The following is a 144,179-nucleotide window of genomic DNA, read 5'->3' on the forward strand; positions in this document are numbered from 1 at the left end:
TCCATAGGAAAACCCCAGATTAGTCCTCACAGTCTAACAGGTCTGAAGGGATGGTAAAACAAGGTAGATGAAATGAAGGGAGGTTCACCAGGCCAGCCACGCAGTGGCCCGTCGGACCTGGAGAAACCACAAACCCAACAAGCCACCAAAACGCCCTCAGATTTCGTTGTAGACGTCTTTGGCGACAGAGTCGCCACAGCTGTTGCCTCCACTGCTGTCTGCAGGAGCAAGAGCAACACGACGCCTCCTCCTGCCTCCTTTATACTGCACCTGTGCTTAAAAGGACACGGGAAGGAGGGGGCAAGTAACATTAAGATTATACTCAATGTGTGTCAAACAAAAACGCCACAGCTGATGTTGTACAACCCTATTGTGTAAACAGCCATAAACAACAAAGATATGCACAAATCAGCCAGGAAAATCAACGTTTGCATAGGAATAGAGAGAAAAGAAACAAGGAAATCTAGTGTTTACGAAGGTAGCCCCTCCCACGTCTCCAACCACTCACACATCTGCAGAAGCGTGTCTTCATGTTTGTACTGCGGTTATTTACAATGTAGATTTCTCCCGAGCACACGGTCGACTCCCACGCTGAGGTGGAGAAAGAGATCAACACACAACACACATGAATTGCAACTACATGTTGTGGAAGGGTGGCGACATCCTCCTGGTGTTTGCTCTGCACCTCACATGAGAAACGCCTGTTCTTAGTCAGCGTTCCAGCCGTAAACCTGGAAAAGGCTTTCAACAGAGCTTCTCTTATCTTTTATTCCCCTCTAATGAGAAGTGACACAGGGGGCTGATTAATTTGCACCTTTGCAGAAATGTGCGAGATTGAATCCGGGACCAGAAAGTGTCGCCCCCAATATGTTCGACGTGTTAACACGTTTATTTCCCGCAGCGTCAGAACGCCCAAGATGTGGATGTGGTCTGAACTTTTCAGGTTTCTGAGTCACTGCGCAGCTCACCAATAAACGTTAATAGTCAGGCAAACAAATTCCGCTTGGTCTGCAGGGACAGTGTGAACAAATGGCGCCTGGAGTCTCATCAGAGGTTGGTAAAATTTCCCTCACGCTGCGAGGCTGACCCCTGCCTGACCCCGCCTCTCTCCGCCTGACCCCACCTCTCCGTGCCTGACCCCGCCTCTCGCCACCTGACCCCGCCTCTCTCCGCCTGACCTCGCGGTGCTGACAAGGCCTTCCCTGTCAGCCCAGGGGAAGCAACGTGTCTCTGCAGCGGCCGTTGATCCTCAGGTGTTGACAACCCAAACAGCACATGTCAAAGGTCAGAGGTCGTGCCTGATGGAGAGGGTGGAGAGAGTGAGTTTACGTCCGCTGTGGCCCCTTTCGGGACACGTGTGAAGCTCAGCTGAAGACTGCGAGAGAAACTACAATAGGAAGACGAGCCGTCGCCTTTTCTCTTAAATTTCCGGCAGCGTTCGGCGAGTACGCCAACCGTCTTGCCCGCAGCTGCCTCTTGCTGCACCGCCACCAGAATGTGCAATATAATTGGACACCTGCACCCGGGGAGAACCAAAAATAGCACTGGGTGTTTACCCCAGAGCTCGGAGGAGGCAGAGCAATGCAGCGAGCGGATCGCCGTTACCCTCTGGTAGGCTCAGGCTTCCTCGCCGCCGCCGCACAAATGCATCCTTAAGTGCCTGAAAGCCAAATGAAATGAGGATTGCTGTTCGGTGTCCCAAGTCAGACCGCTTTCAGCTCAAACGAGGAAACGAGGATCCATTCGGCTGCTGCAGTAACATCGGGCGCTCTGATGTCTGGGTTCTTTTCATGCATCTCGATTTATCTCCATGCAAGGCGCCGCGGCGTTGCAGCGGCGGGGCCTCGCATTGCAGTGGCGGGGCCTCGCAGAGCCCAGATGTCTGGTTGCATTCCTGTTTACTTGTTGCCGTGTCTGCGTGGGCTTTCCCTAGGCACTCCAGGTTCCTCCCACAGTCCGAACACATGAACATTAGGTTAATTGGCTCCTCAAATTTGCCTGCAGGTACGCGCCTCCGTGGTTTGAGTGCTCGCAGTCCCACTGTGACGCCATTTGATGATTAAAACATCGTTGGCGGAGGATAAAAGGACGGATTCATCCTCCAAGAAGTGAAGCAACGCCATATCTGTCCACTTTTATCTGATCAATACGCACTACTCACTGCGGAACCTTCACTGAACCACATCTACATTTCTCCATCTTACCCCAGGGACCCCCAAGGAGAATCGTAACGCACAATTAAAATTTCTCGGTCGACTGCGTTCTGCAGGCTGCCAATATGAGGGGGAAAAAAACAAAAAACAATAACAGCAAAGTCTGTGGTAAACAAAGTTAAAGGTGATTCTGATAAATGAGCAAGAAGAACATGGAGAGGTGATTAGCCGCGAAAGCTATATTTGGCGATATGAGCAGCCCACCAACACAGTGTGAAGTAATGTGACTCTTCATCAGTGTGAAACCGCTCAATTGATTTATTTTGGTGTCTGGTTTACAGAGTAAACAACAGCAAGCCTGAGGGCAAAGCACCTCTGTGGTGCAGCAGTCCCCTAATGCTGCAAAAAGTTGCAAATTTGGGTTGATCATCACAGGACCGTAAAAACCATGAAGTAAACTTTCGACTTACAGATTTTCTTTAGTTTGTTTACATGAAACTAGTTATGTTTTTCCACTAAATGGGTGCGCGTGGCACGAGGAGACTAAGATCTCTGCCTTGTTTGTACGTTTTACCAGGGAGACTGGGTCAAAGGCCCCAGAAATTTACATCAGTGACAGTAAAAGTAAGTGTAGTCAAGTATAACTCCAGTGTTATACCTTCATAGTTTGTAGTGTTGAATCATGAGATAGGAGGGTCAGCTTCCTCTTACAAGAAAGGGCAGGATGAAAATAAAGGCCAAAGCCAGATTAGGTTGCTGCTAAATATACTAGCAAATAGTCATATTTATGCACTTGTTCAAGAAAGGAATAAAGGAAAGTTCATGATAATTGAGGCTCGCTGGTGCAGCTCTACCTACAACAGGTGCAACACAAAGCTTTTCACAACAATTGAAGGACTCCAAAAATTCAATCATAGTTCCAGGAGGGTCCAGGAGAATAAAGAATGACCGTGTTGGTCTGAATGGTGCCCACAGGCTGGAGTACGGGAGGCTGGCTGGTGCTCTGCACTCTGCTGGTGGTCGAGTCCTCAGGAGGGACTTTAGCTTTTCAACAAAAACGAAAAAATAACTCAGCTGGAAAATTAAACAGCAGGCCTTTACTAGTGGTCGTGAATTTGATTGCGGCTTGCACTCAACTTTAGATGACTAAAAAGGATTTTTTTTCGTACGTTAAATATCTCCTGATCACATTGTTTTTACTATACCAATTTATTCTGACTTGTTATTGCAGGTGCAACCAATAGCAAGTTATTAGTTTATCCTCCACTCAGAGACCCTGTTGAACCAACGTGTTGCTTGAAGTGGCTCTTAAATCCCAGCAGCCTGGAACGCACCTGGGATGTCGCACAATCAGCACGTAGATCGGCTGCACCTGTCAGGTGGATTGTCCTGGAAGAGGATTTGCATCCTCTGATGGCGAGGAAGGTGGCTCCCAACAAGTGGCTGTCGTTTCCCAGACACCACCAGCTGTCTCACTTGGTTTCATGCTTAGTCAAAAGTGCAAATTGAAAATTATTTCCAGATTCTGCTTCATGTTGTCTGACCCACTTCTGTTTTTACATAGATGTATCTTTATTTTTCAAAGGCCCGTGACTTCGTTGTGCTGTGGAATGACTCATCTCTGGATTCACAACTCAAAATTAAAGGAGAGAAATTCTCTTTTTCGCCCCCAAAAATCAAATTCCAGGACCACTTGATGCAACGCTCCAGGCAGGGCATTTGAAGCCACTCTAAATAATAACGCGTGTATTTATATTTAATATAATCGGGTCTATTACCTCATGAGAGCGCCGAGATAAGCCGGCGGAGGGGGTGGGACCTCATGGCGTGGTGCAACCGTGGACGTGAAGACGAGAAAAGGTCATTCGTGCTGATGCAACGTTTTTTATTTGATGTGAAAGTCATGGAGCTTGATGGATCATCCAAAGGTCGACCGAGTCATCACGCCCATGTTGCCAGGAGGGGCGATACCAGACCCGATCCGATGACCTTTGCACTCCATTGGAGAACAAGAGGTGTGAATGTCTCCTCCGGTGGGTTGATAAGGGCCTGGGCGGGGCTTGCACGCTCACGCGATGAGCGACCTTGCCTGCCGCCTTAATCACTCTTTCCCATTTGCAGATTTCTGAGCGGAGTTGAAGGAATCAGAGTACTTGAAGCTTCATTTGCCTCCAGTCTCACTTGGAGGACTCCAGTCAAGGGCGGCACTGGCGGAGGGGTGTCATTGTGGGGAGTGGGGGAGTTGCGGATTTATGCTCTTTTGATCTGTATCAGCAACTTTAACGGTAATGAAAATCCCGCGTCCTCGCACCTGCTTGGATAAACACAATTCACACTGAGCAAATGAATCGACTGCTTGATATGCGCAGGGAGCATTAATCATTATCCTGCTAGCTCATGAGAATTGCTCCCGCAGCTTAGCGGTAAACAAAACTTATGAAATCTGCTGTCAATTAGCTTGTTGAGAAATGATATAGAGAATGACAGAAGCAAAGTGGGGGGAGGTTAAGTGTGGCATCATCTTTGTTGTCGGGCCTCGAGATGCTGCAAGCAAATGTTAACGGCAAAACAGGAATTCTGAAATGATGCAGAATTGATGAAATTATTCTAACCCCCCCCCCAGCATTGACAGCCTGTTGGAGTTAGCTTTGGCGTTAGCAACGAGGTTATTGAAGGACTACTGCTGGGAAATTTGCAACATGTTTTTTTCCCCGTTATTTAATTCTACTACATTTTACCATTTTTTAAAGGTCACAGCTTCATTTTAAGACTGTCAGATTGTCAGAAGAGCAGAAAGAAACACACTCTGTTGCCTTTAAGGTCCAATAGGGTGGCTGGAATTTTCCCAACATATTATCCAGAGGTCGAGGTCGGGGCTTTGTAATGACAACGCCCGCGACCTGAAATTTATTCGCTTTAATATTATATCCCTGGAGTCGTTGCCACAAAGGGTTTCTATAAATTCTGGCTAACTTAATGTTTAATAATTATTATATATTTTATGATATAGAAATCAACTTAATCTGTCACAAATGGAAACAAGTGAATTGCTAGTTTCATGTGTGCAGCAGCAGAAATCATTTCTCATTTACATTTATTAAATTGTGAAATGAATTTCAGTTGCTATTAGACACCAGACAGTCAATTATTGAAATAGCAGCATGACCAGAATATTCAAGTAAATATGAAAAAAAGAACTAGAGGCCAGAGTGAGATTAGCTTTTAACGCAAAAATATGCAGAAATGTTTTCAGCAAAGCAAACATGTTAAACTATTTAGAGCACAAACACGCTCCTCTGTCACGGTAAATGCATCGTTAGCTTGTTGTTAGTAATGCTGCAGGTCTGCTGGTTGGAGGTTTTTGTCAGAAAGATCTGTGTTTTCTCTCCCTGAAGCTTCCAAGCAAAAGAAAGAAACAACAACACAAAAAAAGCTCAGCAGTCTGTTGCTGCGAGCGGATCACCTGTGAAGACATCCTGAGGGGGAGTCTCTCCAGATGTGACAGCAGCGAAATACAGGACTGAACGTACGCAGAACAAGACTTGAATCAGACGGAAAACGAACCGCGGCTCATCTGAAGACCAGCATCCTCTCACACGGTGTTTAATCACCTGGAAGGATGAAACTGAAACGAAGAGGCGGCGCGCTCGGTGAAAGTCTTCTAAATTGCTTCTTAGCAGCAGCAGGAGTAGTCCCACCGAGATGAAGCAACAGTGGGGGGAAGAAAAGTGGGTCCGCTCTGTTGTTTAGTTTAGTCCAGACAAAAAAAAATAAAAATCTGATGCCTTCCCTTCCTGCGCATTCTTATCGCATGCAGCAGATGTCTGAGCGGATGCCGGCGGCCTCGTGTTTGTGATGAGAACTCCTGGTTATGCGTGGTGGCATCCAGGATGAGCACGGGCTTCCGAAGGGCAGAGACATAAATTATTCAGCCTGAAGTTTTGCATCAGCGCAGGCTCAGATGGAGGCACATGAGAGGGATTAATTCATGCAACATCCATGAGAGGATGAGGAGATGACTCAAGGCCGCGCGTTGACAAAGAACGCGCCGGTGGAGATGCAAATGAACGATCAGCCCGGCAGAAGAGTTCACTCCTAAATCGTGACTGAGATGAATTCAGGCCTTAAATGCAGGTGATAGACGAAGCAGGCGGCCGGATTTATCGACCCGGGCCAACGTTAGCCTATAAAACCTGCATAATAGGAGACCTTAATTTAAAAGACCTTAATAACATCTCAGCACTGGGTGTTCGTAACAGTCAATAAAATAAATTGATGTTTTATTTATCGTAATCATCTCTTATCTGAGCTGGACGACAAAAGCAGCGAGCACAAAGCCTGGTGGTAAATACGATGGCCTGTCGGTGGCCAGGTGGTCATCCCACGTTTGCCCGGGCGGCTTTGACAAAGCTGGCATCAACGAACGGCTCCGGCTTGAGTGACGTGAGGAGCCCCGTCAGAGGCGCGTTAGCGGCCATTAGCATTCCGTGACATTTCCCTGTCTGTCAAGAAAGCGGAGGTTGCCCTGTAAACAAAGTGCGGTGGCGGCGCCAGGAGAAAGGGGAATTGAATGTAAAATGTAAAACGGCATTGTTCGTCGGTGGAGACACCAGGTGTGCATTCTAATGCAGATCTACAGCCTGGACCCAACAGAGGAGGGAGATGATAAGAGGCTGAATAATTGGGACACGCGACAGGGTAATTGAAAGTACTCGGGATTTTAAAGGCCAAATGCTACCAGGGGTTATCAGCTACAAAAACCACTGGGTTTTTCAGAAGACTAGTGGCCCCCCACCCCTCCACACAAAAACAAACCTGAAATTATTCACTTAGTCTACCAGGACAGAATGCAATCATAAACTCTACAAGCACGCTGAGAGCCTTTAAAGTGCTGTAAATTTACTTTTAGCGCCTCGTGTGCAGGAGCGATGTTAGGATTGTTTACTTATATCCTTTTGAATTAATGCGCTCCAGTCGCCAGCAGCCGATCCCATTTCAGTAATTGCCCGGGTAATAGACCCGACTTTACAACGCGGTGTTGATGTTGTTGAGTTTCTGTCACCTGCAAAAGCTGAAAGAGTAGGAAGGGAGTATCGATCCCCCGAAAATGTGCTGTACACTCACACGCCTGTGCAACTTCTTAAAAAAGTAAAAAACCAAAAACAAAAATGCAACGTTCTCTTGGTGGGCAGCCTCGGGAAAGGCCCACGGCTAAAGAGAGGCTGACGAAGAATCTGCATCTAATAAAACAACAACACACTCTCGCTCATCCCTCAGGGTAGCTGGATAAACACAACACAAATGTGGCCGATTCTCTCGCTCGTGCTGAAAAAACATGAGGGAAAAACCAAAAGGTCTTTCCTTCCAGGCATATGGACCGACGCTGGTGCAGCAGAAAGTTCTGGTTCCGTAATGTAAACAAATGCACGATGAAGAGTATTTGGATCAGAAAAAACATGCTAATTGCTTGTTAAGACCTCAAGACTGCTTATTGCTTTGTCTCCAATGTAAATTCAGATTGCAATGAATAATGTGTGATATTTGCAAAGAGCAGATGGTCACTAATATGCAGATTTAGAACACACGATCCCCTAAATGAATCCTTAGCTAAACCATAAACTGTATAGTCAGACCATGGCTGAGTGATTTCCTGTGGTCTCCACAGGCAGCTTCATGCCGCAGTCATCTTATTTCTGGCTGTATTTGCATTATGCTGCATTTACTGGCTTTACTTAGTCAAAGACAGCTTGAGTTTTTGTTTGTCTTATTAAAAAGTCCCTTTTACAGATGCACTTTGACAGCATTTTGGACTGTCAAATACAGTCAAGTAATCGGATACCTGCTGATATCCTCTCCAGAGCTCTCATTGTTGCCTACCTCCTACTGTACAAACAGCCTGTAGCAGCCACTCCTCCTCCAAAGCTCACACCTAAACACCTTCTTTATGGCAGGCAGGACCCCGCCTCCACCGCGTGCTCACGCTGGTTATCCATGCTGATGCCTCAAATCTGGATGCGAACCGCTGTGGTGTATTCTGAAGGTCACAGGGTGAAGAGAGGAAGAGAACAACATCATCTGCAAACAAACAGAGATAAAATTCCCAGAAGGGCAGACAACAACGGCGGAATAAACAATTCCATTTAGTCAAAGGTCGTTCTTCCTTTTTCATATCACACAAGAATAAAAAAAGGCTTTTTTTGTCATAGATTTCTGCTTCCCCTCGCACCATTGTTGCTCTTATCTTCCGCTGAGATTTCCCAAAATCACTCACCTGTTTTCAGCTCTTAACCGAAAAGCTCTTTAAAAGGAGCCCAAAGTTAGGGTTACCTTGTAAAGAAACAATTTCCAGATCATAAAAAGCCTCTCTTGTTAGTGGAGGCGGGCCGTCACTGCGGGGACGACTCTTTGTAGCCCTGTGGGGACAAAAGCATCACGCACAAGTAGGCCAGAGAGACAATAATAAAGTCGGGCGTGGAGAACGCATGACACGGCACATAAAATATTCCTTCTCTTTATTTTTTTCCATTAGTTGCAGGTATGGCACCAAAGAATGGGTGATAAAGCCAAAGAAACACAGTGAAAAAAGAAGCCCAGTTGTATATAAATATAGAGCACGCAACAGAGAAGAGTGACAGGTCATCATTACAGGGTGTCAGCACGGAACAAGATAAATAACATCACTTAGAAAAAAACAAGATGGCTTTTCTCAACAACCATGATATTACAGAATCAAATCTTATTATCCCCAGGGGTCTTTTCAGATGGTTGAGGGGGGGTTGGCCATTGTTCACCGGTGTCCTACTCGTCATCCCGATGAACTGAAGTTGAAATAAATGAAACGAACACACACACTCTCCCTGCGCATTCAGTCAGAACGAGTGAAGGAGAGAGAGATGGAAGGGGGAGCAGAGACTCGGGGGTTCTAAGTGGTGGCAGTTTTCCCGGTGGTAAAGTTGTCACAGCCTGCCGCCGTGCCGTCAAATAACGATACGCCGCTTCCTTCCTGACAGACGGAGATGAGATCTCTGGGATGCGTTTACCCCTCAGTTATTTAGTAGGGCTGCAGTCAGCCTCCTGCCAGGAAGCCGCGGCGTGCTACCTAGCCATTGTGATGTCCCCAGCAATCCCTCGTTAAATCCCCTCTGCCTGCTTCATTCAAAGAAATAAGGTGCATTATGGTAGCTGCTAATATCTCGTGCCAGCAAAAGTTGCAACTCCGGGAGGTAAAACAGCGAGTTGAATGGCACCGTGTGACAAAGCCCTTCTTAGGTTGAACAGAAAAGTCTTTCCACCCAGAGAAAACGGTTGCTCCTGGTCTATTTTTGAGACCCTCGGAGGTCTGCGGATTGGAATAGATGGCAGAAATAATAAAGGACAGCTTTAAGTATGTTGGTAAACACCATCATACAGCCGGATTACTTTAAAAGCACCTTCCAGAAATGCCATTATTGTTGGGAACTGCATAAAAGAGCGGTGCGGTGCTTAAAAGCAATATCGTTGCTACTTTGTCCCGTAATACCGCAAGGTATCCACGTCCCGGAAATTAAGGCAATGTTGATTGGATTTTCTCATATAGCATCTGGTAATGGTCCTACTCTCATGGATAGGTTTAATCAAATCTGCCAAACAACCTGGGAAATTGCTTTGACAGGCCGCACGTGGCAGCGAATTACACGAGCACCTCCAGTACTTTTGCTTAAGTGGTATTAATGGGAGCATGGGCTACGTCCTCCTGTCTACGCATCTTTACTATTTTACCTGGTGTTTTTTTTCCTTCCTTTCCAGGCAACGCGTTCAACCTGCTTTTGCCACCAATCAGGCAAGTTGAATCCTTTTCATTAGTGCGGAAGCAGAAAACACCGTGGACGCCCCCCCCCCACCCCCCGACAGCGCTGGCTTTTTGACAAAGATTGATTTTTGTGGTCTGGTTTCCACCGAGGATTGAGGCAACTTCTGGGAGAAGCTGCAACCAGCATGTAGCACGTTCACCATGACAACGCCGACTGGACCCTGGAAGATGCCAAACACTGGTCCAAACACAACATACTAATGTTGCTATTTCTGGCCTCTGTGTGGTTCTGGTGTGGATTTCAGGCCTCAGATACAGGAGGAAATCATGCGTTGCAACACAGCAGCAGCTATATTGATGACCTATAGCCCGTGTTGGTACGGCGAGATGGTGGAAAGGTCCAGGGCGATCTGAGGTGCAACAAAAGCCGCGGGAGTCAATCACCCTCCGCTGGACTCAAAGACGCTGCTCCAGGTGATGCAACTGTGAAAGTTCCTGTCATAATCTGGCTTTAATGCGCCTTTCCTGGATATGATTGGATGTTTGCTGGTCACCTGACAGCTACACAGCTGGTAAGTGTGTGAGTGAGTGTGTGTGTGTGTGGGGGGGGGGTCATGTGACTGGACTCCGCTGATGCAAGAGTGGCTCATGCGCTCTGCTTTGATCCACTCTAGAAACTGCTATTGATTAGTGGACGGCAGCGCTGGGCTGCATTTCAAACCCGACGGACAATAAGTGAATTAAAATCCAAACAATGGAGCTCTGTCTGTAAAAGGAGGTCATTTCTTTAGGTCTTTTGCATCATCACACATGCTTGAACCTCTAATGCATTATAATGAATCCATACATGCGAGGAAATCTGCTCGTTTACAACTGTTTATGAAAATAATAAGCTAGTAAGAGGGAAATGACTAATTATGCACAGCACAGTTAATGTAAACATATTTATAAGCATTCATAAATATTCAAGTGGAGTCCAGCTGCTGTCCTTAAGAATATTCCTGCTGCGAATGTGTGCGCTGTGTAGATTTGAAGGTCCAGTGTGTTCAGTTAAATAATAATAATAATAATAGTAAATAATAACATTAACGTGTTGATTGCTCTTCTGTAACGTGTTCTTGCAGTAATAATTCTCTCCACTAGAAGCCACCAAATCTCACAAACTGGAGTTTTAGAGCCTTTGCCAAACCGTAACAGTGAATGCTTCTGGACGTGCATGGTCCACAATGCAAAAATAGTCAAAAAACTCATTTTTATAAATAGTATTGAGTCCCGTTGCTGCATTACAGGTGTCATAATGTGTGATAATGCATCATGGGATAGAAACGAGCCCTCCCACAGTGACATTGGGGGCGCTATGTAACTGTAATATGAAAACAAAGCAAGCTTCAAATTCCTCACACTTGTTATAATAATGTCCACCAAGGCCGAGATCCATTATTTAATGAAAAATAAAGCCAGCGAAAAACCTGGTAAGGAAGAGAGTCACACACTTCCCGTGTACGTGTTAATCCACTGTACTTTCAAGTAGCTTAGAGGCCTTTTATCAATAATAGAGTCGAGATGAGAGCACACGCTCGTCACATGCTCGTGTCCCTTGTACACACAAAAGGGAGAGGCCAGCATGAAATGTGTGTGTAGCACAGAAATAAAGAAAGAATACAGCAAAGAGCTGTAACTACCATGGAAACAAACAACGGTTCATATTTTTCTGTCCAATTTCAGCTGCAGCTCAGGGAAAATTACACAATATTCCTTTCACACAGGCAGAAACTTTTCTGATGAATGTACCCAGAATTTAATAATGCCCGCCACAGAGGGAGGATAAAAAAAAAAAAGAACAGGTCTGCCATGGTTGCTGAAAGGCAAATGCTGATTCAATTCCAACATACACAAAATCAATTTCACAGAGTAGTGACTTAAAGGTAATGCGCGGGGGTTCCTGTTACTTTAAAGCAATTGTTTTCTTCATTTTGGAAAAGTAAGCTTTGCTTTGTTTACCTCTTTGTGAGAATTAGATGAGAACATTGATAGACTCTCATGTTTATACAGTAAATGGGATCCCACAGCCTCCAGTCAGTTAGCTTAAATTAGCATCAAGGGTGGAAAATGGAGGAAACCGCTAGCCTGGCTCTGCCTGAAGCTAACAATAGACCTTGGAAGAAATAACGAACATGTCATACCTTGTTTGTTTAATATGTGCGAAAACTGAACAGTAAAAATGACCTACTGCAATTTCGTGGGGTTATTTGTCTTCTACTACTTTTTTGTGTTGCCTGGAGACCGCCTTTCTCCTGTTTTTTTTTTCTTCTTTTGAAATATTTTAATACTAATACTTGGATTTTGCCTGTACTAAATGCTGAGCTTAAGTGGTCTTGACTTTAATACCTTCAGACAAAAGACTAGGTATTCCCATTTTTCAGGTTACGCGCGAGCCTTGGAGCTCCAGATTTTCCAGTGTTCGCCGACACAGAGGTCAGCTGCTAGCAGCCTCAGCCGTCGCCACGGGACAGAGGAGCGCGGCAAAGCAAGAACGGTCAAAATACCTTTAGGAATTTGTATAATAATCCAGAGTAACACCGGGCACTTTGGCACTTTCCCTGACCCGCCGTGAGGATAAAGCAGCCCGCTGAGGGATACTTCTGGGATCAGTGTCAAAAGGTCTGAATGAAAGCTGAAAGCACACTCACAGGCCACTGAATATTCCTCTGTAAAACAGCGAGAGTAATACGACTGTAAGAAAATAACCCCAGGACTCTGGTTACATTCATTGTGATCTGGGCCTCCTGAAAACAAGAATAAAAAAGAAAGAACAGGACCCGGACAGCATGACGTCACAGATGGTGGTATTATTAAAGATGCCCTGAAATGCTCGTCATTCCGCTCTGTTTTGCTTGGCATATATTCATCTGTATCACACATATAGTACACAGCCTCACACATACAGTATATGGGACCCGCTCAGACCCACACAGGCTACATATGCTGTACAACCACGAACCCTTCAAGCACCCTGCACCCACACCACATGCCCACTCCTCCTTCTGCGTCCTTCCGGCTGCATTTTAAATGAAAACTTAAAAAACGATAAATGTAAATATCCGGGGACTCGGTTCAGAGCGCGGAAAAAGCCGGTGGGAGCAGGGTACGTGTGTGTGCAGAGATATAGAAAAAATGGATCGTATATGTTCAGACCTTAACTCGTATGTTGTGCTTTCTGGGCTCCAACATAAAACATTTATCATAAACCTCTGGATAGAGCCTTTTTAACATTTACAAGTTATACAGGTCCCAAATTGGTTTGGGTCATAGGCCTCCGTCAGCTCGGATACTTAAGCAATGCGAAAGGGAGACGAAGAGAAGAGAAAGAAAGTTAAGTCATCTTCAACGGAAAGGAAAAAAGAAACAAGACACAAGTCCTCAAAACAGTTTCTCATAACCGACAATGAACAGAATTTATAGTTTTCTTATTTTCTCTTTTTTACAATACATTTTTTAAAAACCCCGCTGGTTAAGGTTATGGTCTCAGGTAGATCTTCCACAGTCTATTTTTCACAGTTTGTGTAAAAGCAGAGAAACATTCTCACTAGAGTAATAAAATATGACTATTGTTATGATCATTATGGTTTTTTTTTTCTTTTATTCTCGTATTGTTCCGTAGAAACGACGGAGGACGGGACGGCGTCATCCCGGTGTTCCTACACTCCTCCCTGTACAAAGTTTTAGTCAGCACTGGTTCTTTTCTTTTGTTTAAAAAAGAAAAAAGCAACGCGTGCTCGCAGGAAAGGAGAATTATGGGAAGGAAGAGAGAAGAATTCATTCGGAGAAGTGTCTTTGTCCTCCAGCGTGATCTTAAACTGTCATTCCCAAAACAAACAAACCAAAAAGGAAAAAAACTGGTTCAGAGCCTCGTTTTGTCGGGTCCAGGTGGGACAAACCTCCGCCGCCTTCATTCAGAGCCGCACGCAGGCGCGGGCTCGGGCTCGGGTGCATGCACACGCACACGCTTCTACGCACGCCAGACAACCGCTCCGTCAAAGGTTAAAGCCGGGCGAAGCGCCCTTCCTCCCTCTGGACACGCCTTCCCATCAGCACTTGTGGGGCGAGAGAAACATGTAGAAAATAGCCCATCAGAGGAAACATGAAAAGAGTGTGTCCGATGTTGATTAACACCCAGGCTCGCGATTCGGTTTGTTATCTGAAGGCACTTTTGTTTCATGGCAGAAAGTAAAGTGGCTTCTGTTCCACTGGAGGACTGGACATGGCCCCGCCTCCCTCCCCAGACCGTCCATCCCTCACGCCTCCTCTCCGCTCCCTCTCATGTTCTCCTGACCTCGAGCCTCGTCTGCTCCGCCACCGGGCCGCCACCGGGCCGCTCAGGCTCGTCAGCACAGTGTTAGAGTAGATGCGCCGGCGGCCTCAGAGGCCGGGATGAGGGAACGTCCTCATTTTCCTACAGCACAGCGCTGAGCAGGTGGACAAATGCCGGGGCGCCACGCGAGGACTGGGCCAGACGGGAAAAAAACGAGCGTCGCGAGCGACGTCTGGGGCAAGAAGAGAAAGATACACGGGAGGAAAACCTTCTCCCTCTCTGGAAAGTCAGCAGTGTTTCCGCTCTCGCTTCTTAAGTTCAGAAAATTGTTCTTGTGCTTTACAAACTGTCCTCCCTCCACGTCCGCCCGGGCGCTCCGTGCCCGCCCACGGCTGTGCTCGCGTAGGTCTCCCGAGTCCTGCATCGAAGGGGGTTTTCTGCAAAGAGGTCTCGTAGAAAAAAACAAACAAACAAACAAACAAAAAAAACAGTAGCACATCTTCTTTATTACTTTTTCTGTGACGTCTGAGTCACTTTTTTTTTTTCTTTCTTTAGTGACGTCCAGTCCCTCCGCGGTCCCTCAGGGGTCCCCTGATGCCTTCAGGATGCATGAATCTTTGGTGATTGGATGCCGAGGATACAGTTCACAGACGGTGGGTCTGCATTCGCCTCTGAGGTGACAGAGAGAGGGGTCACCTTTGACCTTCCAGGAGGGTCATCACCAAGGTGACACATAGCAGCCATATATGGGAGGATCTAAACAGAACCTTGGAGCTGAGATCTGTGGGACAGGGAAGGGGAAACACAAATCAAGCGGAGCTGTGAGCTCAATAGCCACACAAAGTTGAACATTTCTGGACACAAAGGTGCTGCAGAGGTGTGGTTAAAGCATCGTGGTCGCCCTCTGGTGGTGGGCTGCAGTAATCCGTTGTCCTAAAGGTCATAAATGCTGAACAGTTCTTTTCTTTTTGGTTGTGTTGTAGCCAAAGGAGGCTTCCTGGAAAAATCAATCACTCGGGAGAAAATTGCCAAATCATAAGTCTTCCTCATCTCCTGCTTGTCTGGTTGTTTTTCCTGTTTTGGCAGGAAAGCAAACAAATCTGTCTCCGAAATGAAATGACTTTTGTGTTTATATCCTAATTATTGGTCTTATTGTATCGTTCATTGGAGTCTCATTTTTAAATCACTCTGTCTTCGCACGGTAAATAATGTAAAAATCAAAAGAAGTTTTGTGGTCATAATGGCTCCATTTAAGCTAAAATGTTGTTTCGCGCTGATGTACTGTTGTTGGAATAAATGGATGTCTGAGTTTGAGATGACTTGTTTTTCTTTCTAGCTCCCAGAGTCACCTTGTCGGCCAATTTTCCTCATCCCGTTCACTGTTTTTGCCGTCTGTTTTTTCCTGCAACGCAATTACAGTGCTCCATTCAGCCGGCGTGGCTATCACTCATGTGATTACGACTCAGTTGCCAAGGAAACAGCATTTCCAACGTGCGGCAGTGGTTCAGCGCTGGCAAATGTTTCAGATTAGACGCCCCTCGACCTGCATCTGTGAGGCCGACGGGGGAACGCTGCTGCTCGGGTGAGAGAGGTGGTGAAGGAGGATGAGGCGCTACTCACTGGTCGGTGGGTCTCGACACTCCCCTTCCTCTAGGGTGACATCATCGATTGCGATGTCGCCCTCGATGCCCGGTCCTCTGATTCCTTCCAGTACCACCTAGGAGCAAAAAACAGTTGGCCGCCTTAAAACCAAGGCCGTTTCATATTTTAGAGCTGTAAAATCTGAGGAAACATGGTGATGAAAGAGCTTCACAGAAAAGCTGCAGCTATAATTACTCCCCACGACCGCCGCAGTAAAAATGATGGAGGACGCTGCCTGTCGACATTTGCTGCTCACACAAATTACACTTCCTGATGGCAAAGTGTGAATGGGAGCACTTTTCCAGCAGCAAACACCGTCTATGGGCCCCACACTTCTGTTTAATATCGCAGCCTGGGTGTGTGTATGTATGTGTGTGTGTGTGTGTGTCGGGGACTGTGTTAATAAACCCCACCCACCACCAAAGAAACCATTTCCACTGTGCAAAGACAGTCAGAGGAAACAGACAACAGGAAAACTGATGCAGATGGGACTATTTTACTTCTCTTCTCACCTGGAACGATGATGTTGGATGGATGCTAACTTTAGCCTGCTTCCAGTGGTCACCTTGGTTACCATTCAGAGACCAAACTGGGCCCTCAGAACTTGTTTGGCCCTTCTGTTTGAGGAAGGCATTTAGCGTTCCTGCAGAGGGTAGAGAGAGAGAGAGAGAGAGAGAGAGGTTGGCACGCAAGTGAAAATGATTATGATGAATATTTAATGTCTTCTCCAACTGTGGTTGACAAAAAAAAAGCTGGAGGCAACAACGGCTGTTTCTTCCACCGCAAATGTGCTCATTACACGCAGCGTTACGCGGTAGTCCTGCTGCAATTAAACATATGACTTTGAATCGGTTGTCAAAGCGATGTTTGTCATGCGGGGCCGTCAAAACTGCACCAAAGAGCAGCAGCAATCACCCTCAGAAAGAGCTTCGACAAATACAGCTTGTGTTTGCTTCTGTTTCACCTGACGCCCACGCGCTGCAGGCTCCCCGCTCCCCGCCATTATCCCACACCCTTCGATGTTAAACGGTGTTTTGATAGAATGACTACAGACATGATCAAGTCTAATAGCAACAATAACAACAATAATAATAAAAAAGACTAAAGTGCAATCAAAGGTGAGACACAATTCAGCAGCGAGGAGAGAATAATGAGGCATTCGAATGTGACTCACATGGGGGAAATGTAGGAATTTCTACAGCTTCATGAATGACTATTATTATCTTTATTGTCAGAATTCACAGTGAACCAGAACAGCATGTAAATGTGCATATAAACAGTCATTTTATTATTTTTCCTTTTAGGCAGTGAATCCACGAGCCGGCACTGAATCCCGGCTGGAACATTTAAAGCCGTCTCTGGCTGCTGGATTCCGGAGTGATGTTTTCCTGCGCGGAGCTGAGCGACAGCAGAGGTTGAACCGGGGTCATGTGAGTCGGTGCATTTATTAAGCCGAAGTTCTGGAAGAGGCCACGAGTTAGTCTGTCGCTCACCCCCCCCCCCCATCCTCGAAGCAATCATCTCTGATGTGCGATGCGTGATGACAGTTATTAACAATTGGCCCTCCTCTGAATCCAGATGCAGGCGACTCTGCACCCGGATCGGCACCCTGCCCCGTCTCCACCGATTTAACATAAGCGCAATAGCGCAGAAATACGTTCTCTTATTGAGCTGCAATGGACCATCTAGGTCTGAAATGAAGGCTGGCCTCAGTGGGACCTCTTGTCTGGCCCCGGGCTTTGATATGAAACAGATGATGACACTGAGTGTAACATCTTTTCCCCTCTCAAACACACATGCAAGAACACAGAGGGAACCGTGTGAGGACCCGGATCAGGCGAGCAGTGGCAGCGCAGCCCAGCAGGCCCACGTCCCTGAAGACAGGTGAGTCTCTCTCTCTCTCTCTCTCTCTCTCACACACACACACACACACACACACACGCCCCGACTTTATTTACTCATCAGTGCCGGCTGCGTCCGACAGAGCTGAGCCTGACCCGCGGTTTCATCTACCGTTAAGCCCTTTAGCACGACGCCTTCAGCGGAGCGCTTGCTTAGCCGGGCGGCTCACGTCCTCTTTGAACGGCGATGCGGGCGGTTATGTCAGCACGCTCACATCCCGAGCAGAGGCGTGCGATGCGTATCGTTTCCTTTAGAGATACCTGTGGCAGACATCTTTAAAAAAAAAAAGAAAGATCTGAGGAGGATATGAGAGTGGTGGGACGTGAGAAACGGCTCCTGGAAAATCAGTTCTGTCGGGAGGCTTAGACGGGTGGGGGCTCCTTTTGGTTTCTGCTGATTTAAAGGATGACTTGATTGCTCCCCGGAAGGTCGGGCTTAGCTCGGCTATCTAAATCCCATAAACAGATGCAACGTGGCCTCCAAAGACAAACTTTGATGTGCGTCTCTGTAATTAGGCGTGACCTTGTCTCAGGAATCCCCCCCACGAGCAAACTACGGGGGAGTTTCTTTGAACGCGTGCCATTGGTGGGCAGGTGAAACTCCTTATAGAGCAGCCTTCAGCGCCGCCGCGCCACAATCACCTGCGTGACACAGAAGATGGAGCCGTGCCGCAGCGCGCCGCTGTGACTCGCACTGTAAACAACACAAATATGATCGGGGAAAGCTACAGGACGTGCCATCGTGGCTCATTTAGACTTCCATCCACAGCCTTCCGTTTGCCAGGGCTGGAAAACACAGCAAAGCAACGTTCCCAAGTTCGGGGGCCAATCCGCTCTCACGGTCAGAAAGACGGAATACTAAACGGAGCACGGCTGCAGTGGATCTGAGCAGGGTTTCAAGTCCTTGACATTTAGCCCATTCATCATAACACGCCACAGTCTGGGCATGGGCTGCACCACAGATGGGGAGGGCGGGGAAGAGAGGGTCTGGCTGACGATCAATTTGAGCAAATTGGAAATGTCACGGCCTACTCAACCCCGGCAGGGAGCCGCAGGAGCTCTCATCTCCCCGCTGAGCCGCCCTCCGACACCTCCAACCTTATATTTTCTCCAGCTAGCTCTCCTCCACCTCTCCAGATGTTTGCCCCGCCCACTCCACCGCACCCGGACACTTCTGCTTGGCCTTTTCCCGCCGCGAAGTACGCCGGCTGTGTTTCCGACCCTCAAGGAGGCGTTTTCAACACAGTGTTGAGCTGAAGAGATATAAAAGAGGGCAGAGCAGAATTCCAAATTCCAACAGGTTTGCTCATTCAAAGCAGAGCTAAAGCAGCTCAGGCTCCCACTCGCTGTAAGCTACAGTAGAAATAGGCTTCTCCTCCTCCTGGGACTGAAAAAAAGATATTATATTCTTGTGCTGATGTATTTTAAATGATCATTGATTAGTTCCATTTAATTTTATAGTTTGCCGTTTAAACCGGTGCCACAATAATGGGGAGAAATATTAGGATTTGTGTTACACTATAAAAGATGCAGAATGGGTTGAAAAAGCAGGTCCAGCAGCAGCAGCTACAGCAGCAGCAGCAGCTACAGCAGCAGCAGCAGCTACAGCAGCAGCAGCTACAGCAGCAGCAGCAGCAGCAGCAGCTACAGCAGCAGCAGCAGCAGCAGCTACAGCAGCAGCAGCAGAAGCAGCTACAGCAGCAGCAGCAGCTACAGCAGCAGCAGCAGCGGCTACAGCAGCAGCAGCAGCTACAGCAGCAGCAGCAGCTACAGCAGCAGCAGCAGCGGCTACAGCAGCAGCAGCAGCTACAGCAGCAGCGGCTACAGCAGCAGCAGCAGCTACAGCAGCAGCAGCAGCGGCTACAGAAGCAGCAGCAGCTACAGCAGCAGCAGCAGCTACAGCAGCAGCAGCAGCGGCTACAGCAGCAGCAGCAGCTACAGCAGCGGCTTGAGCAGCAGCAGCAGCTACAGCAGCAGCAGCAGCGGCTGCAGCAGCAGGAGCAGCAGCAGCTACAGCAGCAGCAGCAGGAGCAGCAGCAGCAGCAGGAGCAGCAGCAGCAGCAGCTACAGCAGCAGCAGCAGCAGCGGCTACAGCAGCAGCAGCAGCAGCAGCAGCAGCTACAGCAGCAGCAGCAGCAGCAGGAGCAGCAGCAGCAGCTACAGCAGCAGCGGCTACAGCAGCAGCAGCAGCTACAGCAGCAGCAGCAGCAGCAGCAGCAGCAGCAGCAGCAGCAGCAGCTACAGCAGCAGCAGCAGCAGCAGCAGCAGCTACAGCAGCAGCAGCAGCTACAGCAGCAGCAGCAGCAGCAGCAGCAGCAGCAGCTACAGCAGCAGCAGCAGCAGCAGCAGCAGCAGCAGCAGCTACAGCAGCAGCAGCAGCTACAGCAGCAGCAGCAGCTACAGCAGCAGCAGCAGCAGCAGCAGCTCGGAGCAGGTGGAGGGTGGAGATGGCACCGATACTCTGGGTCTCACTAGGATACGGAGGTAAACGCTGCCAAACACTGGCTGTAAACATCTAATCAAAGGAGAGGAGAGCACATTTGCCAGCCTGTAGTGATTTCAGTTTATTGAATGTCAAGTTTAATGAGCACGAGCGTGCACCCCAGCCCCTCTGTGTCCTCATTTGCTTTATTTACTATAGCTCATCTTGTTCTCCAACTTCAGCTGGGCTGTTCTTTTACTGGTAGATTCACTTTCCTCTCGAGGTAAGTAAATATTTTGTTGGTCAACTGTCTAATTCTGCCCCCCCCCCCCCCCTTTTTAAAAAACTAATTTTCTCATTTAGTTTAAGAGCATAGAAGTCCCACATGAAGGTCATAATATTCAAACAGCCTCCAAAGTTCTCCGCCTGGCAGAATGCAATAATATTATTAATAATTAAAAATGACCAATAATGTTATTTGATCTATAGAAAACTGTTAAAGCAGCTGTGCACAGAGATGACCGTGCATTGTGTGGACGGCTCAAAAGTCCCCAAAACTCATGAAATATGCAGCAAAAGGAATCATCCAACATCCAGCTTTGTTTTTGCATTCAGCCCACTTGGAACACGCGGTCCGGCTGGTGGTCCAGTCTGACGGGGACTCGGCTGAGGAGCGGGGGGTTCTTGGTTCGACCCCCAAGACATGGAAGGTGTCCTGGTAGTAGAGGAGGTGCCAGAACCCCTTCAGAGCACTGCCGAGGCACCCTTGAGCAAGTTGCCAATCCCACAAAGACTCATGCAGGGGTGGAGCCTACCGTCGCCTATTGTGTACCCTCCCCGTGACCCCGAAAGGGACGATGCGCTTAAGAAGATGAGACGGAAACCCGTGGTCCTGTCGACACCTATTAGGGACGCTCTGACGGCACCATACAGGTGCAGAACCCACGATGCTCAGGTGAGGAAGTGACGCTACAGCACGATGAAATGAGAAGACGCAGACACACCGCGGAGATGTTGACCTCGCCCGATCCACAGTCGATCCAAGAAACTGTGGTGAACGCGTCACCAGCCAACGCCTCACCTGCCTCTGAAACCTGTGCGGCTCCCACCGATTCAGGGTGGAGCACAGACACAGACGTCGCAACCAGAGTCCCTCAAAAACGTTTAAGCCTGCGGCTTTTGTGCCGGAGATCCAATCTTTCTGGGCAGTGCCAAGACCACAAACAAGTCACTCAGAGAAGTGCTTAAGGTTGGTTGATTGAGTCCCTGGTGAAAGAATTCTAAGAGCCAGTCACAAGTCACAGAGTGCTCCTTCAGCGGCTCTGCTATCATCAGCCAGCCACGCAAGGCTCTTACCCACAGTTAGACACAACTGTAAGGGCTTAAATCTGGGATTGGTGCGTCAGTCTTCCAAGCAGTTTGTAAAATAAAACAAGAGTTATTTTCTTCCTTGGAACATTTGATGACTGTTTTTTCTTTCTTTTTATCAGAAAGGCAGCAAACTCCCCACCAAACCCTCCGTGGGGATCTAATCTGAAGAATGACAGAGTTTCTGTCGCTTGCAGGGGAAAAGTGCTGGTGTTCTTTTTCTTATTTGTTGTGATGTCTGTCTCTCAGCGATGGCAGGCCTGGATTTTGAGAATGCGATGTCTTGATTTTGTGTTTCAAAGGCGGAGCGGCGTCCCACAGGTGTGCCGCGGTGCTAAAAAGTTTTAATATTATGTATAAAGAAGAGTGAATTCTCTTCAAGTGTAAGTCGAAGACCAAAGAACCAACACTGAAGATGAAATTATGTCTTACGATGCTAAAGACGGACGTCTGATGGAACTCACCTATGTGTTTGCCATACATGTGGTAGAAGAAGCCGAAGCAGTAGGCAGGCGGGTTGGAGATGCTGTACGGGTTTTTGGGCGCCACATTGAAAAATGGACTCACAAGCCGAGCCTGGTCCCCTTCCTTTCGCGGCCTTGATGTCTCGATGTACATGTAGAAACCTTGAAAGATACAGAAGATGCAACAGTTTCGACATTACCGTGGTTGGCCACCAGGTGGCGGTTACACGCTAAAATGATATTTATATCTGAATATGTATGGATACAATCTGATGCTGAAATGTAAATAGGTCAACATCATATGCTTTAAAGGAGACGCGTCTGTTTTCGTACTGCATCAGGAGCTTTTACACATTTGAGTGGGGACGGACACAAGAACCCTGGTAAAAACCAGCTCTCTGTTCGTCCATTCAGTGTCTGCGTGATGAGAACGAAACCTTCAATGACAGAGATAAGTGGCAGGGATTTGCACAAAGCACACTTCTCCTTCAGCTAATAGATCTAACCGAGATGATAACAGCACTGTCCACTCGGTTAGGGATGGCGGCGCCACGATTGTGTGGAAGCCGCGTAATCTGGATCCAATCACAGGCAGGGACACGGAGGCTGCAGAGGACGTCCCTCCAGTCAAAAATCAAATGGAATATCTGCCAGCTGAACCCTGGATCAGATAATTATAAGCAAAGAGTAATGGGGCCAGTGATAAAATGCTGGTCGTTTTGAAACCATTAGGTGATTAGAGCCGATGCATTATTTACTGCTTCAGCTGCCGCCGCTGGTGCCGCGGCGGCCTAATGGGCACTCACGGTGCACTGTATTTCAATAGATTCCCCTGACGAGTTCCTCTGGAATCCAATTTTATTAATTCTTTAATTATCTCTTCCTGGAAACAATGACTATAAAAGACTAAAGATAAAAGATGATCCAGATAACAAGTGATAAAGAATATGCAGGAGTCTCTCAGCTCTTAAGTTCTATCCTACATCATGGTGCCATGAGGAGAGCACCCGTTTAATTTCAAACACACCTAACTTTAAATATTATGTTTGCATAATTTAGTGATGAGAGATAACTGCAGTGTTTGCCTTATATGCACTGAGGGGATGTATAGATGCAGCATGCTCGGCATGAAAAGATCAGAGCCATGTCTATTTAAATATGTGCATTCAACCGAGGCTTTCCTTCCAATCCAGGAAGCAGATGGATGGGATCGTGTGTCTGTTTTTGTTGTGTTTGCTGTTATTTTTCTCCTCATCTGAACGAAATCTTTCATGTTACAAATGACTGGAGTTATGTCCCTTTCAACTTTCAATGGAAACTTCAAAGCAAAAGCATTCTCAGCAGTTGCATCTTGTCGCTACATTGTAAATGATAAAACTATTATTTAGGTTAAAAATCAAGCTCGCCGCTTCCTTACCCTGCTTGGAACCGGTGCGGTCCACGCTGGGCCCGGTGTTGGGTGTGTACTTGGTGTCCCGGGTGGCGGCGCTGTGCCGCGTCCAGTCAAAATCATCGTTTTTGTCCTGGGTGAACATGCAGATGGGCTCGTCCTCGAAGCTGCAGTGGAACTCTCCTGGCGAGCGACAGAGCAGAGCAAGCCCTCAAACTCCCCGTTCGCTGTTGCGTGCGCGTGTGTGTGTGTGTGGGTGGGTATGCACGTGTGTGTAGATTTCTTAATTAAGGTGCGACCTTTGCGTGACTGCAGATGTTAACGACTACTTGGTAGTTTCCCTGAGAACAACATCGAGTTGGGCTGAGTTCAGACAGAAGTCTCAGCAGAAGGAACAGCGCACCCAGAGAACAGCTAATGGCAAAGTGTGTGTGTGTGTGTGTGTGTGTGTGTGTGTAAGAACTGTTTTTAAAAGCTGCTGTGAAAGCCGACGGTAGACTCCGTTCAATAAGGTTACAGTGTTTTACTAAGGAAAGCAGATAAAAAGACCATAAATATTTATGAGCTGTCGGAGGGTCGATGTTGACAAGAAACCCAGGAGGGGTCACTGCGATGGTGATCAGACGCGCAATTTCTCCTCCGTGTTGTGGGGCGAGCGCGTAAAAGTGACTTTCTTGGGTGATTTAAAGTTAAACCACAGCTCTTGACCTTGGGTGTTTTCACAGTGGCTCACTAGTGGCTCTCTGGGTAATCAGGTTTTAAAATGGCCACCGCCTCCCTCGACCTCCATCATTCTTCATCTTCTCTGGAGCAGATATTCAGGTGGCGATATTAGCCTCCCCTCCACCGTCCTCCTCCTCTCCTTCACCCCTCCTGCCTCCCTCTCTCCGTCCCTCCACTGCGGTTTTCAAACTAGTGAATGTCGCACTAGTTCACCCCCGCAGAGAAGCAATTGAAAGTCTCGTCGAGGTTACGACGGGTCACGCGTTAGGCCAACAGTGCACGTGCTGATGATTAATCAGAATTCACGTGCGTGGGGTGATAACCCATGGACCGGGTTTAACGAAGCAGCGCTGGCAGGTTCAACAATGTCGGAACCGTCGTTTGATCCAAGTGAGGAAACAATAATTTAAAAAAAAAAAACAGGACTTGAGGGCTGTTGAGAAATGTCCTCAAAAGGATAGTGGAAAACAAAGCATTAAGAATCCACTAGCAGGAGTGTGTGCTGATAAATATTCATCGATTTATTAAAATGTGGCTAGGAGCAGTTTGGCGTGGCGACCTTGAGAGGAGCCGAATCTGCAGCTTTTACTCAGGTAATGGTGGTAAGGCAGACCGGGCCCGAGGGGGTGGACGGGGAGGACGAGGGATGCTGCTGGAGTGAAAGGAGGAGACCAGAGAGGGAAGGTGGCGGAGGAGGAGCGGGTCAGAGGCACTCTTGACTTCTCTCCTCGCAGGCATGCAGATTTAAATGGAGGTCTCGCTCCCGGCGCCAGACGCCGGCGGCCTCCATCCACCGCGAGCTAAACTAAACGATTTTGCCTCCTGCGCCCGCTGAGATAGGAGGATTTGGGGGAAGGCGGAGGAGGTGGGAGGCATGCAGGTGAGGTGGGCCCCTTCAGGGATTTGAATAATGATGTTAATGATTTGGATGTTTGTTATTGTGCTGCCAATGTTGGCATGAACGCTTACCCCCCCAAAAAATATACACATATACACCGAAATAAAGACAGCACAATGCACAGCAGAGCGGCGCAGCAGAGCCAACAATGATGAAGCGCCGGATCTCAAGGCGTGCATAAATTGAACGGTTCTACAACGAAGTGCGTTGGAAATGGGAGTAAACATTGGATGCTGATGCTTCTACGGTGCTCAGGTACGTCCAAACATGCTGGCTGCATGGCGGGCGGCGCCTGCTCCCCGCCATCGACATGTCGCGCAACCCCGGCGGCGCCTGGCTCCGGACTCCAGCAGGAACATCTTAATCATCAGACTTCATTTGGCGCCACGTAGGAACGCGGCTTGGAACGCTGCGCCACCGTGTGGAGAGCCAGAGCTCCCCGGGGGCGTGCGGCTGCGCCACGGTTCTGGCGGCGGAGTGTGTGAGATGGAAGTGTGGTGGAACATGCGAAGCAAGGTGAAGATTACTTACTCAGGTGAGGGTTGATGGGCGCTGTGAAAGAGAAGAAGGCCGGGGAGAGTCGTTAGCACAGAGCTGCCTGCAGGTGAGGCTCAAAACACAGGAAACGTGCACGGAGGACACCTGGGAAGGGGCCCAAACTATCGCATTCCAAAGAGAAGAACAAAGAGCTTGGCTGGCTGACGGGCATGCACGCGTGACCCCTCCCATTACCCTTTCATCCGGCTCATCTCTTCGGCACGGCGCCGATAAAAGGCCGCACGTATAAAACCTGCATACTTTGCTCGGCGCTGCGCCGCCGTAAAAGCAAATGGAGCCCTCGGGAAGGCCGGAGATGTGGTCCGATGATATTAACACCCTGGAAGCGCGTTAGAGGGCCCACGCTCCGTATTTGTTTGTGCCGTCTTGCTTTAACAGTGTGTAACTTTTGGAAATGCGATGATCATGCGGAGCCATAAAAGACGATATCGGGGATTTACGACACGTGACGTCAGCGCGTCCCTGTCTCTCAGCAAAGGAAAAGGCCAGGGGATCGGGGGTCCGGCTGGACTCCCGCTCGACCGCGTTAATAATGTTCAAGCGAAGCGGCCCCTCGCCACCGCTGATGTCCCACCTCAAGGTGACTTCCATGGAAAACGTTGAGCTGCTTTCATATTTCCATTAAGGCTGCGATAAATCACAAAAACAACTAATCATCCCACGTGGCGGTCCGCCGGCGCCCATGTTTGGAGCCCACGGGAAACGTGTCCAAGACGCCATTGGAATTCCGACCGCCGTGGTTCGTTGACCGTTTGAGAAGCGAGCGTCGGAGGAAATGCGGGAAAAGGTCAAGGGCATCCCGGCGCGTGCAACAAGCCAGTTAATCGGCACTTCACTTTTTGCAGAGTAAATACCATTTAACCTGTCGAGAAGATTCATGGGCGTTCCTGTGATCGATTGCTGACCGGCGGAATAGATGAGATACATCGGCTTTAGCACAAAAGCGCGTTGCGGCGTGATTTATGAAACCTTTCTGTTCATGGAGGGAATTGATTTTAATCCAGCCAATTAAAGTGAGTAATAGCAAATCATTCCTACAAAGGAAAACATGTGCTGAGGAGTGGGGAAGCACCGCGGGGCTCGTGGAATTGCTCTTTCTAATAAGCGCTGGCGTAGGTGGCGATTTTCTTTCCAGTTTCCCCCGTCTCTCGTTGGAATGCGCCGCTTGTCCACTGCAATGTGCACAAAATAGAGATAAAGTCTGAGACGCTCGGGAAGAGAGAGAAAACAAACCGGCGCATTTCTGATTAAATCATATAAAAGATTCAGTGAGCTGCAACGCTGCAGCTGAAGCCTGATTACAAGAGGGGGCGAACGGGGGCGGCGCTCCCCCGGTGAGTGCAAGCTTTAATAATCTTTTACGTAACCGACCGCAGGAATACCTGCATCCCAACATCAGTCCGGAGAGGACTCGTTCCCTCCGCCAGACTTCCCATCATTCCTCCTGCGTCTCTTTTGAGACTACTGGGAGCGCACATTTCATCCCTACAGAGGCGGAGCGGCAGAGAGCAGAGCAGCACAGGCTGCTCACCCAAAACAGGACATTTCAAGCTTCCACACCTCAATCTGAACAGATTTGATTTAAATAACTGCCCAACTGTTATTCCCTAACAAGAGTGGCCCGACGATCCAAAGACTTCCTTCTTTTCTCCGTAATATTCACATTTTTATGCAGCCGTTCTCCTGCGACGCGTCTTTAGCCCCTCTTTCGGCGCTCGCTTGACTCTGTGTTTCAATTTTCCTGCCCGAGAGGCCAAAGCCTGATGCACGAGTGCCCCACATCCCAGCAGCCCCGGCTTGATGGAAACACAAAGTGAGCTCGCTGACCGCCGAAGGACAGCGGCCCGGAGAGGCACCCCTATACACAAACACTGACTCCATCTTGGCTGCCGTCCCCGCCCACTGACTCGCAGCTACGTTACAGAGCAGCAGGCAAAGCTGCGGCCGCAGCCAAGCGCCTCGCGGTCAATCCCAGCTACGCGTTTTTCTTTTTCTTATGGAGGGGACGTATGGCCAGCCATGACTTCACAACATCGGCTGGAACAACAACAGCTCGGCCAAATGGGATCAGAAGTTTCCCTTAATCATCCTGACAAAAAATGAGACAGCAGCATCGTGCCGCGGTGCCCCTCGGGTCAAGGGCACGGTGGCAAAGTCACGGAACACGCTAGCGAACTGTCGTCAGCATTTGGTGGCGCAATCGTGCCCCCGGCGTTAGCAAAGGCAACTTCAGGAAATGTTTTAGCGCGTTGGCGGGAGGTTGCCCGTCACTGGTCAAATCGGCCATCAAAACTGAGAACGCGTGAGTGCGCTGCCAACTAGTGGCCCGGCATGGAAATGGCCGTGTTTTCAATGTTCTGTGTGTTCCCGTGTTAATTTTCAGTGAAGAAAAATAACAGGGGGAAGCGACCGTCGTTGACTCGTTGTTAGGCACATATTGTCCAGTGAGTGAGACCAGATCAGTGTTGCTCTGATCAGCCATGTAACGGACGCACTGCAGGTGGCGATTGTGATGGCGAATAGATAATAACAAATAACAGGGGACAGTGTGGGTCTTTGGTAGGATGCACATTTATTTGCACTAAACACTAAAAAACAAGCCAGATCATGCGTACAGTTGACAAACGGCTGCGGTTGTATAGCAGCAATCTAGCTTCACTGTGTCACGCTGTTAGCTTGCGTGCTCACAGCAGAGAGCTTCTCCCAGAAGGGCTATTTTAAACATTTCTGGGAAAACACAAGACCTTGCAACACCAGGCAGAAAGGTAATTTAGACTTAACTGGTTGTAACTGGTGTTGAGTAGCTGTTCATTTATAACTAAACACGCACACCGTTGTGCAAAGCATTTCATAACGAGTGACAATTTATGCTGTTTCTTATCAGGAAGCCTGAAACGACACAGAAATTCCACAGATGGCAGAAGAAATATCAGGTGCAGGAAGCTGCAGTTAGCGGCAGATTTATTGGGTTTTGACTCCAGGACAGGCATCTTACTGTTTATAGCACCATGAGCTGCATAAAATGGGCGAATTAAGAAATGGCAGCACTGAGAGGGTTGAGAGGAGATTTAAGCGTTAAATCCTCGGTCTTGGAGGAGACCAAAGGGACAGAGGAGTTATGAGGAACATCAAACAGATGCTGAGTTTGTCAGTGCAGTGGAATTTAAAGGAGCATCTTTGGAGCCGGCTGACACACTCATCCTTCATCCCACAGCTGGGGACGTCATAACTGCTTTTGTGGTTCCTCCCCGACCCACAGAAAAGCGGCAGCCGTCGCCTCTCAAGGCGTCGCAGCGAGCGCTCGGCCGACTGGGGCACCATCATAAGGCTCACGCGACGATTTTTCAAGCACTTATTGAAGCTTCTCGCAAAAAAAAAAAAAAAAAAATTCAGCCAGAAAAACCAGAGGAGGTGATGAAAGTGTAAAAGGCGGAACCTTCCGCAGTAAAAACTGGATCCAGCCGCCTTGACCGTGGCTGTTCCGGCTGATGTGCAGTGGAGTTAAGCTGCCATTAGCCGTAGCTCATTAACCACCTGCAGACTGTCTGAGTTCCCCGAAGGTATCGCACACGAGGGCCGGTGAAACCACTCAGCGCCAGCGGGGCCATTGTTGGTTTTCATCCCTCTGACTAGAATATTAATACCTAAACTTGGCCAATCGCTGCCTTTAGCATGCCAACGTTAATGTTTTAATTTTCCCTTCCTACGCCGCTGGTGGCAGGAAGTGATGAAGGAATCTCTGAACCGAACCCCAACCAGCCCAAACTTCCCGTAGCAACGATGTGACCAGGAGACGCGGCGCGCTGCCCAGCAACAACCGCTATCAACCATGCTAGCGTTCACTCGCGAGGACCAGGAACAGTCTTACATTTTTCATGCCGCTGCGTCTTCTAAAGCCCGTAGTGTGAGTGAATTGTGCTCAGCAATGCTGCTGTGCTGGGAAGACTGAGCAGCCCTGGAGTGATAATTAGTGGAGTCTCTTATTGGGCAGCTGATTTGCTCATTGGTTATGGCTGCTTTTCCCCTTCCCCTTCCTTCACTGGGCCTTTTATCTCCCTTTTTTCCTTCCTTTGTACTGGATCTTTACTTCGCCCTCTCTGCTGGGCGTCCTCCGCCGCCCTCTTTTCACCACTCCTTCTAAATTAGAACTGAATCTCTCAATTTCACTTAGATTGGATTCAAATTGACTCACTTCAGCCCTGTTGAGTCCAGGGTTAATTCCACACAACAATGTATGTGCTCGCACAAGACTAACGGCAGAGACGGTTAATCACGCTCTAGTTTCTACTCTCTTCTCTTTAACCACCGATGACGAGCTTCGGCAGAAGTTAATTACTCGGAAAGCTGCAGCACTTCCAGGCCGGAATACCTCAGCGGTGACGGACAGGCAGAAAACAGGCGGCAGGACCGGTCCTACTGGGCACGCCGTGGCCGCTAATCGCCATTTCTGCACTGGTTTATATCCCTTCTCAGCTGTTTTCAGATACAGCGTGATTATTTGAATATTTCATTACACAGTATGCTTTAATGAGGATTTTTATCATTTTCTTTTTCATTCCGGGAAGAATAACCGAGCCGATTTTATGAAGTCCACTTATTTCATTGTAAGTGTGTCGTTAGCCTCAGAGCAAGAGGGTCACGCGCTCAAATCCCAGTTTCCTGGGTTTCATCCTCCAGCGTTATTTTACATCATCCTTTTAGAGATTTTAAGTTATTTTCCACAAGAGCCCACACACTGTTAAAATAAAAGGTAAAGCAATGAAAGAGCATCTCTCATTCCGAAAGAAAAGAATTAAAAAACCATGCGTGGAGACAAATCCCATCTCCTAGAGACAGATGTGAAGGACTCACGTGCTCAAAAAATAAAAAATAAATCCTGCTTCTAGAGAAAACAGGCCCGTCTGTTCTTGGTCCATGGCCTATTTTGCATGTTTAAATAATTGAAATGCTTTAAAGTCTTTGATGCGATAGAAAAAAGAACTGATGTTTTTTCTGGTTGATTTACAGTCAGTTATTAAAGCTTTCTGAATACGCGGCCCAGACATCTTCAATAACACCTTCCCGGGAAATCGGATGAGGCTTTTCCTCTTGAACATGTGCTACCAACTCTTGTTAGAGTTCTAACGGGATAAAACGGTCGTCTGCGGCTGTAAATCCTCCACCCGCAGCTTCTGGCAGAAGACAAATGTTTAAAGCGCTCGCTGGCGTCCTCCTGGGCGCCGCGGGCGTCGGTGGACTCACAGCTTTAGAGTTCACAAAGAGCACTCACCGCTGTACCTGACGATCCGGATGGTGGAGTTCCCCTCGCCGAAACGCGTGATGGGAGTGAGGCGCACCTCGTAGGACTCGGGTTTGATGAGATCGGTCAGGTTGTGGCTCATGAGCTCTCCCTTGTTGATGGGCCCGTCCACGGGGATCTCCTGCACCCACCAACGCTCCAGCCCCATCTGGACGGGAAGAGACGCCAAAGGTGGTGAAAGTCGTCTTGCGTTAACACAGATTCAGCACGACGGATGGGGCATCATCCATCAAACTTAAAAGTTCTGAAGGCTCTACAACTTTTAGACCTCCGGCCGTTCATTAGGAGCGATAAAGCGTTGACAGATGCTCCCACCTGTTAGCCAATAACTTTCCACACGTTCCAGTCGAGTCACGCGTTTTAAGTCGTCCGGTGTTTGGACGTATATCTTTTTATCTCTAGATATAAATGAGCTTCATGGCTAACGGGGGACTGGGACAAATATGGAAAGCTCGCATCGCTGTGTGTGTTTTGCAGACGTTGTGAGGACCCGGACAATAGTTTTCCACCAGAACTTCACAGGAAGATTATCGTTGCAGGACTGTGGACACACATCTGGCCCTCGCGGCAAAGCGGATAAGCTCAGGGATCAAAGGAAAAGCAGAGATCGCCTCTAATGCTAAACGCTACACTACAGCCCGTCGGAAACTCAAAGAAGCGCCGGTGTAAAGTTTGTGTTTGCTGAGGGCAAAAGAAAGACAAGACGGGCGCATTTTATCCTCCTGGATCAGTTGAGGGGAAGAGCCGCACAAAGACGCGTTACAGCTTTTGCATTACAATTAGAGACTTTACGTGTCCTTCCCATTCAGAGGAGCAGAGCGTGCGTGAGACAGGGAGCGATGGCGGCGAGGCGCAGTCTGCCCGCCCGCCCGCGTGCGTGAACAATACCAATTAAGCAGTTACGTAATTGGATGATCCACAATTACGGGGTGCGAGTTCTCATCACAATTACAGAGCAGGTAAATAGCTTGCCGGGTCTTCCGATCCCAGCAGCAGATGGAGCGCTCGCTCCTGTCTGTTCCCTCAAAACGTTCCCTCCCGTTCTGTTGGGGCGCCACGCTCTCGGATAAGATGGCAGAGAGCAGCAGGAAAGAAGCGCGAAAAGAAGCGGAGGCCTTTTAAAAATATCAGCGTGGTCACACATGACGGGGAAAAGACTGTTTTCCTTTGAGCAGTGATATTCATTAATGGACATGACAAACTACCTCATAAAAGACGCAGCACGCATTAAGAAACAAATGCTACTCCATCAGTCTGCGTCAACATTTGGCGCCCCACATGTTAGCAGGGCATGCAAGATTTAAAGCAGCCGTCCCGACTCGGTATTTCCGATTAATTATCTGGACCGGCGCTGTACCGGCGTATCACCTCAGTAATAAGAGCTCTTATCTCTTTTGTGTCGATGCGTCACTAAAGCAGATTACTGGACAGCAGCCCACTTATATTAATGATTGTTTAGTCACTCAAGTCCAGGTTTATTTACAACTCTGGGCTGGGGCAATTTAGAAAGCATTCTATTGACTATTGATTGAAAGCCCTAAAATCTTTAGTGGAGAGCTGAGGGCGGACATGTGTCTGCACCCCCCACAGGTCCTCAGCACGCTGCCATATGTTATGTAGTTGATTATTGATGTTACTGTGGTTAAAACCATGAAATCCTACTATTCATTCGCCCCTTGTGTTTAGCTAGTTGTTGTATTCGGTAGGCAGAAGTGTCTTTTTGTCCTTAAAGATGAGTCGGGCATGATGGTAAACGTCCACATGAATAACGCTTGTCGATGTTTTACTGGTCTGGGGTGGAAGACTCTCGGCTTCTGGTGCCGTCTGCTGGCTCCAGACCACAGGCTGGACCTCGTTTCCACACTGTTCTTCCGTCATCTCTGTGATTGTGTCAGCCTGTCCAGGGGCTGCAAAGCCCCTGAAAATGGAGGCGCTCTGCATAAAATGGCCGTAATTGTGTCTGAGCGCTCTGAGGCTGCAGGCGAACTCCAGCCAACGCTATTCAGCGACCGCCCCGAGTTCCAAACAAGTGCAAGAAGACTGAACGAGAAAGCAATTTGTGCTAAATGTGCAAATCCAATCATAGCTCAGGTATCGATTAAGAAACACATTTCACTTTTTATTCATCCTGAACGATGCTCCCACTGTTTAATGGAGGCGTTTTTTGCCTTTGATTCCCATTAATGTTCAGCAAATCACCATATCTGCGCTCAAGGGCGACCTCTGTTTACATAGTTTTCATCCCATTACTTCTCATCCTGCACATGGTCCCCACAGACGTTGTGGCTTATTGATTACAGTTCGCTACGCAGCAGCAACTTGTGTTTTTTTTTTTTTAAATCCTTCCAAATAAAAAAAGCACTCATGTATGGCATCTCTCCCACGATGGCAACTCTGCCCACTTGTTTCAATACCCTCGCTTTTACGGGGAACCCAGATGGTTTCCACCTGCGCGCTACTAGGAAAAGGGCAAAAACAGCTGCCTGCTCCATCACCAGGGCTGCTTGTGAGGTTCTCAGGGTGGGAATAGCTTGCAAAAGTGGATGGATGGATGGATGGATGGATGGATGGATGGATGGATGGATGGATCTATCTATCCATCTATCCATCTATCCATCTATCCATCCATCCATCATTTATTACACATCATTTATTAGCGTGCTGAAATGGCTGACAGCAAATCACTCCGGTGCACAAATGCATTTTCCAGCTCCGTTTCCTCGAGGGTCCCGCGTGAAACAAACATGGCGCTTTATTATTCATTGCCAAAGCAACATTTGTGCATATAGCTGCTAATTCGCAGCTCAGATGAGATGGCCTGAATGTACACATGTGCTTTTCCCCACCTGGGAGAACCTGCGCTGCTAGCATGCAGCGCTAATTTAAACTCACGGTGATTTGTAAACCTGGAAAGGCCAATTAGAAAGAGAGGGACGGAGCGTGAGGTTGGTGAGAGACAAAGCGCACGTGGCCTCTATCAGTGGTGAAAGCCTGTCATCGGAGGAGCAGGAGAGGAGCAGCTATGTTTGCTCTCTCTCTGCAGGGTTTCTGTTTGCTCTTTTCAGCTTTCAGCTTCAGATGAAAAGAGGAAACAGTGGCAATTAGAACCACAAGAACTCATGGAAACAACAGCCTCTGACAGGATTTCAGCTGCCCCCGTTCCCCTCACAGCTCTACTCCAACATCCTTGAAGAATGCAGGAGAATAGGACAGACAGGAAAAACCAACATTTCAAACGGGAAACACAGATATTGCACAATGAAAGTGGCTAAAAAAGCCACAATAGGTTCAAAAGTGCTCAAATTCACCACTCTTTTTCCTTTGGATGACAAAATGGATCAAAATGAACAAGTACGAGGCGCTCTGGACTCCAGGTCGTCTCACCTGCCTGAAGCCTAATCTGTAGGCTACGATGCGGTCCACAGCGTTGGGATTCATCTGGGTCCACTGGAGCTTGAAGCTGTAGGTTCTGGGTTTGTTCTGCCACACGGGGTTGTAGGTATCATAGTAGAACTCTGGAGGATACGCCTTGCCTGGAGCGGATGGAGATAGAAAAATGATTCATGCCTCAGTGCTCATCATCTGCAGAGGGCTGAATCATTTATTTTATTTTTTATAATTACATAGAATAGATCCCCCCCCCCCACCCAATAATAATAGGTAATATGTGGAAGCTTGCTGCAATTAGATATAAATTGCCCTTTAAAACTATGACTTTATTATTTTAGTCTGTTCCTCTCTGCTGTTTGGATTGTATAAAATGACCATTGTATGTAATTTTTAATAACCATAATGAAGATAAAATGACCTCGCTTACATTATTCATTACTTTCGATCTCAAGGCGGCCTCAATCAGAGGCTAAATGGACTCGTTTAGTTTAAAGAAAAGGCAATAAGCTGTGAATTGTGGATTTGCTTGGGGTGATGAATGCCTGCATGTAAGGCTGCTCGAGAGGCTTCTGGGGCGCGCGGAAATCTCGCCACGTCTTGTTACAGCCCTTCAAACGTAGCAGCGACATTCTGTGAGCACGTGTAATTATCAGCCGCCGCGCTGCTGCATCCGCATTCATTTAACCTTAGATAGGGGGAAAATGAGGAGCTGCCGCACTAAACAGTCTGCAGACGGTAATGAGACAGAAATCAATGCTGTAAATCACCCTTTTGATTAGAGGAGTGGCAATCTGAGGGACGGTTAGCGGCCTTAGATAAGCTAGCGTTATTGTGGGGATAACCAAATACAATGAGCAAAACTAATGATGTCTAATTGGCCTGGCCACTCCCTTATTATAACATTTTACATGAAATGGGGGTAAGAAGAGTTCCTATAGGTTAGATAATGACTAGATTTCCTGTGTGGGTGTTGGTGCCGCTCAACCAGTGACCACTGGGATAGACTCCAGCACCCTGCTGGTGACCAGAAGCAGAAATACAACTACTAGCAGCCTTCCCATTCCCACTGGTCCCTGACTGGTTAGATCAGCTCTAATCACGGACCACATTGGATCAACTTTGCTTTGAGTTGCTTGCTGATCATGCTGATCCCGCTTGATCAGCTCCTTACTGAAATCCGGAGGAATGTCTGATCATCCAACTGTCGTTTGCGTCCGGAAGTCGATGGAATGCGTCTCCGCGGGCTGTTATAAGAAGAGGCTGGAACGCCTCCATATGGAGATGCAAATGTGAGCATTATTGCACATACAAACGCCTTTAGAAAACCTCAGCGGTAATTAAGATCAGCGTGACGGTTTCCTCACTGATCGGCCGTCACTTTGTATTGGCGGGAAGAGCGCAGGGAATTTCTCCTCATTTTAAATTGAATTTTCAGTGCGGCGTGAAGAAACGGACCTCACTTCTAATAATATCTCCCGCGTGGTAAAGCAGATTACCTGGCACGTGTAAACTGCCTGATACCCCGCAGAAGACATCAAACACGGGGCGTTAAAAAAAATCTAATTGATTTTTTTTCCCTCCCTCCTCAAATCTGTTTATAACAGCAGAACCAATGCAATGACTAATAACAGCTCAGCAGAGCCTCCTGGCAAGAAGTTGACCCTGTTTGCAGAATTCCCTTTTTTTTTCTTTTCTGCAAGCACGTTTTCCTCCCCAGGACAGAGCTTCATCCCACCATATGGTAAAGCTCGCTGCTATAAGGTGCACGACGGACGGGCGATCACATACGGACGCACAGCAGGTCCACGAACCCAACTCTGACAGAGAAAGCCGGCTGGGGAGACATGAGCAGGCGGTTGGGAGGGGGGGACGGAACCGAGAGTGTTCCTGTACATCCTAAAGGCGGCTGCCGTTGAGCAGACGCTTCTACAGCCCGACTGCTGCAGCTCTGGGAACAATGGTGCAGTCAAAAAAGAGGGGAAACGGGGAGCAGACAGGCACATCATTGTGTCCAAATCTGAACTCATTTTCTGAGGAGAAACACGCCAAATGCAGACAATGAGTATCTGAACGCTGTCAGAGATTGTTCTGTGACTGCCAGAAAGGAGAATTAAACGTGGGAGAATCCAACAACGTTGTTTCCAACAGCGGGAGCACATTTGCAGGCTGCGCCGTCCCCGAAAGTTGCTGAAAGTAGAGACGCTAAAGTCTGCACAATTAGGAGGGAGACAAACGGCTTCAATAGTGAAGGAACTTTTTTTATCAACTCAAACTTCTCTTTATGGCTCAGGGGGGAGTTGGGTGACGCCGCTTTCAAACAGCAATATGACCGTGTGTGATACATGATATCGTGGCAAAAAGCCTTAAACAGGACAGGATATTCATTTTTTTATCAACTTGAAAACAAGTGTGCGACATCATCAAGGATCCTCATCCGACTGATGGGCCACGGCTCTGTTGGGCTCATTTCATCCTCTCGTGGGCTCCCACTTGTCCCTCAACAGCCATCCCAGTGTTTCCACTGGCCCTCCAGCAGGCTCAGCGCGTGTGTATCCATGCACGTGCACACCCAGAGTCCGCCGGCGCAGCAGCAGAGAAGAGCCTGACCCTTGACTCCGCCCGCCCGGCTACGTGTGTGTGTAGACACACATGCCGGCTGCATCTGTGAGTTTATGACTTTGGGCTAAAATCTATTGCGTTATCTCCACACCAACAGTGGGAAAGCCAGGTAGAGAGAGGTGGTGGTGGTGGTGTGTGTGTGTGTGTGTGTATGTGGGGGGGTCCACATGTCTACCTGCACAGTAAACAGCTCCAGTTACTCCCTCTACACAAGCACAAATATTTCATGAGCTGCAGCTCAAAGATGCCTCCCTCCAACTTGTGGGGAGACAGGAAGTGGCGAAGAGTAGAAGCTGGTGCTGGCTCGCCAATTTTGCGGATGGTGGGAGGAACCGGAGCGGATTTTCTGCACCATGCCCCTGCTAAAAGAGCCCCCCCACCTTTGGCAACTGCCGCGTCCAGATGGGGAGAATCTGGAGCACTGGGTGGGACTGGTGGAGCACCGGGAGATGAGGGAGGGGATGAAAGAGGGAGAGAGAGGTGGAGGAGAGGCAGGACGAGGGAGTCAGAAAGCTTTGGTCCTGCTGAGAAAACGAACAGCTGATGGGGAATTTGCACATCCCTTCCATCAGACAGAACCGATTCGGGGGGCAGTATGGATGACAGTGGAGGGGCGTCTCCCTGGAGAAGACCGGGGGAACAGGAGCACAATCAGAAGTCTAAATCATTTCGTCTAAATCGCCGTTTAGACGAAATGGCGTGAAAGAGCACCACAGCGACGGAGGATCAAAGTGACAGATGTTGCTCCCGTGACCCCGCAGCTCTTTTCACTAATGGGGGGCCGGGGAAATTGAAAGCTTGGCCAGAGTTCCTGCGGTCAGCACCAGCAAACTCATTTGGTCTTGTCATAACAGCCAACCTGAAGACAGACACCCGCAACTCTTGATGATAGAAGCAATTTCTCCCGGGGGAAAAAAAAAAATCTCCATTGTCCGCCCCCCCCAGGTGTAGCCGTAGTGACCTCCTATTCACGCCGATGACCTGGACTCCTTCTTTCTTCCTCCAAATAAAAGAGTATTTGAAGCAGCATCGTGCACTTGTGACATACAATGAGAGAAGAGTTGCTACATGTTTGAAGAGGCAATTTCAGCTGCCCTAGTTCTGAGTGAAGGCCCTAATTAGACTCCATCCTGGAGTGCAGCCTCAAGTAGCTGGATTACAAATGCAGATGTGTGACAGCAAAATTGCTGCCATCAAATGCAACTTGAAGGAGAAGGAATCCAAGGCGGGTCTAGCGAGCTGCATGCTAACATGACCTGTGTGTTTGTGTATTAAGAGCTAAAGATCGCAGCTAAAGAGCGCGGGGATGACTTTCCTTACAAACTAGACAAGAGCAGATCGGAACCTCGCATTTGCTGACAGTTAATAATTTCCCCTGAAAGGACAGGAAGCACTGTCGTTGTGGTTTGTTACAGAATGTGCACCATTGCAAAGTGTTTCCTGGACACGAGCTCGGTGACGTGGACGTTTCCCCCCTAGAAACCCTTTTAAACTGATTATCTGCTGTTTCATTTTGGACTGACCCAAAAAACCTTTACCGAGTAGCGTTGAAAATGAAAAAAACGAAGAAAAGAAAAGGTTCAGGCTTCTTCCTTCAAAAACAGAAAAACAGTTATAAAATGCGTCCAATCGATGTTAAAATGTCACAGGAAACGTGAGGGCTGGAAAGCCACAATGATGGAGACAGTCACCCAAACCGCCCACGCTAGCTGACCCTGTCCTCAAAATGTTAGCTTAGTGTCGCTATCTTTGATATCAAATACACATTCTGGATTAAAAAATAAAAAATAAATAAAAGTCTCTATCAGCAAAAGCTCCTCACCTGTGACCAGGAACGTGCATTTCCCCGCTCCAGCCTCATTGATGACATTACAGGTGTACTCCCCCAGGCCGTCTCGGTTCAGGTTCCGGACGGTGTACTCCGTCTCGTCTCTCTGAGCGTCGAAGGCGCCGGCGTGCAGCAGCCGGTTCGACAGCAGCCACTCAAACCGCAGCACCCGCGAAGGGTGGGCTCGCAGCACCCGGCAGGTCATGACCACGGGCCTCCCCAGGCCCTGGCGCATCTCCATGAACACCGGCTCCACCGTCGGAGGGTCTGAGCGGGAGATATATGAGTCGGACATTTCCCAGAATATCAGGAGGACAGAGAAGGAGGAGCGTCAACGTCTATGAGCGACGGACGCCTCAGGTGAAGGTGGACAGCGGTCGGCATAGAAACGCTGGCGTGGATTAGCTGTGACATGGGAGAATATATTGCAAAATAGATGGATTTCCAAATGAAATTGTGTGGAAAAAAAAAATTGGAAAATGGCTCAAAGCAATTTACCAATTCTGAAGAGAGAGGAAAAAAAAAACAGAGGACAACGCTGAAAAGAAAATAGCAGCTGTTAGACTGACAACAACCATGTTTAATTCATGAACACATGGCGAAGAGAAACATTCCCAGAGACGGTCTAACGCGGTGACACCGAGGAGATTTGCACGAGACGCCAGCAGGCTGTGACACGATCCGCAGGAAAACCAGGAAACTGGAATGTCTGGATGAGGGAGAAGACCTCCAGCTTTTAAAATGTAGAATTAAAAATGCATTTCCGTGTCTGACAGCTGTAACCTCACCCACCGAAGACGAGCAAGAGGGGAAATATTAAACCTGCAGTGTGAGCGAAGTGTCGCCCGGACGTGACCTCCTCCCTCGGTAACTAAACACCTTCGGATAATTGTTCACATTTGAACCTGCTGTGGAACTGAAATAACCAGTTTTCCGACGCCAATGCGCGGAAGTTGCTGTTGGGGCGTCGTGGGTTGAAAAACTAGGAGAAGGGGAGCGCCCTAAAAATGCAATAGGCCCCAGAATCTGCGTCAATTAATTAAAGAGCTGCTCCGAAGCGGCCGGGATTCGAATCCACTGTGAATCCTTTGATAACAGCGTTAATAACATTATCTGAAACCATAATCGGACATTTCTTTAGTGTTGGGGGGAAAAGATGCAAAATGTTTTCACGCAATTAAACCGCAATTAGCACAACCTGTACAGCCGAGCCGCTCCCCCGGTGCATGCTGGGTAAGCCACACGTGCGCGGCGTCCGTGCGGAGGTTGTCATTATTCCCAGTGATGGGCTTAAGTGCTCCAGTTAAACTTTTTGAGATCCACTCAAAGTCGAAGCTCTTAGGAGCAGCAGCGGGTAGCAAGTGGGACTTTTCAGCAGTGGCCATTAGAAGCGAATGATTTCAGTGCACGTGCACGTGCGCGCGCACACACACACACACTCACACACGCACACAACCTGAAATCAACTGAGGAGCTGCTATGATTAATGGGACTCCATTAGATAGGATAATGACTGGTGGAAATGTGGGAAACGATAAATCACAAACACTGTCCGACAGCGTACAGGCAGACAGAAAGAATAATAAAAGAAAAACATGTTTTTCTTTTCCCCCCCCCGTCTCAACCTGCTGTTCACAAGCTTTCATCTCCCTCAAATGAAGCCATTCATAAGTGAGCCTTTCCTGGGCTTTTACCCAAACTCAGCGTCTCGCTGCTCTCTCGAAGAGAAGCCTCTGAATCTCCATTAATCACATTAAAATTGTGGGCCTGTGTGCGGCAGAGGACCGCGGCGCCACGCCGAGGCTTCCCTAAGTAGCCCTGGACCAAATTTCTGTGAGTGCATTTCTCCTGACATGGACGTGGAGGCAGGGTTCAGGATGGCTGTGAATGGGACAAAGAGCGCTCTTAGACAATCAAAACATCCTTTAAACAATGACCTCCTGCCCCCCCTGCACGTCTCCTGTGAGTCAACGTCGGCCGCTCTGCGCGGTCAGATGCTGCTTTAATAAAGATGATGACCAGTCAAGGCTTTTACTCATTCACGCCTCGAAGATCAGACGGGTTTCATGAAACACAAATGAAACGTCATGAGCATTTTGAGGTTTAGCTGAGCTCGCAAGCTAAAGGCACTCCGATAGATAGTCCAAGATCCAAGATTAAGAAGCCGTATACGGAGACAAGGGACTCTTTACATATAGAGAGCGATATGAACTGATTACCCCGCTCCAGCTGATTTATAATGAGTCCCCCTGTTGAATACTGTAGCCAAACGTTAGATTGGGTCGAGCCGCTGGTCGGCTCTCTCCGCTGTTGTTTATGTTTCTGTGCGTTGGCCGACCTTTTCTGGCCGACCGCTTCGGTTCTGGGGCCTAAAAGGCCAATAAACTGCGTCGCTCAGAGAATCTAGAGATTCCCCCGAAGACACGACGCTAACGTGAAACGATTCGATGCCGGAGTCAGCCTGGGGGGGGGGGGGGGTCGTTAATTAGAATCGGTATTTCAGCCTGTTTGCAGTCATGCGCTGAATCGCCGTCACCCAGGGATGAGCTGGTTTTCGCTGCCTTTTGTGTGTTTTGAACGCGTGTCAGTCAGGAAGTTCCTTTCTCTGAGGGGGCAGTCGCACAGTTGCATTGGACAGATGATGTGTGTGTGTGTGTGTGTGTGTGTGTGTGTGTGTGGGGGGGGGGGGGTACACAGAGGGGAGGCCTGGATAAAAAGGTTCCCGTGCATCTGTGCTCAAGCACAGCTTGATCACGATCACTGCGGCTGACAGTGGTATCTAGGACAGGAAGCTGCTCCATTCCTCTTCCTTTCCTCCATTTCTCTCTCTCTTCCCCCACTTCCTCTCGCGCCAACTCAGTTTGACTAAGAACATTAGGATGTCACAGCTTGGGATTTGGCGTTTGCAATTCTATTAGAGCGACGGCTCCAGAGGCGGACGCCTTCCGCTGCCTCCACCTCTCCTCCTGGCGTCGCCCGCTCGTCCGCAGATGCAGGTCTTTCTTCTTTTTTTTTTTTTACATATCAAAGCTGTTGACTTGCCAGAGTCGCTCTTTCACGCCTCTAATGCTCTTTGCTTCAGAAGACTGTACCTCGGTCCCTTGATCAAGTTAGGCTACTAAAGGCGGCTTTGCACATGGCTCACCACCAAAGGCGGGGAGGCGTTGGGGGGGCTCACGCTGAGACCTGGAAATGCAGGCGAGGAAGCTCGGAGGAATTGGCTTGTGCTTACATGCTGAGAGACGAGTCCAAGAGGAGGCAGGGAGGGGGCATGCCGACAGTGGAGGCGAGAAATTAACAAAGGGAAGGTCGGATTGTGTTAATGAAGCCAGCGAGAAAAGTCTTTGTAACTGGAGAAGCATCACAGTCAGCAACATATTGTTCAGGGCGCCTCTTTGCATGCTGGATAAAACCTGTTTACCCTCAGCAACACACCCAATAGGAGTGATGTTCTACTTCCTGCTGCTCAGAGATCAGAGGTTTAAATACCTCCATATGTCTGGAAGTTCTTGTTAAAATCCAGCAATTTATGAAGAAAACGTGCTGCAGTGACCCGGAAGTTGAGGTGTTTGTGTGTCACATTTCCAATCTACCAGTTTGAATCCCATCACGCTCGGTTTCGTTGTGCTTTTAACGTTGAGCTTTGATGGTCACAGCTAACAGGTAATGAGAGTCTGACGAGCGGCTCAGTGGAAGGGACGTGGACGCAACGCTGATTTGTGGACGACGATCTCCCTTCATTACGCTTTAGGCTTTGAAGATGGCAAACAGATGAAAGCGGCGCACATCAAGAACTTCAGTTCAAGAGAAGATCGTTATTAATATCGCACGACATAATGAGAAATCACTCGTGCTTTTGGTGAAGGGGAGGATAGAGGAGGCGCTAGCGGAGGAGGAGAGTTGAGCTAGCGGCATGGTCGCGTCTCCAGAGGACTTCAAACATCTGCTGACGACCCAAATGCAGCCCCCAAGTCAGCAGACCTTGAAGATCACCTGACGACAACTCTTCTTGTTTGTCACATTCTATTGCCCCCCCCCGAGACATTTTGACCCCTCAGAATCACATCTGAGTTTAGATGATGGGCGCCTAAAACATTTGCATTTTAAACCCCAAACATACTGAATAAATTCAACAAAACTTTCCTCCAGCTCTTTTTTTTTTACACAGAAGGACTCAAAGATCCATATTTCAGTAATAAAGAGCTACTTTCAGCTCCATTATTGTGTAATTTATGATTATTTGTGAAATTGAAATCTGATTTCAGCCCCACCACTGTGAGTACCTTGGGCTTTTCAGATGTCTTATTTCATGAAAGAACAAAAATGACTTTCATCAACGGCCCGCAATTTCCCATTTAATAGAACTAAAGATTATAAAAATGTATATAAAGATTATAACTTTTTTTTCCAGAACTGTGGCTACTAAAAATCCCCGGAAAGATTTTCCGCTCCTCTGTTTCTTTTGAGTTCATTGAGAAAATCCAAGTTTAGCTGCTTGCTACTGTTAGCTGGCTAGCGAAACAAACAGCTGCAGTGCTAACGGTACAAAAGATTCAACAAGCTGTTGGGTTTGGATTCAGAACTCCGGCTCCATTCCCTCCGGAGAATGTCGGCCACTTGCTCGCTTGCCTTCTTTTCCTCTTCGCTCAGCAGTGTTCTTTTTCTTCTGCAGGGTAGTTTTCACAATTATTCAATTTGTTCAAGAACAATGACTCTTTGTGTTCTGCCTGACACGCTTCCTTTGTGCTGCAAGATGTGCTTTATTTTGAAAGGGAAAAATCGTTAATAAAGCAGAAAGCGAGGCCTTGGGAACCCAGGGGAAGGTCTTGCTTTCATTCATTCGTTCATTCACTGCTCGTTTATAGATGCTCACATGAAGACTTTGCTCGTTTTCGGCAATGATTTCATTCAGTTTTACTTTTTTTTTAATCAATATAGTCTCATCCAGCCCAAATTGCTGCATTTTAGCGGTTGACCAAAACTTTCCTGGACAGTTTGTTCCTGTTACCCAGAATGCATTGCTGCTGCTGCTGCTAAACAGCAGCCAGGATCGTGGCGACCTGTCAGGGAAGCGGGTCAGTAATCTTTGCGTTGTGGCTGTTGTCACTTTCTGATGTGTTCTGTTAGCAAGCTAATACGGGCAGGAAACGGAGGACTGGGAGAATCACGCGGCAGCGCAGGAACGTTTACGTTTTTCTATCCGTCCGTGTGGGAGGAAACTTGCCGAGATTTCATATAAATGACAACAAGCGCGTTCAACTGTTCTCTCAAATGAATACATTCAATCTCCATAAATGAATACAAAATGAACGCGAGGGGGAATAAATTAACCATTCGTAATTAGCCGGTAAGCCATTTTTGGATGCTACTTGAGAAGCGGAAAGAGTAGAAGTAGTGGACTCCATGGTAATCATATTTTCAAACAAAGGAACCGAACTCGGGATATGATTCACCACTGGAACGGCAGCACTTAACGGGTCACGTCTCACATCAGCATTCTTCATTTAAAAGACAACAAAAGCCACCTTGTTGTGGTCTTACCTTGGCTTGAAATGAGTTTGCGAGTGTACCGTTTGAAAAGAGCGAGTAACCGTTGGTCCTGTATAAGCTTGGAGATATAATCCTCCATCCTGACGCCAGGTTGGACGAGAGGGACGAACATGTATCGCTGCAATTGACTTGCTAATTGTAGCCATGGACAGTCAATGTGGTTGTTGCAAGCTTGCGGTGGACAGGGGTGCTTGTCTCTACCCCCCCACCCCTGCCCCTCGCGACTGCACTTCACTGTGGTCAGGTCTATATCCTGGGGATGCTCGTCTGGACACGTGCACGCGTGCGACGTCCGCTAATGTCGGAGCATCTCTGGGTGGGAGTCAAATCGGATTTCTTTCAAACACGACCAAAGACACCAGAGATTAGAAACAGATGGATGCAGAAGGAAAACAAAAGGCACATTTGGGTTGCAGAGGCCAAGATGGTGCATAAATGGAAACAACTGCTGAGCAAAGCAATAAAATTACGTACACAATGCAGACATTTCATACCTCTGCTGTAAAATCCTGCACATTAAAATACAGCGAGCCTCATTTGCATTTACGTGCCGAGAGAAATACCCACAGATGTCTACTTACACTGGACGATCAGCTCCACCACGGCCTCCCGGGGCTTCACGTTGAACCCATTATACTGGCTGGTCTGGCAGCGGTACGAGCCCGTCATCTCCCTGGACACATTAACAATACGCAGCACGCCGTCGTAGCTCTCCATCTGCATGCTGCCATCAGGCATCGGCGCCTCTTTATCGGCCCGCGACCACAGGATTATTGGTTTGGGCTTCCCTGAAACAAGGCACTCCAGCTCCACTGTGTCACCCTCACGGGCCACCAGGGGGGACTTGCCCCGGGGGACTGTCAGGTTGGGGGGAACTAAGAAAGAGAAAAACAGAGGAGGGACTGATATGGGGCTCTAGAAAGTCAGCAGGCGAGGTAAAAGGAAATGGTCAACTGGGGTGGTGTGGAGGACATGGGGGACGAGAATAGCATCCACGTAGCCATGGCAATGAAGCTGAGTGGCAGCGACAAAGGCAGCTGTCATGAAAGGACCATGCGTACATTAGCGTTGGGGGTGTTGAGTACAAAACTGTCATGGGGGGGCGGCGAGAAGGGGAAATGCAATCAAGCAATGGCAGACGAGTCAAAGATGCGATGGAACGCTGACAAGAGAAGAGAGACAGCAAAATCAAACCAATCAACGTCTACGCAAACGAGCCATAAAAGCCGCGACACCCCGGATCTGCTGCTCCAACCTGTTCCGACTGCAACTATGTTGTAATGTGTCAGTTAACGCTGAAAGTCATTAAAGCACCAAACGGCAGAGTGATTCCTGTCAAAGTGGCTCCTTGTTGCTAGCTTACAGGTTAGATTTGAAACACTGGCAGTGACAGGCGGCGGCAGGGGATCTCTGACAGGAATCACCTGGGCTGCTTCCTGTCAGCCTCTCTGATCAGCTGTGTTTAGGAATCTGGGGCCTTTGGGAAAGGTTCAGTTCATTAAAGCATCACAGCGGAGCCACATAGCCAGGACCAGAGTCCAAACCACAGCCGTGACCTTTAACCCCATCCTAACAGCAGGAAAAAAGTGAAGCCTCGAGCACGTATCGGCCTGACAAGGATACAGTAAAAACCCGGCGAATGCGCCCGTGAAAGCATACGTGCTGCGTTTATCTAAGCGCTGCCCTCTGCAGCTTCCATTGACAGCTGTTGCCATGACAACCGCCAGCGCACCGGCCTCATAATCGGGGACCCATCTTATCTCATCGTGTTCCCAACTCCATCACCAGTTCGCATGGTCATCATCTTCATGTTACACAAGGACCTTTTCAAGGTGACACTGAGCAGCCGCGGCTGTTTCCAAACGCCGCTGTTCTCTATTCAGCGATGTGAATGTTTTTTTCTTTCAACCTCGCCGCCGTCCTCGCCATCCCAGCAGTTTAAACCTACACATGAACATCAGAGCACTCCCAGAGCCTCCTCTTCTGAAGCGCCGGCCAAGTAAGTTTTTTAAATTAGCGAAACCTGGCAAATGGAATTAAAAATGTAATTCCCTTAAAAAGATCGGATTGTATGAGTTTCCCCCCCTTTTTATATCGGACACCCAATAACTGCTCGTTATCTTCTGACCAGTAACGATCGGTTCCTGCTGGAACTAACCTAAATTGTTAAACCAAAAACCCAACCCACTAATAACCTCAACAAAGCACATCGGCGTATTAAAACTTGAAGATCTCTGTTCTCCTCGGGGTATTTGCACCACATGTTCTGCAACGCTGCATGAAGAATCACCGGGAAAAATATTCCTGCAATAAGTAAAGCACTAAAATTCCTCCTGGAGAGAAGCAGCAGTAGCATCAGAACCATCTTTACGCTCAATTCTGCGGGCTGAAACAATTCTGCCTGTATTTTTAGCCCCGTAACCTGACGGTGCTCATCAGCCGCTTCATCATCTCCGTGCACCTTCTGCATCCGCACGCAAACACATTTGTGTCGTCCGCATTAGGGTGATGAAAACTCATCAGTCAAAGACAATTCTTGGCAGTGACGGAGCGGTGACAATTATCCCGGCGGAAGGGGAATGACAATGGCTGCTCTCACGGCGCCTGATTGCTATTCCCACGGCGTTTGGACCGAGGGTGTCAGGTGATGGAGACCCGACATCTTTCTCTCTGCGCCGTGTTTTCCTCCACTTTTCTGAACGCTTCCCCACGCCCAGCTGAAATGGAGAACTGACAGCCGCTGTACTGAAGGAGGCGGCGGCGAGCGTCCATTAGTGGCACGGAAGCGTATCCGTCATGACCCCTGGACGCTCTACAGCCAATTACAGGTGTCTGTCTACGGCAGGGGCGCCCAAATCCGGTCCTCAAGGGGCCGAAGCCTAGCCGGGATTTCTGTCCTACCAGATAGACGACGCTTTGACCTGCGATCCCACTTGGTAAGACAGAAATCCCAACTGGACTTTAGCTCTTTGCGGACTGGATTTGGGCAGCTGCCACCCTCAAGGACCAGTCTTCCGCACGCTCTGCTGCTCACTGACTTGCTCTTTCTTCCTTCTTGCTCTTTTCCATCCCACACCCCATCTGCGAGGGTAACTGACCACTGAGCGGCCTCGGCATGGCGGCGAGAGCGCCGAGGCTCTCTGCTGCGATATCACGGCGCCGACGCTGTCCGAGCACCAGGGATGCCTGCAGGGCATGCCCGCTGTGCGCCCGCTTGTTTAGCGAGTGTGCGTGCGGTTTTATGTCGGCGTGTAGCTGGAGTGCTTCTCCTCTTCCTCTCGCCTACGGGCTGAACCGCGCTGTGATCCTGCCTCGCTGCTTTTGCTGGATGCTTCGTACTGTGGTTGCCGGCTGAAGGAGGCACATCCACGCGTGCACTTTGTAGGCCTGAATCGGGGAGCGGACCTCATTGTTCAGGTCCAAGCTCTGCCGCCCGTCTGAAGGGTCTCGGCTGGAATAATCCTGCGTGGGCGGGATTGTTGTTTCAGCCTCTTGGAGCTGAAATAAAATATGGAATTAATTGAAACTTCATGTTTTCTCCCAGCTATAAGAGCCAGAGTGAGGCAACCGAGGCTTCTGAGAAACAGCCATCCCGCTGCCCCCCTTTTCGCTCCGCTCTGTGACATCACCCTCGTCACCATGGCAACATAGCAGTCTTTCTTACTGCAGCTGGGTACTGTGGGATGTGGGCCTGCACGCGTGCGAGCGTGCGTTCCTACCGCTCAAGGCCACTGAGCTTTTCACAACGTGACAGGGCTCCCCGCACCTCTGAGTCACCGACCTCCAGGGGCCACAAGGGGGGTCCCTTAGGTGAGGCGTGGAAAGGTTTGGGGGCGAGCGTTTGTGCGTGCAAGATTTTACATCCTGTATCCGTTCAAGTGTAAAAACACTCACAGATGTGTTAAAATTGATAAAGCAACGACCACACTGGCGCTCTCTCTCTGTGTTTGTGTGTTTAGCTCTTTCCTGGTCCCTGGTGATTTAACCCATCTTATCGCAGGAACCTGGTGGTTTTCAGCCTTCCTCCGTTAGAGTAGCTGCACGGCTCTCTGCGGTGCCGACCTGATGTTTTATTTAACCTATCAGTGCAGTGAAAGCCCACCACCCACTGCTGTACATCTCATCTGAATTACACCTATTCCGTGCAGCTAAATGCTACCCCCGAAGGGTGAAGGCTTTAGGTGGAGAGCGGGGGGGTGGAGGGGTCTCGGCTCCGGTTAATAGATGTTCTCTTTTTCTGTTTGTATTCGCCCCCCAGGTTTTACTAAATGGACGAGGGGCTGTTTCCCAGACGGCACCGCATCAGGGAGGAATTCAGCTGAACTACAGTGTGATTCTGCCACACCTGCATTAATATTAATGTCTGGCGAACGCCATTTTGGTCCGGACTTCTTTCCCGGGGATCACAGGTGAAGTCTGACATTTGCTGTCGACCGTTTGTACACCTGCCATTCAAAAATCTGCCATGCTGACAGGTTTGCCAGGACATGGAGATGTCAGGACCGCTGAGTTCTGGGCTCTTAGCGTCTTGATCCTAGCGCAGCTTCACTGCAGCAGCAGTCGACTCTCGCCCTCCAGAGGGTGAACCATTGCAGGCTGATGACGCACGATAGAAGCTCCGGATGAGTCAAACACTTAAAACAAGGAGCAGCGATGGAGAAGACCTGCTGCGAGCTTCAGATGACTGCGTAGATGTGTTTAATTTACTGCTAATTGTTAGCTGTAGCCATTGTTCAGCCTGACAGGAACACCAGGCGGTGCCGCAGTTTGGGGTGTGATTGGGAAGCAAAGTCACTTAAAATTTCCGCATTTTTAATCCCTCTGACGGGAACAGCCGATTTGGAATCCACAGCTAAAGCAAAATCCGGCAATGAATGGCATTGAAATGAAAAACAATGTTTTGCGAGTACAGGTGAAAAGGAGAATCGTGAAATTCCAGCAAATTCCAGCATCGGAGGTTTTGTTTGGCTGAATATTGCAGAGCTGGACAATTGAAAAAACATGTGTCAGATTAACAAGAAGCTGATTATTTATGGGATATTTTGTGTATTTTTCACAATAAATACCCTAACTCGGAGTTTTGTGGTTTCCATGTCCTGGTTTCTTGACCACATGAGAGTTACCCCTGCGACCTCTGGGAGCTCCGACATGAAGGGAAGATGCTTATTTAATGAGTTTGAGGCCATAATAAATATCAATACTGCACCAAACCGTACAGAACTTGCCCGGGCTTTTGAGCTCAGTTATCATCAAAAGTTGAAAGAACAGATTATGAATATTCTCTTTCATAAAGACGCTGGTTGACGATAAGCACGGGTGCGGAGTCTGGAACTGGAACAGCGCACATAGCAGACGCGGCGTGCGAACAAGCCAAAAACATCCAGGAAAAAGCTGGAATTGTAACTAGCAGAAGCTAAATTCTGCATATTACTTCCTATTATGGGAACAGCTCGATGACACTGCAGCACATTTGAAATATTTTATCTGGCATCGGCAAAGAAATCAAAAGCAGCGGCTGCATCTGCGCCTGGAGGAAATCTTTAATTTCACATGATCACAACAGAGTCATTTCCTTTGTTATTCCCTCACTACTTTTCCCCCACTTTAAAGGACGTGTGCAAATGCATTGGCGTCAGTCAGGCACTCAAATAGAAGAGAGCGAGCGACTTAAAAGATAATGAGGAAACAATCTTGGCAGGTGCGATTGATCCGGCTGCTTTAGAGCGCAGGGATTATCAAAGGATTATCTAAGAATAATTATGCAGCCAAGGTTGACGTGCTGCTTTCATGTTCCCGCCGAGTAGCGGCGAGGTGCGAGTCGTGGAAAGCACGAGTGGGAAGAGGCGAGTAAGTGTGTGTAAAAGAGAAGCGACTCTTCAACTTCCGAAAGTGTCGCACAGCCAAAAAGTCACTTATTAGCACCTACGGGTGCCAAATGCACAGCGCAACTCTTGACATTCCCAAGTGCAACACAAACACAGGGGAATCCTCAACACGGAGGAGGAGACGCCCCCTCGCGGCACCTTTGAAGGCTCAGATTCCATCAGGTCGCGCTGCTCCGGAACGCCGCGGAGCGACGCCGCCCGCGGCTGACCTCCCTCCAGGGCGGCGGCGCCACATGACTCGGAGCAGAGCTCTTGATCTGGGGGGCCGCCGACGCAGCGGAGCTGTGGATGTTCCTGAACATGCCATGACAGAGGTTAGAGTGATGCAGCTCAGCAGACAGGGTGGGCTGGTTATGCTGTTATCCACATGCTGCACGGATGGACACACATGTTAGTCCAGGGTGGAGGCAGCCAATTAGATGGGAGGAAGATGGACGTTCGCTCTGTCAATCTATCTATCTATCTATCTATCTATCTATCTATCTATCTATCTATCTATCTATCTATCTATCTATCTATCTTTATTGACACATTTTCTAGCTCTATAGTCGGCCCTTTTAAAAAAAAAAATTTAATCAAAAACTAGCAAAATCACAGTTTATTTAATGTGTTCCGGGCTTGAAAGTTCCAGAAACATTGTCATGGTGACTTTTATTTCCCTCAAAAGCAATTCTACTTCCTCTCACAAGCTTTTAAAGTGTCCCACCTGCGTTCCGGGGGGGTGTAAAGGTGCCAGTGACACAGAGGGGTGTGAGACTCACCAGTAGTGGACGAGATGTTGACGTCGATGCTGATCTCGGGGATGCCCCCGCCCTTCAGAGCGGCCACGCAGGTGTACGTCCCGAAGTCCGTGAACTTCAGGTCTATGATGTCCAGGTTGGTGGTCCCGGGGGAGATGTCGGGGTCGGTCTGGGTGATGACCATGCGCTCCGAGCTCCGTAAGGCGCGGCCATTTTTCAGCCAGCTGAACGTCAGCTCCTCCGGCGGGGTCGCCTCCACCTGCGACACCGCGAGGGTCGGTGGGTTGGCGTGTCAACGAGGGGCGCGCCGTGCCACAAGTGTAGACGTGGGCGACTTTACCTGACAGGAAATCTTGACCTCACGTCCGATCTGGATGTTGTCATCATTGTGGTAGGGGTCCGGGGTGATCCAGAAGCGGCCTTTCTTCAAAGCTGCGGAGACATAATCCCGATCATGAAAAAGATAGTCAAGCGTAACCGAGGTAACGGAAATAATCCGTCTCAAGCTGAACATTAAACCTTTAAATCTCATTACAGTTTACAAAATTAAGTGATCTTCAAGGCTTTTAAAACAGTGACGAGGAAATTTAATTTGATATGTGGCCAAATTCTGGCGCCGTTTACTGGGGGCTTCCCTCGTCCGTGCGGGTCAGGGGTTTAAATTTCGGGATGCTGAGTTTGAGAATATTCCTCAAGATTTCCATTATTCGAGGCTCTCACTGGAGCAAATCCTCAAGCACTGAGTTCATTAATGATGCCATAAAGAACGTCTGGAAAGATGCTAATATGTTGATGTTTGTGAAGCTTTAAAATAGCTCCCCAAAATGATCCCGTGCAGAATTTGCACAGTTTTAAAATAACCGGCTCAGTTCTGATCATTTCCTGTCAGCTTGTTGTGGAGATATCAAACCACGGAGATGGCAACAGGGACTCAAAGTCTATTGTTTTGTTGCCGCAGAGGCGTCGTCAGCGAAGACAAAGCAGGAGCACGTTTGTTCTGGGGGAGAAAAAAGTCTTCATGCTAATGAAGAACCCAAGCAGTCGCTCACACACATTCAAACACACTTTGGATTTGGAGAAACATCTCACAAATAACATCCAGTGTTTCTAATCCAATTTGGTTCCCCAACTCTATTTTCAAAGCACACAACAGGAAAGGAAAAAAATCCTAATTTCATTATAATTCATGCTGCACTGGCTCCAAACCCTACTGTTCAATTCATCTCCTCAGCAAAAACCATAACCCCCCCCCCCGCCCCAATACAACAAAACAAAACCAAAAAAAGGCTGACAACGCCATGAAAATCTTCTCATCTCACAATTCCCAAGTGACATTAACGCATTCAGTTCGGCAAAAGGAAGACGAAAACAAAACCTGCCTGTCAGATTCCAACGCAGGAAATTGAATGAGCTAAACACCGCGATACCAGGCAGCCGTCTGAGAGGGTGGGGGGGGGGTGGGGGGGGTGACGAACAACACGTGAAAAGATCTTCCACCTCAAAACTGAAATCAGTATCAGCAGCCAGAGGAGCCCGCTCATGTGACCTCTGTAGTGGGCCAGGAAGGATCAGCATTCCCTCCATTTCCTGGTGGGGCTCAGCTGCGTATCTCCGGCTTCCTTTGAGCAAACGTGCGAGGAGCCCGTGAGCGTGCACCTTTGGGAAAGCAGACATCCATCATACGCGTCAGCCGGTAATAAACGCCAGAGAGCTTTAGTTTTATCTCGACAGCTCGGGGAAGGGGGGGGGGGCAAAACTTTTGCGTCTCGGTGACATCCCCCGGTGGATTTGGATGCAGCTCCTTCAGAATTATTTCGTGCACGTACTTCCAGACATCAGCAGGAGTCACAGCGCTGTCACAGGTGACAACGGATATTTGGATTAACAGCCCCGCTCTCTTTTCAACGCTACTTCGGCTCAAGTGTGCCCCCCTGACAACCTGAGTCAGCTTCCTGGCCCGGCCCGGCCCGGCCCTTCCTCACATCCACGGACCAGGTTTCTTCTTGTTCATCATCGTTCCCCCAATATTCTCCTCAGCTGCTTTAATTCTCCGATAATGACTCCCGGCGCTCCTCGCGCAGGAAATGTCGTCATTTAGTCTACAAACACTCGTCAAACCGAGCGGTTCAAAAAACAAGTGTGAAACGTGGCACACGTTTGGGGCTGGGGGGGTGGGGGGGGCAGGGGGGGGCCGCCTTATCGGTACAAACCATAAGGATCCCTCGTTTTGATCACCTTTGATGACGAGAATTAAACCTGATGGAAGACTCGTGCTCGGCGGCCTGTCACTGATATGTAAGCATGTTTAAAGGTGTTTTGTATAACTGCTCGACATTTACTCTTCATTAAGGTTCTGGTGATGTGTCGTTTAAAAGGATTGGATGTGTGATGAGTCGTTGAGGTCAAGAAAAATATATATTTATATAGTAGAGAAGAATGGATTATTAAAAATTGCTGCAATTTCTGTGTTTGTTTCTCAGGTTCTGGACCAATAAATAGGAGAGGAGGAAGATAAACCCCACAGATCTGGCAGCTGATGCACCACTTTTTAATATGTATGGTAATATCTGCAGGCTGCACTCATCAGCACAATTCACCCGCAAACATCAGGAGCGCTTTCATAAAAAGCTAGACATATAAATTGGGAAAAATGGACCATCTTCTTTCCAAATGGACAGTTTGCGATAAAAGGAAGAGTCCTTCACTGCGTGGCCCCTGTGCTGATGGTGGGCTGGTGGGTGGAGCCTCAGGAGGCCTCTGGACTTTGAGTAAAAGCCAAATCTGACAGAATAGAATATATTGAAATCTAATATCTCAATACTGTTGACGGTGGCGGAGAAGGATGAGATTCACCAGTTCTAACCGGGTAATAACGGCCAACTGGCCCTTTGACCGTCTCATCTCCGAGCTCGCCGGAGAGGGATGAAATGTGCCGTCTCCATCTCGAATGGTGGCGTCTCATTTCTTACGCTTTGCTCTCCCGGCTCAGCCGCCGTTCGCCTGTTCATGTCACAACAGCCAGCGCCGCTTTTGTGCGCTCCAGCACACTGCAGAACCGCTCCTCCTTCCATTTCAGGCCTTTTCTGCATTTTTATCTCAGCATGAATATTGAAAAGCAAGCAGGGCTTCCTGTAAATCGACTACATTTGTGTACAGGAGAGATAAGTGGCCACCACTTCACTCGCCTGTAAATTTGCGCTGGAGAGCTGCAGATGCTAAAATGGTGCCTGTTCCTTTACGCATCAGAGAGTATCACAGAGCTGATGTTACTCTAAAAGGCCCGGTGGTGAGTGTGCGAGGTGAGAGGAACAGCGCTGAGGGGCTCCGCTGGGCCAAGATGGCCGCCGCTCTTCCCCTCCACGAAGGAAGCGCTCTGGTTTCACCCGAAGATAAACGCCTCGGCGAACGTGCACTGCAACATCCCTCGTTCCCGCACAGACATTTCAATCCCAGGAGGTTTCATGATAAGGCGTAAAAGCATATGTTGCTTACATTATAATAAAGCTGACAAATGTGGGTACACGCGAAACAAATTCCCACAAGCGACGGCGAAGCTAAAGAGCGAACGTATCAGCGTGCAGAAGGGCTTTTATGTAAATCGTTAACTATCTTTGCATTTGTGCGGCGCGCTCGTCTTTTCCTCGGGTTGATTCTTAAGCTAAACAAATGCTAATCGTGCAACGTTTGAGGCTAACAGTAGGGAGGGAGGGAGCCACTGGTTCCCGTTGGTTGTTGACTGGCTGTGCTCACCTGCTAACAGCCTTTATGTGAATTGACACCTTTGAAAATGATGAAAAGCTCAGAAAAAAAAGCACGTCCAAATGGGCGAGTTGGAGCATTCATACCAGTGTCACCAAAGGTTTGCGTTTGTTTGATGTTCGAGAGCATGAAAAGGAAAATCTCAACCTGCGCCGGGAAGGACAGCGTTCCCTGCGAAAAACATCAGAGAGCCAAATCCAACTCCACGGCAGCGCAAACAAATCCAGCATGAATAATTGAGAGACGCTGGAAGCTGGTTCCCCTCTAATCACCATCAGAACTTCCTGTCATCACAACTCAACCTCGCCGACACGTAAATGCACGCCGGGGCCGCTAAACCGGGATATTTAGGTGGTGAATGGCGGTAAAGTGGAGGCCTTGACAGTTTTAGCAGGACTGGGTAGCCTACGCACGCGGAGCAGGGATCACCTAAACAGAAGAGCCCTGGTGGAGGGTTGGCTCTGTGGAGAGCTGGTACCACACTCATATCACCTCTGGGAGCTTCACACGGAGCAGAAGCACTCAGACGCCCATTTGTTGGCTCATAATGACGCCGACACAATGGCGCCACTTATATATACACGCAGATGCAGAAAGGAGCCGTCTGAATGCGAGGCCCATCCAAACTATTTTTTCCACCTTTGTGGGGGAAATCACGTCTCACTCCGCCTCATTATCGTCCTTTCTGCCCGCCGGTCCATCTCATTTCGCAGTCCGGCTCGTCGGGCCGTCTCTCAGCAGGCGTCCCGCCGCGCTTGCAAAATGTCAGCAGGAGAACCAGAACTCATCTCTCACTAGCAGATGGAGGCCTAACCGGGACTACCTCGGCTTCAAGGACACTGGCAGGACGAAGAGAGCGGGGGACACCTGAATGCGTCCAAACGTCCACTGCTTTTCATTGTCAGCGAGGTGCCATCACACACACACACACACACACACACACACACACACAGGTCCCATAAAGCAGCCCTTGACCTTGAGGCCAACCTCCAGATTCTAATGATCCGACAACAATACGGACGTGTGCACACGCGCAGAAGCAAACACAGGCAGTCTTTCGGACCGGCGCCCAGGACAATCTCCCGCCTGAGCCGGGTCTGTCTATCTGGCTTTCAGAACTCAAATCAGAAATTTGTTTGTTCCGGAGCTGAGGGTCACTCACACGTCGATCGGCCCGCTGACAGAGCTCGCTGTGGCGCCTCAACACAAGCGGCAGGAAGCAGCGATACATAAAAAACAGGCTTTTATGCTTCTCTATAAATAACAGCAAGCGTCCAATCAGAGTTACAAATGTGTTGATGGTGGCTGCTGGGTCTGAAAAGTCTGTTTACGCGCGTGGGGGGGCCGCACCACACGTCGCGGCCTGTTTTCGGCAGGTCGGCGTGATGGATGTCTCCGGCGTGGGAGCTTCGCACCTGAGCGACCGATGAGGCGACCCGGTGACGGGGTGACGGCGTTTTAATCTGGGCCCCTCGATGGCTGCCGAAACGCTCCGTCGCTTAAACGCGCGTTCTGTTAACATGAAAGAGAAAACGCCAGGTCCGCTGGCTGTTTGCACACCTCCCACGCATGGTTGCGCCTCTTTGGCCCACCCTCAAATGCATCTGCGAGCTGCTGATGCATGTCTCAGCCGGTCCAGAGAGACTGGACGGGGGACGGAGCGCCGCTTAATCCACATTCAGACTCCCGTCAGCAGGTTGTCGTGAAGCCAGTAGCCTGCTGGGACGGCTCTGGAGAAGGCCAAGCCCTGGAAGGCTCTCTGGCTGGGGGGACGGTGTGGACACAGAGACAACCATCTGCTGGGGAGAGGCGTGTGTCTTCACACACAACAAGGCTTTTTAAGGCGAGCGGACGGAGGGCGGAGACGGCGGCTAAACACGCTGAAAGGCTCTCCGCAGCAGAAAGTAGCAATTAGAACCAAATTGCGTCGAGTTCCCAAAGTTTTTGTCAGGGACATTTGCGATGGGGGCATCATTCTTCTCCGTGTAGCCTTGAAGCTGCAGCCAGACAGAGCAAAAGCGAGACTAACAGCGAGTGCAGCGTAAATAAATCTGTCCGCCACCGACACAAGTCTGTTCAAGGGCTGCAGCCGCAGTAGAAACTAATTCTAAGACCTCCTGCCCGGAGCCCCGTGCAACCAGGACAGCATCATGGCGTGCACACAGACCGCGAGCATCCGTTACACGCAGGACTGGGATGATATGCATGGAGCTGCTATGATCTACTCCCACCAATATCCAGTCAACCCAAATACCCCCCCCCCAATCTAAGGCAAGTCGACTCCCACATTGTATCCGCCTGGGTGACAGCTCATCAGAGCCAGGAGAGCGATCCCGATGTAATAATGAGATGTGTGATAACGCGCTGAAGTCTGCCTCAAAAGGAATACAGGAAAAAAAATAAATCATTAAAAAATGCCTCATGGAGCCGCAGCGCGTGATCCGGATTCATCCTGACAGCAGGAGAATCCTTCTTGTCTGGCGACGGATAATCAATATTCTAAAGATAAGCTAGCACGTCGCATGTGTGCGTTGAGGCGACGCGCGCTGGAAACAGGCCCCCGTCAGATAAATTAAGACTCGTCCTCATCGGAACATTTCGGATCGACTCATTCCACCACAGAGCCGCTGCTTCGCTGCTTTTGTGCCAGATCATCGGAACTTTTGGCATGTTTGCTTTTATTCCTGGGAATGTAAACGCGGTGTTAAAGTGAGGCGCTGTTGTAGGGCTTCATCAAACGTTACACTCCCAGAAAAGCCTCACCCCACCCTGCGGAACTGAGGGTGTTGCTGATAGTTCTGTAAATACGACAGTGGCGCCCGTGCGTGCAGCCTCGGTGACGACGCTCCGCGGCTCTGGCTCGCTGCTGCGCTACGTCTGACATCTTTGGCTGATGCAGAGGCGACCTGAGGATGGAGCTGTGGATTAATCTCTGAGAACAACAACAAAACAAACCTCTGAGAATCTTTAAGAGCCAATCTGCCAGACCTGGATTCAAATGTGTCCCATTTACCAGCCTGTGATGTTCTCTGGAAAGTTTAAATTCCCATTTGGATCATCCCACAAATGTTTTGTTTGCTTCCTCTGATCGAGGCACCTTTTTATACACCTGCAAGATGTTCCAGCACTTTCACATTCAGGGCACCGGGATCCTTTGTTGTGTCTCAGATGAGAGGTCTAGTCACCTCCTCTTAATCCCGCAGTTTAGGAGAAATAGTCGATTTTCCAAGCGTCGTGCTGCATCTGAGCAGATGTTTCCAACAAACAGCTTCTGTCTGTTAAACTGTCTCCTGCTCTTCCCCACATACATGACAGACATGGTGGCAATGGGACGACATAAAGATGCTTTTGCACTGGAAAAGCCTCCGAGTGTGTTAATATGATAATAAAAAAAATGATTTGGCGTTTCTATAGTCAGAGTCTGTGCAAAAATTTGTTTAAAAGGAATTTAAAACTTAGCACAATTCCATGCTAATTAGTCTTGCACTCAAAGTTAATTAAATTAAGTTTATTTGAGCTTTGCTTTGCTACAGAAAAATGGCTTATGGGAGGAAAAATATGGAATAACTTAATCTGCCGCGCCTTGATGTGATAATGAAAAATATGGAAAGATCTGGCTTCTGTTCAGCTTAAGGATCCAACACAGCAGTTAGCTATGTTAGCATGTTCGTTCAATGTCACCTTATCAATTGATATGGCAGTGGACACACACACACACACACACACACACACACACTCTCAGACTCTGAACAAACGGGTGGTTGACGATAACAACCGCGTAGATCTGCCCCTCACCTCGCACCACAATGGTGGTAGACTTCTTGGCTGGATTCCCCACGTTGTTGCTCGCCACACAGCTGTAGGCGCCCGCCTCCTCCGACGTGATGGCGGGCAGCGTGAGCGTGCCGCCATTCACCACGCTCCTCTGCGGCAGGCTGTCGTTGCTGCTGCCCCAGGTGAGCACGGGCGGGGGCTCTCCGCCCGTGGTGATGCACACCAGCGACACCGTCTGACTGGGGTTGACCACGATGGGGTCCTCCACCAGCAGCTTGATGGACGGGGAGGCTGAGGAGGGAGAGCAAGAGGGGAGGAGTCAGTTGGTGCTGCGCGACCTGTCCTCGGCGACGGCGCTCTGAAACCGTACCCGTCCTGTTGGTGAGCGTGAAGATCACGCTGCGGTCGGGGATCCCGCACACGTTCCTGACGGAGGCGATGCAGCTGTAGTTGGCGTAGTCTTGAGGGCGCAGGTTCTTCAGCTTCAGAATCTTCGTTTCCCCCTGCAGCTCAGACCAAAGCAACACTGGTATGCAAATGTGTGCGAAAACACCGCCAAACTATCGGACCGCACAGAGACAAAGGCCAAACGGCTCCGGCGAAAGGTCGCGCTGGTGAATATGTAGAAAGGGCGGAAGCAAGAGGAGTGGAACAGTAATGATGGAGGAAAAGCTCTCCCAAACGATGCCTCGGCCTGGTCAACACCAGCGAGCCGGCGCCCTTGCTGAGCTTTTACCATCCACCTTTGAAAGCAAGGATGGGCTCCGCGGGGGGGGCGCCCACCGTGGACATGGTTCTGATTCCAACGCACATCCACAGAGGGCTGCGTTGAGGATGCCGGGGCCAGCGCGCCGCGGTGGGCTGGGGATGGGGGGGGTGGAGGTGGAGGACGGAGATGAAGAGCATAAATCTGAACTGAATTGACAATCACTCACATCCATCCTGCTCTTTCAGATCCGTTTCATAACTTGATTAGAATAATCAGCCGTCCCCTCTTGAGGTGGTTCTCAGAGCGGGAATTCGACTCCTATTCCACCAGATTTGAAGGAGCCATTTGTGCTAGCAACACAGAAATGGCCTCCAGAAGAGCTCCCCGGTACCCACCCACGCAAAGAAACAAACACACAATAAACTACTATAGAGAGGCAAGAATCAAAGACCTGAAACGGCGCCATTCTTCTCCTAACCACATGTTGTTTTGGTGGCAAATGGCGGAGCTGAGAAAGGCACAGGTGCGTCAGATGGAGCTGAACAATAGCAGCACGCCTCTTAATCATGAGCCTGTTTTATACCTGGTCTAAAAAAAAAGCCTGCACGATATTTTTGTGCAGTATAAGCGTGGATACGAAGAAAGAAAGGAGTGCTGCTGGAAATTGAAGCAAAACATGAAGAATAACGGGAGGCGGCTAAGTTAATTCATAGTTTCAAACTGAAATAAAAGCCTGTATTGTTCTTCTGAATATGGGCCGCAATTTGGTCGCGTAAAGCATCTGAATTTCACGCAAGTTCAGAGATTTTGAAGGGGGGAAGAAATTGTAATTACCCATTTATGAGCTATTTACCGAGTTTAGGGCGGATTGATTCAGGGTTGGACTCGCACAAAGCTAATCTCTGGCTTTAGGATGCAGTCAAATTTGCAGACCCAATTAAAGCTTTAATTGAGAGCAGAATGTCATTGAGGGAGGCAGAAAAGATGTAAAGAGAGCAGGACAGAGGAGTGAAAGGAGGCTGATGAGGCTGGGCTGTGCAGCTTCTTCATCCTCTCCCATCCGATTCACCAGATCCCGGCAATCTTTCTTAATTTGGCCAAACATCACTTTCACTTCCTCTCCATTTCTTTAGCCTCCTTTTCTCTCTCTTGGATGTCTTTCTCATAGATTTCCATTTCCTCGAACCCCTAATTCAGCATCCAGGCAGTATTTAGCTTAATCGGTTAAAAAAAAGGAGAACCCTGCAGTTCTCCTGACTGGTGGCGGAACAAAACCCTCTGCTGGCTGATGATCTCCTTTGGAACAAAAACTCTGAAGTTGCTAAAGATGCAGCAAAAATCCCGCTGACTGCGTATGTGGGTCGATCTGTTCTGTTAGAACTGACCCGTTTCTGACTCCACGTTGCTGAGCGGAGCCACAGAAACATGCTCCTGCTGTCTGAGCCACAAATCTGGTTTAGAAGATTAGCTGCGATTTGCAACGTTCACACTCCTGAAGTCGGAATCTGATTTAAATCAGGTATAAACAAACAGATCCCACAGCCTGGACTCTGTGATCCAGTTATCAGTGCCTCATTTAAATGCACCGGTGTTGCAAATGAGAGTTTAAATGACCTGTGACTATTCAGAAGAATAAATGATCAATGAGGAAATCAATACACCTTTATGGTACATGAGCAAAATGATAAAAATATAAGTGCTGGGCTGAAACACAAATTCTTTTAGTCAACGGCTTCATTATGGGATTTATTGGTTATTCGTCTGCTACCGTCGCAGGAAAGCAAAGGAAGAGGTGGTGTGATCAAATAAAAACGGGAAATTCTAAAATGCAGCTTTTTAACTCTATTTTGGAACAATGAAACCAAAGATACACTTTAATCTGTGCAAATAGTTGAGCTGTGATTTAAGAGTGTCGGATTTGGCTCCCCCTGGCGGTCAGACAACAAACGGAAAGCAGGTCGGATTATTGATTTTTGTTTTTTGCTCAGTAATGATGACGTGTTATGAATGTTCTAAATTGATGCAAACAAACAATTACCCCCCTCTAATGGTCAGTAAAAGCAAAACAAGAGATGAGGACATATAGTCATGTGATCTGAGGGTGAGAGAGGCAGAGATGTAAGATGAGGTAGGACGTCGTCAGCACAGATGGGCGCAGTTTCATCTCATTTGCACTGTTTTTGAATAAAAGCCATCAATATTGGTTGTTCTAATGAATAAAATAACACACACTCTGGGCTAGGGGAACAATCATTACTGTTCCACACAATCTCCGTGTATCTCCTTGCGTTGCCGTTTACCTGAGTGAAAAAGGGCTCGTAGATCTCCACCCCTTTGTCAGATCCCTGCGTCAGCACCTCCCTGCCGCGGTGCCAGCTGTAGCGCACGGGCGGGTTGGAGTTGGCCACGCAGCGCAGGAACACCGTCCTCTCGTAGTAGAACTGCTCTTTAGCCTCTCCTATACTCTGGTGCACCGTCACCACTGGCTCGTCCAGGTCTGCCGGACACAAACAGAAGCCGTGTGTATTAAATGGCGGCGGTAAACTCCCACCCTGTGAACGTGCTCCAGTCATCCTGGTTGACAGTAAAACAGCTATCAGCATGCACGCGGGGTCGATGTCTGACGGGAGGTGAGAGCTGCTTAAGTCGATAGGATGCGGCCCCAAGGGCGTATTGACATCCCAGTCGATGGGACGCGGCGTGTCCCACGTCGCCCTCTATTGAGAGCCTCGAACCCGAGCGAAGACGACGAGGGCGGCGCATGACGTCATGTTTGACGCCCATCGCTTCAGACCAAAGTAGTCTGTGAGCTGAGATTTCCGTTCAGATTCCCATTCCCGGCGGATGTGAGGGAACTTTTTACCCCAGTGTCAGTCTTTGAAAAAAAAAAGAAAAAAAAAAGAGCTGCTGGTGGTTGATTAATGGATTCCAAGTTAATCATCTTATCCAGCTATCACATTAAGCTTTGGCAAATGGCGTTCATCACCGCCGCGGCGTCCTTTAGCATGCTAATACTCCCAGTTTAGATTACGCCCATTTGCACGCTCGCAGAAAGCGGGACTCTAGCTGGCTCCCTTTCATCTTCGCCTGAGATGCAATCAGATTTGCTGCTCGGGCAAAAGGCAATTTAAGAGGGTGGCTGAGGGGAGCTAATGCTAGTTATCGCTTGTGCTAAAACCCAAACTGATAAAGGCTAACACTGCATACAGCAGCAAAGAAAAGGTCGGCGTATCAGCGGGCGAGTCAGCAACATGGTGGATGATGGAGCGGCGGAGGTAGCCGAGCAAATTAAGACGCAAATCTTTGACGATTATAAGGCTCCGGTGAAAAACTAGATCCTCCTCAGGTGTTATTAATGGACAAATTCATTGCCTTTAATTCAGTGGCAGGGGCCCGTTGCTGGATTTGCTGAGGATCAAGTCCTAATCAAGGTGCCTGTGGGCCACAGCATCCAAGCAGCACGCAGCAGCCGGAGAATGCTGATTCTTCAGTTTCATTAAAGACATGTTCTGCCCTACAGCCCCTTAATCAAAATCTAGCTGCGGTCAATACTTCATCCAGGATCCATTACAGTGTCTCAGGTAAGAGCAATTACCTTTGGAGGGGGGTGGGGGGACCAGGGGCGGGGGTGTGAGGAGACAGAGCGATTGTGGTGCCATTTTAGAGGAGAAGATGGGTCTAAGTAAATACACTGATTCAATATGGGGAGAAGGGGGAGTATGAATCTTGCATCTTATCTCTGACCCTACCCAGATTCCCCCTCATGTTTCTGGCTTCAAACAGTCAATATAGAGGGCGGAGTCCTTCGCCGCTGGCGCCGTCTTCCTCAGAATAAGACGCGTGTTTGAGTGTCGGACCGAATCGGCCCTTGTTTTTTTTTTCCTCTCGTTTGAGGTGACAACTGTGAGGGATTGTTTCTACCTATGTGCATTAGGTGAGGAACACTTCATGCTATTATTAGGGCCGGAATGAGATGCAAAAAGGAAGTGCGCGCTTGCAGCGCAAAGAGATAAATATGGAAATATGGAAATCTACGCACCGGATTAAAATTTTATGAATTTCAAACAAATTTCCACCTCCACCGTCAGCCGTGTGTGTCACTCTTGTGCAATTAGCTTCTTAAGTCACGCTCGGCTGATTCTGGGGCTTAAATCCCCGAGCCCCGAGGAAAACTGCGGCGTTGGGGCCGCCTGCGCCAGAGTTGTTAGGGTTTGTAATTGCAGGTTTATGGGTTCACAGGCCGCTAAATCTGCTCGTGTAGAGTTAAACGCTCCAGTGGGCTAACCTTAGCATCGCTGCTGTTCACGCCCACCAGCCATGACAGGACTCACTGAGTTTCTCCCTGATATTAGGAGGTGGGGGGCGGGGGGGCACTGAAAGACAGATGTGTAGATGCCAAACGAGTGTGTGTCACACGCACGTGCCTCAGAAGACAAGCAGAGATGAAACAGCTATAGCTTATTTAATCCTTTGGAAATTCTCATATGTTGGTAAGTTTCACTTCTCTTTGTGGGACTTTGAAAACATTTGTTGGACAAATAGGCTCAAGCGAGCGCATCTGATAAAAGGGGGGAGCGAAGATCAAAGATGCTGCTTCATTATCACTTCAAACCTTGGTGCTTGCCTTTCAAGTCCCACAAGCCCCACCCACCAGAAAAAAAGCCCCAAACACCTGCTAAAACAACATGCAGGCGCTCCCTCACCCAATCTTCTCATCGCCCCCTGTCACTCCCCCTATCCAGGGATAATGGAAAGAGATTTCTTTGATTCACTTTGCTTTGATGGGACTGCCTTCCTCTGCGGGATACGTCCGTGTCACCTGGAAGGAGGACACCTCGCGGGCTCCCAGACTGTCAGCCATGAGCGACGGGGGCCCGCAATTAATTTCGCCTAATCACTGGCTCAGCTTGATTAGCAGCGGGAGCCTGACCTGTGTGACATTTGCACCGGTTTCTTTCATGAGTGAAAGCAGCCCTGTTATGTCAGTGATAAGCGTTCCGCTTTTATTTGCACACCAAAGGCTCAGAGTTGGACAGCAGGGGAACGACAGAAGGTGATGCGGTCGCCGAAAGACGGAGGCGAATAAAGGAAAAGAAGGGCGGAGGGCACGCCAGCCGTCTAATTTGCTGCTTTGCAGATGTGGGGTTAACGAGGTGATAATACTGGTTAGCAGCTGTCTCCCGCGCTCTAAGACGGGTGACTTGCTCTCCTTTCAGAAGAAAATATTCCTGTCAGAACGAGCCATCTGATTAGAGTTGTAGCTTGGCAGCCTGCCTGGTGGAGTGGCTCGCCTCCAAGGCTACAGTTTCAACGCTACCACGCTAAACTTTAAAAAATAAAAAATAAACCCAAAGAAAGAGCATCTATTTTCTCACTTTGGTGGTCAGATATTGACCAAACATCCATCTGTAAATCTGAAACAACACATTTGCAACAATAGATTAGTGAAGCTGTCAGCAAATTAGCATTTTGGTTGCTAGGCTAACTAGATGAACTTTTATTGTCGCACTAGGCTGCACCCCCAGGTAAATATAGTGGAAACCTCCTGTACTTTAGACACGTTCTCACATTCAGTAAGACATTTAGTCATGTAGGACCACAGTTGAGGTCCAACTTAATGAGTAGTTGGAATATTTTCTCAGCAACACACAGATAACATAAACATCCCTTAGATTTTCCATCCCTTCCGCTTCCAGAAACACTGATTCCAACTATCCGGTCGCTGACTGCCATTACTGTTTAACTCCAGACAGCTATTAAAACACAGACAAAAGAACAATAAAATTTATTTTGGACCAAAGCCTTTAGCTAAATAAAGACACTTTTATAATGAGAAATGAGAGCAAAAATGATGACCAGCCGCTGACACACACTGCATAAGAAATAGACCATGTGAGATGGTCTATATGGACTAAACAACACACAATACCAGTCTGTCACCTGCACGCACACACACACGCACACACACACGCGCGCACACACACACACACACCCTACATCAAAAGCAGACAGTGCAAATAAAACATGATACAGATATAATCCACAATGGTCTGCTTGGATGCATTCCTTTTACGTGGGTCAAAGGGTTAATAAGCCACGCCGCTGATATACGGCAGCCGTCAGTGGCGGAGCCGTCTGACAGAATATGTGAATCCGCCATGTAATTTACTAGCAGGACATTTCCGCACCCTCCCTCTCTCAGCCCCCTCGGCGGCGCTGACCTCCATCTCAGGGCGCCACTCTACAATAACTATCTGCCGCAGAGACGCATCTATTTGGTGTTGGCTGTGGGAGCGGCATTGTGGCGGTGAATGGACGCGCTCCAGAGGTGTGAGGGCGAGCTGCATTGGTTCCTGGAGTGGGGCCGGTGCCTGGGTAACTGAGATATCTCCCTTAAAAAGAGCACCATCCTGCAGGAGGCTGCACGAGACGCACGCTTAGCTAGAGGGCATTCATTTGGCCGCGTGCCCATCACAATATTCCAATCCGATGGTCCCCCCCATTCCTTTTAGCACCAGCTGAATTAGGTCCTTAAGGGATATTTTTATGGTGCAATATTGGTCCCAAAGCCTTGGAACTACTGGAGCTACACCAAGGGCAGGCTGCTCCTGACGCCGTGGAGGAGCTCAGAGTTATTTGCAGCTTCCTGGATCAGACAATAGGAGAGCCATCGGGCCACTAATACCACAATTAAAGCTGAACACAGCACAAACACGCAGTGGGAAGTGACTCAGCTTGGCCAAGAAATAGTCCCAGACAGCTTGCCGTCTTCACGCTTGCTGTGACCGTTTGTCCCCGTCGGTGGATGTTGCGGGGGTGCTGTCGCGCCGTTGCAACAATATCAACATTCAATATTGTTCCTCGATCAATAGCGAACGAATCGACTTTGCCGACTGCCGAGGGAAGCGATTACTGGCCGCAGAGCCGGAATTGACGATAAATATCAGCTGCTGGTGTTTAGGTTCTTCACAAAACCGGGGAAGAACGGCCTTTAGGGTCTCTAAATGTGGGACAGATCATCCGATCAGACGGCAATCGGATCAATTATTGATAGAAGAAAGCGCCCGTTCACATGCATCTGACACATGCCTGGTAAGCTGGGAAACAAGTGTTCCAGTCAGGGAGTTTGCTCTCAGGCTAATCTGCAGCTAGCACGCAGTCTGGTGTGTGAGGGGCAACAGACCTTCGCTGTCATGGCTGCTGGGAGGAAACGCTCGGTGATACTGCTTAACACTTCCTGAATTATTCATCCAACATTCCCACACTCATACACTGTCTCATTTTTTCCAGAGAAGGGCAGAAAACCCATCCTTTCTCTTGCCATCTCTATATAATTTGTTTTACTAGTGCTCTTACAGCACACCCCCCCGCCCCCAGCTGCACACACCCACACTTGGATAGGGCAACTTGACTGAGCACTATGGGAACTGCAGTCATCAAGCCTGGTTAAGTGTAATTACCAGCGATTAAAGCCGTGGTGCAGAATGGAGTCGATGGAGCAACGCTGAGCGATACAGCGCGCAGCGTTAGCGTGGCAGGAAGAGACTCTGATGTCTGCTAAAGTGGGCTCGCACCCTCAAGTTACGCACCGCTAATGTGCACGGGCCACATTATTCATAAGACGCACCGTATGTATCTAAAAACCATTTTATTTGCACAATAAATAAAGCTCCTTGGATTAAATATACACTCACGATTGCTTACTTCCCCTTCAGTCACAAATATGCAAATGGCTGATATTTAGGTTCAGGAAGTGAGTGCCCCCCCCCACCCCAAAAGTCTGCCAGAGTCATTTTCCAGGGAGCTGCTCCTTTAAGAGCTGGAGCCATGTTCTGGGAGCTGCAGCCCACCTCAGGCCGCTGCCCCTCCATCTTCCTCAGTGACAGTCGCTCCACTAATACGCCGTCTTCAGACGAATGCAGAGCCTGCGTAGGTGTGGCTGCGGGAGCGCACGTGGACAACCTGCGTGATAAATGGGGGGGGGCGGTCGGCGGCAGTCCGACAGAAGAGCCCCTCACTTCCTCCCGGTGATGGAGATGAGGAAATAACGAGGCCCGATTGGGCTGCGTGTGCGCGTTTGTGCGCGATGGGGCTGCAGAGTAATGAATCTCCTCTTCATCCTCTCCCTCAGACGGCAGCGACTGCCTCATCCCATCGCCTCCCTAATTCATCTCCCCAGAAAACAAACAGGTCACAGAGCGACGATTTGAACAACGGCGCACGGAAAGCCGCCATTAGAGGCCGAGGTAAAGCAAAGTGACATGATGGAGTCTGGTACCGGGGTCGCAACTGTCACGCTTGTTTACCAGGAGGAAGACGAAGCCATGCTGGATGGAACTTTGACACTTCTAATATCAAAAGGTGCTTTATTTTTCCTTACGCTATACAATTCTATTTAACATGCAAAGTTCAAGCATACATTCGTATCGAGCCCACTCAGGGTTCAGCTTTGTGAAATACCCCCATAGGGCAGGCTGACAATGCTATTGCTAGAACTTCTGACCCAAATAAGCCCTGCGAGGATTCCCGGGGAGAAGAGCACGAGCTAACGCTGCTGTGCTGCTTTAAGTAAAATTTTCTTTCCTCTCTGCAAGTGGACGGGATCGGCTCCAGCTTTGGCTTTTTGACCCGGCATTCCAGTCCTGCTGTTCCCGGCTTGTAGAAACGGGGCTAACGTGGCAGCAGGTGTGCGCACCAAATCCGAACACATGAAATATTCATAGGCACCCGTGTCGTCATGGCAATTATTCCTAATTTAACTGATGTTTGACTAACATTTATGATGGCTAAGTGGTTGACAATTAATATGAGCAATCAATCAGCGCGTTCTCTTCCGTTCCTTCGCTGCTGCATCCAGTTCAGGAAACAGAAAATCGTACCTCGACCATCTATTGATTGTCAGCCACTTCCCCTCTGCTGTGGCAGTTTTTGCATTAGCAACCAAAATAATTCACAAAAAAGTGCTCAAGGCTCGATTCCACAGCGTCTTACACCACCAGGTTAATTAAACCGACACGGATAGATTTGATAGATTAGTCCTACCTCTTAGACACTGCCTCATCTCCCTGTGATGCACGGTGATATTCGTTGGCGTACAGGCTGCTAGCTGCTGCCAACTGGTTTGTTAGCAGCAGTGCTAGCACACCTTGGCTCGGGAGTAAAATATGATGGAGGACGGCTTGAAAGGAGTCGCTCCTGAGGTCCAAACTATCATTTCATACTGTTGTCGTAACCTTGAAACAGTCAAAGCCAAAGCTATCACTGCTAGCATAAAGAAAAGCATTAGCTTCTCTATGAAATAATGCAGCGGTCTGACACGATAAGGCTATTTCCATGTGTGTACTCCATCTGCCTGAAGGACTAACAAACGGTCTGGTGTTCAGTAGAATGGTGGCGAGGATCCGATGCACATAAACCCACAAAAGAAACATTTTGTACCCAGTAGTTAAAATTTGCATATTCACATATTTTTCTCTGCAATGTGCAACATCAGACACAAACAAGCGCATACGAGGTCATTTAAAAGGAGCCACAGATGAAAATCTGAAAGATGAATCCCATTAGCATACTAAATGCAAACAGTGTAGCATGTTTTAAGCATCCAAAGGGGAGGCAAAACAAGCAAGCGACGAGGCCGGCGAGGCCGACTCTGGTGCTCTGATTAAGGGCCCTGTCCTCAGAGCGAGTCCTTGAAAGACTAATGGGCAGTCTCGAACTGGCTTTACCTCCATTAACCAAAACAGCAAAGATTTACATAATGTACACATAATGCTGATTCATTCCGTCCTGATTCAAACAAGGCTCAGATAACTCAGCGAGGTGGTATCAGACCATTCATCATGCCGGGTCATTAACATCCAAAAGCACTTAAGAGCTGCAGCGCATACATCTTTGTCTACATACATTAGGGGATCTTTTCAGAAAGTTGGATTATACATCGGCTCGAATGACCAGATTATCTCATTGTGAGGGAGGAAGATGGCGTTCCTGCAGCCCGTCTGACAAAAGCTTCCCAAAACTGATGATGAAGCTGCTCCGTGTGGAATTCCGGAGCGAAGATTCACGAGCTCGGGAAGAGAGGCGGCGTGGCGGGCGAGTGGAGCTCAGAGACCACTTGTTATCCAAACATGTAAAACGGTCGTCTTGCTTTCATTTTCCTGCCGTTTGTCTTTGCTTTATTGGGACAGTTGGGGGAGAAACGGGCAGCAAGGACTGAGGGGGGTAAAGGAGTTCTTCATTTAACATCCCAAATAAAAGCAGCACGGCTTTAATAAGTGTATGAGCAGTGAAGCTAAGATGGAGCAACAAGAACACGCCAGCTTTGGCCTTTTTTGTCGTCCGATCGCACGTGCGTGGGGGCCGATTCATAAGCTAACGCGTCTCGGCTCTGAGTCATAATGTGACCTATGAACACGGCGCGACCACCTGCTCCCTCCCACTAATCAACAGGCTCCCCTGAGGTCACCATCCCACACGCTTCCCTCTGCACGTAATTAAGTCGGTCCGGAGCTACGCGCGGTGAATAAGCAGAATAGCTGAGAAAATCTGCCCAGCGCCTCCATTTTAAAACCCCTTTGGGCCGTCCGTTAGCGCTCATTCATGGGTCCCACTGCCACAAATCCCAGCGAATGAAGAGCTGAAAGAGCAGGAGCGTCGGTCAGAGCTGAGTTTCCATCTCCCTGTTTGTGGCCTGGGTGAGTCAGTGCCCCCCCCCCCCCGACCCTCTGATGCCCCGCACACACATTAACTCAGACAGCTTACAGCGGGGTGGCAGGAAGCAGACACCTGATGAGAGAGGGAGCGCCGCTTAAACTGACCGGCTGGATGAAGCGAAAGCAGCGTGGACGCTAAACAAACACCTTCTGCGGCTGTTTGGTGAACCCCGCCGACGGAAGGCAAACAGTGGGCGCGCACATTCGCACGCAACACACACACGTGCACCGGTGCAGGAAGGTACGGAGGCGGATGCCAAGACACATTAAGCCTCTGACACGTTGTGGAGTCGGGGGGGGGGGCGCTCGTGCAGGCCTCTGGTGGAGTGTGAGGGGTCGACCAGGTTTCTGCCCCCCTCCCCCCCCCAGGAGTGGACCCACATCCCAACAAACGCGGGCGAAAGGCAGAAGAAACCCCGACGACAGCCACACAATCCTCATTAAAATTCTCCGGCCTCGGCGAGGCCAGCGTGGCGCCGATCCTGCCTCCATCTTCCCAGAGATAACCCACAGAAAGCAGACTGTTGTCTTATTCTAATCCTTCTTCTGAAGGGACTGGAGTGAAAAATATCAGGGAAGAGCGCCGGAATGCATCTGAGAGATTAGATCAGCAGTTCAGTGGGAAGCTTCTCACACTGTACAGAAGGCGCCGCGTGATTCTCGCTATCGCGGCTACTGACCGCACAGGCTTCATATCATCTGCCCAGCATTAGCATAAACACAAACAGGATCTACTTCCCATTTATTTTCCTTTGGAAGGATTCTTCCTCTGCCGGGCATAAACTCTGCCCAATGGGCCCAGCTCACTGAAAACATCCTGGAGTTGAATTTAAAGTTTTCCCATCTCAGGTGAGCTTGGATTTCTTTCCTTTCACCATTTTTCCGGGCACCGCTAACTGTTGGGAAGCGTCTCCATTTCCTGCCAAGAGGATCAAAGTAAAGGCTGATGAAAACCAATTAATGGGCCGGGCTGGTGTTCTGACCAACACCTAAACAAAACTGCCACGGCGGGCAGGTCACATGACGCAGGAGAGCTTTAAACCTCTCCCACATGCCTTGGTCGGGGACCTCCTGCAGTTTGTGTCCGTCATTACGGCCCAATAGTCTGGATTGAGGAGACGATGAATCCCTCCCTGGTTCTGACCAACCACACTCGAAAGAGGCCCAGAACAAAACAAAAAACCGGATAAACTATTAGGCTTATGTGAGTGTTGGTGGTTCCCAGGAGGCTCCACCAGCTCCACCAGCCTGCGGTGAGGCTGCACAACTTTAAAGCCCCTCAATCAGTCACTCAAATAAGCGCCATCATTAAGGCCGCTGAAATTAAATGAAAACGCGGGTGAGACTCCCCCCCTGGGAACAGAGAAGTGACGATCCCGAGCTCAAAATCAATGTGCGTGGGTCTCGGGCAAGAGTCTTTATTAACTTTGCAGAGGACCCTCCCCACAGACCACCCGCAGATGAGCACAAGTGAGGCGTCAGCAGGTCGGAAATGTGCTTAGACGGACCTCTGTGCTTTGTAAATATGTTACCTTTGAGCCGGCGATGGAGCCAATATCAGCTTCTCTGGGCTGCAGAGGTCAGTTATTGCCATCAATTACCCCTCCCTGGTTTTATGTGCCGCTCGCTCAACTCCAAAGGAAACTTTTCTGCCTGTCTGCGTTTGTCCGCCCGCTTTTGCCGCCTTTTCCACGATATAATGGATAACGGGCGCGTCCCGTCGCACCCGCCGCCGCATTTTCCCTCGTCTTTGCGTAAACAAAGCGGGAGACGAACGAGGCGACGCGTTCAAAAGCAGGTTTTCGCAATAAATGAAAAGGATTTACTGCCACCAGCGTTCACCCAGGGGACGTGGAGCTGAAGCCACGTCCTGCGCCGTCGTGCACCAGCTGCAACAGGAAGTCCCGTCTAAATCCCGTCGTGCCTTTCCTTTGTCACTTATCTCCATCTTCCTCCTCCGCCACGTCACGAGGACTTCCCTCACCTGATATTTGAGTTCGGGGGCTTCTTGTGTGATGAAAAAAGCCCGTTTGCGGTCTTGCTGGAGTTTAAATAATCGATGAGCTGAAGCTGCCGTGCGAACACGAGCATGACTCACTTCTGCCCGTGCGGAGCCGCAGCACACTCAGTAACATATTTTCCTCATTAGCCACGTATTACTTAACCCAAGGGACTCCATACAACCTCTTTGTGTCCAGATTATGAGCAGTTTAACGGGCAAAATGGAGACGGACGTGCCCTAAATGCGCACGCTCGGCGGGCCTGAGCCCATCAATAATTCAAACAGGCTCCTATATAAGAAAATATTATTGCATTTGTATCGCGTGCAATAAAAAAGCATCCCATATAACAAAGAAACATGCATTTTTAATTCCATCCGTGCCAGAGTTTGCCAATGGATACACAAGGTGGCAGAAAATAAAGCGTGGTTGTGTTAAAGGCTCTGTGGTTGCAGGCTGCAGTCATCAGTCTGGTCGGAGACGGGAGCGAGGCCCTCAGTGGCCGTTATCAGCGCCCCTTCCAGCAGGAGTGGGAGGAGCTTCATCAGCTCAAACGGCGCCCTCGCTCAGGAGACAGCGCTGCGAACAGCCTCTTCTCTGGCTTATTTTTTAATCTTCTATTTTCTACATCATCCTCTGTCCATCCCCTCCCACATCCAGCCTCCGGCTCTACCCTCGGCGGCTCTTATTCGGTACCTTACAGGAAGCTTTTCGTGTCAAGGTCATCGCGTCCCACAACAGTTTGTCTCTGCTGAGGTTTTGCTCTACTGTGGGAAAACACTTCTTAACTTAAAGATTTGATTTATAGCTCCCAGAGTCTGCGCTTTGCCGTGCCTCTGTTCCCTTTAAGGGAAGAACTTAATGCGCTTGAAGCTCATGTCTCCGGGTCCAGCTGTTTATCCACTGTGGTGTCCCCCCGCTGACATGTATGTGGACACCAGGTCGTGTCTCTGGTGTGATGTCTTCACTTCCACATCTGCCTCGGCAGCTCTGAGGAGGTGAGGAGGTGCACGGAGAGAACAAGGCTCCGACTGTCAGCTGCCGAGGAAAGCCTCGCTCCGCCGAGGCTTCCTGCAACCTTTCCAGACAAATCTCAATTCCATGACCTCTGCCCACGTTGGTCCAAATAAACAGATACGAGCCGACGGACCAGAAGACGCCGAAGGAAAGTAAGAAAATATGGCCAAAGGAGGAGAGGTCAGAGGTGCCTGTCAGCAGAGGGAGGCAGGTCGGGATATAATTGAGATCTGGTAGATACAGGAGAATGTTCAGCTCCATCTTATTTACTGCAGAAATGCCCCCCCCCGTCTTTGCTTTTTATTGCTGTAATTTTAAACTGGACGGCTGGCAGAGAGGTCATCATAAAAGAGACAGCAGGTCTGAGGGTGCATGAGCACGTAATAACGAGAGCAGGCACGCAGCAATGCTAGCAACAGGAGGAGGAGGAGGAGGGGGAGGAGGGGGAGACGGAGGAGGAGGAGGAGGAGGGGGAGACGGAGGAGGAGGAGGAGAAGGAGGAGGAGGAGGGGGAGGGGAGGGAAGGGGAGGAGGAGGTGGAGACGGAGGAGGAGGTGGAGAAGGAAGAGGGGAGACAGGAGGAGGAGGAGAAGAAGGAGGAGGAGGAAGGGGGAGGAGACAGAGGAGGAGGAGGAGGAGGGGGAGAAGGAGGTGGAGAAGGAGTAGGAGGAGGGAGGAGACAGAGGAGGAGGAGGGGGAGGGGGGAGGAGACAGAGGAGGAGAAGGAGGGGGAGGAGGAGGAGGAGGAAGGAGGAGGAGAAGGGGGAGGAGGAGGAGGAGGGGGAGGAGGGGGAGACGGAGGAGGAGGTGGAGGAGGTGGAGACAGAGGAGGAGGAGGGGGGGAGGAGAAGGAGGAGGAGGAGGGAGGAGACAGTGGAGGAGGAGGAGGAGGAGGAGGAGGGGGAGACAGAGGAGAAGGGGAAGAAGGAGAAGGAGAAGAAGGAGGAGGAAGGAGGAGGAGAAGGAGGTGGAGACAGAGGAGGAGGAGGAGGGGGGGAGGAGGAGGAGGAGGAGAAGGAGGAGGAGGAGGAGGAGGAGGAGACAGTGGAGGAGGAGGAGGGGGAGACAGAGGAGAAGGGGAAGACAGAGGAGGAGGAGGAGAGGAGGAAGGGAAGACAGAGGAGAAGAAGGAGGGAGGAGGAGGGGGAGGACGAGGGGAAGACAGAGGAGGAGGAGGGGGAGGACGAGGGGAAGACAGAGGAGGAGGAGGGGGAGGAGGAGGGGGAGGACGAGGGGAAGACAGAGGAGGAGGAGGGGGAGGACGAGGGGAAGACAGAGGAGGAGGAGGGGGAGGACGAGGGGAAGACAGAGGAGGAGGGGGAGGACGAGGGGAAGACAGAGGAGGAGGAGGGGGAGGACGAGGGGAAGACAGAGGAGGAGGGGGAGGCTAAAGCAGAAGAGGAAGAAGCTTCAGACCTGAATCTAATATAGAAACATTCTGCTTTTATCTTCATCACAGGTTGAATCACAGGTTGCATAAGAGGAAATTAACGTCACTCATCCATTTTCTTCGATGAACGTGAACAGGCCCCCGCTGGACGCGCACGTCTCTAAAGAACGACACGCTGGACCTTCTAACTGCCAATATTCACCTTCGTGCACAAGAAAGCACCTTGAACGAGCCGAGAGGATCATCGGTGATCGCACACGTCTGCACTCCGCATCATTTCCTGCAGTTTTGATAAACCACGATCCATGATGTGCTTCAACATCAAAAGTTCTCACACACACACACACACACACACACACACACACACACACACACACACACACACACACACACACACACACACACACACACACACACACACACACACACAGTGATGTACTCACAGTAAACGTCCACCCTGATGGACTTGATGGCGGGGGATCCGAGGCCGTTCTCCGCCTTACAATAATAGCGCCCTCCTTGGGTCCGCAGGATCTTGGCGATGTGCAACGTCTCGTTGAACACACTCGAGTCCTGGAAGCGGTCCGACATGCTTCCCGCCGTTTTGGTCCATCGGATCTGGGCAGATCAAAAGGGGTGATTTAAAGCTCACTGGTAGAACTGGTTAGGTGACATTTGTAGTAATGTTTCAGCAGCAGCTGCTTCCATCAGATAGTTATTGATCATCGATTTAAGTGGATGTGGAGACACTGCGGTCCTATCAGGGTCACAAAGGCAGGGAGCTGAAATGCTAAGCTAATCGTTCAATGTGGATATCCCCTGACATGAACACTTAAATCACTATTGTAGAAGCCGAACCGTCATTCGAGCTATAAAGTTGGACTAAGACAACAACGGCGAGGTAAATAAAGAGAAAACAACTGAAAAAAAGCCTCTAAATTTAGACCGCTTCCAGTCTTTAGGTATGACAGATGATGAACATCTACCACGGACTCTGGGCTGAATCCAGTGACGCCTGCTCATCACGGGACCCGTCCAACTGACGAGGCACCACGACGGCGAGTTAACCCACGGCGCCGGGGTGTAATGAAAGGTGAAATAGTCTTACTTTCCAACGTGAGGTTGTAATTGACCCTCCATCATCCCCCTCTGCCATCCTCATTAAAGCATCCAGCATGAAAAGGTAGCACAGAAACTCTGGCCCCGGGGCCACGGAGCCCCGACCACGCCATTAAAGCCTCCCTCAATCCCAGGCAAGCCTCAGACGGCCCGGCTTCGCCTGCAGAGCTCCGTACCCACGCTGATAAGACCCTATTTTACGGAGATACCATCAGATGCAACAGGAAGATCGCCGCATGAAGGGACGGGGAGATTTCAGCCGTCGCGCTTTAGCTGCGGGGTTTTTAACGCGTCGCGTCTCCAGCCCGAGGTCGCAACCGCCTCCCGATCTGACGGGAACGGGGGACGGAAGCGTCTTCTTCTTCAGCCCGCACCTGATAACGCCGCCCTATTCCACAGGGCTTCAGGAGCTCGGGGCTGCAGAACGACACACGCAGGCAGCCACATGCAGCTAGTTTATCAGAGCGGCTCCAGATCCTCAGTCTTGCTGGGGGGGGCGGGAAGGGGGGGGGCGGGGGGCAGAAATAAATTAAAGCCAAAGAGTGCACAAGCAACATCTCTTGATTTCTTACTTCCTCCGCCCCCAAAAAAGAGACAAAGTCTCAGCCTGATTTTGCTTCTCTGTCATCTATTTATACGGCCTTTAAGATCGAGGGCTGCTATCACAATCCCCCCCCCCCCCCCCAAATAAAGAAGCTGTATTTATCTTTTATTTATCTATCTTTTAAATCCATTAAGAGGAATCTGATGATGATAAAGGACAAAGCTGGTTCACCTCAGCAGGATGAGAACCAGCGTGTGCCCCCGGGCCAGCGGGGCGGGGTGGGGGGGCTGTTTCTGACAAGCTATCAACGCTCACTGCATCTGCGATTTTCACTCTCCCACCACTGAGTTCTTTACATCTGAGCACCTTTGGGGCGCCGGGGGGAGTCCTGGCGAAGGAGACAGCTTGACCCTCTTCACCCTCCTAAAGACAATGCAAACACTCCTGATCCGAGAGGAGTTCCGCGGCGTGATAATGGCTCCCGCTCCTCCGACGGCTGCTTTATTTTGGTAGCGGGGGTGTTTTCACAGCTCTTTCGCTTAAATCGTCTGAGCCCCGATCGTCCCGTTCGTCCCAAAATTAGCGTTTTTCTGTCTCCGGTGACATTTAACTGCAGCCAGATTTTGCCATTTTTAAGATTAAAATCATTGAGGGGTGGGGGGGGGGGGGGGGGGCTCACCGTGATCCGACCCCCTTGAGAGGATCAGATGTCTGCATGACTAAAGAAGCTTTTGCGAGTGGGAAGATCAGCTTTTGTAGATCAGAACGGAAGTGTGAGCGGTTGCTGCGGCGCCACAGCGAGAGCTAATTAAAAATGCACCCGGGGTCTCCGGTTATGCCGGGATCATACGCCAGAGCACGCGTGTTCCACAACGCTCCCGCCACGCCTGCTGCTGCGCCTCGCTCTCCCCGACTCCGCCCCCCTCTCTAATTGCTCGCCCCTCTCCCTTTTGGCCACCGACGGTCGGCCCACGTTGCCCGGCGGCTCGGCCGAGTGCGGGCAGCCATCACAATCCAACCATCCAACGCAGCCACGGGAGGCCGCAACACAAACGGGGGGGCGGGGCGCTCCTACGAGGTCTGCATTACAACATTGTGACCCGTAAATGAACCAGAGGAGGAGACTCTGGATCCAATATGATGAATCCACTTCTTATTGTCGATTTAAGGCTTCAGACGGACGAGTGACTGGAGGATTGTGGGAGGTTGTGCTGCTGCTAGCGCCGCCTGCTAAAGACACCGTCAACTCGCTGTCATGGGAGCATCCTGACACATCATATACTCCACTTGGTCTGTTCAAAGAGAGCGGCCCCGGGGCCCGAGGTCAGCGTATTTGCGCTCCCTGACCCGCGGCGGTCCGAGATGAATCCGGAGAGCCAATAATTGAAACTGGGGAAAAAAGAAAGTGTTTGCGATGCGGCGTGGCTGCCTGTCGGAGCCGGGTGCTCAAACAAAAGCGTGGACATAATGGAGGGAAGCCAGGACAGGGTGGGACGGGGGCAGATGGCTTCGTCGTCGGGGGAACCTTTGATGTCTAATCATGGCATCAAAGAGATGAAATCAGCCATGTGACCGCCGACATGTGACCGCAAAAAGCCGGACGCGTCCAGCACGCCGCCTCTGTCTGATATGCAGATAAGGGATGGGAGGAGGAAAGCTGGGAGCTTTATTTTTTACCACAAGCAGGATTTAGCTGAATATTGATTTTTGAATGTGGTTTTCATGACGTATTAACTCCAGCAGTTAATCCTTTTACAGGGTCCTGAGGCCGGCTGTTCTAATGGTTTCACCATTTAACCTACGATGCTGTACCAGCTACGCTCGACTTACTAACGACTCAGCTCTTAAAGCTGCTCACTGGGTTTACTGGCCAACCGGATGATTTAAAGGTAGGAAATGACTCCTAAAAAGGCTATTTTTCCTGCCAATTCTGGGATATTTTGCTTCTGCACCATGTTCCTATACAGTCTAAATGGGATCCCCAAATCATATAAGTCATATTTCCATTAGGGCTCATTGTCTGAAAGTCCACAGTCGGAATTATACATTTTATCTTTAAAAACAGGGCAAAAATAGGTTTTATGGCTGGTGACTGTATTTTGGGATTTTATTTTTTTAATTCCCATATCCCATTATTCCCATATCTTACTGAAGGTTTTCTGTAGCGTCTCCCTTTACCAATAGTGCTAATCAGCAAATGCTAACCTGCTAATGCATTGAGCATCAGACTGCATACGTGATTCACACGTTATTAACCCAGCGCGGCTGAGTAAAGAAGCCACGCTGCTGCAAACTTTAAGGTTATAAATGACACTTGTGGCTTTTTACAGCAATCCAGGAAGCGTCAGAACAATAACACGGGCCCTCCCAAGAGAGGAGAGCAAATAAGAAATTCTGTCTCGTCCTTTTCAGAGAGTCATGTTCCACAAATGCTTCCACCACCCTTGAGGACTATACATCAATGAGAAATTCACGGCTCTGGCTTCAGCCAGATTCCCTACAAGCCTGCGAGATGCCAAAGCCGTCCCTGCACAGCCCGTAGTAACGCCGGCAAATGTCAGACCCACAGGGCATGAAAAGTACATATTACATGTGCTGGTGACTGACAGGAACTTATATTTATCTGACAATTAAATGGGAGGGCAGGCGTGTGTTGCCGCTGCCGCGTGCCGGTGTGTCTGTGTGTGCGACTGTATTATTAGGAAGACTAAGAGGTGGGTGGGTGGATGTGCACACGGCCGACAAAGAGCTGCCGCCCGGCTGGACGCGGTCCAGGGAGCCCATCAGTGAAAGCCTGAGGGGCGTCTGTGTCATTTCAAAAGTGTGCATATTGGTAAACGTAAAGAATGAGGCGGCGACGGAACCGCCGGCCGCGGCCTCGTTTGCTCGGCGGGCCGCTCCTCTGTGGCGCTGATGTTGTACTTGGCACAGCTTCCCTCGGTCTGGGTATCATCACGGGAGCCGCTCGTATCTCCGAGCCAGGAATAGAGGCTCCGATCTGCGCGCTAATGACAAAACGGAGCAGCATTGTGACTCGCTAATGCAGGGTTGGACGCGTCCGCGGCGCTGGAGTGGTGCGACTCGGCCCTCTGAGATGCGGCTGTGGAGATGGAGAGCGTGATTTCTGGATGAAGTGTGAAGATCACAGAAAAGAGGGACTGGCGGAGTTTTAGAAAGCCCCTCGGGATCATTTTCCAGGTAGCCTTGCTATTAAAGCCTGCCCCCTGTAGGTCGGATGGAGTATATGACTCGGTTCCTCCTCCAAAGCTTCATCAAATATTCAAAACTCCTCAGTTAGCTCTCGACAGGCGAGCTGGCACTTGTTTCCAGATGTCATGTGAACCTGGTTCGGGGTTTGTGGCGCCTTCACTGCTGCGATTCCCATCTCAAAAACCTTCATTTCAAAACCTATTTGGATCGTTGGCTCTGATACCGTGGGGGGCAGGATATAAATAGAAACACCACCGTGAGGTGTGAGGGCAGACGGGAGGCGACGGGCTGCACCCCATTAGCTCCTCTCCGACGTGTCCAACTTTTACCTGCAGCGCTGCGAGATGGGAAACTATTAACAGCAGATATAATAATAGTAATAACACCCATCCGTCCACAGCCGCTCTTTAAAGTCACAGCCTCGATTAACTCTGCATTTAACTGTTGCATAGAAAGAGGGCGTTAACCTGCATCACCATTCTGAAGCACCTGAACCACTTGCGCCCCCTACTGGTGGGGATGTGTACAAATTTTGCCGTATATTCAGTGTATAATTTCATGTTTCCCATCATTAGACAGTCAGAAGTGAACATTTTGCGGGTTTAGCTGGATCTGTAACAAACCTCGGGAACCTCTGATTGCTTCTTTAACTCCAAGATGAAACTCGGCTCAATTAAAATGTAAAAGTTTGGGGTTGATGGAACTCTCCGAGTATGATCTGAGGATTAGGGTTTAATTCTAATGAAAGAAATCTGCATTAGTGTCTGACTCCAGCGAGGCTGCGCTCCCCCCAGACAGAGAAACCTGCCTCAGGTCTGCGCAGCCGCCCGAGAGAACCCCATCGCCTCCCGAAACGGCCCCCAGTCAGCGCGCGTCGCCTCTGGGTGTCGTGCAGCGACCGCACGGGGTCAAAGGGGGACGCGTCCCAGAGGCCTGGAGAGGCGCAGCCCCGACCGCCTGTGCCAGGGGATCTGAGCGAATCTCATAATGACTCAGTTTCAAAGGAGATCAAGCTGCTCCTGCCACACGTTTGATCCCCGCCCCCCCTCCGCCCGACGCTGCTTGAATTTCCAGAGACTCTAATTGAGAGCAGAGACGGGAGCCAAGAGTCGCGCCCAACAACCAGGGGAAGCCATCGGCGTGTCCCGCTAAATTAAAAGGCCTCACCTTTTCCATGGGAATATAAAAATCGATGCGTCCTTTTTGCGTCGGCACCCGGGAGGAGAAGTGCACAGTCTGAGGACACTGTCCATCGATCGGGGGGGAATGATATGAATGAATGGAAATGAGCAGGTAAGTGCCCGAACCGGAGCAGCTTGTGTTTCTGAGGGAGCTGCAAGCAACATTCGATAAACGCTCCAAAGGTTAGCGTGTGCAAACAAACCAGCACCAGTGTGGGAGTCCGGGCGTCCGTGGCCGCGGTAGTTGGTGGCCGTTGTGCGTAATCCTTTGATGGAGACGTTTCCACGCTAACGCGCCGATCAAGCCGAATGTTTTGGGTTCGTAGACCGTTGTGGGACCGGGACGAGCACCTTTCAGCTTTGTTGTGCTCTCTCATTAGATTTGGAGGCTTTTATAATCAGCACGCAGGTGCACAACGCAACCTAAACCATCAATAATTAAAAGATTAAACTTTTAAGCTGGTTTGGCGCGGAGATACGTGGAATGTGCCTCAATTTCACTAATACGGAATTAAAAGAGGGCGCCGAAGGAAGGTGGGGAAAGAGGAAAGGCTTCTAATTAGCATCCGAATGTCTTTGTGAAGCTATTTTTAATCGTTCTAATGGCCGCAGGGAGACTCACCTGGGGTCGAGGATGCCCTGTTACCAGACAGGTGAGCTCCAGGGTCTCTCCCTCTCTGATGGTGTAGACTCTCTCCGTGTACCTCTCCTCCTCCACATTACAAGCGTGTCCCGAGTGTATAATGCGGACAGTCGGAGGGGCTGTGGAAAGAGAAACAAGAAAGGACAAAGTGTGTTAGCATTCAGGTCACTTCTCGGCAAACAGCAGCACAACAGATGGCGTATTGATTAGCAAGTCGGCTCACTAAACATAAGCATTGTTCTCGCATCTGTAACGCCACCGCAGAGCAGAAACGTTTGAACGCCAGTATGGATTTATGCTGCTTTCATACCTGGCCTGTGATTTCTGTTTAGAGGAGAAAACAAGGGCCGGATGGGTGGAACCACAGTTAGCCGGGGAAGAAGATCGAACACACGACGCACAAATATCTGTGTTCCAATGTCCGTTTATATCAGATTACAGGGAGGAAGCAGTACAACCCAAGGACAAGAAAACACGTTTCATCAGATTAAAACATACGTGAGTGTTCTTAAACAGAGCAGAGAGTCATCTATGAAGCATAACGACACTTTTGATTGGGGCTCCAGCGGCACCAAAGCTATATTTTCTTTAACAATTGAGCGGCCGCGTCGATTCCGTGACCCTCGCCGGCGTCCCCCCTGCAGACCTCCTCTAACGGACGCCAACACAATTAATGTGGTCCTGAAAAATCGCTCCGGAAAAAAAGAAAAAAAATTGATCCGGTCATTAAGAAGCTGTAACCGACCGGCCCTCGCCCAGCTTTGAGTGGGATCGACATATTATTTGCATCTTAAACAAATTAGCCGGCGCGCGCGGCCACAATTAAAACAGAATGTCACATTAACGAGCCGCAGCGAAGAACTGATGGAGCACGGAGGAAGCCATTTCTCTCACTCTGCCTTCTATTGATGCTCACTTCTGATAGAAATAAATGTGGAAATTAATTTGCTCCCGTGTAAGTGCTGCCGGAGCCTGCAGGTCAGGCACCGGGGAAATGATGCGGAGAATCAAAGGAATCAGGAATATTTACTCTGACCCGTGTACCTCGCTGCTAATTCAGTGTTATTAGAGATAAACCTGCGATAAAGTCGCCCATTCACAGGACAGAAAGGGTCTGCGCTGGTGCGTTTGATCTTCCTGAGCCCGTTTCCGGAGGCCTCAACACATTAGAGGAGGGATTAGAAGATATTTAAACCGCCCTAGAAAGTGCAGCAGCGTGTTGGCGACCCTGGATGGGGAGAGCATCTGTTCAGCATTTATTCTTCTGCATCTTACATGATTAGTGTAGAGGGTGGAAATGAGACGTGGAAGCAGGATATGATGAGGAAGAGGACTACAAATCGGTCGGGCGGAAAAAAAGAAATCTGGAGATATGTGCGGGATGACTTTCATTTTGGTTGAGGAGCTTCCTGTGTGGCAAATTGAGGCCCGGCAGCAGCTTCTTTCTACCTCCATCAAGGCTGCGATGCTAATGAGCACCGCAACGCTCACCGACGAGGCTGCAGTGGGAGTCTCAGCTAGAGTGCACTCTGTTAGCTATGTGCTAACCACTCCTGCCCGTTAGCGACCGAGCTGGCGTCTAAGCATGTTAGCTTAGCGTCCCGCCGTGCCCCTCCTGGCCGTCCAAAGGCTACGCAGATTGATGAGCTCTGAAGCTAACTAGCTACTCACAGCGCCTTATTGGCCTGTTATTGCTTCTCCCACCACCATTGCCTTCCCCTCATTTTAAGATAAATACTGGCAGTGAATTCCACGAGGGGAGGGTGAGGCTGGAGGAAAAGGATTAGCATAACGGAGCTTCATGCAAGGCTGCAACTTGGGGGAAAAAAGGGGCTTAGAAACAAGACCCTGGGGCATAAGACAAAGGGCTTATGTCATTGACTCTAACATGCCAGTATCACGGCAGCATACAGACAGACCAGGTGACCAGGGAAACACCCGTAATTAATGAGCTCCACCCAGGACAGCTACTGCGGTTACACTCCCGCTAAAACAACCCAGCGACCGGTCGTTCGGGATCAGCGAGAAGCAGAAATCTGGCGGCTGCTAATCTGAATGCTAATCACACGCGTTTCTGATCGCGCCGCGGCACGAGAGCCACATCTGCCACTCACGCGCACGTGAGAGGTGCAAAAACAGCAGGAGGAGGAGGAGAAGTCGTCACTCCACGCTGAGAGCATCTCAGACTAATGCAGAAATCAGTGTTTGTACACACACCCTCGTGCCTGAACAATGCTGAGCAACTGTTGCCAGAACGCCAACCTGCGGGTTGAGATAAGGAAATTGCGCACGTTTGCACGCCGCGTTCGTCTCCCCACCCAGTTGGCACGCGTGCAACGTGACTCTGTGAGCTTTAATATGACACAAACCCAAGCTCATAAACACAACTGATAGCTGAGATTACAGCAACAAAAGCAGCCAGTCTGCACGGCTAATTGTGTAACTTAGATGCTAAAGTGTGTGTGTGTGTGTGCGTGTGAAATCAATCTTTATTTATACAGCGTCTTTTACAGTCAAAATAGTTTCGAGGCGCTTTCCAGAATCCCAGGGCCTAACCCCAGACAAGCAACAGTGGCAAGGAAAAACCTTGAACAGGACCAGGCTCATGTAGGGGGACCCTCCTGCTCATGGCCGGCTGGGTAAAGGGAGAGGGAGAGGGAGAGGGAGAGGGAGAGGGAGAGGGAGAAGGAGAAGGAGAAGGAGAAGGAGAAGGAGAAGGAGAAGGAGAAGGGGGAGGACAGGTAGAGGATAGAATAGGTAGGAGAGGAGAGGAGAGGAGAGGAGAGGAGAGGAGAAGAGACCATGACCCAGTGGGGTGACAGAGGCCTGTCAGGTGATCATGTTTCCGGACCCCGGCAGCCTTGGCCTATAACAGCCTATAAGATGTGACCTAACGATAAGACGACCCCCTAAGTATGATAATGTGTCTGTCTATGATAGTAACTGGAACTACAGAATTAGTAACAATAAGCTTTTTCAAAGAGGAAGGTTTTGAGTCTGATCTTAAAAGTAGAGATGGAGTCAGCCTCCCGTACCTGGACAGGGAGCTGGTTCCATCTCTACTTTTAAGAGACTCTGGGGAACACAAGTAGACCAGCATTCTGAGAGTGGAGCGGTCTATTGGGCTGGTGTGTGTGTGTGTGTGTGTGTGTGTGTGTGTGTGTGTGTGTGTGTGTGTGTGTGTGCTGCGATTCCTCTTTGGCTGCATCTCCTGTTGACAGTAATGTTTAGATTGAATTTGGCCAAAACGGCCTCGTCACCCCGGTTCTGGAGTGCCAAAGAGGAAGTTCTTGGCAACGGAACGCAAAACAAACAGGAAAAACAGGGAGGAAATTAATTAAAAGTATCAATAATTCAGCCCCCCAAAGAAAACATCAAGACGTAGAGACACTTCCTGCAGCACTCATCTGCGTTAATATGCGTGGGAGGAGCCGTATCAAATTAAGCTAACTCAAGTCTGAAACCACGAAGATGGAAGGCGAAGCGGCGCCGCACGTGCCTTTGCTCCGCCCACTTCTTCAGGTGCGCGTCAGAAACCGCTCGCGTGGCCTGTGGCCGCTGGGCGGGGCCAGACTGAAGAGCAGCAGCCCGCAGGTGATGCACCCTCAGCAGGAAACTTTCCACTTAAAGAGCGGAAGAAAGAAAGTCATTTCCATGTTTCACCCGCTCTTTTCCAAGCCTTCATCTCCATGTTTCAGGCTTTAGATGGAGTGGGGGGGGGGGGTGGGGGTGGAGGTGGGGGGGAAGTGGTGGTGGAGGTCTTCTCTGGAGAATAATCAAAAAACCTCATCTGTGGTGTCATCCATGTGTGGAAGGTCCGGGAATGGCTTCCGGGGTAAAACGCCTACTGTATCAGGCTTTGACAGGGTATTGATTACACACAGTAATGCACTAGCACGCTCCCCCGTCTGCACTGTTATTGTTAATAAGATTCTTTATGGATCCAGCTTTCCGCTATAAGCACTGATCATCCATCACGCGGCGTGTAGCCAGACGTGGAATATAGATATTGGTAGGGAGAAGGAGAAGGAGCCGGTGCTGCGGCATCATGGGAAACCACAAGCTGCAGCTCAGCAGTTGTTGTCAAGACCAACCAGGAGGTGTCAGGTGATGGGGGGGGGTTACATCATAACCTGCTCACTTGAGATGGGACGGCTCGTTAACACGGCGGAGGCGCTCATTTGTCTGAGCCTTCCAGGAAACACCGCGAGAGCACCAAGCAAACGGCGTGCACGTGTGGCCTCGGAGGTGCTATTTATAGAAGCTTCAATCACACCTCGTTACTCTAAAATTAGGCCAGTGAGCAGCTCCAGAACCCCCACTGAGGCGGAACAGAGGAGAGAGAGGAGATTGAGAGGACATGAAACGACGCCTAAGGTGTGAAGTGAGGAGCACAACGCCGGGAGGAGCACCGCCCCGGTGACACACCTGCGTTTTGGAGAAAGACGGTCAATAATCTATGTTCCCCGAGCTCCGAGAAACGGTGTAAAAGCTCGTGTCGCCAAGGTTTCACTGTAAAAACGCTCGTAACTGAATATTTGTATCGAATATTTGTATCGAACGATGTGATTTTGATAGAACTAGCAAAAATAGTTCCCTACTTCTGTCAAACTTTAATTGTTGAGAAAAAGAAAAGAAAAAGAAAATAATAGCATTGAAAAAATGGTATTTAAGCTTCTAAACTAGGATTTGTGAGACATTTCAGGAGAAAATGAGAGTTTCAAGTCTGTGAAGTTGGTGAATATTGAGCAGACTGGCTTCTAATTACTATTGGAGCAGGTTACATCTCCTGGAACAGGATTGAAAGGCTTTTCCCCCCCTGCAGAAACGGACATTTTGTCATATTTCCACATGAAAAGGCTACACCACAATAAGAAAAAAACGCACCCTTTTTCCTGAAAATGAAAATGGCAGTCGTCCAGCTGCTAACCATGGTTAGCAGAGGATTCCAGCCGCCTAGCATCAATGGCATTTCCAGTGTGCACCCCCGGTTTCTCAGAGCCCCGTGTGTTCCAGGACCATTAAACTTTACTTTGCAGACAACATTGAAGGTGTCCTTGGTTTATGTCAGCTGCTGCTGGGTTACGAGGAATAAACCTACAGCTTTTATGAGTACATGCTAATAAATTCAGGTTCTCATTTAAGACCTGAGCGTTAACGCTTCCCAGTGCTAATACTATAAAAGTTAATAAAGGGGGGCGTTTGTCAACCAAAGGGTGACACAGTCAGAGCCGGAATATTCCGTCGCAGTCATGGTTTCAGGTGGAAATGGACCCCCCCCCCACAATAGTCCTCCAGTCTGGGTTCACCGCGTGGTATCGCGCCGGTGCCTCCATTCAACCCTAATCAGACATCTGTAGGGGCGGATAAAGCTCACATTGGCTGGAGCTATGCAGCAGTCCTCTGTTGATAGGCCCGGCGCTGGCCGCCGCTCTCACCATTGGCTCCCGTCGAGCGGCAGCTTCCTTTACGGTTGGCTAGCATCCCGAGCCGAGGATCCGCTATCTGGCATCCCTGCGAAGATTGCACGCTTCCCGCCAAGAAAGAGTCTCATGATTGGTCGTGGTTACTACGGCGTGAACCGCTCGTCCTATCAATGCTCACAGCGCGGCTGGCTGGCGGCGCCGGCTGCTGGCAGGCTGTGCGACACGGAGCTATCTATAAACCTCCAGGAGGCACACGTCCATGTCTTTGAGCGGGTGCGACTGTATACCATCCATATAGGGAGGTGTGCAGCTAAACCCTGCCAGCAGGTTCTAGCGCCTCATTATTCCAGGCCAGGAAGTGGCTTTGAAAGATCCCGTTTTCAGGAAGTTGTGCCCGTATCACTGCCTCACACCACAGTCCACCACACTGGCAACATTTCACTAGGATCCAATTTTGCAGCCTTGTGCAAATTAATCTGGATTTTTGAGTTTTAATTTGCATTTTTCCACCGGGTCTTGTTAGCCGAGGGGTGCTGATTGAATACGATGTTAAATACAGCCCGTCGGAGTGATGATGATGAAAAATAGCAGTGCCTAAAGCCTCGTTAGGGGATTTTCTAAATTTGGGTTAAGTAAGTTTGCTTGTGTACTCGGTGTGGGGCGTTAAACGGAGGAGGCGAAAAGAGGTGACGGATGGAAAAATGCATCAATACACAGGAAAACAGTCCTTTTCTTTAAAAACAGTGTGAAATCATTCCACCGTACGTTCATTCATTCTGACCCGAATCTGTTTGGATTCATTATTCTGTCTTAAAATGGAGCCTAAATTTGTAATTTCACACCATTTCAGCTGCATATAGAATGTCACTTATCCATTACCCACAAAATAATGCATCAACATGCTAAACATTTGAAAAAAAAAAGAAAATGAGGAAAAACCAGAAGGTGAGTCCACCACTGACAGGTGAGGAAAGGCTGAGCGGGCGAGGCTGGAGATCTGAAGTTAAGGGCGGTAGAAGAGAAGGAAAAGGTTAAGAAAGAAGTGACAGATACAGGCCCAATAAACCCCGGCGGCCCCCGGCTTCCTCTGCTCCTCTGGCCGTCCACACACACCAGGCGCCTCTTTGTTTTGGCACAAAAACCCGGCACAATTGCAGAATATGTAATCCAGTAATTACATGAAAAGTGACTGATAAGGAGCATAAAACCTGACCAGACCAGATGACGACTGTCTGCCTCTGCCAACATTCGCTCTCATAAGATCCCGCAGATAAAATGTCACTCCTGGAAAACTACAAGCTTTCATTGTCCCTTTCCGCCATTTATGAAATAAATGAAATAAGATTAATAAGATGTGTGTAATTTGGCTCAACAGTCCCTTTACCAAGGCTGTTGCCCCCACCTGAAGGAGTGTGCAAACATTAGTAGCATCGCCTAGGCTAACAGAGTTACTGCCGAGGGCTCAGCGGAGGTTTGGTCCTGCAGCTTCACAAACAGTCCAGGTTTACTTCAAGATCCCACTAATCAGCCGCAGTCAGCTGTGAGCTAAATGCTAACAGTGATAAAAAACAAGCCTGTGTTTTTGTTTTTTACACGCTCACATCTAACACCAAACAACCTGAGAAGAAAAGCTGGCCAGAAAGAGAGGGGGGAACCAGAATACATGCGAATAATTTACAGTACAACCTGTTGGAAAACTATTGGTCTTGGTTGTGAGGGCAACAGGGGGCACTTTGTTCCTTTGATTTGCATTGTTTTCTGTTGTTCTTGCCCAGTGCAACAATCAGAACTCAAATCCACCTCATTGTTGTCTTGATGCGGCATTAATCAAACGCAATTATTCGCTGGCTGGACGGCACGCGCGGCTCCGATCGAGGCTTAATCAATTGCATTAGTACACAGACGATTTAATTTATCGTTCACGTGGCTCTTACAAGTGTGGTAATTCAGCTTGATTAAGGCCCCGTTCGCATTCGGCCTGTTTGGATTTCCTGTTTGCCTGCTTGTCAATTAGCACACGCGTGTTTACGTTGTGAAATTGGTTGGAGGACAGAGAACAAAGAAGCGTGGGGAGACAGACCGAGCGCTACTTTTAGCTTTCAAAGATTTGTTTGGGGAAGGAACAAATGAACCCGCTGCTGCGAGTTGCTAATTCTAAAAAAAGCTACCCGAAAAATTAGTTAGCAAGAGTGAAAACATCGGGAAGCGTGCGTGAAAGCGCGTAATGAGTTGGACAGCAGGCGATGCTGCGCGCAGAACAGCTAGCTGCTGTCGCGTTACGCGGTCGGACGCAGAGCAAAAGCCGTGCGGCGGGAGGGAAAGTAGGACGTGTGCATCCAGTAGAATTGCCCGACTGTCGGAGCCGAAGCGAGTCAGAAGCGGCAGAGCGGGCTAATGCGACTCGTTTCGCAGCACCGTCGTGGAGGCGGCAGATTTACTGGCAGACTCTCCCACCGAACACCAGCGGGCCGCTCGCAGATGTTAAGCACATTGTTTTATAGTCCATTACGTAAATTGATATTGCTCATCGAGTGCTGTCCTTGACTGACCACACGGCGTCAGAGGGAAATTTATAGACGCGTCTCGTGATGTCATCGGGCTGATGAATGACCGCGTCGCTGCCACCTTTTCTGGGCCGCTTTTCTGCCGTTTGAGAGCCCAGCTGAGTCCCAAACGAGGCAGAGGCGCATTTAAGCGCGCGTTTAGGTACAAACTGCTCAGTTCTGACCGAGTAGTCGCACGTTTGACGTCTCACGTTAGCCACGAGACGACGTTTTCGGTGGATCTCTGGGGATCCTTAGAGCAACCGAGCCCCGGCCCTCCTCTGCCCAGCAGCAGATCTGTGGGTTCACCTGTGCTGGATCATCCCGTCACTTCCTGTTTACCACCGGCTCAGTGTCAGCTCTACCAGGTTATCCTGAGCTGCAGATGTTTGGGGATCCAAACACACACACATACATCATGTGAGCCTGACCCCCCCCCCCAAGGAGCCGGAAAGTATTAGGAATAAAGCTCAACCGAGTGGATGGGTCGTACATCATCCAGAATCACCACTGCCTTCTCAACCCAAATTGGATTACCTGTGTGGTCACATGCGTCGCCCACGTTTGTCCTGGCGGCGCGCCCATGCACAGAGGTGCACGGAGGTGCACGGAGGTGCCGTGCGCAGCTACAAGCACTGTTTGCCCCCCGATGATAAATGCCACATCTATAGCCCGGGAGAACATATATTACATAGGCAGAAGTGACGGAATCTCAGGTCGACGCTGCCGGACTGCCGTTTGGAATCTGATCTCAGGTCTGTTCCCCACAGCATCGCTCGTTCATCATGGAGCCATCCCATAAATCCAAAAGCTGCCCTCCCGGAACAGCCCATTTGTGGATTTTAAAGTTTCAGAGGGCTGTTTTTCGGTTTTATTTGTCACAGTCTGGTGCTCACAGCTTGCACCTCCCAGCCGAGATCATCGTCGGCACGGCAACGGTGGCGATTAAGAAGCCCAGACTTTACAGGCGGTGACTAATTGAACCATTATCATGATTTGAAACAACATTTTAAATGAAGCTGTACAATAACCCTTAGGTCACAAACTGTGAGCACTAAATTGCCTTTTTTTGGGTGGAATCCAAAGGCTTGTAAAAAGCCACAGTGGCCGTTAGCTTTAATAGCAAACGATGTTTTCATTAAGAGATGCACTGATGGTATCTGTATTGTTGGAGATCAAACTCTTTTGGGGCCAAATTTGGGGCCATTAATGCCGTGATGACAACTCCCGCTGCTGTTACATCCGATCCCCCTCAGATAAACTGCAAAAAGTTATCGCAAAACATATGAAGCAGTTTGAAACTAGCAAATATAGTTGTGGGAAAGGCTTCTACCAAAACTTGTTGAGAAAGGCCACCTGCAATCTGATGCAAAGCGACCAGACCAGATTATCCCCCGCGTGGCGACGGCGGGACAAGGACGGCCGCGCCCATCAGGAGTGTATTTAAGACTTAGCTCATTAAACAGCTCCTGCTAATCTCTGCACACAGACCCTCCCTGGCTGCCTCCGCATAAAACCAGCACCGCGGCAGATCCAGCATCAGTCCTCGCTGGAGTTTCCCAACTGTGATCTTGGGAGCCTCAAGAAAAAGAAGGAAAAATGGTCGGAGCAACCGTTTCTCTCCTGCTGCTGCTTCTGGGTCTTTGTACCGCTCATAAGGTAAGAAAGCAGCTTTGGTGCAGTGAGTCCACATTTGCATGAAACTGACTTTCATTAAATATTATTTTTTCCCCGCCGCTTCGTTTTGTTTCTTTTCCACAGCCTCTTCAAACCGATAAAGGTAAGTGACCAAAACCGGGAAAGTGCACCAGTCAGTCATTTAGAGCAGAACCAACACGTTCTAAGCTCCACTTTGTCCTCTGCTTAGTGGACCCGACTGAGAAGGAGGACATCACGACCACCATCCTCAGGATGAACAATGGTGAGGAATATTTCCCATGTTCCAGACTCAGATCAGCAGATTTCTGCCTTTTTGCCGGGACATTCTGCTGACGCTCGCGTCAACTTTCCTCCAAAAGGGTCCAGCGAGTTCCTCCTGGAGGGAGATTTGTACATTCCCAAAACCAGGAACGCAATGAAATGCTTGAATAAAGCTTTTAACTGCCTGTGGCCCAAATCTTCCGATGGGAAAGTGTGGATCCCCTACATTATCAGCGATAAGTACGGTAGGTGGAGCGTTTAACGGAAGGGTATTCCCTCCCACGCCTTTGTGCTGACCGACCGCTTCTACCGCTGCAGATGCCGAGGAGAATGACGCCATTGTGACGGCCATGAAGGATTTTCACGGCAAGACCTGCATCCGCTTCCGGCCGCGAAAGGAGGAGCGGATGTACCTGAGCTTTCAGCCGCGACACGGGTGAGAGCGCCGCCCCGGGTGTAACGGTGAAGGAGAACGGCCTCGCTCATTCCCTCACCATCTCCGTTCCCCCCACCAGCTGTTTCTCCGCCATGGGCCGCGTTGGGGAGAAGCAGGTGGTGTCGCTGCAGCGCTTCGGCTGCGTCAACCACGGCGTCATCCAGCACGAGCTGCTGCACGCTCTGGGATTCTACCACGAACACACCCGCAGCGACCGGGACAACTACATCACCATCCTCTGGGAGAACATCATCGACCGTATGGCTCCCTTCCCTCACCACCCCTGTGACCTGCCAGCCGGACTCTTGCTCATTGCTCGCTCTCTTGTCCTCAGATCACGTCTACAACTTCAACAAGAAGGACACCATTAATCTGGACACCCCGTACGACTACAGCTCCATCATGCACTACGGAAGGTAAGCTGGCACCAACACGTTCCCCAACACGTTAAGAGGCGTCTTAATCCTTCTGATCAAATTTACAGAGGTGCCTTCGGGATGAACAGGAAGGAAACCTTGATTCCGTACCCGGACAGCTCTGTTGAGATCGGCCAGAGAGACGGCATGTCCGAAATCGACGTCCTCAGGGTCAACAGGCTCTACAAGTGCCACGGTTACTGATCAGGATCATCAAGTCAAGTCTTATCTACGTGTTTCGGGTCCTGGGGGGTTGGGGGTGATGTGAGAAGTTGGGTGATCAATTTGGAGACGGTGAGGATCCACCGATGAGGATCTGTGGGCAGCTACGACTCTGGATGTCTCATTTTGACCATTTCTCTTTGATTTTTGCGGAAAAATGGGGTTGAATAAAACTGCAAGTGAAACGAATCCTGACCCTTCGCAGCGTGATGTTTGATTTTCTGACATCTGAAAAGAAAAGAAGCCGTTCTAAAGGAGAGCATTTATTATTCGGCTTCCGATTCCGGGAAACATCAGCAGGGAAAACAAAACCGCGAAATTTGTCGGCAAAAGACAAAGAGATAAATTTAATTAGATTTTTTCCTGATGACTTGAGGGCAAAAATGTGGCAATGTCTTCATAATTGAGTTCACTTCCATAGCTGCTCATGGTAATTAAGTTGGAATTAAGTTGGGGAGGAGTGAAAAACAAGAAGCTTCATCAGAGGGAATCAGTAGTGCTGGTTTGCAGAGCATCAAAGCAGCCTGGGCGGCTGCACCCCCTACTGTAAGGGGGGAAGTGAAGAGGCGAGTTAAAAACCCAAAACTGGCCCCTTGTATGACATACAGAGGTCTGGACTGTCGTGTCAAAGTTCACGGGTTCCTCCAGTGGTCCTTGAATGCAGCAGCAGAGCTGCACATTTAACCAGTAGAGCTCAGACAGAAACAGGCCCCCTTTAATGTTTCACAGAGCAGTTTCAGCTCAAATCAATCGCTGCGCCTATGAAATATTTAAAATCGACAAGTTTACTGAAATATTTAAAGCCCCCCCCCCCGTGCTCAGTTGACGCTCGGAGAAGCCGCAGTAAACTTTAAGTCCTCTATAAATTAAAGTAGTTCTGCAAATTCAGATGAAAAGCAAAAGTTGCCGGAGCTCAAGCACAAACAGGCTGAGGTGGAAAAACTAAAGCGAAGCTGCCGCCTGTGTGGTGGAAACGGAATCCAGAGAGAGACGCGACAGGATCTGAGGGAATATTCCCGCTTTTGTTCCACCGTTCGCCTCCTTTGGCTTTAGTTTATGGGAGAGGAAGGAATGGCTGTGGCGCGGCTTTACCGGCTGCTTCGCAGTCTGGGAAGCTTTTAGTGGAGCTCTTTGACCTCGCTTTTAAAGACCAGCCTGTGCATGACCTCAAGGTCTCCTGAAGGGTGTTTGGGCTGATGCGAGCGAGCTCAGCAGAGACGGGGAGCACGCGGCCATGTCACCGCTGATGCGCTCTTACCTCCGAGTTATTAGCACGCGGCGGCGCCCCCTGCTCCCCTCAACCAGTGTTAAGCTTCGACACGCCGCTGCCGCCAGTTCGCCGACTCCGGACTAGAAAATGGCACCGCGTGGGAAAGCTCGACGCCTTTTCAGAGGAAGGGGCGGAGAAAGATGCTCCGTTTGCTCCAGAACTTTCAGGAAACCCTGAGAGCGGCTCCTGGAATCACAGGAGTCATCACGTATGGAAATAGAAGGTAGATGGTGGCACTCAGGCTACCGAGAACTGACAAGAGTCGGTCTATGAAAAGAAATGAAGAGAATGTCACCGTACGTCATTACATCTGCAAAAATGTAAAAAATAAAAAATAAAAAAACAAATCTTGTCAGACTGACTCCAGACTTCTGCAGAAGCTGCACTGAGCAGGGTTTCACAGCAGAAGCGGAGTGATTCATCAGTCACATGAGGAACGTCTCTGCGAGTCCCAGCAGCAAAAAAAGAAGAAATATTAACGAGCAGATTATATAAGAGCCTCTGAGCAGCTCGCGCGTTGTTACTCGTGACAGCGGCACCACGTCGCTCCGCTCCGCTCCTCACTGAGGCTCTGCTGCGGCTCTGCTGCGGCTGTGCTGCGGCTCTGCTGCGCTGCACAGGCGTTTGTCAAGTGCAAGTGTCGCCGAGACGCACGGAGCGACCCGTGATTTGGACAGATCTTGGAAAGCTGCTCGCGCAGAGGACTGTGACTGAGGTCTGTGGGTTGTTAGCGGCACCCATGCAGGGACGGCGCGCTCCAAGCAAATGAATATTTTTAAACGTACCAGCGTGAGAGTGTCTTTTTCTCTTCTCTGCCCGTGGCTCCTCCCGACTTTATAGCTCCTCGATTGTTTATTACTTAACATCATGATGGAAGGTGATTGTTGGACCATTTCCACGGCGCTTCTGGCCCTGAACGCAGCATGTCAGGCAAACAGCGGCACCGGCTGATGCTCATCAACGTTTCTGACTGCAGGTTCTCAACATGCGGACTTGTCCTTGCTCGTACTGCCAAGTACCCTCTGAGTGCCCGGAAGTGTACTTGCTCTACCCATTTTATCGAGTATGCATTCGAAATGACTTGCGTGGATGGATATCCCACAATGCATTTCACCATAGTTAGTTATGGAAGTTCAAGTCTGAAATCCTGAAGTTCGCAAGTCCAGACATGAGTCCTGAGAAACAGCTCACATTTGTGTCATAATTGGTTATGTTTTTAGGGGGGCGACTCACTGATTGGAAGTAAGGCGGTTCAGTCCCCCCCCCCCGCTGCGACCACAGTGTCCTTGAGCAAAACAATAAAGCCTGAATTCCATCGGTGGTTGTGTGCATGGAGCTTGATGAGCAGGCAACAAGAATCAACCAGATGATTTTATTCCACTTTGTTCTCCAGTTTTAAGGCCGTGTTATTACTGATAAGTCAATAAGTGATGCATTTTCAAAAAAAATACTCTTTTGTCTCCTGCAGCGGCTTCAGATTTAGTTCAGTCTCTGACTTCTGAAATAAAGTTTTGCTCAGAAAGTGCATTAAATATACATTTTGAAGCAGGATCCCATCACAGCAGGTGCGAGGGGGAAAATATCAGCACTGCAGGCCAATTCTGAGGGAAAAAAAACCCCCCAAAAAACCCGACTGCACGTTTGGGTGTGCGTGCTCTAAGACACGAGGAACTGACATACGGCCGATTCCTCGTGAGCATAATTAAACTGAAACTTTTTATAGACGAAAACAGACACTTTCCCCCCACGAACTGTTTGAATTTGCCATCTGCGCCTGATCCTGCTGTCCGAGTCCGTTCTGGGTCACGAGCAACTGAGCTGTAGATTCTGCTTTCTGAGGGAACATTAAAGTATCGCTTGAAAAACAAGTTCATTTGCTTCAGGAGGCGATCAAAAAAAGAGAGAAAATAACAGATTGGAATACAAATGGGGGGCTTTGTTGTTGCCCTTCAGGACCCAGTGAAAGCGATTAGCGGGCTGACAGATCCGAGCGGGGCCGACTCGCAGCGTTCGCTCCTGATGGTGCTTTCATGAAGTTTTGCTTCTCTTCTTCAGGTCTGAGGAGCCCAAGGAGCAGTACAGAAACTTCTGAGCCGTCTGAACCCAGAATAGCACAATGACAAGCGACTGTCTGTTGTCGCCTTGTGCTCAAATCTCATAAATATTTCATGTTTCTTTTTTGTTCCCCGCCACCCCGAGTGTGGCTGACATTATTTTAAACACGGAGAGAAGTTTTAGGAGACAGTGAGATGCGGAGAAATACCGCGATTCGGACCGAGGCGGCCCAAATCCACGCTGCAGCTGTAGCTTTAAAACAAACAGGCCGTCGCTGACGTGTCAATCAGACGGCGGAATTAGTCGGCGATCCCCCCGAGCCGCCTTTGTTGGGCTGCGCCACGTCCGTGTTTGTCAGACGTGAGGAATCGCAGCTGTCCAAAATGATGACGAAAGCCGAGCTGAGACGGAGCCAGACACAACGCCACTGCAGGGAGCGGATGATAAGAAGGTACTGATGTGAGGAATGGTGTGTGAGGGGAGGGGGGGGTAAAATAAAGAGAGAGGAGGCGTGGAGAATGAAAAGAGAGAGAGGGGAATGATGGGGAAGATAAGACAAGATAAATACAGAGGGGAACAATGAGATTGTGGAGCCAGAGGGAGTGACTGGGGCAGTAATCAGGAGGAGGCAACGCCGAGACACACCAATCAAAGCACTGAGCGGAGCAATCGAGTCGGCGAGAAGCGGGGGAAGAAAGGGAAGGAAGATGTATGGACTGGCTCCCTCAGAGACATGGAGGGGGGGTAGTTGCTGATCCCTGCTGGGATTCAGTTGAAGCCTATCCACGTTCACCCACATCTGCTGTCTAACGCTGAAGAACCTCTCCACAAACGCTCTTTTCTCCCATAAAAGGCCGACATGCAAAGTTCCGTCAGGTTAAATAAACGCAGCCGACCTTTGATATCTCTGCTGGCTGAATCTAAAAGTGATTCCACCGTGAGGAAGAGCTGTTCAGCTACATCTTCCTGAGCAGCTGGGTCACATATTTCTCACGGGAATCGGGTATTTGTAGACAAAAATGTTGACTGGAACCCTCCTGTCTGTGGAGAATGACGTCTGGTGACTAAATACCAGCCTTTAGCTGGTGGTTTCAGCCTCCTCTCAGTGAATAATCCCAGTGCAAAGTAGGTCAAAGGGAGAAAAAGCCTCTTTAATTATTCGCGGGCATGTTTGGCTCTAACGTAAACTCAACCAATCAGAGTGTCGCCTCGCATTTCTCTTAAAAGGGTGCATTAACCTCGCCGAGGGTGACGTATTCGGGTCCCTCCGGTCCTCATCTCACTTAAAAGCGTATAAAAAAGGTAATAAATCAATCTTTAAATGAGAACGTGAGGCTCCCGGGTGTCCCCGGCGTTGCAACCTTCGCTCAAACGTTCCCCCTGAGCTGAATGGGACCCGCGGTCGTGGGTTCAGCACCACGCACAGCTCAGACGTGGGCTCCAACCTGGCGTCCACATCCAGCTGCTGAAGGTTTAATTACTCTGGAAGAGGTGTGCAATTAGTCTTCACGATAGATATAACACCCTCAATTAGGCAGGACGCACTTAAAGTGCAATTCCAATTTGCTTAATTGCAATAAAATCACTGTTCAATTACAGATTGGAGACCCACGCGGGCCATCAGAAGTTCACGCGAGGACTCGGCTTTATTAATACTGGAACCTTTTATACCGCAAATTCTTTCACTTGTGTTCATTGTCACAGCTGGAGCCTTTAATTGCATTAACGGTTCTGTTCTCCCCACATGTCCTTGGTGGACGGGTCATCAGACCCAGGTGGATTCTGATCGCCCGGCAGCTGTTTGCCCGATCTGCCCGACTGTCATCGCGGCGCCAATGAAGAAACTAAATGCGCAATCAGACGACAGAACGCTGTGGCAAATCCCGGCGGCACTGGCGAGGGATCCCCCGAGGTGAGAGGTTTAGGAATTAGCTCCGATTTATCACCAATAAGGGGGAATTTACCAGCTTTTTTAAAACTAAATGTTCCCTTTTTTGTTGTTTACCACGTAATGTTCCTGGGAGGACATGGTAACCCCGCAGAGATGCACATTTAAGATATTTTTAACGTAGCATGTGTAGCACCCAATTAAAGACCTAATTAATGCGGCACCATTGTGCTTCCAGGAAAATGAAGAGGGAAGCTGAACCAGGCCGCCCTCTCAAAGGTGCTAGGCCCCAGTGCAGCTGTGCTGGCCGTGCTGGGCGCCCTCTTGACCTTTCTACCACGCTGACATTTGTCTTGGTTCTGCCTTTGGGGGAGGTCTGCTCAGTCCCTCGCCGGAAGCTTTACCGGGTCTTCAAATGGAGGCCCGATCAGCCTTTCATGTAAACAACAGAACCCTTGTGCTGCAGGCAGCCCTGAATAATCCCTCCAACCCCCCAAAATAGAACCTGATGCACTCTCTCCAAATGTCCTCTTCCATCCTCACTTTGCGACGACAGGGGAGAAAAAGCTGGAACTGCTCCGTGTTTCTCCCTGCTTCCTTGTTGGGTTGAAAACCGAAATAAAAGAGGACGCCTCGCCGCTCGCAGCGGTGTCGCGGGTACGCCCCGACGCTCCCGGTTCTTCACATCTGACACAAAGGGCCCCGCGGTGCTTCAGCCTCCCCTGGAAGCATTAAGGGCAGCAGCAGCAGCAGTAAATGGGAGCAGGCAGGCATGTTAGCCTGCAGCCTCCCCCTGATGCAGGGATAGAGTTGATGAGCCCTTCAGGAATCTGCTCCTGCAGCACGAGGGGGCCTGAAAAAGTGGCGATGATGGCGCCGCCGCGGCACAAAAGCAAAGAGGCTCATTAAGCCTCTCCTCAGTTCACCACTTCTGATTATGAATCCCTTCATCATTTCGTTTTTTGGAAATATGTCACCAATAGCTTCCCTGTAGCAAAAATCTGATGCCATCGCCTGAAGTTCTGGATCGGTTTCTCCGCTTTGGTTCCCTTTTACTTCCTGGTTGTGGTTCTGAGCGGCTAATCTTCCCCACGGGTTTTTCTAAGGAAATAATTGAAATTAAAGCCCAAACACACAAACACAAACCACCACCCGGACTTGTTCTGAGCCAGTGTGATAGCTCATGCAATAAGGGGCCCGTTCACCCGTGAAATCAAACGTTGTCACCTTGTCCTGTGTAAACATTTGCAGGACGAGAAACGAAGAGCTGGAGGGGACGAGAGAAAAACGGAAGAAAAAAAGTGTCATTTCAACATGTACTTGGATTGAAGGGACACAAAAGCACGAGCAGACGCGTTCCTGCAGCGTTGCGGGCTGTATTTTAGATTAGCTGCTAGCGGAGGCGTCCGTGCTTTTGTGTGTCACGCTGCTAAATTGTCCCGGTCGTCGCTAATGACAAGCAAATCACCACCGAACTTTTGCTTACAGCGACTGCTTTTGTTTCTCACGCAGCTTCTTTCAGGACCCCATTTTCCTTTATCGCACTCGTCACCGATCGGCCTGATTTACTTCGCCTGCAGCTGGCGCTCGTCCGCCCCGTTAGCACGTAGCCCTCTCCAGCAACCTTTAACGTTAAAGCAACTCGGCTACGTCGGGATTAGCGTCCTGGAATCATCATTCTCTGTTGAAGCGGCGCTTCGAAGCGTTATTTTACGCGGCACATGTGGAATTTCCCATTTTGTGGGGACAAAACAAAAGAATTTCAGTTTGAATAAGATGGCAGGCTTTTGTATTATCCCCATCTGTCTGTTGAGAAGAAACAGACAGTAAGTGGTTGTCAATTATCTTTGCAAGGCGCAGATAAGACTCACAGAGGAATCTGACCAGAGGCAAAAGGCTGTGGGTGACCTTCTGCACCTTTAAATAAATGAACAAGATTACTTATCATCTTTATTCATAAGGACTGACCCCTTTAGTCCGGAGGAAGTCGTTTGTTCTAGTTATTTAAGTTATGCTAAGAGGTTTAGCCTTTGCATAAATATTGTTATCCATTTTATTTTGCTCATGGTTTAAAAGACAGCGCTTACGTCTACCTGATACTTTAATGGGGGCTGCGGCGAATATTTGAATATATTATCTGTTAGCACAGCGACCAAACTCGAAAGTGCAGATAATTGGACGGCGCAGTTAAAAAAAAGTTCGCATTTGGGCAACAAACTCCACATTTCTAAACAAGCTGAGGCGTGGATGTGCACACTTGATTATTCCACACTCATCGGCAGTCTTCAAACAGAAGGACGCTCAAACACCCGCCACGGCGGGCCGACGGCTCCAGCTAAACCGGCCCTGCCTCAACACTGCAGCTCTGCATCTGCCCTGGGAGGACCAACAAGGACCGTTATCCTCCACTCCTGGGTCCGGCACACTGCAGCGCTCTGGGAGGGTGAACTGGGAGGGCGTGAGGACGGCGCGGGGCAGGGCGCCGGGGTAAATGAGCTCTGATGGCGGTGCACCGTCATGAAGATCCGGGCCAGGAAGCCAATGCATCACGCAGCAGCGCGCTCCCGTGATTGATGTCCTCACGCCACGCTTTCATTTAAAGTCAATGACATCTACAGATACCTGTCAGCGCCAAGCAACCTGCAATGCCTCTCCACACGCCGGGAACCCCGGGTGTTCAAATGCGGAGCCGGCAGATGCCGGGCCGAGCGCCGGCAGCCCGGGGGTGATGGAGCGAGGGGGGCTGGTGATCGCTCATCCAGCTGTTTTATTTCTGGCAGCTGTGAGAGAAAATGCGAGATGCCGAACTGTCATTTAGAGCAAAGATGGACTGCAGGGGAGAAGGGACGTGGAACTGGGAGAAAAGGGAAAAGAGAAATCTCATCTTCGCTCCGGAATTCCTCATTAAGAAGCTGAAATCTCCCCTTAAAGGTTTAATAGGTCATTGCTTTGTTTAAATCCATCTCCCCACGTGTGCAGCACACCTGCACCTTTCCTCAAAGAGAGAAGATGGCAGCCATCAGAAGTTTCACATCCTTCAGTAATTACATTTTATTTCCGGCACACGGCCCCTGAATGACTGTAGCCAGGAATGGGACGTGGCGGCGGGTTTCATTTCGGAGCATTTCCACGCGTTAATGGAGGAAACGTGACTCAGATCCTCCCCGTCTTTATCTCACGTACTGTAGCCCTCCTGAACGCCATCGCTCTGATCCGTCCTCCGCTGTTCAAAGCCTCCTCTAAAGTCATCCGTTGTTCTTCCCCCTTCCTACAAACATGGCTTGGTTTTGTCTCGCAGCCACCATCACAATCATTAAAGCGCACCCTCAGGGTCCCCGCTGGCGAAGCCGCATTCAGATTGGGAGGCTCTGGCCTCCGCTCGCGCATTTATAATGCGGGACCTCGGCCCGGAGGCCACGACTGGTACACGGCCTCGGGACTCAAGTAGCCTGGTGCGGGAACGATGTGAAGAGCTGACACATTTGCAGGTTGAAGGTCACACGCTTGTGTATCTACTTTGACTTGTGGCGCAGCTCCTGGACGCTAGCTGTTAGCACTGAGGCCCGTTTTACACTCATCTTTGCAGCATAAACTGGGGTTTTGGCGTATCGTCTGCAGCTCACTGACGTGCACGTGACCTGTTGGTCCACAGAATAACCTGCAGGCTGGTCACAGATAAAACAGAGGCACCACTGCGCGGGGGGGACAAACGTCCATTTCATGCCCACCAGGTGTGTCTGATTGTTCCATTTTGTGCTGTTGCACACCTGCCTTTAACTAGAGCGCACGTCCCTGTATCTATCACAGAAAGCACATTCCTGGACGTGCGCCGCTTCGCTCCGATCGAAGCGAGCGCGATTGCCCCGATCGTCCACCCAGAAACCCCAGAGGGAGTGAATCAATGTCCACTCACGGAGGGCTCAGAGGGCGCTGGCGCCGCATCACGTGCGGGCCAGAGCCAAACCGGATCCAGCCAGACGTCCCGCGTCGTATCCGTCAGACTCACATCTCAGGGTTAATGTCTGTTTGTTGTTTACTGCAATTACTCAGGTTTCACCCGATACAATTTACAGCTTTTAAATCAATCAGAGATTAATTAGCCACTTCAATTTCCTCCATTGAGGAAATAAAGTGCTTTTCAGTTTGCGCCTGTAGAAATACGCCGGCTTTTCCAGCAGTAATGGCTCCACAAGTGTCCGTCACCGCAGACGTCCCCTCGCCCACGCCACTGCTCTATATGCATCATTAGGTTTCTAAAAAGGTTGGCCGACCACGTGGGCCGCAGAGTGACTCATCACGCCGTCCTCACGCGGCTCAGCTTCCTCTGCGAGAGGAAGACGACGGCGCATTAATGAGTCCCTCCAAGCATTTCCTGCACCGTTGGTGGACGCGCCCGCAAAGCCCAACAGAAGACGGCCGAGACGGCAGCTCGCCGCGTGAAGCCTCCAATTACCGCGTCAGCAAATTGCGCGTCATGGCGTTCGCGGCGAAAATCACCCGCGCCAGGATGCCCGGCACGACGAGCCGGGGCGGCGGGGAATCTTCCAGCTCAACTTTTTGTATATCCTAATGAGTTTTCCTGCGTTTCATCGCCATGGATAGGAGCTAAATGAGAGGCTGTGTACCCCTTCCCCCCGCCCCCCCGGCTGCCGCCACCACAGCCAAGCTGTTTTCTGCTCGCTACTTAACGTCCCGCTCCACGCCACGGACAGGACAGGGCCGCTTTAATAGTCGGTGCTTAGTCAAAGTAGGCCCCCCCTGAAATGTGAAAATCAATCATGGGTGCCAGCTCATTTGGGCTGTCACCAGGGGGAGGCAAAGGGGCTGGAAAAAAGGGGTAGAAATTCAATTACACAGTTGATGACCATTCGCTACACGGGTAAGTGTAACCGCTGGCTGACACTGCCGATGCCTCCGCACGCTCCGATAATAAGCGCCCGTGTGGGTGGAACTCGGAGTGGGAGCAGCGTTCCTCTTTAGGGGGATCAGGTGCTTGTGGAGATGAAATGAGCGTCAGACATGATTTACTGGTGAGCTCCCTCCCTCCCGACTGCTGCCTGAACTCTTCACGCCACCGTTCTACCTCAGGGTAGCTCGCCTCGGCGGCCCGGCATCGACCGGCTTCCAAAAGCCCTCCTGAACAACAGTTCCATTCGTACGTCTCCTCGTCCTGATTGCTGGAATGTTCATGTGTCGACCTTCTGGATCAGTTCAGGTCGTTAGCCGTAATAACAGGGTGGTCTGATTGAAAACTGGGCTCAGCTGCTTCCCTGGGAGGCCAAATAGAGCGTCCGTCCATGCGTCTCCTGTTAACCAACCCGTCATTTCAATCAGGGATGCAGCCTGATCTCCCCTGATTGGCTGGGAGAAACCCGGTGCTTCTGCCTCGTAGGGAAGGAAGCTTGCAGATGCTATGCTAACCGCCGCGAGACCAGCGACATCCAATATGGATCCTGCTGCTTCCTGCCAAAATCTATGAAGTCGACGTGCCGTAATATCTGCAAAGTCACCTTCAAACTTGAAGCTCCCACAGAAACGAGACCACGGGAAGCGTTTAAGACAAGCGAAGCTGAATCCTCCTCCCGCCGCACCAGGACAGGCCGTGAAACTGGGCGCTGAGTTCTCAGAGCCTCTTGTTTTGGTTCCCTCCTGCCTCTTCACGTATATTCCTCCACGCTCCCTCCGAGTCCTGTGAGTTGTGGCGACGGCTCCGTGTGCAATGAGCGAAAGGCACCTTGGGGAATTTTATGATCCATGACGACGCGTCGGGGATCATTCTGGATGTATGCATGTGTCACTGCATATTAATAACGGCCGCTGTCTCATGAAAGCTGCGGCGCACCTTCAAAGGAGATAATTTAATCTCCTCCTCGCCGAGCCTCCTCTCCCGTCCGCGCTCGCAAATGCTTTGCCTCAGAACTCCAGTCAAAGGGGCCATCGCTTACACCGAGGAGCCGCGGCGTTCGGATAATAAAAGGAAGAAACAGGAAATGACAGACCAAGTCAAGTCAACCATGGGGAGGAAATAAGGCCCAGATTTGGAACACAGCTGAGGGAGATAAACATGAAGCTGAGGGAAAATCGGGGGTTTATTTGTTCTTCCCCACACACAGAATGCAAATGAAACGGGCGAGCGGCGTCGCCGTGGAGCCGGTGGTTCTCACCTCTCTGGGTTATCGCCGCAGCTACGATTTCCCCGATTAAACATGTCTCACCTGGGGCGCTTTCCCTCCCGTCCCCATCGGACACATGCCGTACGAGGGGCACTTAAAGGTATGACACGAAAAACTGCCGTCACATCTGCAGGATCTCTGGCAAACACTCGGGCTTGAGAGGCTAAAAGCTGCGAAAATAGGAAGGAGAAAATGTTTAAAAATGGGGAGTCCACCCCCCCCCCAACAGAGGCAGTAATCTGTATCAAATGAGGTCTGGTAAAGAGACTGCCTGCAGTAAATCTGATCCTAATGAGCTCGTATGTGAGAGGGAGAAGTCCAAAGTGGGCGTGCGGTGAATCCGGAGATGTCGATACAGAGCAGGAAGCAGCACAGACCCGCCTGTCGGAGCAGCTCCTGACGGATCCTTTGTGACACTCAATCCCCCCCCCCCATTCTCTTCTTCAGGGACGCGACTGCGTCCCGAGTTAGAGCTCCTGTCAAGGCCGTCCTGTTTGATGCATCCATAATGACCCCCCCCCCTCCTGGTTTCCTACTCCTAATAAGAGAATACATTTATAATCCATCTGAATCAGAATAATCCCAGCAGGTGACGTCTGTCTCCACCTCTCATTGATGCTAATGCTACACGTTTATCCAGCTTTGCTAACTGACACCACCTTCAGCGCTGTGGCTACGTCAGGCCTCACGTGTGACCCCGAGTTCACGTTTGTCACAGTTATAAAACACGGAACCCACAACTCGGAGCGATTTACCCCCCCCCTGCAGATGCTACGGTAATAGCGGCTCCACTCAACGGAACAATCAGCACAATCACGACGCTCCCAGGAGCTGCTGCTGCTCCGACTCCTCACCCGGACCGCCGCCTGTGCGTGGCGCCTCCGTCCCCGCGCCATCTTACCGGACCGCCGCTGCTGCTCAAACACGCTGTGGGTTTCTCGGAGCTCTTTGCATTATTCATGGCTGATTTCTATTTTTACATCCGGGTGACATCAGCACGCCACATTATCGCCGACTTTGTCCTGGAAAACGGATGTTTCGGTGTGGGAGGAGGCTTTGAAGCGCCAAACGCGGACGGCGCCTGTTGGCCATTTTAGCCGCACCATAGGTTAAGAGCTTCCATCATATTGCGCAATCAGAGGAAGTTGTGAGCAATTACCACAGCTGGTTCCCACCCCCCTCCCCCCCTCCCTAGGATGCAGCAGCATCCGAGGCAGCGCAGTGACGCGTCTTCACGGACAGGAAGCCGCTTAATGGCGAGCTAAATGAGTGTGACGCGCGAGCGTGCGGGAGCAGGAGGGGCGGGGCATAAGCAGGGACGGAGAGAACACCCGTGCGAGTGTTTCTGTGTGAATGAAGCGCGCTCTTTCATGCGCTCGCCTCCCCGCTGACACTAAAACACTGAAGCGTGTTTGTGGCGATGATGAAATCCCTCGCCGCCGTCGAGTCGCCCCCCCCCCCCTCCAGAGTGAAGAGGACATAAGGGGGAGGGAGGCTGAGCTGTCAGAAGGACTCAGATCTGCACCCACCCCACATTTCTGTCTACTTTGCAGGCACAATTTCAAGAAAAAAAAAAAAAAAGGCATCAAAGGTTTTGTTTCAGAGGTCGGACAGCAAAACACACCCGCAAAGGTCGAGCGGGCGGCGCCGAGCATCCATCAAAACCTTTGATTGGACCGGAACCATCCTGTCTGTGGTGTCTGACGATGACGGGGTCAAACAGGATGCTGAGCTTTTTAGCCGCTCACGTCCTGGTGTTTGGCGTTCAGAGCTTCTACTGTGGTTCACAAAACTCCAAATTCAATATTTTTTTCCCGTCCTGCAGTAATGAGGTTGTCTCAGTTACGTGGTAGCTAACGCGTCAAAGAGATGCTAGCGTAGCATTGCTGCTACCCCTAGTTTCCTCTGCAAAAACTGGGAAAACGAGGAGAGCACTCGCACACGTTTGACTACGCGTCTCAGGTCACGTATCGTTCTGGGCGCCGTGAAATGATGTCGTCACATTTACCACTGACTGCATCATTTGCTAAATAGCGATTTGGAGCTTTTCCTTTTAATTCTGGAGCTTTTTTTCAGCAAGTAGGTGAATATAATATGCTCAAACTGTGTCCATTTACTATTTAAAGCTAAAGGTCCACACACACACACACACACACACACACACACACACACACACACACACACACACACACACACACACACACATATATTAATCAATATTAGCACACAGACTGTTTCCGACCTCCTGAGGCCCATTAGGGAAATGAAGATCAGATAATGAAAATAATTCTAATTGCGCGACTGTCTACTGCAGGAATTGCTCGTGCCGTGCGCTCGCCGCCGCCCAGTGCCGCGAACACAGCGGCCCATCTCTGAATAAATATTTATTATGATAATTTGACACTATACAAATCAGTTAATTACCGATTCTCCTGCTGTGGAACGCCGATGCCGTTGTTGCGCTGGCTGGCAGCCACGTTTTCGCTTCAAAATAAAAGCTTATTGGGATCCGGGGAGGTGGCGGGTGGGGGGGGGGATGGGGGGTTACAGAAAAATAACAGTCTGATTAAAAACTCATCTGGTCTCCGTACACCCTCCACAGACGAGCGTGGTTGCATTCTCGGGTCTCCCTCTGATGCTGCTGCACCGTTTGATGGCTGCCAGTTGAAAGAATAAGCCTCACTCTGGGCTCCACAGAGGCATGCTGGGATTCCGAGAGCACTTGCCCAGGGCTAAAGGGGATTTTTGGTGGGCGTCACACATCCAATTACCTCGGTAGCATCACAGAAATCCACAGGGAGCACACACACAGATATATACCCCACCCCAACGGTGGTGGTGTGGGGGGGGCAAATCTTAACTCTGCTGCATCCGTCGCTGCAGAATTCATGAATATTATCAGCGTGTGTTGATGTGTGGCTTTGGATATAAATATGGATACCAATATGGATCGCCGCCACACCCAGGTTCCACCTCGCATTAGCAATGCATTCAGCAGAGCCATTAGGGGCTTTGTGGGCCCCTAAGAGGGGCCAGGGGGGGGCGACCTGTGGAGCCACCTGTGTGTTGGGAGGTTTTATCGCTGCATTTCAAAGCCGGTTTGAAGTCCTCTGTTGTGGAATTTCAATGTGTTTAATATCCGCAAAACATTTTAATAACCTCCAACTCAGAAGGCCCCCTCCCGCCTCCAAGAACTCAGAGTTAAAGTGTTTTTCCCCCCTTCTCTGCTCTCCTGATTGAAAACGTAGCTGCTTTTTAAAAACAGTCTCCGAGGGCCGATGGGAAATCAGAGTCGCGATTCAATTTGGGATTTTTAACGATGAATTCACAGTTGCGTTTGAAGCGCGCGGGCTAGCCGAGTTAGCATGCAGCACTTTCTCCAACTGGTAACCAGGTGTGAAGTGAAAGAGATTTAAATAGCTTTTAAATTCCACCCAAACTATTTCCTCCTGTGCTTTCACTGAAATGGCCTGACATCAAGCCCACCTCTCAGGCTGAACCGCTTTATTGATTTGTTCTCTTTAGTGTTGCAGTTAAATTTGAGGGGGTAAATTTGAGGGGGCTGCTTTTAGCGCTCTTGAACGCTTCCCTCTGTAGTAAAGTCACCAGTAAAGTCGCGGCGCTCTGCCAAAACACGGCGGCAGAAGGACCGACTGGGTGAACATCGCTTTGGTTTTCTGGATCAGCCCGACAACAAACAGGATAAATCATCTGAAGCTACTCGATCCCGCTTTATTTTAACGTTAAAGTGACTAAAACTGCTCAGAGATTGGTTTTTTTCCCGATCTAACTGAAGGAGTGTGAAGAGAGGGGGGGTGAAAAAGAGGGAAAGAAAGTAGGAAAAAGTCAGAGAGCAGAAAATGGACCAAAGGTCGGCGGGAGCCGTGAAGGTGGCATTTGAGCGGTCCTGGAGGCCTCCGTCACCTCCAGACGCCACACGTGGCGCTGGCGCGGGCGACGGCTGGGAGACGCACTCGTCTGTCTGCGTTCTGTCCCCGCTCACACGTGTCTGACGCGGACGTGAAAGGCTGCGGCGCCGACTCAGCATTTAACGGCAGCTGCGAAAAGAACAAAACCCCTCGCCGAGTCGGCCCCGTCACGACGTCTCTTGGCAGCGGAGAGCCTCTCAGAAGAGGAACGCGCCGCGTGCCGAGCGGCGCCGCTGAAAGCCTGAGAGGGAGGGTGAGACCGCGGGCCGACGTGCACGTTTCCAAAACAAAACCGCCTCTTTACAGAGATTGTCAGAACGTTTCTTTATGCTATATCTCTGAGGTAACGTAGCCGCCGCGGTCGGCTGTGGCCCGATATCGGCGCTCTACCTCCACAGCGGGCGGCTCGAGGTCATTCCCATGGGAATATCCCTCCGGAATATTCAGTCTGGCGCAGAGAAGAAGGAAGCACGGCGCTAAAGTGATTAGCTGCCAGACCGTCACGTTAGCTACAATAATGAGGTTCTGGCCGGCTGGGGGGGGCGTGCTGGACGTGGACGTCTCTGAGGTGGTGGATGGTTAAAGGTATAAAGTCGCCTGTGCATCGGAAACTTTGGAGTCAAAAGTTGGTTAAGCTGATGTGCTTAGTTGCCCCAGCCTCTTCAGATGCCCCCCCCCCCCTCTTTAGTTTGCCCTGACTTTGATGGGCTGAGGGTCTCCGGGACGCTGATGGTTGGAGTTTACGCGTGCGGCCACGTCAACACATTTATTTGCTCTCTGCCAAGACAAGCAGGCCCCTTCTTGCGGTCGCCCAAGGGCAATAAATCAGGGGTTATTTTGGCCACCCTGACCCTCCTAACAACAGAGACCCCCCCCACACACACACACACACACACCCACCGGCACGAAGAGCCCGACAGCAATCTCATCTCCCCTCGCGGACGATGGCGGCGTCGCCGGCGTCTCTGCAATCACTTCACATTTGTTTCAGCGATTGATTTCCTGGCATGAGGGGAAGGAGAGAATGAAGGAGCGTTCTCGGCAGCGTGTGTGTGTGGGGGGGGGGGCAGGCTCGCGTACTGTCACCATGAAAACAGCCTTCCCTTAGCAAGGCTGCGTGGGCTGGAGTGACACAGCGGAAGGCCGACACAGGCCTCCCGTGGCTCCGCTCCTCTCCAAATCTGCCCTTTTAAAACCAAAAAAGCCAAACTTTCCTCGCGCCACCTTGGTGCCGCATCACGTTCCAGGCGTCTGCTGGGAGTCCCGGATCGTTTGTACTTTACTTGTGTAAATACGGATCCTGCCACTTTGTCTTAACAAAGACAATCGGAGCGGCTGTGGGGGTGTGAGGGAAGACGGAAGGAAGCATTCATATTCAATGAGCTCCTTTCATCATTTGTGTCACTTTGAAGCCGGCTAGCATGTATAATTCCCTGTGATTCCGAGCAATGCCAATCACGGAAGTGATAAGTTACGGAAGATGGAGGGAGACGCCACAGGCACCATAAAGTATTCATCTTAGCATCTAATCTTGATGCTCATTGAGCAAAATCCAAAACATGCCATGATACAAATTATGCTTTTAAATGCAAATTTCGCGCGTGACTCATCGTGATTTCGCCCGCGTTCTGACGGGTTACATAAAACCGCGTCGTCATAAGTGATTACGGGGATGGAACACCTTCCGAATTCTGATTTGACAAAATAAGCACTGACACAAATGTATGTCGCGCGATAATTAGCATTTCATTATATCAGCTATTAGCAGTCGCACAGAAAAGCACCTGCCTGATTCCTTTGTGGGCAAATTATAGACCTGACTAAAGGGATTTGGTTGCATTCTTGTCAACATATGCGGCGGCAGGTCCGGGTTTTCTGCCCTCTGATCACCCAGATCTGAGCTATAACAGAATTTATGAGCCGGGCCGTGTGCAGGGGGCACGACGCCCCGTCAGTGGCATTCATGCTAATGTACGGCGGTGAGTGATTCACAATCCAGTCGTTTGAGGCTACAACCGGGTTAAAATAGCACGATTCGTTTATTCTCCTCCTCTTTGGTGCAGAACCTTGAGTCCGGTGCAGCCTTATGTAACGGTGTACATCCGTACGTGTCTGGACGCAGCATATCTGTCAGGGGTTTTCTGCTAAATGCAGCAAACTGTTAAATCATGCTGCGTCTACGTGCAACAGCAGGGACGCGCTGCACAACAGTGAGCTGCGGCGCGCTGAGCTGACAGCTGCTGCGGTTGTGTTCAGCCCACCCGCACAGGTGTTTTATATTATTTGAGCTAATCTGGGTGCAGCGGGAGGGGGGGGTTCCTTGGGAATTGCATAGCGACGGTGCATCGTGGTAGGACACCAGGGGGTATCCTGAGCATGCCCAGAGAGCGGAGATGCTGTCCAAAACCGCCCCAAAGTTCTGCCCAAGACCCCCCAGGTGTGCTGAGGTTCAGCGCAGCGTCACATCGGAGTCCGCAGCGCGCTCGCCATGTCACCTCTGTTGGAGAGATGGCGTTACAGGCCATTATTATGTGGTGTAAATTACAGGCTGCTGGCATGTTTACAGCATATTCTCCGGGCTTGTTTTGATTTACTGGGACGGTGGAAGCGCGCTGGCGGCGCTACAGAGGTATGGAGGGAGGGAGGGATGAACCACTTGATTGTTCCCAAGCTGGAACAGATGTAACGGTGTTGCCTCAACCGCTACGCAAACAAGCCCCTCTTTCAGGCATAATAACGGCCTTTATGATGCTTGAATTCAGACCGAACCATCATCAAAACAATAAACAGCTGCATTATCGGCCAACAACAACACCACATCGCACTTTTCTCATTTTCAACGGTTAAAACAGGGAAACAAGAGAAGCATCAGGGAATCCTGACGGGAGTCTTATCCCGAGTATCAACATCCATCATGACTTCCTCCACTCTGTAGCCTCGATGGCAAGACATTAGCATTATCACTCTGCTGTGATTCAACGCTCACATTCAGCCTTTTCTGGGGGTTGGGGGCTTCGTTGCAGGTACAAAAAGGGTTTTGATGGGGGAATACTGGGGCAGGGGGCAGGTTTAGTCACGCGTCAGACCGGGACTTAATGAACGAATGACTACAACATCAATTAAGAGGAGCTTTCTGTCCATGGCGCCGCTCAGAGCAGGGAAAGTAGCTCAGGGTTTGGGGATGCGGGCTTAACATTTTGAAGCAGTCAGCCAGGTTACAATAAGCTTCTTTGGTCAGCGGAGGGGATTTGGCCCTGAATGATCCTGAGGTAAATTGTGTTCCTGAACTCATCCAAATCCTCAAAGCAAGAAAGTATTACAGCTGCTCATAATGTCTGCAAAGTAGCCAAAGCTATATTAGACTTTTTCCTCCCCACTGTGGTCACAAATCACCAAAACCGTACAGGAATGATTCAGCGATCATATTTTAAAATGCATTTATATCCCAGCTGCCTAATAGTGGGGCTCTTTGGGCTGGAAAACATGTAAAACAGCTTTGATACACGGCTTGACTATGAACACATTAACGTCCAGCAATTCACAAATAATCCCACGCGTGTGCTGACTGACTGCTCCTGATTATGCAGGAAGCAGAATTCAATCAAACCTGAAATTACAGCTCCAGAAGAAGCGGAGCACAGGCATTTTCCACCGCAGTGCGCCGCGGGTTCGGGCTAGCATTGAGGTTGGCATAAGAGCATTCGCCCACCAACAACCCTTTGTTACAGCCATTTGCGGTACACAGGTGCTCTTTAGTTCCTGTCAACTGATACTTTTGAAAAGAAATAAGCTAGCAGCTAGCAGACGCCTCAGACTATCATTGCTAACAAGACCGTAGCGCTTCGTTTTGAGACACGACTGCAGATTATGGTTATGTTTCCTCGTTGGAGGACAGAGCGAGAGTTTGATGTGTGAAGCTAGGAGCCGCAGGTGCGTATTTATCCCATTGTATCGGAATATTACCGTCACACAATCAAAGATTACCGGCGTATAAGCGGCTCGCCAGCGGTGCCTTTAAGTTCAAACATTGTCTCTGTAGTGAACATTCGGCACGAGTCTCCGAGGACTTGGCCCAAAGAGAACTGACATTCTGTATGATTAAGTTGCCGTCAGAACCCCCGCCCAGGGATGCGCCGTAATTCCCAACGTGAATCCTACGCCATGCTGCTGCAGGAATTCCTCTGTACCGAGATAAGCTGCGATATCCTCATCGGTTTAATTGAAGTCCGTGCTGCAGACATCCGCCCACTGCTGCGGCCCCCGGGGGAATCGGAGGGAAAGACGGGCAGACGGAGGGGAAAGACAGGTAGGGAGATGGGACGGGAGAGACGAGGTAGAGCCGTCCGCGGTCTCATTACGGTGGGAAATGTAGGGTCCCGATCCAAAGGAATGATGAAGGACTCTGTGGAGGAGGCCTCTGAGCACCAACAAAGACGGCTTTAGTTTCACTGGCAGAATGCATTTGCATAGCTTAGAAGCCAAAGCGTCTGAACCGGGGCTCATGAAAAGAAAGCCCGGCAATTGGTTGGACTTTAATGCAAACGAGAGGGAGCAAGAGACAGAAATGACACAGAGGGGGAGAAATCAGAGGAGGAGGGGAGAAAAAAGCAGCAGGGACTGTTTTCCCTCTCCAGGGCTGTCATGCAAAGCGACGTGACGCCTGTCAGCCCCACAGAGGTGCAGCACGGCCCACTTTGATGCAATCAGAACTTCCTTCAGGTGGGACGCCTCCAGAAAAGTTACGTCCCAGGATGCATCTCTTTTAAACTGCGGAGGGAGGAGGGGCTTGTTCCGCCGAGGAGGCAGCAACCGGTGGGCAGAGTGGTCCCTCTCAGCGAGGGCCTGGAGTCACGGAGGGACGACTCAGCGTCATCAATCCTCTCTAATGACTCTGGCAGCACCACTTAACACACGACTGTGTAATTTCTTCATTACTACATTATGATTCCACCATTTACTCAAGAGCGCCGATGAACATCGACGGGAGGAGATGAAACTGGCGGATGGACTCCGGGGCTCCGTTCCTCTGCCCACTCCTCACACCACGAAGCATTTGAAGTAACGCCAAGGAACTTTGGAGCTGTACCCGCCTCCTTTGAATGGATGCTGCGCACGCCGCCACCTGCTGACGCCCTTCAGACACAAACCTAGCTACTTTCATTTAAGCCCTGCAGATAAGGGATGGGGTTTTTTTTGTTAGTTTCAACACGAATCTCACAATTGAAGAGGAAATGACACACGAGCGCGCCTGTGCGCTTCTTCACTTCAGCTCTTACCCCCGTTGCCATGGCAGAACACGCAGCGGCGGCGATAAAACGCGACAGATGCACTTTGAGAAGTGGGTGCAGTGGTGGAGGAAGCAGGCGGGGAGCGTGCAACACACAGGACGCTTAAACCCTCAAACAGAATCCTCTGCTGCATCTCCTAATCTCATCTGCTGCTGCTGTAGGCCTGCTTCTCCGCACACACGCACACACACACACACACACACCTCAGTGGCAACTCATCAAGCAATATGGGATGTGATCCCCACTAATGAGCGTGCATCTTCATCTGCACGCACTAACACAGTCGGCCTGCTCGCACCAAAACCCGCCGCCGCTTTGATCTGGCGTTCCCCTCATCACTCCTGATGGTTAGCGTCACGCCTGTCTCCCCCGTGCGTCTCGCCGAGGCCAATTTACCAGATTAGGATATCGGCGGTGATTTCTGGAGACGCTGGCGCCCGATGAGAAGACGCGCCCGCGGGGCCTCGGTGCAGGAAGTGTCCACGTCCAAAGACTGCAAACCCCAGTGAGCGGAGGGTTGGAGGCGTGAGCGGGAAGGGCGGATCACACGGAGCGTTCCTGGATGTGCGGCAGGTGCTGGCGGCTGATGTGTGCACATGCAGCACATGAGCCGTCACGCCACAACTGCCTCGACACGCCGTGATTTATCATCTCTTTCTCGCTTCTCCCGCCCTGGCGAAGGAACAGATACGACCCTGGAAGATCATTGGACAGGTGCAGCACCGTGACTGCTCCTGTCATGCCTTCTCCTTGCGTCGTCTCCTTCGGCCGCCGCCGCCGCCGCCGCAGGCCTCTGAAGGACGCCATCTCCTCTCCGAGCTCCACCTCGCATTCCCGCCGCACAGCCTCGGCTTTGGTTGGAGCTGCCGTTGCAGCCCTAAGGTCAGGGCAGGGGCAGGGGTCGAGCACACCGTTAGTGCACATCGATCATATCTGGACGGCGCCTCACCTGAGACGCCATCGGCGCCACTGGTTGCACGAGTAAGAGATAGAAAAATGTGCAAGCAGAGTGTGTGAGGGAGGGACAGAGAGAGAGAGAGATCAGATAGATGGAGATAAGGAGGAGGTTGGCAGTGGCACACGACAACAGTGCACGGCTGTGAACGTTGAATGGAACGAGGCTACATCCAAACACGCATTTGTCTTCATCATAATCAGCAAATCAAAACGTCTGAGACGCGTCGTCATAAATCGCGACCCATAAATCAGTATAATCTGGTCTGTGCTGGACCCACTGAGGCTCCCACAGACATGACGTCCAGACCCTTCATGTGAGCTGGTGTTGCGGAGGGTCTTGGGTGCGCGTGCGCGCGCGCGCGATCACTGGACTGTGATTCTGAACAGATTACAAGTGGCCATCGTCTGCACAAGGTCACGATCACATTCGCGTCCCCGCACTCACCGTACACTCCTTGGCAACGCACGCCCTCCGCGACCAGCGTCAGCAGCCCCCAAACACAGATAATTAGATCCATCTTTTCACGTTAGTCTCAGCATATCCAGCTCTCGGCGGAAGGAGATCTTTCGCGAGTGCGCCAGGGGTTGGACGGACGCGGCTCCGCTTCGATGTGCGCGTCTGTGCTCTCGGCGGCGGCTCTGAAGGTATTTATGCCACACTGGGGCGGTGATGGATGTAATGTCCACTGCGTGCCATCTAGCGCGGGAGGATGCGGGGAAGGAAGCGGGGCGCAGGGGGGAGTGGGCTGCAGAGAGCCCGGCCTTAGCACATAGCAGCCTCCTCTCGGCTCCAGGTAGGCGCGTCTTGGCGTCACGGTGCGAACCTGGACTTCAGCGAAGACCCCGGAGGAGGCGGACGGACGGGACGCGCTCAGGCTGTCGACCACGGGCAGGAGGGCGAGGACGTGCGGACATAGTTCCTCATTTCCAGCTGTGGTTCACCGGCCGCTCTGCAGCTGCTGCGCCGACGAGAGAGCCATCACCACCGCTTCACACTCTTACTTCCTCTCCCTCTTCACCTTCAGGGCTGAAAAAAAAAAAAAAAAACCCAAGCCGGCTATTTTCAGGAGCTTGCGCGTACTCTCACATCACCGGGTCAAACGATCGACGACGCGGCGGTCCCGGTCCCGGTCCCGGTCCCGGGCTCTCCAAAGCGCTCCACAGCGGGGTTCACCGTCGACCGTCACCGGCGTTGCGGAGACCACTTTTTCCGATGACGACGGGAGCTGGAGGTGCGGGGCCGAGCATCCAGTTCAGCACCAGTCACGTTGCGCATATACGTGCGACGGAGACCGAGTGGCACCGCAACCGGTCTGTGGCTACGTCAAGAGGTGCGTGGCTTCCAGCGCTCATCTGTATGGGAGGCTTCGCTCGGCGTCAGGGAAGGAAAGGCATGATAGGCGCAGCTGCTGAGAGAGAGAGAGAGAGAGAGAGGGAGAGAGAGAGAGAGGCAGAGAGAGAGGTAGAGAGAGGGAGAGAGAGAGGTAGAGAGAGAGGTAGAGAGAGAGAGGAAGAGAGAGGGAGACGGGGAGAGAGAGGGAGAGAGAGGTACAGAGAGACAGGAAGAGAGAGAGGGAGGTAGAGAGAGAGGGGGGGAGAGAAAGGAGCTCTGGAATCTAGAATACCGCATGTTTGCCCACGCGTCCTTTATCAGTTTGGCAGGATGAGATGTCTGTCATGTAGCATTCATCAGATACCGTCCATCAGATCTATCTCAAAGTCAGATGTCAACGTGATTCCATGCAGCTCATTCAATTCTGTTTTTTTTTCCCCCATAAATGCAACATAAACAGAGGAAGACTTGGGTCATGGTTAATAACTGTGCCTTCAGGTGGCCTGTAAGACATATCAGTCCCCAGCTGTAATGAATGGGGGGGGGGGGGGGTCTTGATTGGCAGCTGATGTTGGTAAATGGGGCAGCTGATAAGCCCGATCAGGATCAACACCAGCGCCACTAGACGACCCCACCTGTGTCCCCTGAGTCCTCCTGACACGTCTTCTATCATCAATTTGTAACAAAGTTGCTCCAAAAGAGCCTCAAATGAACTTCAGTGTGGTCCGAAGAGGCAGAATCAGACCTCCATCATTTCATGCGTTCACAGCAGATCATTAAAATCGTTGCACGTAGGAAGCTTAATCCTTGAACAAAACCAGGTTTTTATTTTGCTCAGCTGGTGTTCTTGAACATTTTGATAATCACCTGCAAAGTTTGGGGAAACGGATGGCTCTGCTTGCTACTACTCATACTCTTAGATCCAGAGGGTTATTGTCAAGGCCACAAGCAGAATGGCAAACATAAGTCCAGCTACCTTACGCGTATGTACAAGGATCTGTTTGACACGGCCTCTCTGACAGCACGCAGGATGTAAGTTAGTCTTTACCTGTTTCCTAGCAACACAATTTTATTCAGCACTTTTAATTGGCATAACATTTTTCCAGATTCATAAGTACACACTATTCTTTTTGTCACTGTCAAAAGATTCTGTTTCAATTAAATATCTAATTGTACGGATTTGACTCATCACCGCCTCAGCATGGTCAAAGAGTCTTTAATCCCTTTAAATAAGATACAGAAAGTTTGTTGAAGTGATATTATTCTACCGTCTGTTCATAGAATTCAGTTGGTGTCAGCTGCGCCTTCGGGAGCGGTTTAGCGCCCTCTACAGGCCGAATAACATACGGGGGGTGATTGTGGGAGGGTCACCCTGGGTTTATGATCAGGCCATAATTTTGAACAGCACAAGCTCAGCGGTTCAAGATGGGCTAAAGACAACATCAACATAAGGGTTTTATCTCCAAATGAGTCTTTGTCGTCCAGCGCCGACTGACCCGAGCGGCCCCCGCCCGGCCCGCGCCACACAGCTGGGGAGTAAAACCAATTTATTGAGAGTTAATAATCGATCCAGGCATCTCTAAATTTAATTCCAGACTCTAAATCACTGATCTCTTCCGTTCATTTTATCCCTTATTTAACTCTGCTCGAATTTTATTTCAGGTTTAGAATTTTACTTTACATTTTTATTCTATTTTTTTTTTTTGCTCTCTTTTTCTGTTTGCCTCCCTTTCACGGTCCTCGCTTTAGCAGGCACAAAGAGGGGAATCTTATGAATCTATTCAACCTCGAGGGCCTCTGTCAGAATGAATTTTGGAGGGGAAAATATCCCTGGGAGCTTCTTGAGCCGTCAGACTTTGAACATGGACTGAATGCCCCCTCAAGTGTCCCACCTGCTTGTTACTGCCACTGTTGTCTTTATTACTGTACATTTGCATCAGCCAGCCAATAAGGGCTCGCAAGGGAGATCAATGGGGGGGTTGTCTCAGCTTTCTGCAGGATCGAAGACGAGCACTTTGAATCCAATATTGTTGAGAGTTACTACACTGCACAGGCGGAAATGTGTGTTAAGCGTGTGTGTGTGTGTGTGTGTGTATCCTCGCTGCTATTGTTTTTGCAGGTTGCATGAATTTCCCCTAAATACATGCAGTGATACAGTGCGTGAGGTGCTGGATGAGATATGAAAGGAGACAATCTGGCATTTGGGGAAGGCCCCGGTGGGCTCCGTCCTCAGCAGACCCAGTTCACTGTACAGGAGGAGGGGGTCGGCCGGGGAGGAGCGCGCGTCTGGCAGCGAGGGTGGGTGTTGCGGTGTTGTCACGACGGCAATATTGTGCTCCGCTGAGCAAATCTCAAATGGAACAACGTGCATTTTTCCATCTGGCTGCCCTAAAAGTCACACCGCCGATGGCCACCTGTGGAGGCGGCTCCACCGCGGCTCTGAGAAACCATTCTCCTATTTGCCGTTTGGTCCGGTCTGGTCTGGTTAGTGACGCTTCATTTATATTGTCAGCATCGGTGTCTGAATGTGACATCTGAAGGGATCTGAACAAGACAGGTGTCACTTTTTCACAGGGAAACAGACACAGGCTGGAAAACCGGCACCAGCCTTTGGACTTTTGAAGATTTCAGTAAAAGGGAGTCACCTTTGCCCCTGGGAAAACATTTATCCACGCTTTCAGGACACAGTTACAGATGCTGGTGACTCCTCTCCTTGGCCGTAGCTTGTGATGGGGGGGGAGGGTTCTGTTGAAGGAAGTGGTCTTTTAACACAGCCTAGCGTCAGATCTCGCGCTGAAGGACAGGCTTTGGCCCAACTATTAAAAAAACAGCATTTCTGACAGGCACAGTTCAAGCTTCCCTTTTACAAACGTTCCCTCAGACAACCAACACCCGCCCCCCCTTTTTTTTCCCCCGGGTAGAGGCACTTTGACACACTCAGTATTCACAGCAGCGAGAGGCCCTGTCTGCAGTATTTACACACATAACTGGGGTGAAGAGAGGCAGATTTCTGTCAGGATCCAGGAAGCACAGGCCTTCATGGGGGTTCCTGTTTCTTTAAAACCCACAAACAGGATGAACCTGCGCTGAGGTCGGGTGCTGTAGCCAGCGTCCGACTGCATCAGCTATATCGCAGCGCATTATTGATCCCACTCGATTGAGTTAATTGCTGATCGCAGATGAAGACTGGAGCAAATCAAAGTGGTTTATCGTGCTCCTTCCTGCCAAAGCGGCTGTCTGTTTGTGCTCATGCTGCTATCTGATAATAAAAGTGACAACAGAAGCAAAAAAATAAATAAACGAGGTGGAGCTAATCTGATAACATAATTAATTATCCTGACAGTCAGTAGATCAGCTGAATTTACACTGACATGCATCAAAAACAGCTAAATAAAAAGTCTTTACATTTCAGGGCAAATTAGCCGCACAATGAATGCAGCATTCTTGCCAATGGCGCCAACGGTATTGAGATCTCTACTTCACGGAGGCAAATAGGTGACGATGAGCCGCCTTTATTGGGTTTAAAAGGCGGGTTTGTGCTGGAAAGAATGTCATTATCCTCTGTGACGGAGGGAACGTGAAGGGTGTTTGTCTTCATGTCTGTGGAGGAATTCTGAAGGAAAAATCTCGCTCCGGGTTTATTTTTTTATTATTATTGTGGAAGGTGTTATATGTGAGGGACGTTGAAGTACAGCCGTGACACACGGCAGAGTGTTTATTTAAATCCTTGTTCAGTAAATTATACACAGATTCAACCTCTTGGAACCTGAAGGCCGCTGAAAATCAGTGTTTGTAGCCACGCAAATTTGGGTAATTAGATGTTTTGTAAGAGAGATGCCGCAACTGTGCAGATATTTTCCGAGGCTGTAGGAATAAAATAGCCTCTGGGCAACTCGCAGCATCTTCTGGAAGTCCTGAATGGCTGCTGGGCCGCAGTTGAAGCAACAAAGTGTGGGTAAAGTGTTGCGTTTGGATGACATCCACGCCGCTGCCGCCCCACCCCCCCGGCGGCAGAGATTCCGCCACAGATTCAGTCGCCACCCAAATGAAAAAAGGGCCACAATCACTTTAGGCTGAGTCGTGAGCAAACAAATCAATTATTTATGAACAATGAATATTGCATTTTGCTCTTGAAATGGTTGTTGATTTTGTTTCATCAGCCAGAAGAGAAAGATTTGATTTGGAGAGCCGGGTGTTCGCTCCCGGTGTGAGTTTATCCGACGTCAGCGGGTGGAGGAGGGCCGGCCGGGTCATCAAAAAAAACAGTTTTGAGCTGTTTTCCTTTCATCATTCCCCTTGACATGCAACGCATCGTGGCACATTTGTGTGTTCCTGATCTGATAAAAATCGCCTCCTTCCATTTTCGCTCCACATGGCGTTCTGACTCCACTTTAAAAAGTAATCGAGGAGTCAAACAAAGCTTGAAACAGGCGCCGTGTAAGCGTTGGCTTTTCTATTTGCCACCATGGCTCAGATATGGGGCAATAAAGGCTCTGCCATCTGCTCACCCGCTTGTCCTTTAAATGGTCTTTCTGCTCGGAACATTTCTGCTCCAGCCCGAATGTATTTACTCTCACCACCGCATTTTCAAACGGTCATTGCCAGAAAGAGCCACCAAAGGCAGCTCTGATAGAAATGAAGACAGCAAACAGCTCTTGTGATTTGATGTTTGGAGGCAAAGGTTCATTTCCAATCCGTCCCTCCACCACGGAACATCAGCAGCCGGGCCCGTGCTCAGGTGCCGACACTAACTGCCGTGGCCGTGCACGTGAGCAGGTTTCCACTTCACTTAACCTGGAAGCGCCTGAACAGTTGGAGGAAAATTAGGCACAGAGAGGGGGAATATGTGTCGCCCGTGTTGCCCACCACTCCAGCTGGCGTGGGCAGGTTTGAATCTTGGACCACTGATTATCCAAATGCATCACGTTATGCTCAGCATGACGGAAGTAAACAAACATTCCTCCTACAAAAAACAAAACAAAAAAACCCACTTTTTGAACCCTGAATCTTTATTCATGACAGCGTGTGCAGGGATATCCAATCCAACTTCATTTGGACGCCAGCAAAACCTGAGTGTTTTAGACTGTTTATTCTGTTTCAAAGTCCAAACAGGCCAAAATCATTTTGATGCCTGTTTTACATCATCAATGACCCCCCCCCCCCCCCCCCCCCCCCCCCCCACACACACACACACACCCCAACTGCTCCCAGCTCTTTTCATTCAGGGGAGCAGTTCACATCGTTGGAAGGAGAGCTGGATATGCAGTGGTTCCATGTTTGGGATGGCTTCAAATAATCACAGACTGATCTCAAACAATCGTTCTTGGCTCTGGAGGACTGAAGGTCAGCGCAGAACGTTGCAACAGAGGCGGCTCAGAGTCGCTGCACCGTCACCACATCCATGTCCTCGCATTGATGCTGCCTCCTTTTGAAACTGATGGATACGTCACACATACTCCCGGACAAAGACGGGGGGAAAAAAATGCTTGATCTGCCTGAACGTGGGTTCAGCGAGAACATATTTTGCTTCTCTGGGCCTTTCATCAGTCAAGCGTTGCTGTGAGAGCGGTGTGACAGCAGCAGCCAGAATATATCCAAGACGACGGAGCCCCGGGGGGATGATTTCTCTGCAATGTGTCAAGAAGTTTTGAGGCGAGATTCGGCCTCTCTCGTGGCAGGTGATGGATACCCATCCGGCCCGACTCTCTTCCCTTGTTACGCGGAAAGGCACGCCTCCATTTCTGCCGGTCTCAGCAGCCGAGCGAGCCTTTCACTCGGGTTTGGATCTCTTGGAACGCCGGTTTATCGGCCGCCCGCTCAGACGCACTAAACTTTAAACATCGCCTTAATTTGTGAGTCTTTGTATCCTGTGTTGCCTTTCGCTTAAGTGGGCTTTTGGGAGAGTCTGCTATCGAGCACGCCGCCATCTCCACGCCTCAAATATTCATGATGTTGTAAGCTTCGTAGAACAGAGCGCCGGTTCAGGAGAGCTACTCAAACCTCAGGACGCAACATCCGCTCCCCGACATCAGAAAATCTAAATTTTTCACCAAAAGGAAACAACTGAGATGGGATCTGCGGTGGTGCACATCTGACAAAAACGCTCCGTTAATTTTTGATGGAGCATCGTCTTCTGCACTTCCAGCTTGTACAGTATTCCCGGTGTCCTCCGTCTGAAAGGTGTCCATGGCAGCCGGGGTGTAACTTTAACCGTAGCGGACGGGGTGAATGTAGGTAACGTTTCTTCACGTCCCCGTAGGTTTTGTGAGCTCAATCTGTGAATTATCACGCAGAGCTTATTACAAAAATAGATTTCTTTCCTTCCACGCTGATGCATTCTGCATCCAGGACTAAGCTGCCATCTTGCTCGCATGACTTCATTTGATTTCCTGTCGTTGGCATGCAAATGAACCACACAGTTGTGCTGTAAATTAACGAAACCTGTGGGCGGATGAGAAGGTCGACGAATTCAAGCTTTTTTGGGGGGGGCTCAGTAAGCGGGTGCTTATTTCCCATCAGAGTCCTTTCTGCCTCTGACACCATCGCTCAGCTTCTAAGACCATGGACGCCTCTCTTGTATGTTACAAAGAGCAGATGAAGCAACCACGGGATGAAAGGTTTAACGAGGCTGGATTTGTCAGGCTGACAACCTCCGCTGCTCCGTTTCGCCATAGACTTCATTTTTGCGTGCACGTGAAGGCATTTGCAGCCTCTTTTATTAAAGGCGGGCGCGTTTCTCTGAAGTCAGCTCGGCGAGGGCATCGCTGTCAACGTGAGAGTGCGTCCCTGGAGAGCGCAGCCAAGCAGAACTTTGATACGTTGAGGGGGGGCTAATTATGGTGTGACGCCGGTTCAGTGCTGCCCTCAGCACCGCTGATCGAACGCTCGCCGCCCGGCTGGGGAAAAGGGCGGCTGAGCAAACCATCCCCCCGATCCACCTCCCGGCTGTCCGACTCCAACTTCCAGATGGACTTCATTAGAGAGCAGAGGCAGCAGGAAGCCACATACCTTGTCACCTAAATGTGTTCTACACCGACGCAGCTTTGTTGTTGTCACAAGTGTCTCTAAAACCGGCGTGGTGTCTGATCATTGAGCAATCCCCGATGGCAGAACGTGCAAAGGAGTCCGCGATTACTCATGTCCGCCGTCTGCATACAAATCCGCAGGACGCAGATTTACCATCCCGGTGAGCGGGTGAGAATGGTCCGACCTGGCAGCCAGCATCTTCTCCCTCCCCGTTTCCCCACCCCGTCGTCGCTCGCTCAGCCTCCCCAGCGATGATGGCGGGAGCTGTGTAGAAGCGGCGGCGGGGGCGGCAGCAGCGGGCCAGCTGGCGACCTGTTGGAAGAGCACACTGGGAGGGCAGCCAGCTTGAACTTTCAGAGGGCTGCCAGGCCCGCTGTAGCGCCCGACTCTCCCGGCGGGATACAATAACAGGACACACGCACGCAGCAGACAGCGACCTCTGCGTCTTTATTTATGGCGTTTCCAGTCTGCATCATAAAACTGTACTTAAAAGTTGAGGGTTTTTGGAACGGTGACTGTGTCTAAGCCATTTAGACTTGAATCATATGTCAGCTTCCAACAGCTTCCACTAGGTGGTGATCAAGAGTCCATCGAAGTCACTTGAGCCTTGTTAAGTTCTGCCATTATGTCACAAGATGATGGACAGGTTAACTGGTGATGGGCAATGTGGTGGTTAGCAGACACCCCAGTAGAGCCAACACTGTCTCTGCATGCAGATAAGTATAATTTAACCCCTGAAATCTGTCCATCAGTCTGTCTGCACGCTTCAGAGGATCCTTGAATTGTTGGAGGAGGCTCAGTGGTCGTTGCACGGGCAATCTATTTGCCAGATGTTATTGTTTACACTGTGGCCGTTCCATAACTCGCTGTGACAATTTCATTAAGAGGGTGGAAATAAGACCCTCACTGAGAAAGAGCATATGGGGGAACGGGAAGGGCTGCGAAGTTAAGAAAGGGAAATGTGAAGGAATTACTGGGCGCCAGAGACTTTGCCTCTTTCATTTCCATCAGCTGTGCTTGGATCATGCTACCTTTTACTGCTGCTTCTGTAGGTAAATGAAAACGCACCAGGATGCTGCACGGAATCGCTGGAGACAGCGTTGATCTGCCAGCGAGGCGACCGATTTTCCCCATCTGCCTCACCATGAATTCAAATTTTCACATTTAGAGACGCCAGACGCTATCAGACGTCTTCCATTCCGGGGATGCATTGTGCTGTCACCGTTAGCGGCTCTGCGCGGGGAGGAGAAGGACCACAGCGGCGCTGTACAGTAACATGGTTAATGGGGTTTCGGAGAAAGCAAGAGACATGAGGCGATAGCGCTCCCTGATCACATTAGTCACATATCGATCAAGGCCCAGTGCTCGGCAAAGGTGAACAGGCGAGCCACAATCCCGTTAGCAGCTCTTTGGGAAAAGCACTCAGGCAGATCTGAAGGTGTTTTTGATAAGAGTTCGCTATCGCTCTCCTTAACAAAAACACCCCATATCTGGAATTACATTTTTAGTGACCCATAAATGTGCACACCCACGTGTGCATTTAAAAATATACCCATAGTCCTGGGACGCACAAAGCACCGCAGATCAAATTTTGACAAATGCTTTTTAGAGGTGGAGAACAATGCAGCAACATCGTCTCCGGCTGATGTTACGGGAAACTAATTTCCATTTTTTGCAATGGGGCCCAGAAAGGTGGTGGTGGTGGTGGGGAGTTGGAGGTGGTGGGGTGGGGGTGGAGGGGGCACTGGGGTCCTCATCAGATAGGATTAAAGAGGAGAATCTGCTGGAGCATAAAAGTTTCAGGAAGAGCTGGCGAGGGAGAAGTTTCCAGTGGGATAGAGTGGGGGGGGGCAGATATATGCACACTTTCAAGCCTTAGATGACATCACATCTGAGTCAAGGCCAGCCTCACTCCATCAAGTGCATACTTAGGGGACCTTGAGGGGCCTGGAAGGTAAGACATCAGCATTCCCATTATTACAATCACAATGAATGACAGATTCTTCAAATGCTTTAAAGGCATTATGTTGTTCGGTGACAGGAATCCAACATAATGTCAGCAGCCGTCACACAAACGGCTACATACAGTTCAGGGTGGGTATTTTCTCTAACAGCTCAGCTTCTAATGTCTTCAGCGACTATTGTCCGCGAATGTTGACAACACGGTTGAGAAATGAAAGACCAACAAAGGCAAAGGAGAAGAAAAGGAGGATTGTGGAGAAGAACCAGGGCTGGAGCTGATGGTGGGAGTAACATCCTCTGGTGAATGAATTGATCATCAATGTCAATGTGAAATACGCCTGTGCAAGGCCATCGAGTAAGATATTAAGCTGAAGAGTTGGATGGATGACGGCAAACTTGAGGGTAAATTATTTGTCTGGACCAGCAGAGATGGAGGATTGTGACACTTAAAAACAAAAAAAAGAGACAGAATTCAGAAATTAGTATGAAAATAGCGACAGAACCAGTCATAACAATGTTTACTGTCTAGCTACCAACCAACTAATCAGATATCCTTCAAATTAAACCAGCACTGCTTTATCAGCTTAATCAGTCACCATTTTCAGACATGGCTCCGTTTTTGGCAAGTTCATCCAAGAGCAGAAGACCATCAGGAGAGAAAGAGGGTTTTTTTTATCCCTTCGCTTGAAAGGAAGAAAACATTTTTATGCTGAATAGAAGGAAAATACAATAATGTTTTCATGGGTGGATGCATCAGAGTAGACTCTTTAAACTAACATTTGCAGAAGACAAAAAAATAATAATAATAAAACACCGCCAACAGCAAAAGTCACTTTAAAGTTAATAATTCACACAAAATGAGCTGACCTCCTTCTAATAACGAGCCTTGCAAACTGAGAAGCAAATGGGAATAAAATTGACCCATTTCTTCTTCTCTTGGCTCATAATGTGCCCAAACAACAATCCAAATACTCCGCTTCATTTGGGCCCAACAGGTCCTTCCTACTGCAGAACTACGGCCGACAGTGCATCTGCCGGGCCGCCGCCTCCACGCTGGTGAGATCTAGAATGTCTCATTAGGTTAAATCATCAATGGAAACAATGTTAGGTGTTGATCGCAAAAATATATAGTGCGTCCATGGTGACGGTTTTGATTAGATCGTTTCCAAGAACTGAGCAGTTCCTTGGACATTAGCGGACCGGCCTCTTGTCTGACCTCCTGCAGCTTTTCAAAGAACTCATCCCTCCACTTCATAGAGAGCGATGCACGGACCCTGGGGAATGTTCTCTGTGCAGATACCTTGGGGATATTGATTGATGCTTCAGTGCAGCTGGTAAGATGTTGGCGCTTTGTGCAAGGAGGTGCCAGCCGCTGTGCAGAGGTGTGTGGGTGGGAGTGGAAGCTGAGCCAGGGACACCTGTGGATCAATATCTTTGCAAGGCTGGGTCAGTCACCAGCCAAATCCTGCAGGTCACATTGAAAAAGTCCGCATTAGCATGTATGTGTCTGCTCCTCTCCTCTTTCTGCCCCCTTTACCCCCGGCCTGGTCCTGCTCCAGGGTTCTTCCTGTTAAGGACAGCATTTGCTGCTACTGTTGCTACCTGGGTGGTCGGGCTCTGGGGCTTTGATTGAAAGAGGCGCTATATACATGAAGCTGAACTGAAGTTGAATCAACTGAAGTTGATTTCCATGGATTCATAAATGAATCAACATTCTATAGAATGAGGGAGGATGCTAAGCTGACGCCATCATCCGTCTCCTTCCTCCAGGGTTAAGCAATGTCACATTAGGAAAAATTGAAGTGACTCGATATTTTTTGTCAAATATATATATATATATATATATATATATATATATACTGCCTGAATAAAACATTCCGATAAATTCCAAGCGCCACTAAATATGCGACATACACTTGTTCATTTTTGGTAAAAGAAAAGACGAAAGGCAGCTGTTGGTCATAGTTTAACTCTGAGTAGACAAACAGGAACGAAGCCATGGCGACTGTTGCGATGAATGCTGTATCCACTTCAGCCGCTTCAGCCGTCATTCATCGCCATGTTTGCGAGGTCATCCGCGTCGCACACACGCTGCATGGTGTCACGTGGGTTCGAAGAGTGGTTCACCAGATGTGCACAGCCGAGGCTACTTCCTGTCTCGTTCTCCCTCCATAATCCTTCTGTGATTAATTCGTTCGTAACTGGATGAATTTCTAGCATTAAATATGGAACTGAGGGCGTGAGCACATGATGTTTTCATAGGGAAGAGAGTGTATTTTGTTTTGGGGAGACAAAACAATAAAATAAAATAATATTTCATTTATTCTTTTAAAATAGTAAGTGCTGGTTTTTATTATAGGTTAATCATTTGCTTAAGTGCTGCATGTAGCACACTGAATAGAGTTTGAATTAAATCATTGTTGATTAAATCTGATCTGAATCCAGGGTTAGCGTTTGTATTTTTATGCCTTATGTTTAACCGTGCTGCACATGTTTGTTTCAGCAACCTTTCTGATGGCTGGTAATCAGGATCTGATTATTTCTCTTCAGCAGTTTCCATTTCAGGCTCGTTTCCACTGACAAAACGTGTTTTCTCTCTTTTTGTTGTATAACTGGTGTCTGAAAAGAGGAGCAAATGGTCAAACCAGCCAAGAGGGAGGGTATGGAGAAGGCTATTTGTGCAGTGTTGTGCATCTCCTGCTCCCTGATACTGGTTCAGCTGCAGAGCAGAAGACTGGCGCAGATATTCAGTCCTCCACACACACGCAGGCGGATATGTGAAGAAAATCAACCATTTTAATGGTGTTGAATTTAAAACTGCCCAGTCTGGACTGCAAAACTGCAAACAAAGATGACAAATGCTGCCTCAATTACTACGATTTCTATGCTCTCTGCATGGTGTTTTATTTAATTTGCAAACACTTTTTACAAATGAAATTTACTTCCATTGATGCGAATTTCATGCACTTTTGAGGTAAAATGATAATAATCTTGATTTTCTGTATCTTTTATTCTTACTAATCCAGCTTGTATTAATGATCTGGTTTTTTATGGTATTGTTTGTCTGTCAGGACAGATTAGTTTTTAGCTGGGATCCAATCCAACATTTAATTGAATTTCAGGATTTGTTTGTTTATGACAATAGCAACATTATTCTCGTTATCAATAGATTTCTAAACTACTAATTATTACTCCAATGGGGATAATCCAACACTTACTCAAACACAATGATTATGCAAATTGGGAGCTAAATACAATAATATTCAACACAGCTTGATGAGTCCAGTAGAATTAGATAAACAGATAAACACGTGAGAAAAATTCAGAAAAATTTCAGTTTGCTGACAGATCCTCCATGTTGAGGACAAAGCAGATGCACTGGTTGATGATGTCAACTTTAGGCTCCGCCTTTCCAGGAAGTAATGAAAGCAAGTATCACTCCACATGTGTGCACACCTACCACAGGAAGACCGGATTCTGCTCTATTTATTCTGAAACACACCTCCCAGATCTCCTTCTGTGTGAAGTTGTAAGGAGAGAGACTATGGCTGTTTCCGAAACCACCCCCTATACCTACATAGTGGACTCAATAGTGTGGACGCCATTTTGAAATAGTGTCCGAAATGTTAGTGAGCATCGCTGTACCCTATGTAGTGCACTCAATGTATCCCACAATGCACTGCGAAAGGTAGTGTACAACCGAGGCACCCTAACTCGGAAAATATATCCCATCAGCCTTTACGGTATCATGTGACAATCTATCAATGGCGGGTAAACAAGGAGAGATGACTTACAAATGTACGTATTGTCCGCTGTTTGTTTCACATTTCATACTAAAGCATCAAATTCTTTCACTTTAGCCGTAAATGACGCCGTTGTCCGAATACTAGCTTTAAATTGAGTGCGCTACGTAGTTCACTCAATCCATGTCCCCCATGTAGTGAGTAGTGAATAGGGAACGAGTGTGTGGTTTCGGAAACAGCCGATGAGTTTGGGTGAGGTCCAGGAAGTGGTGCTGCAGGCTCCGCCCTTTCAGGAAGCAAAGCAGCAGGAAGAGGAAGTTATTATGATCAACAAAGCAAAATGAAATTGCCTTTTGGCTCATATACAATTGAGTTAGTGCAATGTCACAGACGTGCAAAGATTCACCCTGTGGCAGATGACACCATTATTTTCTTGCGAGCTTAAACGATCCACATGGAACAAGACTCCCACTCACTTCTCACAACAGTCTCTCTGACTGGAACAGTGCTTCTGCCTGCAGCCAGCGGCAAAACAGCCCCTTCCACTTTTATAACAGTCAGCTTGCACAGGGAGGAGAATCAAGCCTTATTTTACAGGGTGACGACACACATTTGAGACTTAAACTACACATTTCACTCCAAAGCCACTGCAAATCTTTGGGCATCAGCTCTGTGTCGAGGCCCCCTCTCGGGGAGGGGGGGGGGTGGGGTTTAGGTCCATTGACCGGTACTTTTTGTGCAGTGGCAGCAGCGATATAATGAGCGCTGAAGATTGCTGATTCTCCTAAAATGCACCCCTCACAGGAAATCACCAAAACTCTGGCTGCTCATTATCCACATGGATGGATAGAAAATTATCAACGTTGATATGAGCTGTAGGTGCGTTATGGACGCACGCGTACACACTCTCATACGCACCTAGAAGTCACTCCTCTTCCCACTCTTTCCCATCTTATGCATTTCCAGCCTGACTGAGCTCAGCGCATTCCCCCACAGAGCTTTTCTCCCAACTCACCGAGTGCTTGGGCAAACACTGCGTACCGAGCCAATTAAAACTCCTGCAGCGTGGGGGAGGAGGTAAGGCAGCGTAGGATGGATGGATGGATGGATGGTGGATGGATGGATGGATGGATGGATGGATGGTGGATGGATGGATGGATGGTGGGTGGATGGATGGATGGATGGATGGATGGATGGATGGATGGATGGATGGATGGATGGATGGATGGATGGATGGTGGATGGATGGATGGTGGGTGGATGGATGGATGGATGGATGGATGGATGGATGGATGGATGGATGGATGGATGGATGGTGGATGGATGGATGGATGGTGGATGGATGGATGGATGGTGGGTGGATGGATGGATGGTGGATGGATGGATGGATGGATGGATGGTGGATGGATGGATGGATGGATGGATGGTGGATGGATGGATGGTTGGTGGATGGATGGATGGACGGACGGATGGTGGATGGATGGATGGATGGATGGACGGATGGTGGATGGATGGATGGTGGATGGATGGATGGTGGATGGATGGATGGATGGATGGATGGTGGATGGATGGATGGATGGATGGATGGATGGATGGATGGTGGATGGATGGATGGATGGATGGACGGACGGTGGATGGATGGTGGATGGATGGACGGACGGTGGATGGATGGTGGATGGATGGATGGTGGATGGATGGATGGATGGATGTATGGATGGATGGATGGATGGATGGATGGATGGATGGATGGATGGATGGGGCAGAACGACCCATCTGGGCAATGACCAACTGTCCTTTCGTCTCATTTCTACCCACCCCCTTCTCCTTTTTTTGGGCTACATCTTGGTGTTGATTCCCCATCACTCCCCCGATGCCCCCAGGAGCAATTAATTGCACCTCTTGCACTCTCTGCTCTCCTCCCATGTCATGGGATGCCAATTGCGGTGGGGGACTCACTTTAAGCAATCGATAGCTGGAGTTGCTAAACAGACCGGCGCAGGGCTGACTGCTGCCGTGGCGTCTGCGGTCAATGCGAGGGGATTTTCTCGACAGGCCCCCCCGCTGAGAATGCATTTTAAAAGCCAGTGTGGCGGCGGCCTTTTCGCGGAATACCCCTCTCATCGCTGTTGACGGTAACCAAAGTTGGCAGGCGCGGGCTAGTAAAGCCCAACTCAAAGCTACGCCGACCAACGTTAATAAACTAACATTATTTTCACTCAGGAGTTGTTTGTTGAGACATAAATAGGAACAGTCAAGGATGACGACTTGACATTTAGGCAAGATTATGTCAGCGCGCAAGAGGCTATTTTTTCATTCCACATCCCGTGACGCCGATGCTCTTTTGCAGGAGTGCAGCGTCCCGTCGTCCCGCCGTCGCCGCCTTCAGACATATTTGCTCGTGCAGAAGCGCCGCCGCTGAAGGCGCTAACACGCATTTACCGGGGCCCGTTCCATTTAGTCTCTGTCTCAGCAGAACTCCAAATGCTTCGGGACTCCCCCTGGCACATCAGTGAGAGCGAGCGGTGGTTTTGGAGTGAAAAAGACACTGCGTGTCGTAAAAGAGCTGTCGCAAATGATCCACTAATATGATTACAGCATCGTGCCCCTGAGCGCTGAATGGCAAAGAAGGAAGAGGAGCTGTTTAAGCTTTGAGGAAGACAAACCAACCAATTAGAGCGGGGTGAGAGCAGACGTCTTTCAGCGCTGAGTGACTTACTTAGATCATTAGTTGCTCTAAAAAGCCGACAAAATGAAAACTGATCACGGGAGGGGTGGGGCGGCGCTCCTGCACCCCCACTTAGTGCAGTCCTGCCGCACAGGCTGACATCATCAGCGGCTAATTATGCTTTAGGCTCCTCATCAGTTTCACATCAAATCAAGTAGAAAATGAATATTTCTGAGTCATTATTTTCTGAAGAATATTTAACTTTATAAGGGTGACACAAGCAGCCGCTGCTCCATAATTGACTCCTTCTGGCCTCATTTTGATACATTTAAGCTGGGGTCGTTGCATTGGACCCTCTCGTTTGACCAAAGCTGCTTTCCTTTAATACAATCCATTTCTATGTTTTTAGCCTTTGCGTGAATATCTGTTGGTCCTTGGACAATGACGGAGGAGCATATTCCTCTGGCTGATATTCCTCACTCTTCCCTACCTCTTTTGGGAGGTGAATTGTGTCCAAAGCAGGATTTCCCTCGTTTCCCATTATTTAAACCGTGGACTCAGACAGACCGACAGCACAGCTGTGTGAGTCCACGTGTGATTCCTGGCTGTGTCCTGTTAATTAGATAATGCTTCACTTCTGTTGGCATCTCACACTTGATGAACACTGTCCTGGGAGATTACCTCTCCAGAGCAGCAGACAGGCAGGATCACTTACTAAAATTAATGGCTCTATAATTTGATTTTCTTGGGATTGCGACGCCAATGTGACTCCAGCGGAGGGGAACAGTCTGAATCACAGCCCCGCTGCCTGGTGACATTAGCTAATCATATCTGCATGCTAAAGAGCCGGCCGGGCCACTAGGAAGCATGAGGCTCCACAATGGATACGAAACAGGAATACCTCTCACCGTAAACTGATCCGAAGAGAGAATGGTGGGAACGTTCGGCGCCAGAAATGCTAGCAGCGCCGGTCAGACAGCACAGATCAAACGGGTTCAGCTCCATGTGGGTGTGGGTCAAAAGAAGCCTCATATAAATGACCGAGCAAACTCTAGAGCACTGACAGAAATCTCAAAAAAGAGGAAATGGACAAAAGCAAAAGAGTAAAAATAACTGAAGACACAGGAGACCACAGGAGACCGGACACAAGAGGTCTGAATCAAAAGAAAGAGACAACAAACTAGAACTGTTAGAGCAAATAACAAACAGGAATGAATAATTTAGGAAGGCGCCGCACCTCTGCAGACCCTCTCAGATATACGGCTCAGGGTTAAATAGACTTGTGAAAAATAACCCAAAGACTTAAAACCTGCTAAAAACAGTGAAATCATGAAAACTACCCAAAATAAAAACTAAAAAAATTACCGTAATATATGGTCTATACTGGTACAACTGGACCCAGGATTTGATTAAATGACTGTAAATTAATGTTTATATATATATATATATTTTCTTTTATTTTTTTTATTTATTTTTTAATTTATTTTATTTTTTCCCTTTAGGCAATTGTTTTTTCAAGCTTAGCACAATGAGAGTATAATGAGTAATGAGTGTGTGTGTGTGTGTGTGTGTGTGTGTGTGTGTGTTGTTCCAGGCCTGAATACTGGATGTGGTTGAGCTCAGTAGAACTTGCTAGCCAGTCTTTAAGCCTCCGGCTATTTGTCATGTCTATCAAATTATTCTCTCTATCCCATTTGTGATCTGAGATGTTGTGGAGACAGTTAATTATTTGGAAAATGTTTTTTCATAAAATAACTGCCCTTGCACATTAATTACCCTTAAAAACTACAACAGAAGCTATGCAGAAAGTAGAAAAGTGAGCTGAACTACAACTCTTGTCTGAGGAGCTGTTTGGTGCATCTTCCTGTTAAGGGGTGCACTCAAACTGTCCCAGACCATTTTTTCCTGGTACAAAATCTCTATAAGATCTCTCTAAAAAAGATCTATAACAAGTCACGCTGGGATCGCTGCCCCCCCACCTAAGAGAACTCTGGATTGTCAAAACAGAGCTCCAACACCTCGAGAGTATCACTAATGCAACAACATTTGTGGGACATTTTGCAGCGTCACCTGTCCCCTCTGCTGTAGTGGTGCTCTCCTGAAAACAATAACAGCATCACGTTGCTAATAAAAGTTGTAACGGCAGGTTCCCACCCGCCCAAGCCCCGGTGGTACGTAATTAAACTGTCTCGGGGAATCCTGGACCTAATGAGCGTCTCGCACGTCAAGTAAACTGGAGACAGCTGAAGCGTTGCGGCCTATACCCAATCTATTCACACGGGTATTTCTGTCAGAACCCAAGTTTGGCAATTTACTTGCAAATAATTTGGCTTCTCCAAAGCTGCATTCGTGTCTTTGCGTGTGAGTGAGAGCCGGGCTGCTGCTGACTGACGCTGACTGACAGACAATCAGGAAGGCACCTCCGCCTGTCCAGGAAGTCCCATCTGTGCTGACAGTGCAAATTCGATCAACCGTGCAGGCTTGATTTGCACGCCGCCCTCGAATCGATCAGGGGCGCAAGATGTTGACGCATCAACACCTGAGCGGACTTGGCCCAAACAACGTTTGTCTGTTACGTAACAACGCCACGTCTCGTGTAAACAGTTCAGGGGGGCCGGTGTAACTAGAACCTGCTGAAAGCATAGCCCCAGTGGGGACACCACACCTTTTATGGTAGACTACAAAGAGAGGACAAAATATCTCAGAAACAGGCCCAGCTATACGCAACAATGTCTTCAGGTGAAAGCACAAAACTTGACTTCCGTTTGGACTGTCCATTTAAGCTAGAATGCCTGAAAACCGAATGTTGAAAACACGAAATAAAGGATTTTCAGTGTTGTCGGACATGGGAATAACAAAACATCCATTCAGAGTCCGCAGCTGTCTGTGGAAGCAGCTTCACCTCCACTTAAAAACGTTAAATCGCTGCTTTTCTTTGTCTGATGGTGCCATGGACTGTCTGCGGGATGCCCTGGAGACCACCAACTGGTCTGCTCTCTGTGAACCACATGGTGAGGACCTGGATGGACTGACAGACTGTGTTTCCGACTACATCAAGTTCTGCACTGAGAACTCCGTCCCCACCAAGAAGGTACGCTGTTACCCAAACAACAAACCATGGGTGACAAGTGACCTGAAGGCCCTTTTGAATAAGAAGAAGAGGGCCTTCACTGCTGGGGACCCGGCTGAGCTCAGGAGTGTACAGAAGGAACTGAAACGCAGTCTGAAGGAGAGCAAGGACGCCTACAGGAAGAAGCTGGAGGAGAGACTGGAGAGGAACCAGACCAGGGATGTTTGGAGTGGGATGAGGACGATCACTGGCTTCCAGAAGAAAGGAATACGCTCAGCTGATGGGAACGTGGACCAAGCCAATGAGTTGAACCAGTTTTTCAACAGGTTTGACTCTAGCTCCCCCTCCCCCAGCTGTCCCAATATTCCTCTGGATAACAATGGGTCCCCTTCACACCTCCCAGAGCCCCTAACACCTCTGCCAACTTCTTCCCCCTCCCCCCTGCTGACACCCTACATGGATCCCAGCATGTCACCCATCCCCCCGACAGGACTATCCTTCACGTCTGGCCAGGTGAGGAGAGAGCTGGAGAGGCTCAACCAGAGAAAGGCTGCCGGACCGGACGGCATCAGCCCACGAGTGCTGAGGAACTGCTCCAGGCAGCTGTGTGGGATACTGCAGCACCTGTTCAACCAGAGCCTTCATCTTCAGAGGATCCCAGTGCTTTGGAAGACATCCTGCCTGGTCCCGGTGCCAAAGAAGACCCATCCTGTGGCACCGAGTGACTACAGGCCAATAGCACTGACCTCCCACATTATGAAGGTCATGGAGCGGCTGGTGCTGTCACACCTCAGACCTCTGGTGAGCCCCTTTCAGGACCCTCTGCAGTTTGCCTATCAGCCCAAGGTGGGGGTTGATGACGCAGTGATATACCTGCTGCAGAGGGCTTACTCCTCCTTGGACAGACTAAACACCACAGTGCGGGTCATGTTCTTCGACTTCTCTTCTGCCTTCAATACCATCCAGCCAAGACTGCTGAGGGCGAAGTTGGAGAAGATGCAGATGGATGCTCCCCTTGTTTCTTGGATCGAGGACTACCTGACAGGTCGGCCACAGTTTGTGAGACTGCGGAGCTGTGTGTCCGACCCCCTGATGAGCAACACAGGAGCTCCTCAAGGAACTGTGCTCTCCCCATTCCTGTTCACCACCTACACAGCCGACTTCCAGTACCACTCTGAGACATGTCATCTCCAGAAGTACTCGGATGACACAGTCATAGTCGGGTGTGTGGAGAATGGACAGGAGGATGAATACAGGGACCTTGTGGAGAGTTTTGTCAGGTGGAGCAGGGAGAACCTTCTGCAGCTCAACGTGACCAAGACGAAGGAGATGGTGGTGGATTTCAGAAAAAGCAAGTCCCCTCCCTCCCCAGTCTGCATCAGTGGGAAGGACGTGGAAATAGTCCCATCTTACAGGTTCCTGGGTGTTCAGCTGGACAATAAACTGGAGTGGTCCACAAACACCGATGCTGTCTACAAGAAGGCCATGAGCAGACTCTATTTCCTCAGGAGACTCAGGTCCTTCAGTGTTTGCAGCAGGATGCTCCAGATGTTCTACCAGTCTGTCATGGCTAGCACCATCTTCTTTGCTGCAGTGTGCTGGGGTGCAGGCATTAAAGCAAAGGATGCCAACAGACTCAACAAACTCATCAAAAAGGCAGGGTCTGTTGTTGGCTGTAGACTTGATAACTTGGACGAGGTGGTGAGGGACAGGATGGTGTTGAAACTGCGGACAATCATGGACAGTCCCTCCCACCCCCTCCATAACACAGTGGACAAACTGAGGAGCAGCTTCAGCAACAGACTCCTGCAGCCTCGCTGCTCCAAGGAACGGTACAGGAAGTCATTCCTGCCGTCCGCCATTAAACTGTACAATTCACTCAAACCAACTCAACAATAATTGTGTAATGTTTATGTTGTAATTTTATTTCTAATTTATTCTATATTTATGTATATATGCTTATAATATGTATATATTATATTATGTATATATTATATATATGCTTATAATATATGCTGTATATATGCTTATAACATTCTAATCTATCTGTATTTATTTTTTTCTGTCTCTTTACTCTGCATTCGCTGCTACTATAATTCAATTTCCCCACGGGGATGAATAAAGTCCATCTTAATCTCAATCTTAATCTTAACACTTGTCTGACTCGCTACCGCCGCCTACTGGTCTGGAATGTGCACTGCAGCACGTTGTTGGTCACTGTGCACGGACATCGTTTTCAGCAAAGGTTTTACAGCAAATTCTGTAGTTGTACATGGGGCCAGAGAGACAAAAAGGGGCCATTTTTATTTTTGAATGTTTGTGAATTTTTCTGGCCTAGAGAATCTTTTGGGAACAGTTTGAATGCAGAGATCAAAAGGTCCCGTAGGCAGCAAAGTCTTATCTGTCAGTGGCAAAGTCAACACCAATCAGAAAAGTGACGCCGTTATCGAAGGGACCCGTATCAGTCTGATCAGCCCCCACATCCTGGGAGTCGCTCTGTTTTTTGGGTAGCGCTGGTGACACATTCTCCCTCTTCGCCGGTGCACATTTGATCCCTGCATACTTCCTGAGGCATGAAAACAGTCCTGGCATTTGGAGAAAAGTCAGCTCGGAGTGGCATGCCGCTCTTTGTGGGGGTTTCTTAATACTGCAGATTCAGAGAGGAGGAGGAGAGGGGAAGATTCTACACATTCAGGTATAAAAACATCAGGCTTAGCATGCAGCTAATCAGCACGTAGCATGTTATTCTGGGGCTCCTTCAGACTAAACACACCCACATCGACTCCTAATACAAACAGTTCAGCAGTAGAAACACAAACGCTACTCCATCGTCCTTTGTCAATCAAGGAGCTAAAGTCACATCGTTTAATCAATATACTCATGCTCATCTCATGCTCCAACTATTATCTTATAGACTTAAATCCAATAAGCATTTCACTTGATTCAGACACTCTTATGGATTAAGCTAATTCTTCTAAAGCTTCATTCACATGTCTAATGCACGCAGGACATAATTTGGTCTCTATAGACAGACATTAGCCGCTAGAATCATGCAGCATCTGGTAGCTAGGAGGCCCAGCTTAAGAATTAAATGAACATTGATTTAAAATCACACTCTGTTTCATCAGGTCAGCGTATTGAATCTCTAAATTTACCTCCCCCATTCTTCTTCAGGTGTCGCTTCCACTCCTGTAGAAAAAGAAGAGACAAGAAGGTCGATCACGACTGATCTGAGGGATTAAAAACATGTCAGGGGCGCATTTCTATACTTTAGTTTGTGGTTTTGACACCGCCAGATGGCAGTTGCCACGGAAACTCAAACCCTTAATGTCAGAGACTTTTCTCAGAAAGAACATTAGAACATTACAACACTATATAGAAGCTGCAGCCGGAGCCTCTGGGAGAATTGGCCTGTCCAGAACGCATTACTAAATCATCTCACTTAAACAAGTCTGATGAATATCTCTCCAATGTGTGAGTGAAGAAGAGGGTTTCTATTAAGCTGCTCAGAAAACAACGTGGGCAGGGGCTAGATTAAAAATTGAAAAGGAAAAAAAAAAGAGGAGCAGAGCTCAGGTCTCATCTGTGTCTCCGTCCCTCTCTATACTCGGAGGTGTGCTGTTCAATCAGCCTCCATTAGTAAATTAGATGTTATCTTCCCCGACTGGATCGATGAATTATCACATAACAAGATGTCGCACCTTGATTTGCATTACTGGTCCTGACGGCAGGCAACAAACGTATTATTTCTGAAGGACCCACCACTGCCGGGGCGACGACGGTACCGCGTTACCTACTCGTGCTGGGAGGGGCGCGGCTGTGGGCTGAATGGGAGGACTGGTTGGTGGGACATGCTAGCATTAGCTGTAAACCTGTGGATTTAAAGAAAAACATAGAACAGCCGGGGAATGAAAACTGAAAGGACTCCTAAGGAAGTGTAGAAGATGCTGAAGGACCAACAGTCCTGGCTGGTCAGACGCCCCTCCCCCACACGCCGTCAGCCTGGGCCGGTCCTTCAAGGTGTGGTGGAAATGCAATAAAACAAAACAGATTCCCAGAAGTTTTTAGACCCAGTTGAATAAATTCCCAGCAAAGCAGATTAAAGATAAGAGTTCTCCTGTTTCAGCTACCTTCTTCTAACTTTGGTACCGAGGGTCGCTATGACCTCACCAACCGAACGGATGAAGAGTACGACCCGACAACTCGACCCTTCAGATTAAACTTTGGCAGTTATTTTAATGGTCTCCCCCAGTAAACAGGCTAATTTCAGTAAAGATGAGTTGGAGAGTTGGGAGCTTGTTTGTGTGTTTTCTTCATCCCTTTCGAGGTCATAGGGAGGATGTTGGAGCCTCTCCCAGCTACAGACGGGTAAAGGTAGCTACACGCCTGGATGAGCCGCCAGCTCGCTGCAGGGCCAATGCGAGTATGTGGCGGTTCAGTTCCTTCCTCAAGGGTACCTCGGCAATGCTCTGGTGTTGAACACCTCCACCTCTCAGTCCGGCCCCCTACGGCCGGAGCTGCTGCCGGCCCAAAGCTAAAGCTCGGAAAACAACACGGAGACCAAAGGAGGCAGCGGTGCTTCGCCCCCCCCCCCCCCCCCCATCCCCGCCCCGTGAGCCCTCACAAGGCTTTACACGATTGTAAACGGTTGTTCACATTAAGGCCACGTTTATGGCGTGCCACTAACGACAGGCGACCGCGTTTGCTTCCCATCTGTGCACCGGAGCACCGGAGCTGCGGCGAGACTTCCAAACCGTAGGTGCTGATCAGCAGGGAGATCCGCCGCCGCCGATGGACACGGCGAGTTCAGGCAGGGCGGGAACGAGCAGGGCGGCGGGGAGACTGAAGAGGAGAGGCGGCTTCAAAGGTACGTGGGAGTAGCAGAAGGAAATGAGGAGTGCTCCGAGTGAGAGAGAGAAAAGAAAACCTGTGAGCAAAAGGAATAAAGCGTCCGTCCTCATAAAGTCAGGGAGTGGACGAAGGACACGGACGACGGGGAGAGAAAGCGATGGGATCTGGAGGGAGGGGATGAAAAATGGAACATGAGGCTAAAGTAGAGGAGGAGAGTGAAGAATGTGCCACTGGATGGCTGAGTAAAGGGAGCTCTGGTCCCCATAAAGTCGCATTACTGCAGGCTCATAACGCAGGAAGGCTGCTGCCTCCACAGATATGAGCGGCGGCTTTGGCACATGAATAATTCAGGTGGCGAGAAGGACGCAGGGATCCACAGATACTGTGGCGCTCGGATGAGCCTTTCCGCCGGCCTCGGGAGACACGGCGCCGCAGGAGAAAGCACCGGTTAATCCACATCACCGCCAAGATCTGACCTTACAAACCAGTGGCACCACGGCTGTTGGAAGCCTCCACATCCTTGGGAGGGAAATTTACACCCTGCATTATCTGCAGGCCTCATTAGGGGAGGGCGGAATGTGCTGGTGCTATACAAGAGGTTTGTTAGCATGGAAAGGCACGCAGTCCCTCTGCGGATCGGGAGCCTGCGCTAATCTGGCCAGGAGAGAGTTAAAGTTTCTTTGCATGCATCCAGCAGCAGCAGCTCGGCTAATGGGAAGCAGGCTGCGGAGGAACCTGGCCGATAGGGATTAGATGGAGAAGTGATCACAGGGAAGACTTCATCAAAAATGCTGAGGCACCAGGCAGCTCATTACTACTGTAGCAGCACAGCCCGAGCCCAGTGGTCCCGCTCTGCTCCCTGCATCACACACACAGGCATGTTAGCTACACAGGGCTGACACACACACACACACACACACACACACACGCGCGGCACAAGCCTCCAACACAATTAGTCCCATTGTTCAGGCAAACATGCCCTTGTAAGCCTTTGTTACAGGCCGCACTTGTCCCGTTCATTATGTCTGCGCCGACAACACATGTGCAGACGATAAAAGAAGCACGACACGGCAGCGAGCAGGCTTCAAACGTGCACGGTTTATATCCACCGTTATTACGCCGCGAATCCATAGAAAAGCAAAAACTCATTTTCGGGCTAAAGCGCGCAGGCCCCTGTGAGGGCGGCTAAGGCGATTATTGTTTAGGTGCAGCGGCGGGTCGGGAGCGCGCGGGAAGGTGGTGAAACAAAGTGGATCAAGACAAATGCGAAATACAACAGGATCCATCAGAGGGACTAGCTGGACCCCGAAGTCCCACGTCTGAATCACAGAGACGGTGCGGCATTTGCCTTGGAATACACAAACTGGTTAGCAGCGCGTGCTAAAGCGGGCCCGCGTCCCTCGCCGTTCTTCAAGCTACGACACGCATAAGTCACTGTTGCACAGGGGTGTTTTTTCCATGACAGGTCGGAATTTACATCACCAACGGTGCTTCGAACGGTTCCAGAAGAGCTGAGTACCGTCCATGCTAATGCTAAAGCGGGAAAAAAACCAAAACAACACATAGCACCGGTTGTTGTGATGTAACTACTAAGTATGGTGCTTCAACATAAACACCCCAGTTCCAAAAGTGACGTGATGTAAAGGAAGCCGTCATTAACAGCGCCACAGAGGCAGCACAGGTTGACAACATCCGGTTTCCATAGAGACCTTTTGACCAAACAGGATGGGACGGAAAACGTCCTGTACGCTCCTCCGTCGCTCATTGATGTGTTGACACAGAGAGACGGCCGTGCGTGCCCATTTAAAGTGCCAAAAAGAACAAATATGTTAGTTTCTATTATCCGCACAGCCCGTAAACAGACAGCAAACATTAGCTGCGGCTAACGGCGACAATGTGGCGCAACAGCTTGCGGGCATAAACTGATCACAGCCTGCAAAATGCCAGAACCAGCCTGAAAAGTCAGACGCAAATCACAAAGATAAAGACAGATGGCCGAAACAAGTGAGGGAAAACGGCAGCAGAAACTTTCCCCACGACAACAGCACGCTCCAAAGTTCACACGTCTCACCAGTCAATATGCGCAACCGAAGTAACCGACGCAAAAAAGCGCACGTGACCCGCTGGCGGGAGATCCGCCGCCATCTGCCAGGCAGGGACGAACAGACGATGATATTTCAGGAGGAAAACGCAGATTTGTCAGCTGTCCTGGATCCAAAAACGGCTTCAGGTGGCGGTCTGGCAGGTTCCGTTCTGCCGCACGTTACGTATAAAAGCACACGTTTACCTCTTTGTTCTGCGGCAGACTGCGATTTAATCACGTTAACTATAGTGGAGCTGGCGTGCATAACGAGATACTGACAGTACGTGTCGGTCTAATTAGAAGCTGGGTTTGGAAAACATACCTGTCAGGAAGCTGATGGGCTTAATGCCGGGGTGAATGAGAGGCGGTGATAAGAGAAGACGCTTCTTCTCTGCCTTCCTGCCATTATGGCCATAATTGCTATAAATTGTATTTTTGCTATGCATTTAGACGCGTCCCCGGCCTGATGAATGTACAGTGGAAATGAAAGTGACAGGCTAAATGCGCACAGAGAGGCTTTGCTTTATTTTGGAAGAATTTGTGGGAGTTTCCATCAGTTAATGCAAGACAATTGAACAAGGTGTTAAAAATAATAACCAGCCGTGCTTATTCCTGTCCTGTTGTGTGTTTATTCATCTCAGGGCTTTGCTTTGCATTACTTTGCATAATATCTCGGGCGACTTAAGGGCCTTTTACCTGGGCTCCTAATAGAATTCCCTTCACGAAATTCAAATGTGAACATTTCATTTTGTTTAGGGGGATCTATTTTATTCATCTTTTCTCTCGGTCGGGACAGAACTTCACACTCTCTGGGTGTGATTTACCTTGAGATGTAAGACCACCGACAGCCAGTTCTTGTCTCCAAAAGTCCAGCATCCAGAAACAACTGCTGATTTTTCAAGTCGCTGCATCAGGATATTAAGTTCCAAATTCAGTTCAGTGCTGTCGGGTCCAACATGAATCCTTGGGATTAGCTGGTGTAGGGTTGACTTTGCGCTCCTTAGTGAGGCATTTGGGTTGGAAAAATACAGAAATCTACAACCGGAATGGTTATTTTAGTCAGGATACGCATCACAGAAAGCATGTTAGCAAAGGGTTCAGGTCCAGCTGTAGCTTAGCTCAGCTTGGCTAATGTTAGCTTCATTTGCCCTTTTTGTAACCTGTAAAACCTCTCCTCTCCCCACATATTTGGTTGAGGATGACAGTTATCCATCTTCTTCTTCTCCTTCTAGCTAGCTGCTTTGTGCTAATGCTGAAACCTGCACCCTGGAGGCAAGAAAGAAGAATAAGAAGTGATACTGTCACACCTTCATTACAATCTGTTTCCAGAGGTGAGTGTGCCCATTTTACATTTGCATCTAAAATAAGTCAGATTTCCATTTAATGGTAATTGTCATACATCCCACAGCTGTGCTGCACATCTGAAGGGACCCCCCCCCAGCCAAAGCATTATCGTGTTAAATAAAAACATGCATGTTTGCCCGCGTGGGGTTTAGCTAGCAGCAGCTCCTCAGCATGCAGAAGGCAGGAAAAGTGGAGAAATTTATCTGAAGCAATCCTCAGCCAGCAGTCGGGTGAATAATTAATGAACCACGCTGCAGTCAAGACTGGTTTCCATCCACAAAGAAAAAGCGAAATAAATAATAACCAAAATAGAAATAATCTTATTCATAAGGGCAAGAGTGGAATGAGATCCGTGTCTCTTCTTGGTGGAGGCGAGGAGGATGGATGTTATCGCCTTGTGTGGCTTTACGCTTCATCACGCGCTTGTACGGCCTGAATTGATGGAGCCGTAGTTTAAATAATGCTGATAATATGGATGATTCGCTCAGGTTGGCTACTGCTCCGAGGGCACTTTAGAGTCACCACCCAACCCAATTCTTGAACCTTTTTTGCTCCGCGTGATTGTATGTCAAACTTAAGATATGGAAATAATTTGACATTCCCTGGTATTTCACTCTGCTTCTGCCTGTTCCTCGGGCCCCTTTGAACTAAGATTTGGCTCCTAAATGGAAGAATTTATGATGAAACGTTCAAGATAAAGGCCCCCGCCTAACATGGAAATGCTGTTTGGCGTTAGCAACTGTCGTCTTGTATGAGTGCACTCACATGAAGGAGGTGTCATTGAGAATCCACAAAGGTCCACTTGTGGGTCTGAGCCTGACACGGGCAGGTCTGGAGTGTTGGTGAGGTTCCCCCGGAGTGTAGCGGAAGCTACGCTAATGTTCAGGATATCTCCCGGAATAGAGTCCATCCATCTCTGTAACACGCTCCTCCTCTGGGAGGAGGCGCAATGATCTGCAGGAGACAGTATGCAGCTTCCAGGGACGGTTTTCCGTCACACGCTCTCCACACCTGTCTGACTCTGAGCTCTACCTGTAGCACGAGGCAAGCACTGTGAGCGGGGCCACCTTGTGGAGAGAGCCGGTACTGATCTGGATTAGCGTCACCTGTGGATGAGTGTCGGCCGGATAAATGCAGACTCACAGCAGAGTGACAGGAAGGGACCGTGTCAGTTTTTGCAGCTGCACAAACACGTCATCTACCCTCTTGTTGGGGGGGGGGGGGGTTCCCATCTAATTACACAGCTGTCACCACACTGTAATCACTCTAATCTCTGGTCAATCATGGCAAAATAGAACGGGGCCACTGTCTCATTAGGAGGCAGGGCCCCTGTTCACCCGTCATGTGTTTGTCTTCTGGACCTGGAGAGATAGACTTGTCAGGGATTAAAACACACACACACACACACACACACACACACACACACAGGGATGGAGGAACATCAGTGCCAAGATCATCAGTCCTTTACCGGATCTCAGTCATTTCCAACCTTTTGGATTCACCTGTGTCAGGTAGAACCAGTGCAGAGGCTCTTTATTTCAAACACATTTGAAAGACACCCCCCCCCCCCCCCCCCCCCCCCCCGCCCCCCACACTCAGAAAAGAGAGAGAGCTGTCAACTTGGGTCAATTAAATGCCCGTAGATGGTCTGCAGTTCAAAAGGAAGGCATTAAAAATGATTGCTGGTGCTTTGCTGTGAAATAGCTCGCGTCTGAAAATAAAAACACACTTATATTTATAACCCACACTCACATATATATTCACATATATATGAGTTCCCTGGACTCTACTGGCGGCTCTCATGTTCGTTATATTGCATTATGATATAAACTTTATACATGATCAGTCAGTGAGAGGTTAGCACCTTATTTGGGAACTCCTTCTGACCCAACCGAGCAGCTTCTGCTGCAGAATCAGCGCCGGTCCTGCTACAACCCACGGATCTGAGCATCTGGGGGATGTGCCGGACACACAAGTCCGATCCACAGAGGTCACAACTTGCGGGACCTCAAGGATCTGTTGTAGAAATCTTGGGGTGGAAGAGGGGGGGCAACACCTGTTTCTGGCATACTTGTCAGGAAGTCCATACTTGGTCTTGAGAAATGGTGATGGTGTAAGTGATTGGGTGTGTTGTAGACTTCAGAGATCTCATTGATCTTGATGGGGAAGGGGGGTCACAGGACCAAAGCGTCCCATCGGATAAGCGACGACTCCTGGTGTTCCAGCACAGAAAGACTGTGACATCACTCTGTTCCCCGCAGAGGACTTCAGCTCAGATTAGTATGTACCAATGTGAGCCAAGACGTGTTTTTATCATAATTAGTTGGTAAGTGGCGTCCACGCTGACACGCTCGGCTAATGAGATGTCAGAAGTGGAGCGCCACCCGCAGGGAGCGTGCACGCCGTCTCTGCAGAGCCGGTGTGTCCGCTGTGGCAGTCGGAACGTTTAGGAAAAGAGCCTGGTCAGCCTTCAGCCCCGAGCCTCCAGAACATCCATCTGGATGCAGAGATGCCAAAATGGCAACTTCCTGCTGGAGTCCAAACGTTAATGAGGTGGAAACTTCAGACGAGCAGAGTACAAACTTTTAGTAT

The 144,179-nt window shown here is 49.5% G+C and overlaps 2 protein-coding genes and 2 long non-coding RNA genes across 9 annotated transcripts; 2 read left to right on the forward strand and 2 right to left on the reverse strand.

The window, feature by feature from the left end:
- Positions 1–11,368: 11,368 nt before the first annotated feature.
- On the reverse strand, positions 11,369–114,896 carry LOC101062639 (MAM domain-containing glycosylphosphatidylinositol anchor protein 2). Of its 6 annotated transcripts, none has more exons than XM_029849403.1 (18): positions 113,957–114,896; positions 80,968–81,107; positions 74,735–74,909; positions 61,473–61,669; positions 58,834–58,966; positions 58,485–58,754; positions 51,271–51,362; positions 50,952–51,189; positions 44,887–45,180; positions 38,750–39,022; positions 34,303–34,451; positions 30,889–31,066; positions 25,593–25,613; positions 23,468–23,623; positions 22,051–22,212; positions 16,408–16,538; positions 15,875–15,971; positions 11,369–15,035 (listed from the first exon to the last, which is right to left on the reverse strand). In XM_029849403.1, exons 1-18 carry the CDS (start codon positions 114,027–114,029, stop codon positions 14,947–14,949), a joined length of 2,868 nt encoding a protein of 955 aa, XP_029705263.1. In that variant the 5' UTR covers positions 114,030–114,896; the 3' UTR covers positions 11,369–14,946. The 6 variants fall into 6 exon arrangements, with proteins under 6 accessions (XP_029705263.1, XP_029705261.1, XP_029705262.1 ...); XM_029849401.1 differs by having other exon boundaries at positions 44,887–45,207; XM_029849402.1 differs by having other exon boundaries at positions 58,834–58,969.
- On the forward strand, positions 76,955–78,620 carry LOC115252935 (uncharacterized). The gene is made up of 3 exons (XR_003891236.1): positions 76,955–77,032; positions 77,124–77,843; positions 78,367–78,620. It is a non-coding gene; the product is annotated as an uncharacterized lncRNA (long non-coding RNA).
- Positions 90,515–92,138, forward strand: fglce (hatching enzyme). The gene is given in 8 exon segments (NM_001078597.1): positions 90,515–90,616; positions 90,719–90,737; positions 90,825–90,878; positions 90,976–91,122; positions 91,196–91,313; positions 91,393–91,571; positions 91,648–91,729; positions 91,798–92,138. Coding segments are annotated over 8 exon segments (795 nt in total). The 5' UTR covers positions 90,515–90,556; the 3' UTR covers positions 91,934–92,138.
- A 20,698-nt stretch (positions 114,897–135,594) lies between the features above and the next one.
- On the reverse strand, positions 135,595–137,831 carry LOC115252934 (uncharacterized). The gene is made up of 3 exons (XR_003891235.1): positions 137,011–137,831; positions 136,465–136,498; positions 135,595–135,956 (listed from the first exon to the last, which is right to left on the reverse strand). It is a non-coding gene; the product is annotated as an uncharacterized lncRNA (long non-coding RNA).
- Between the last annotated feature and the right edge of the window lie 6,348 nt (positions 137,832–144,179).

This window comes from Takifugu rubripes, chromosome 16 (assembly GCF_901000725.2).
Source record: "Takifugu rubripes chromosome 16, fTakRub1.2, whole genome shotgun sequence".
NCBI classification, from domain to species: domain Eukaryota; kingdom Metazoa; phylum Chordata; class Actinopteri; order Tetraodontiformes; family Tetraodontidae; genus Takifugu; species Takifugu rubripes.

Coding starts and splice junctions, on each gene's coding strand:
- LOC101062639 (XM_029849400.1), bottom strand. CDS start 114,029: ATGGATCTAATTATCTGTGTTTGGGGGCTGCTGACGCTGGTCGCGGAG. Junction 81,108..113,956: donor GCGTTGCCAAGGAGTGTACG/GTGAGTGCGGGG, acceptor CTCTTTCCACAG/CCCCTCCGACTGTCCGCATT. Junction 25,614..30,888: donor CCGGATCGTCAGGTACAGCG/GTGAGTGCTCTT, acceptor TCTCTTTCACAG/CGCCCATCAACCCTCACCTG.